The 144,179-nt window shown below is 41.8% G+C and overlaps 3 protein-coding genes and 1 long non-coding RNA gene across 4 annotated transcripts in view; all 4 read left to right on the top strand.

Moving 5' to 3' along the window:
* The first annotated feature begins 5,675 nt into the window (after positions 1-5,675).
* On the top strand, positions 5,676-26,219 carry LOC148898354 (alpha-parvin). Its single transcript, XM_088997526.1, has 13 exons — positions 5,676-5,954; positions 9,567-9,656; positions 13,407-13,477; positions 14,769-14,871; positions 17,225-17,365; positions 17,980-18,095; positions 18,240-18,298; positions 21,665-21,684; positions 21,790-21,851; positions 22,819-22,887; positions 24,146-24,247; positions 25,406-25,478; positions 25,809-26,219. Exons 1-13 carry the CDS (start codon positions 5,816-5,818, stop codon positions 25,883-25,885), a joined length of 1,122 nt encoding a protein of 373 aa, XP_088853652.1. The 5' UTR covers positions 5,676-5,815; the 3' UTR covers positions 25,886-26,219.
* An 18,287-nt stretch (positions 26,220-44,506) lies between these two features.
* Positions 44,507-103,033, top strand: LOC148898353 (transcriptional enhancer factor TEF-1-like). Its single transcript, XM_088997516.1, has 12 exons — positions 44,507-44,715; positions 62,157-62,537; positions 78,692-78,756; positions 79,628-79,690; positions 83,273-83,404; positions 86,660-86,709; positions 87,580-87,641; positions 88,839-88,963; positions 92,185-92,358; positions 96,701-96,841; positions 100,784-100,936; positions 101,018-103,033. The coding sequence occupies exons 2-12, from the start codon at positions 62,333-62,335 to the stop codon at positions 101,129-101,131; spliced, it is 1,284 nt and encodes a 427-aa protein (XP_088853642.1). The 5' UTR covers positions 44,507-44,715; positions 62,157-62,332; the 3' UTR covers positions 101,132-103,033.
* Positions 103,034-112,425: 9,392 nt separating this feature from the next.
* LOC148898352 (ras association domain-containing protein 10-like) lies at positions 112,426-117,348 on the top strand. The gene has a single exon (XM_088997515.1). The coding sequence runs from the start codon at positions 112,728-112,730 to the stop codon at positions 114,165-114,167; it is 1,440 nt and encodes a 479-aa protein (XP_088853641.1). The 5' UTR covers positions 112,426-112,727; the 3' UTR covers positions 114,168-117,348.
* Positions 117,349-124,423: 7,075 nt separating this feature from the next.
* Positions 124,424-144,179, top strand: part of LOC148898347 (uncharacterized) — a 295,352-nt gene continuing 275,596 nt past the window's right edge. The window contains exon 1 of the long non-coding RNA XR_016115102.1: positions 124,424-124,743. This is a non-coding gene — a long non-coding RNA (uncharacterized LOC148898347). The remainder of the gene's footprint in view (positions 124,744-144,179) is intronic.

Below are 144,179 nucleotides of genomic sequence, written 5' to 3'. Positions count from 1 at the left end.
AAAGTCAACGGAGACAAGTTCAAAAGGCTGAGTAGTCACAATATTAGTGAGAGGGGCTCTGGTCTCACGGTTGGGCTTTTTGTGTTTTAGGCACACACACTCTCTCAGTACATAGTCCTCTATTTCTTTTTGCATAAAGGGCCAGTAAAAACGATCCCTTACAAGGGAAAGAGTCCTTTCTACACCATGGTGGCGCATTTCATCATGCAGCTCTTTTAACACTGTCACCTTGTGTTTTTCAGGAAGCAGTAGTTGGGTTCTGTTTGCCGTTTTTCTGTACAAAACACCTCTGTCATTAAAGTGTAGCTTGTCCCATTCCCTCACAAGACAAACAACTTGAGGACAATGCTTTCTTAGTTCAGTACCTAGCGGTTTCGTCTCCGCCAGTTTGTATCTAATAATATGTCCTATAATGGGGTCAGTCTCTTGATCTAGCTTGATCTGTCCAACAGTCAATGGGGCTATCGGTGTGTTTAGTGACACCTCGGCACACGTAGCTGAGATTCCCATAGACCAAGCTGCACTAGACTCGTTCTGTTGGTCAACCGCTTGTACGGCAGCACTCACAGCATCATATGACATTTCTTTTGTACATCCTTCCATATATGTTACCATATCAAGGGGCATCCTAGATAAACTGTCTGCATCAACATTTTCCTTACCGGGACGATATTTAATAGTAAAATTAAAATCAGAAAGTTCTGCGACCCACCTGCACCCAGTTGCATTTAACTTAGCAGTCGACAGTACATAAGTGAGTGGATTATTGTCACTATACACAGTGAAGAATGGTGCATAGTACAATTAATCACGAAACTTGTCTGTGATCGCCCACTTAAGCGCCAAAAATTCCAACTTGCCCGAGTGTAAGTTATAATTCTTCTCAGCTGCAGTTAATGTCCGAGAGCCATAGGCTATCACGCGAAGTTTGCCATTTTGTCTTTGGTACAACACAGCACCTAAACCCCGGTTAGAGGCATCTGTATGCAAAATGAAAGGATGCGCGAAGTCAGGAAAACCTAAAACTGGTGGTTGAACTAAACAGTCTATTAGCTGCTCTAACACTGACTGATGCTCATCACTCCACTCAATACGTGTGTTGGAAGACACACTGTTATGTCTCACTTTCCATTTTTGTCTTTGATGCTGCTGAGTCTCAACATTCAGAGGGGCTTTAAGCAAAGCATACAAGGGACTAGCGATACAAGAGAAATCTTTGATGTATTGCCTATAATAGCTTAATAGTCCCAAAATGGCTCGAAGCTCACCGACAGTGCCTGGCTGCTTGTTTTTCAGGGCACGCACTGCTGCTGTATCTGCCGGGTCCATTCGGCTCCCCTCAGCAGAGACAATCCTGCCGAGGTACCTCACTTCCGGCTTGAAGAGGTCACACTTACGGGCTTTGAGTTTTATTCCATTTTCCCTGAGACGTCGCAACACTCGTCTGACGTCCTCAACGTGGTTGTCAAATGTCCCGCTGAAAACAAGAATGTCATCAAGATAGGGGACACATATTTCGTCCCGTAACCCCTCCAGACATTGTTCCATACACCGCTGGAACGCTGCTGGTGCATTCATGAGTCCAAACGGAATTCGAATCCATTCATAAAGGCCCCAAGGGGTCACAAAGGCAGTCAGGTGTCGGCTCCCTTTGGACATGAACCCCTGGTGGTATGCTTTGCCTTGGTCCAGCAGCGAGAAGATGGTGTTACCCCCAAGGCTATCCACCACGTCCTGTACCCGTGGGATGGGGTGCCGGTCAGGGTGTGTTTTCCGGTTCAGCTCTCTGTAATCAATACATAAGCGCAGTGTACCATCTTTTTTCCTGACACAGACGACAGGGGATGAGTAGGAGGAAGTGGACTTTTCCACCCACCCCTGCGCTATCAAGTCCTGTAAATAATCTTTCACCTCTCTGTACATTGGCTTTGGGACAGACATATATGTCTTTGAAACGGGCTCAGTGTCTTTCAACAAAATGTCCATTTGTAGGTTTTCCACACACCCTATGTCGTCGTCCGATTTTGAAAATGATGCCGATTCCTCTCTCAACATCTGCTGAACGGTCTTTCTTTTATCTTCGTCCAAATGAGAAAGGTCAATTGGGGGGTCCCACTGCTCACTGAGAGCGATGGTGGTATTCTGGACATGGACCTCATTGACAACCGCTGAAGGAAGGTCCCTTTTAAATATGTTAGCTGGGTAGACAGACCCTACTGACTGCACTGTACCAATAATAGCCTTTACTGGAAACCTAATATCATGATTAGTAGGGTTCTGGACACTAACAACTATCCTAGGGATGGAACCTGCCTTTACTGAGACCAACGAGTCACAAAGCTCGAGGCCATCTGGCCACTGTGGGTTTTCACTTGGCTCAAAAACCAATGTAACATCTTCCTTAAAGGGCTTAGCCTGTACTTTGCATGGAATAATAAGTGAGCTATGCCTGGCTATAGTGAATCTCTCATTTGTTGTTTTTACACGGTACTCATGTGCTTGTCCCAGACTAACTGCTTTTATGAAAGTGGCAGCTTTATTGCGCTTAAGGTGGGGAAAAGCTAGTCTAACCGATTTCAAGAGCTTTTCTGTATCCCCTGTTTGTGACTCATTAGAGAGGCTATCTAACACAAGACGCTCAATGACATTAAACCCTATGATAGGACACTGTTGCTGGTCACCTTTTAGTACTAATACTGGTACAAGTAGCCCTGGATCATTAGCACCAAGTTTAAATGGTATCTCAAGCCATCCTACATAAGGCATATCCGTTCCATTAGCTGCCACAATATTGAGAGTGTTATCAGGGTCAATAAGTTCATTCACATTTTTCAATGACACGTCAGGTAAGTTTGTTTGTTTCCATAACTCATCTACAGCACACACCTGGGACCCCGAGTCCCAGAGTGCTTCAACCCTTTTGTTACCCAAAAAGCACCGAATAAGACATTTCTTTCCCACTAACTCCCTGACCGAAGGTAATTTGCCACACTGTTTCTTATCTGTACGCTCGACAAATGACTGCTTATGTCTCTTCTGAACGGGGCCACATGTGTGGGGCTTACATTCCATTTTCATAGCACCACTGTAATACTGGGACCTATCTGTCTCTGTGGTCACACCATGTCCCACTGGGGTAACCCTTTCTAGTTTAAAGCGTGGTTCCTAGCTGAGTTCTGTGCTTTGCAGCCTGCTCTGAAATGTTCACTACTTCCACATTTAAAACAGTGCTGACAATATTCTTCACCTGTCTGAATACAAGAATAACACCTGGGCTGAGGGCGACGGGGCATCTAGTACTGCTGAGGGGCGAACCGCTGCTGGAACTGTGCTGCCCCCCTCATCGGCCTGGGGCCTGGTGCTGGGTGGTACTGCTGAAGAGCTGATGGGGAGTGCTGGGTGTAGTAGTGCCTGGCTGGTGGATCTACCTGATATTGTGAAGGTGGAATGAAGGCGACCTGTTCAGGGTAGTGGTCAGGCAGGCGTTCAGGTCCTCCGCTGGTGGGCTGAGAAGTGGCTGTTGGTTTCTGAATAGTCTCTTTGATCTGGGACACTTCTGCACGCAGCTCTTTTAACAGCATCATCTCTGACCTCATCTCTTTGATCTCTGAAAGGAGTTCATTCGGCACAGTAACAGTATTCTGCTTTAAGACTGTCTTCTTCCCAATCGGGACTGGTGTGTCATCTAACTGGACAGTGTTCAGCGTTGTCACCCGTGCAGCAGCATTTTTCTTTTTTTCCTGTCGCTCTTTTTCATTTGCACATGCCATGTTTAATTTTTCTAACAGTTCATCTGATGTGGTGGTTAGCAGGAGGAAAGGTTGCATGTCACTCTTTACATTGTCACTCTGTAACCCCGTCAGAACTGTGTGCAGGAATAAACTCTGGACCAACGTGGGATCATACTTCACCCCTGATTCGGCTTCTTGAGATGCAAAAAGAATCATTTGACGAAGATCCATTGCACGCAGTAGAAATTTCTGTGGGGACTCTTTATTAGTCTGCACTTCCGATGAGAGCTGCTTGTACAACTCAGTGGCTCCTCTCTCTTGATAGTGAGATCGGAGAATCCTTCGTAAAGAAGTTAGGGTAAGATTTTCTTTCCCTTCGAGGTAGCTTCTCAACTGCAGACCTGGTGTTATGGCACGAACCACTGCATCGATGATCTCATCCCCCTGGTAGCCTTTACTGAGCCCACTTTCTATCTGTCTGACCAAATTAGGAAATGTGAGTTTATCTTTTTGTCCGAGTTCCCCTATTTGTCCAGATATTTTGAAATGTTTGCGCCAGGGGGCAGTGTCTGGGGGCACTATGCTTCTCTTTCCCAGCGGTGCCTCCAAAATGTTGCGCTCTCCACTATAGTAAGGGAGATACGGTGTTGTGGGATCCAGAAAAAAACCACAAGACAAGCAATGTGATACGTCTTGACTCAACAGTGGTTTACTTCGAATGCCCCGATCTAATGCAAACGTACGCGCACAACAATTTCCGGTCCAACGATCTAAATCGGTCCGACACGAAACACGAACCGAAGCAGGCGTTCCATGTTTAAATAAACATTTTCGATATATATCATTTGTAAACCAATAGAACTACGCGAATGTAACCAAAATAGGAAATACGATAATTTACAACCTGTCACACAAGGGAGGCAACAGTGCAATATGAGTGTTAAACTCCGCTGAAACATTTTGGCCTCTGATACTAGCTCAGCAAGTGAATTTACTCTTATGTATCGGGATTTGACTCGAAAGAGCCAAAGGCTGTGAAATGCCAGCTAAAATGGGCAGTATTAAAGCGGATGTAGCCTCAATGTGTTTTTTTTTCTTTTATGTTGCAATTCTCATTTAATTGTAATGTGAGAGATAGTTAAACATTTCAGTGATTCACTCTTTCACGTATAGCCAATAATCTGGGATGCAGTGACAAGACAAAACGCTAAATTTAGCCTGAAACCAGCAACTGTTCCTTAGCTTAGTTTTTGGGGCTAAGTGGATGTCTTATTCCCAGTGTAGTAATCGTTATTGGTTGCTGAACTTGAATCACACACATAGAACAAAATTTCATTTCCCATTATTTAAATGTTGTTGCCGTGTGATTGTTTTATACCATTTGTATTGTTTTAAGATGAGCCCAATCTATAATAAATTGATTTATGCGTTTTCCCACTGATAAATAACAAATGTGAACATCGTTGATTTGATTCATTTTGTGACTATATTCTCAGGATGTGAAAGAGAAACACATTTTCAACCAAACTTTGCAGTGCAAACAGACGAAAAGGGTTTCGGTTTTGCAGACAGACATCCTTGTTTTTTTATTGTTATATTGTACGCATGTATGTATTTATTTTTTATTTATTACTTGTTCTGTAGCCACAAGGGGACACGAGCCAGTGACTGATTGTGCCGGTCCCAAGGCTGGTTAAATACAGAGGGTTGTGTCAGGAAGGGCATCCGATGTAAAAGCTTTGCCAAAACGAACATGCGAATCAAATATCTGAAGACGGGGGACATTGACTCGCTGTGGCGACCCCTGAAGGGGAATGCCGAAAGGGAAATAAGATTTATTTTGTCGTTGTCAAATACTGTCAGCTATGAAAATGTTCGGCGTCCGTCGCTTGAGCTCGATGTTCCTCCGGAAAGGCGTAGCTTCTGACTTGTCTCCGACCAACTTCGGGAAGAAAAGTGGGATTCCATTTCCGCTTTCGGGTGTCGACTAGGATTTTCCGCCCCCACTTCCAACAAACTTTTAATTTCCAAGTCAACTCGAAATTTTAAATTAAGCATCGTCGGCTTGACGAATTGTACATGCAATGGCTTCCTCTCCTCAGAAGTCGCCGTCTTCCCCTAAATCGCCGACGACGCCGAAATCTCCTTCTTCGAGAAAGAAAGACGACTCTTTCCTAGGAAAACTTGGTGGAACTCTGGCAAGGAGGAAGAAAGCTAAAGAAGGTAAAGAACTAATCTGTCCAAGGATCGGCGTTCGTTTCCGCAAGTTAAGAGAACACAATGGACTCTGGGGTATTGGTATTTTTTCTTTTTATGTTGTCACATCACTGAGTAATCACAGTCGTTTGTCTCTGGACTACGTGTCTTTATCCATGTAGGGTAAAGAATTTGTCCTGCGGGTCTCTGTCAAGGCTCGCCTTCTTTTCGACACTAACTCTGGTTTTTGACAATAACCGTGGAAAAGAAATATTTAACCGCGTAGCCTGTTAGCCAGTTTTATAATCTCACGTGCAAAGATTTGTGCCTCGAAATCATAAAACAATTACAACAATGTAACCTGAAGGATTATACATTCGTTTACGAACGTCATTGGTTTCTCAATCTACTTCACACCTAACACTGAGTAAAGAATATTGTTTGGATTGCATCTTTACAAATTTGACATATGTTGGTCTCCTTTTTAACATACTCAAAGGCGAAACACAAGACCAAAGAAATCATAGATGGTCCCTCTCAAGTCATGAGTCTTGTGTGACACCCGACATCGCAGATTTGTCAATGGTTCTTGTACAACTTTACATCTAAAACCCTGAAATTTGGATGAATTCAGCTATCGTTTATGATGAGACATGAGCAGCAATATTTCTGTTTTAGCAATAAGTAGTGTATTACACCTTAAAAAGCATGGTGAACTATATGTTATGTTAATGTAGAAAATCAATAAAATAAAACATGGTCTTTACAAAGAGTAGCCAGCTCACCGTGCTGTACAGATGTTACAGATTTGGTCAGGTAAACAATATACTTGCGCTAACACTGGCATTGGATTGAATTGAATTTACCTTCATTAGTCTTGCAACGGATACATTTATATTTGACAACAGCAAAGTTATGAAAGAAAGATGAAAGGAAAGATGAAAGTAGAAAAACAACATACAGGAGCTGCTGGAAAGGCGGCAGCACCATTTTCAAGTCAAAAAAACAATAAAAAATAATATGACAACACAGTCGTTCATTCTTATGCACTTTCTGTACCCTCTTTGTTACATGAAGCTTGCTAGATAATGCAATTTCAAATCGAGATTTGCTGCATTACACAAGTACTCTAATTGGAACCACATTAAACTCATTGCATAGTTTCTCTACAGAAGCATAATCAAACAGAAGAATGAGATTATCAACTGATAGAACAGAAGATAAATGGACATTGCAAGTTGAGACTTTTTAAAAAGTCGTGGCAGCGTTAAAAATGCACCAGGCTGTAATGGTTACAGTTGTTTCGGTCAAGAACCTGCGATTAAGTGTGGCGAGGGCAAGCTGAATCAGAATCATCTTTGTTGTTCAAGTGTGTAGAACACAAGTCATTTGTCTCCGGTAGAACACGCTGCTCTAGTATCGTCATAAAATAAAATAAAAATAAAAAAAGTCTAAGTCTGGAAATAGTCTCAGTTGCATTGTCAGAAAGGATAAAAATTAAATGATTTTCAAATTTAGTGCACAATTTGTGCTTTAAATGTAATTTCTTTTTAAAGCCGCAAATGATTTATTCCAATTTGCTGGATTTGTATTTCCTGTCCACGTACAGTACATGGGCTTGCCTGAAAGTGTGGCACAAGAAGCCATTGACATTTGCCTATTTTTGGGTCTTTGCATCCCAATTTTTTCAGAAACTTTTAATATCCACTCTGATTTTACAGTGACACTATAGTATTTATTTGTGTGTTAGATATTTGGTTTTGCTCATAGCCACACATTAAAAAGTGCAAAGAGTACCAAGACAGTATTTTGTCTCACAAAGACGGAGTTACCATAAGGCATACCTAGGCACCGTATTTTCCGGCGTATAAGGCGCACCCAAAAGCCTTGATTTTCTTCAAAGATGACCCCGCGCCTAAGATGCAGATGTGACTTATATGTGAAGTAATATTGAGTCACAACAGGACTTGTTGACTAGTCAGGAGCCACTGGCTCCTGACTAGTCATTCATTGGAGGTGTGTCTTATACACTGTAAAATATGGTAACTGCTTCAGCCCTGAGGTTTCGCGAGGCACCCAATTGTGTCATACATTTTTTCTCTCATTTAAAGCAATTATTGTTTTACTCTTAATTCGTATCATTAAAAACACATCTGTGACTGTTTCCCCCCTCTATTTTTGTATAGTGGAATAATCTCACTGACCAGATGCAGACTATTCAGGAAGACAAAAAAATATTGGCACGGCTGTGGGAGAAATAAAAGGGCAGGTACATTTGTGCATTAATGGGCACCCAAAAATTAGCTGAATTATTTGTTTTTTATTTGTTTGTGGATACTTGTGAAACTCCACCTGAACAAAAATCATCGGTTAATAAGCAGAAATGAATGTGTTAGATAGAATTAACATCGAGCAGAACACAATTGTGAAGCGGTATTTAATTCCTTTTCACCTTTTTTCAACATTGAAAAATAGGATGTGCAAATTTATTCACCACCGTTTCTATCAATGATTAGAACGCGATCAGATGAACACGTAAAGTATCCAACTCGGTCAGAATATCTGAATAAATGCCAAAATGTGAGACAAGACTCACATTATTGAGGTTGTCAACTGGAAGTCAATAATGGTATCATTCTGTTCCAACATTGAAAACACATCCTTCCCTCTATGAGCATGATATTCAAGCTTTTTTTCCATGAAAGTGGAAAGGTCTCCTATTAAATGGATGATTACCTGGTGCTGCTCTGGTGTTCTGTTCCACAGCTGAGCCTCATTTTCTGCTGTTGCATGTAATCACATCAAATTCATGCTGGCAGGACAAGAGACACGCACACACGTACTCACTCAGCGTGCGTGGCTTCATGTGCGTTTTATGATTTGATGGAAGGCCTTGGCCTGCAGCCTTTTTTTCGCTGATCGTTGATTCGATTTTGAGTCACTGTGACACTTATGATCAGCAGCCATCGTAGTTGCCATCGTAAAGTGGAATAATAGCTTGATGGAACAAAAGTGAAGACAGGATAAGGACGTTAAAGTGCTAGACTGATAGGCACAGGATATTATGAATCAAATACAAATCGAGGAAGGTCAGAAGATGTAATGAACAACATTCGTAAGGATACTCTTTGCATACAGGCAGATCTCAACTGTTGGTGATAGAGACAATGCTGAACCTAAGACAAGGGAAAGTCGTACACGTTTGTCTATGCGGAACAAAACATGTTTTGTGGCCGAGTGTTTTGGAGTCTAATTTTGGATCTTTAAATTCAGCATCTGAAAGTAAATGACACCGGGGCACGTAACCAACACAATGTTGATTTTACCCCAAATCAGAGCATGGGTTTGGAAGTTACGGCCCACCAAATGTTTGGCAAAAGAGGGAATGACTGTTTTCTTTTTAGCCCCAATACAAGAGGAATTCCTGGGTAATTTTTCATAAAACAGTTATTATTGGAACTGTTGGAACTTACTGTTCAACAATGAATACGAATCTGCAGTCATTTAAAATATTGGTTCATATTTTCACAATTTTATCATTCGACTGATTTTTTGGCCTTTGAATTACCCATTGTCTTTTACATTGACATCAAAATTATGTTGTTTTAAGTCATTCATATCTGTTTTTTGTCACTCCAGTGTCTGAACTTCAGGAAGAGGGGATAAATGCCATCAACCTTCCTCTCAGCCCCACCCACTATGAGCTTGACCCTGAAGACACCATGCTTGGTATTTGCATTACAGTCTCTCAATTACACATGATGCTTAATGTTTTCAGAAGCTATAGACTGTCTATAAATCTTTTGCATACAAAACAGAGGATTAAGTGGAATACCTTGAAAAATATACAAAGATTGATTTATGTTTGGTTTTAACACTCAAAAATCAGAATCTTCTTTATTGGCCAAGTGTGTAGAACGCACAAGAAATGAATCTCCAGTCATACAGGCTTCACTACTGTTGTCAATAACAAGCACCTACAAGAAACAAGGACATGACAAGCGGTATTGAAATACTTTTCGTAATGTAAGGGTACCATCATGCAGCAGTACCACCCAATGACAACTCTGAGACAATGTGCAAAGTGTCTAGCAGAGCTGCAGTGATTAGCGACAGAAAACGATTCTATGACATTTGTGCTGTTACTGCAGGTAATTGTTACCCCATTTCAAAGTGACCAGTAGCAGTTCTTGTAGAATAACTAAGTGTCCAACTGTAAAGAAATTCCATGAGCACTTCAAAGTGTCTGGTGCTCTGTAGTAGAGATAAATGACAAAAGTAAAACCAATGTGAAACTCTAGTTCAACTGGGAAATACTGTTTGGTTCATTTGTCTTCTATCAAGTAGAAATGAAAGATATTCTCTAAATTCATGGACTCTACCGGGTGGCGCATGGTCTCACGAATGCTTTTGAGTCATCAATTATCCACCCCCCACAAAAAAAAAAGATAAGACATTGTGATCAATGTTGATGCGCTGCCATAAAGAAATTTAAACCATAACGGCAGTGTCTGAAACTCATGACAAAAAGTTACCGGACACCCGGGCAGACAACTCTGGAAAGTTGCCTGCCCGGTTTTTCACAACTTGAAACACAATAAGACGACTAATCGCAAAAAAAAGACAATTGTTGCAAAGTATTAAGGATTCATAATCAGAATATATAACAGAACAACACTTAAAAATTATGTTTATTATAAATCTGCATTAATTGCATGTATATGACATCATTGTTTTCCATCTGCAATCAGTATGTACCATTATTTAGTCATCTTCATTCATTTCTTCTTGTTCCATGTCACTCAAGTCACTGTGTTCTGATGTATCCTCAGCCAGAGAGTCTCTAGTAAAATCTGGAACACTTCTTAGCATTAATTTCCTCTTCTTTTTGTCCATAAATGCTGGCCTTCTGTGATGGTTCTGCACCCAGGGCTGAATTGCTGCTGTCGGGTCATACTCCACAATGTCTGCAGTGTGTAGCTGAACTGTCATCAGTAGTCATTGTGCTGCTTCTGTTCCTATTCCTATATTGGGTTTTCTAAAATTTGCTTGATTTTAGAAAAACCTCTCTCACATTCCGATGTAGCAGCTCGAAGGCTCAGAAGCAAATCCATGACACTCAGTATGTTTGGCTCTTAAATTGCTCGTTTATGCTCACCCAGTCCATGGTGTGTATTTTCAACCGAGAGTTATACAATATTTCTTTGAGCTCAATCCACTCTACTTCTGCCTCTGATATATCAATGCCCTGATACAATAATATGTCCCTGTATTTATCAATGACTCTGGCCACTAAGTCATCACCAAACTCTGATTGGTATTTGATTGGCCATGATTTAAGGTCAGCAAGAATTGTTACTTCCAAAATCCCCTCATGCACATCACTCAAGCGATTTTTCAAGCAGTATTCCAATTCTTTTAATGTCTTTGGTATGCTGGTGTCCCGAGGATTAGCAGGTGATCTTGTGAGATGTATGCCAAAGAATGTTCCATCACTCTCACTGAACTTTCTTTCTTTCTTCTGGTCCAGGCTTCTCTTTTAGTTTATTGATGTGTGTCGGCGTGGTCACAAATTGTGGATGGACCAGATGCATCTTTCTTGCAATGCTTTTGAGAGCTTCACCAACGTTATGGTCACGTCCAGAAGGAAGTGCGCAAAGTGTAACAGTGCAGCTGAAGTCATCTTTCCAATTAAATACTTTGCCTTGGATTGTACAGCTGACTGCGACGGGCTGGCAGCAACCTGAGAAAATAATTACAGCATTGAGAAAATTAATATGATGAGAAGAAGGCCTACATTATGTATGGTAGTCACTAATAAAAGAACAAATATAAATGTAAAATATCTATATCAGTTTTAAAACCTACCTCTGTGAGATGATGATGAGCAGCCTCATAGGATCTGAAGAAATTCCTCAGTGCTGTTTGCAGATGACCCACCCATCTTGTGCCACCAACTCGAGTGAATGTGCCTGATGACAGAGACTTCTCTTCTGATGTCTTCTTGAGTCCTGCAGTCTGCTTAGAACTCTTGTGGTAAAATTTATGTAACTGACCCAGCAGATTTATAACGTCTTCAACACTTTTTGATCTTTTGAGAGCAACCTTAAATGCAAGTTCAACACGGTGTGCCAAGCATCTTACCATGACAACACACGGCCATGAATCTTGCTCGAAGTGAGAAATTAATCGTTTTGTTTTGCCAGTATTCACAGTTACGCCATCACATACATAGGCAACCATTTTCTTAGAATGGCATTCTTTGTAATGTTATTAAACAGTAGTGATTTCAATATTGTGTCATATAATCCTTGCGCTGTTCCAGATTCACACTCCATCATGCCAAGAAAAAAACAGTGGATGTTACCCTTGCTGGCGAAATCAATGTAGATAACTTCATGTTCCAGACATGAACGACCCAACTGTCTGCCAAAATAGACACAAATTGTGCATCTTTCATCTTGTCTTCAATGTCATTTCGCACCACCTCAGCCATCGCTACAATAAATTGTTTGCAACTACGTATTTACATTCCTGTATGTTGAACCAATTTCTATACCTTTCTTCTCATCTGCTTGACAAAGCCACTCATAATCAGAAAGTGGTTTTGCTTTTTTTTGTCACACAATGTGAATTGGTAAACAGTTTGTTTAATTTAGACACATTTTGTTCGTTGAGCAATTGCAACATTTTGTCTCCTGGGAAGTTATTTTTTTTGCCTCGTGAGTAGCGTTCCTTACATCCAAAATGGAGGTTGCACGTAGATGGCCGTTGGATGACGCATGGTTTACTAGTCCATCATGCTGAAACTTTGATGTACCTACCACAAATGCTCCCTTGCTTACTTTGTCGTAAATATCCCTTGCTGATGATTTTGCTCCAGTTGTGGTTTGTCCATACACTTCCCGGCAGGTTGCACAGTGCAATATTTGCGTTGCGTAGTCTGCTGCAAGCCACGTAAACTCCTCTTTCCACGATGCTCTTAATGAACGTTTACGTTTTGTCGCCTCATGAATTTTGTTCGCTTCTTTTGAGTCTGCTGGGGCTGAGGTTTTGGCTTGATTGCTAACCACGTATCCATTTTTGTTGTGTTCTCTGTGCGTCTACTTTTGAAAATGATAGGCAAATGCTTGACCTGAGCACGCTCGCGAAAGTCCGGGCGCGAAGTTATTCGATGCAGGCTTCTGATTGGCTGCCGAGTATGTCAATTGACAAATGAACCGAAATTAACAATTGCAATAAAAAAAAAAAAAAAAAAAAAAAAATTGCCAAACGAAACTAATATTTCAAAATCGGAATAAAGCAAACGTTTCATTTGAAAAAAATCGTTTTATTATTTTTTTTTTTTGGAAAAAGTTGTCGGCCAGCCGGGCAGAGAGGTCCTGGAAGTTGTATGCGCAGCGTAAAAGTTACACGCCTTGGGCATCTGGGCAGTCGTTATTTCAAACACTGATAACGGCACATTTGTTCATCTTCTAGAGGAGAATGAAGTGCGTACTATGGTGGATCCCAACTCCAAGAACGACCGAAAATTGCAAGAACTTATGAAGGTGAGTGTTGTCAGAAACAAGACTCTCGATATGAATACGTAACGTGAGTTGCTACAAGGTCATTTTACAATAAAATATAATCACATCATTTCTCCAACATAGTAGTGTGATACAAGTACTTGCTAATCACTATGATTGAAGAAAGCCAGAGCGAAATTATAATGAGAACTGAAGAAGGGAAACTTAAGAGTCGTTGGCACATTAGACAACCGACGTCACTTTTTTGTTTCTTAACTGACATTAGAAAAACGTTTTATAGCATCTAAAATACCCAAAACACGAAGTATGATATTTTTAGTCAAATGCAAAACATCAATAAAAATGACTTAAAGTGTCTAAAAAGTACAGTAAAGTCTCGTTATATCGATATTCAAGGGAGTCCGAAAAAATATCGATATAACCGGGACTATCGATATATCCGACCCTGTTTGCATGTAATTTTCTCCTTGCGTGCATAGAAATAGTATCGATATAATCGGGACTATCGATATATCCGATATCGATATAACGAGACTTTACTGTACTTCAATTTGAAACCGGAAGTGGCCAGTTTCAGAAGGTCCCGCCCCCATGTTTATGGTGTCACGTTAAGACGTCTTGCCTTACTCGAGAATCAAAACAATGGCTCCAGATTCAGAGAATATGCTTTCTTGTTACTCATCCAGTTATGAATATGATTCAAATAGTTCTGAAGAAGAAAGCATACATGTTTGCAATCGATTAAAGAATTTATTCCGTGTCATTTTGAGACATCAGGGGTGGGAAATGTCACACCCAAAAAAGGCAGAACATGGCGACAAAGCCGTGTAAGGAATTAATCAGCCCGTTTCCACAGGCTGATTAATTCCTTACATGGAACTTTGCCGCTCTCTTCTGCCTCTTTTTGGTCCTACACGACGTTTTCTGACCAAAGTACAGCAAAATGCATTGACGTGATGGAAGGACTGCTACAATGTGTCCTTTTTTCAGTCAGGGGCGTTCCTCCAGTGACGTAACGTACGGACTCGTCACCAACTCAAAAACAAGACTTCCGGAATATTAAGCGAGAGTCTTAAAACGTAAAATATAGCTATATGCAGTGGAATCTTTGTAAAATATGCTCAGTAGAAGTCTTTTGAAGACATTTTACACATTATGGACACAACTTGTCCGGAGACGTCGGTTGTCCTTTAAGCATAGAAAACAAAGTAAATCAACAATGGAATGAAAACGTAGACAGATGAAAAGCTAAAAAAAGTGGACAGCAAATCATTTACATTACTGCAATACCTTTTTTCATGCCCTAATACAGGTGTTGATCGATTGGATAAATGATGTTCTTGTTGGCGAAAGGATCATTGTTAAGGATCTGGCTGAAGATCTCTATGATGGACAGGTCCTGCAAAAATTATTCGGTGAGTTTTTTGAGTCACGATTAATACACTTTCACCGGTTATTAGCGTTTCAAAGGTTTACACTAGGACTAGTGGATATGACTGAAAAAGTGTACAGTGAGACCTCATCTTACGAACTTAATTGGTTCCCAGAAAGTGTCTGTAAGGCAAAAAGTGTCTCTTCCAAACATGAATTTCCCATAGGAAACCATTAAAATGAGAATAATCTGTTCCCAGGTCCCAATATAACATTATTTTCTACTAAATAAGCCTTAAAACTACACAAACTATACCTTATTTTATGTATAATAAATGTGATATTGTATTGGAATTAAATAAACTGTACTGTATAATAAAATTGTTTCATTTACCTTTGTGATGGTCGTTGATGGCTTGATGGAATGGAGTGGGATGAGGTAGGAGGGAGGACGGGAGTTACTGTTTGGAAGGAGAATCACATTCCATAAGGAGTGTAGGAAGGAGGGTTAGCCTATTATTCATAGGCTTATGCCCAGGGACGGACTTCTCTTCCTGTGTAATGAAAGTCTGGTTAGGCGTCTTTTTTTTCAAAATAGGCCGGTTTCATCAGCATTAAACACTTGATGAGGAACGTAGCCTTCTTCTTCCACCATCTTGAGGAATGATTCCTTGTAAGCTTCGGCAGTTTTATCGTCAGAACTGGCTGCCTCACCATGACGAATGACACTATGAATCCCTCTACGACGCTTAAAGTTCTCGAACCATCCGTGGCTAGCCTTAAAATCATCAATACATGACAAACTTCCAGATTGCCTCTTGACGATATCTGAGTGAAGTTGCCGTGCTTTATCTGCGATAATTCCTTCACTCACTATGTCCCCTGCTAGCTGCTTTTCGTTAATCCAAATTAACAGAAGTTTTTCAACCTCTTCTATTGCCTGAGACTGTTGCTTAGACAACATGGAAACACCCTTAGCAACACATGCACCTTTAATAACTTCCTTGTTCCGAAGGATGGTAGCATACTGGTACTGGGACAGCTAAGTCACACAAACGCACACCTCTGTTTCTCGATAATCTCCTTCTTCTGCTCAACCGTAATTTTCTTTTGTGGCTTGACACTAGCCTGTGTTGGGGTTAGTACTCTAGTAATAGCAAACCATGTCTGCACTCGAAGGGGGTGTGGAAAACTAGTCCGGCAGCCACAATGGCGCTGTACGGCCGTGTGGTTTGGTGTTCTTCCGCCGAAAACTGGTCCGCCAGCCACCGTGGCACTCCGTGTGTTTCCCGAAAACTAATTCGTGTGCCAAGATTATAATCTCGCGAATGTAATGTTCTTAAAGCGAAAAATTCGTTAGCTGAGGTCAAAGTCAAAGTCAGCTTTATTGTCAAATATGCTAATATGCATGACATACAACACAGATGAAATTACTGTCCTCTCGGACCCAGCATGCAATCACTTATAATGACTTTTAACAAACATACCGACATACCGAGGTATTACCATATTAATATTTCATATTGGTCAATATACAATGGGCATTCAATAAATAAGGTGAATTTTTCATTATTAGGACTTGTAATACAAGTAAAAGCTTGCTTACTGCTTTTGTCAAATGTCGTCTCCCAGCACTGTCACACACTTTTCCCATTTGTGCACGAGCTTCCATATGATCCATGCTTCCAATGTCTCATGCGGTCAGTCGCTCACAAACCCTTTGACTTTGTCGTCACTTTCAAACTTTGTGATTGTCTCATTCTAGTGTCATTTGAGCCGACATGTGTCACTTTGTCCAAGTATCTAATGTGAGCGTTTCGCTAGTGTCTATGCCTCTGGCGTGCCAGCTCTACATGGTTGGATTCAATTTCCGGTGCTCCAGGAACACACGATAAGTCGACTAGGTTTTAAAGCGATATGTTCAAGTGATGGAGTCACCTTTAAAAAAAAGTGCGGGACCCAGTTGACCAAGGTGGAATGGAACTGCTATGCATCTTAGCATCCCTCTTATGACTAATGCTAACCGGCCTGGAAGGCTGACTACAACCCACGCTAAATGTAGTCTCTGCCAGGTCTTCGATTACCACATTATTCTGCTCGAGCTGATGGCCATGACCCTCGAGCAGGGTAAGCCTCTGTGTGAGAAGGATGTTATGAGTGCAAGTGGAGCACGAAGCCATATTTACGACAAATAATCCAGTGAAAGAAGGCACGTCGGGCACGGGATCAGCCAGGTACTGTGATGCCTGTGGAGAAAAATAAATGAAGCAAAATAGGACCTACCTTGACAGGTAGTGAACGATGGTGTTTTAGTGGTTCACTCGGTCTCCCTCATCCATGTCGCTCACTCGCACCTGTCTGTCCATGTCTATTCCTTATGCTTGTGATGGGTTTCAGAAAAGCTGGAAAGTGAGAAACTCAATGTTGCAGAGGTGACACAGTCAGAGATCGCACAGAAGCAGAAGTTGCAGACTGTTTTAGAACGGATCAACGACTCGCTCAAACTCTCCACCAGGAATATTCGCTGGAATGTTGACTGTAAGTGAAACTGTTCTGGTCTTTCACCCTAGTCACTTACCATCATTCATCCAGTTTTATCGTCAACATGTAATGCTGTCATCTTTTTTTCGGTAAAGTAGAATGTGGAGTAAAGGATTGATTTTATATATGTCCAGCATTTTACAAATTCATTTTGCAATATCATTTAGTTTGGAAGTGAATTCCAGACCCAGATGGGGAAAACACCGTGATGCACATGAGTGGAATTATATATGGGAGGTTCTTAGAATGTGTGTTCAAAACCAGGTCAAAATAACTTTATCATCATCAGTGTTTGAGTTGCAAACCTCATAGCATATCTGCAGTCGATATATTTAAAAAAAGGTACAGAATTTTAAAATTCTAAAGGAGGTTGAGCAGTCAACACATTCACAAGTGTGGGATTTTATAAAATCTATCCATCCATTTTCCATACCGCTTATTCCTCCTTAGGGTTGCGGGGGATGCTGGAGTCTATCCCAGCCAATAATAATCACAATAAAAATAACAATGACGCAGATTAAGAATTGCATCTTGAACTACATTAATTCTGACTGGTAGGCAAATATTCATGTGAATAATCAGTGAACTTCTCTGTCTTTCATGACATGAAGCTGTTCATGCAAAGAGTATTGTCGCCATCCTCCATCTACTGGTAGCACTGTCGCAACACTTCAGAGCACCAATCAGATTGCCGGACCATGTTTCTATTCAAGTTGTCGTGGTCCAGGTGAGTGTCATCACCATGGTGTTTTTTTTGCATTTCATGCTCTTTTGTCTTAGTTCATTGTTGTACGAGGTCGCGCCAGGTGTTCACATAAATTGTTGGCATCATTTTCCTGTCAGAATAACATAGCCCTTCTCTGGCTTTCAGAAAAGAGAGGGCATCCTGCAATCCAGACAAATTCAGGAAGAAATCACTGGGAACACAGAGTAAGTCATAGAACTGAACAAGTAACATGTATGGCAGGCTAATTGAACACTTCAAATTGCTGTCATGCTGGAGAAAATTGTCGTACGTGTTTGTTAAGAAACAGTTATTTTGTATCCTCATGTCGTGCAATGCTGCTCCGGCAAATAAACTACTTGTTCGATATTGTCACATCGGATTGACAGCTGGGGGCGGGGCCACGCCTCCCCGCTTTGTTCTTCAGAACAGCGGGTACGAAAACGGGACGCTGTCAACTTGTATTTGTACTTTGTATTACCCTGGACTTTGTCTTCGGTGCTCGGTCCAAGCCCTCCCCCTCACATCCCGTAATCCTTTTGGGATTGTTCCGTTTCTACACCACTGTCTGCGAGTTGCTTCTTACCATTGTCGGGGTTCCCATTGCACCCCTCCGCCCCACTCGTCGTTTTTTATATTCTTTATTTTTGATTATTCTACTGGTCCTCTTTGGGACCAGTGCTTTGTGTTGTAGCTTAATAAATCATCATGCACGGACCTCTGTCGCGTTGCTGGCTGTAGCGGTGGCAGTCGTAAATCGGATGTTACCTGCAATATATATATATATATATATATATATATATATATATATATATATATATATATATATATATATATATATATATATATATATATCAGTGGCGGGCCGTGGATTTCATCGCTAGGCCTTCAGTAGTGCTACGTCTGAATCAGTACAGACTGAAGAAAGTGTAGTGTGGAAATAACTGAGCAACCTTTCTTAATGATGACCATTTTTTCTTGAAAAGTCCGTCTTGAAAATGGTTTTAACAGTAAATCTGTAACCAAATCCATTTTTCTTCAGTAGTGCTACGTCTGAATCAGTACAGACTGAAGAAAGTGGAGTGTGGAAATAACTGAGCAACCTTTCTTAATGATGACCATTTTTTCTTGAAAAGTCCGTCTTGAAAATGGTTTTAACAGTAAATATGTAACCAAATCCATTTTTCTTCTCCTTCAGCCATTGTGGATTGATAAAACCAAAACCAAAATATTTGCTTATGCAGCTCGCTATAGATACAGTGTGCTAGCTCTGGCCAGTATGTGCTTATCATTTGCAGCTAGTGATACTATGATTGGCTAGTGACTAGACAATCCTGTGACTAGCCAATCATACTTTGCAAAAACTCTGACGTTGCCAGCGCCTTAGAGCAGGCCTTGGGTTGCCAACTCGAAATCTGATTGGTTAGAGCAACAGTTTGATCGACACTTTTGATGCGACTGGGCCCGCAGAACTGATTGTGAAGGCGTGCGTCCAGGTTAGATTTCTGACCCTGGTAACAAATGATGGCTGAAATGTGATTGGTTAAATGCTTAAATACGAAAACACACATCTGGAAGTAGCACAACAGGGCAAAAAGTAGTGAAAGGAAGCTGAAAGACAATTAGGAATTATTTAAAAAGAATATATAGTCTGTGATTCAGATATTTTTAGTTCTGCAGAGAAGGCCTTGCAGGCCTATATATATATATATATATATATATATATATATATATATATATATATATATATATATATATATATATATATACACAGTAAAGTCTCGTTATATCGATATTCAAGGGAGTCCGAAAAAATATCGATATAACCGGGACTATCGATATATCCGATCCTGCGCCGAGCTGCATTAAACAAAAGCCGCCAAAAGAGGGCAGCCAAGCGCCATATAAGAAACGGAGCTGGCCATTAGCTCCCTTTTTTTTGGGGTGAGAGATGTTCCCCCAATGTTGCCTCAAAATGGCACATATAATTCTTTAATGATTGTAAACATGTATGCTTTAATCTTCAGAACTACAGTGTATTTGAAACATATTCATAACTGGATGTGTAACAAGAAAGCATATTATCCGTATCTGAAGCCATTGTTTGGATTCACAAGCAATGCAAGACGTCTTGGCGTGAAGTCATTTTTATTTGCATTTGAATAAAAAGTGACATCGGCTGTCCTTTAATACACAGTATGGAATGTTAATAATTTTCAAAATCATCGCGCTACAGCAGACAAAACAAGAAACATTGTTGCAAAAAACGATTGCATTCATATACAGTACAGTGGGCATGTACATAACACAACAGGGAAACTGCAACGCTTACATCTTACTGTATTATGTATACAATTTAAAAAAGTCATCAATCTTCTTCTGCTTCCCATTTTTACCTTTTAACACAAACACTTCAATCTCGTCTGCTACACACGAGCTAGCGTCTGAAAATGAAAATGGCTCTGCTACACGGGTGCTGGGCACGTAACCAAGTCACCTGACCAAGTCGACCAATGGCGCGACTGATGACGTGACACGTAACAAGACACGTGACCAAGTTGACCAATGGCGCGACGGATATATCGATATAAACAACAAAAATGGCCGGCGGGGGATGAAAAGGAGCTCCGTAATAACCGGATTATCGTAATAACCGGGTATCGTACTAAACGGTACTAATTATACATAAAAAGACTAGAAATGTGCAAGGGAAATGAAAATAGTATCGTAATAAGCGGCACTATCGATATAACCGATATCGATATAACGAGACTTTACTGTATATATATATGTATATATATATATATATATATATATATATATATATATATATATATATATATATATATATATATATATATATATATATATATATATATATATATGTGTATATATATGTATATGTATATATATATATATGTGTATATATATGTATATGGCCAGAGCTACCAGCAAATAGTTAGTTAGCTGACGAAGCCTCTTGGATGAGAAGTGAAACGTCCAACACCTTCAAAGAAGTACAGATGACCGCTCAAGAAACCTTTTCATCGATGGACTACTCCTGTACGACTGAGAGTTTATACAGACGCATTAATTTCATGCCTTAAACATGATGATCAAATTGGCAGCAGTTGTGCACATTAGAAGAGAAACTACACTGCCACCTGCTGGAGGAACACAAGAACATGGTCATGACACAAGATGTTCTCTCCAAACATGAAGACGCTGAAGCTCTTCATTTATTGTGTCAGTATCCAGCAGTGTTGTTTTGCTGTCAACATCATGTGACACTATGGCGTCACTGTGGACCTCTCATAGCTGATGCCTGGCTTCTTTCAATAGCCGAGATGTACCTGTGCTTCTCCACGGTGTAATTATGATGCCATAGCTACGTCTATTGTTCCATCATTTATAATCCTTCTGCCCATTCTCCACATTCCTCTGTGGTTGAATTGGAAGCAGTTGCTTTTAATTCTCTCCTTTTTTGTAGAGACTCAAGTGTGAAATTGCGAATAATGTGATTTTTATTTTAACACACTTTGTTTTCTCTTCTCTTGTTCTAATTTTACCAGGGCTTTCTCCGGAAGACATGGTAGGTTGTTAGCCGATACAGATTACCTAAAAATATTTTTCTCCTTATGTTCATATATTGCTTTCATTTTTGGGTTTCGTGATTTAATCCATGTTTTTCCCATAGAGCGTGATGCTTTTGACACCCTGTTTGACCATGCTCCGGATAAACTGAATGTTGTCAAAAAGGTAATGATGCTTCTCACAGGCACTGCTGATTCACATATTTATATTCTGAAATGTCTTACAGCAGACATTTAACCACAAGTAAATATTTCAACTTTGAACTCCCACAAAGTACCATATTTTCCACACTAGTAGGTGCACCATACAGTGTATATTTTTTTCAAAAACTGACCATGCGCTTTATAATCCGGTGCGCCTTATATAGGGAATGAACTGATAAAGTTAGCTTTATGTGCTTGTTTTGTGTGTTTATAGTTGAACGGGATTGTTCTTATTGTGATTGACATTAATGCGTGAACGACATTGAGTTATTATGCTTTTGCATTGAATTATGATTGTTATTGCTTTGCACTATTATGAGTGTTGCTGCATTGTGATTGCACTAATGTTTAATTTACCGTAACAGCATCAGAATTTTGATTACATGTTTACTGAATGGAGGAAACGTTCCCCTCCACTATGTAATATAAATATAGCATGACATGTTATATCTTACTGTTGTTAAAGATCAACTGTGTCACAAAAATATGAAGACTTTACCTCGGAGAAAATAATAAAACAGTTGTTTATTCAGTTGGGGGTGAATGGAGTTGTCAAAAAGTGCCGCATACTGTACGTATCTGAAAAAAATGTCACAATGTTCACTGAAGGTGTGCCCTATAATGCGCACCACATGGTGTGGAAAATATGGTATGCAAATTCACCACTTTGGAGTAAAAGCACCTAGAGCATCATCAGCTAAGCTCTTCAAAGCAAATCATCTTGGACTGGAAGAGACAGTCCCAAATGGACCTTCTTGAGGCAGCTTCCAAATGAAGCTAACATTGGCTGGGTCTGTTAGAATAGAAAATCCCAACAAGGGGGATACACAGACGCCATTGTCCAAACATTATTCATTTGAATAGAACTTGTTTTTCATTTGTATACCTATTTTTTTTGTCTGATCAATGAGCGACTTTGTGTTTTCTAGACACTCATTACATTTGTGAATAAACACCTGAACAAGCTCAACTTAGAAGTGTCTGAATTGGAAACGCAGGTATGACACTCCTACATACACACATACACATACACACACACGTAATGTAAACTTCTGAGGTACAGAGCTAAAACATTGCTGCACTACTTAAAGGTCAACCGACACCATTTTTTTTGGTTCGTAACTGACATCAGAAAAACGTTTTATTGCATCTAAAATACCCAAAACACGCAGGCTGATATTTTTAGTCAAATGCGAAACACCAATAAAAATGACTTAAAGTGTCCAAAAACTGCGACTAATGAGCTTGAAACTGGGGAGATTCAAAAGTCCCGCCTCCTTGTTCATGGCATCACGTTAAGTTTGGCCCACCCACACACTGCCTTGCTCCAGAATCAAAACAATGGCTTCAGAGTGTTCAGATTCGGCGAAGATGCTTTCTTGTTACTCACCCAGTTATGAATATGATTCAAATAGTTCTGAAGAGAAAAGCATAAATGTTTGCGATCGATGAAAGAAGTCCTTCCGTATCAAATTGAGCCGTCTGCAAGCAATTATACCGGTGAAGGAGATCTGGACTCCGATGTAGCAGCCCAGACAATAAACAAGATGGCGAACAAGCAGCATTTCGTCCAGTATATGGAGCCACTTATAAGAGCCGTAAAGCCGCCCGTGATTGGTTAAAATCCGTGGTAGAAGACAGAGGGGTGGGTTTTACGCACACACACAAAAGGAGGGTTAGAGACAGCGGCACACTTTGAGCAGCACACAAACATCACAGATGTTGAGACGAGACAGAGCTCAACAGCGCTACAGAGTAACAAATGACACGGTGGAAATTCCTGGTTAGTCCGCTGGGAATTTGTGTGAACTAACACCTTCTTTATGCGTATTACCGAAATTGGCTGCCACACAACGATTCACCATCACATTATGTAGTTTTCCTTCTAATTTCACGATCAACACGGTGTTTTCAGATGTAAAAAATTACCCAAAATGCACTGTGTGTCGCATTCTCCGTGAGGGGCGTACCGAATGTGACCCCACTTCCGGCATCGGCATCAACTCGCAAACAAGACTTCATGAATATTCAGCGTGACTTTTAAAAAGTAAAATATAGCTACTGTATATGTGGTGGAATCTTTGTAAAATGCGCTCAGTAGAAGTCATTTGAAGTGATTTTACAAATTATGGAGGCAACCTGTCCGCAGGTGTCGGTTGTCCTTTAAATGGGAATGGGATGAGACCATGAAGTGACTTTTTTGAGGGGCCTGGGCGGTTGTTTTTTGTGCCATTTATTCTTTAAGCTGTGTGTCAGTTTGCAGATGGTGTTTATCTGGTGCTGCTGATGGGTCTGCTGGAGGGATATTTTGTGCCACTCTACAACTTCTTCCTCACACCAGAAAATTTTGACCAGAAGGTTGAACGTGTTAATTTTCTTTCCATTTTTGTGGCATGGTTGAAGAAACACTTTTAAGATTATCCTCCATTTTCCTGAGTAGAATCAGGCACCCATAGCCAAGGTCTGCCCTCACAGGCTTGGTTTCATCTCATCTATTTCCCTCAGAGCCCATTCAATGCGTAGCCATCTTTCCTCTCTATTGGCCTGTCTAGTACCACGGTATTCTAAACAGGCAATCTACGGAGACACCACAGTAGCCTTTTGTAACGGTCTTGGCCAGCCACCCTTGCCAAGCAGAATGGCAATCCCTGATACAAAATGCACAACTCCACAAAAACATACACACAAGCACACACACACACACACACACCCATGCACACACACTTCTGGCCTGGAAGAACAAGCGGGAACGCATAGCATTTGTAATCTCTTTTACGCAGGGCAAGACTGGAGTGAGGGCTTTGGGGCTCATTTGTGTGTGTGCGCGCGTGCATGCGTGTGTGTGCGTGTGTGTTAATGTGCAAGTATATTGTCATTTTTAACTTGGTTCATCTTGTGTTACGGCACAATACTGCCACAGTCAACGGTGATGAAACATTTAAATCCATCGTGATTTTCATATGCATTTTGTTTAGTTAGATTGGCTTATTGTTTTTACATTCTATGATATATGCACTGCTAGTTTGCATTAAAGCCCATGTCTGCGTGGATTTTCTCCGGGTACCCGTTAACAGGTTAATGAAATTGTCACTAGGTATGAATTTGAGGACAGATAGATGCCCCTCTATGTGTTTTGCGATTGGCTGTAAACCAGTTCAGGGTGTACCCTGCCCACTGCGCAAAGACAGCTGGGATTGTCTCAAAAACGCCTGCGACCCTTGTGAGGATAAGCGGATAGATAATGGATGCCTGGATATATTGCTATGTTACATTTAGGAACCTTGTACTATTAGAATGATTCCTATTTAAAACTAAAAAAGTAATGAAAATGTATGCTATGTATAACTAATTAAGTATATTATTTCTGCAGTACATTGTGTATGGTGGCATTTAGCTTCAGGGTTCCTGCTTTCCTCAGAGCAGTGTTCGGCTTTCATTTAGATGCATGGTGGGGGTGAGGCAGCAAATTGATGAGCAGCATGTGCAACGAGCAATAGACTATTACTCTCGTCATAGGTGCATAATGTGTCCTTCTCCTTCGAGCTGATGCAGGATGGAGGATTGGAGCGACCAAAGCCAAGGCCAGAGGGTACAAAACAGTTCTGCAATCATCTTAGCAACAAACGCAGGGACAATTTCTTTTACATGTTTGATAATAAAAGGAATACGGTTTGTCAGAACTCATCAATTTTTCTTTATTACATCAACACCACTCTTAAAACAACTTGGCTGGTATTTATTGTATTTAAAGTGGTAGATGAACCAAGACATTATCAAATAATTTTGTGGTGCACATTACCTTAGCAAAAAAACAAACAAACAAACAAACAAAAACAAAAAACAGGATACCATGATGTTTTATTGTGACTATTGATCTCTCATGGTGGCTGTGTCACTCCTTTCCTTTTTCTCTTTTCAGACATTGTGAACTGTGACCTTAAGTCAACCCTGCGTGTCCTCTACAACCTCTTCACCAGGTACAGAAGTGTTGACTGAGGACTGAGGAAGGAGACTTTCTATGTCAATGGACTTCATACTAATTATATTATCTTATGAATACATCAATTTGTTGTTGGAATGTGCTTTTTATTTGAATTCATGCGTACCATTTTAAAATGACCACACTTGTTAACCCATGCAGCATCACTTTGAAAAGTCACCCTAGGATACGTTTTTTAAAAAATATTAAAAAAAAAACACATATTTCGCATTTTTATTGAAACAGCATCATAGTATTTATTGTAAAGGTAATACTTCTCATGTCAGATTTTTTTCTAGCTTTTTCTGCTCCTTTTGATTAGCCTTTGATTAAACTTTCATTACTTGATAACAGGCTGACTACTTCATGTCTGGGACGTCTAATGAAAAGAAACTCAAATGATGCTTCCACAGTCAGTGTTAGTTTGCTATTAAATGACACAGCGTATACTTGGGCCGTGATTTACGAAAGGTTTCCCCATGCAAAAATGGTCTTTCCACACTGCTGTGGAAACTGATCTGCAAACAAGGCACAACCAGGAATTCATCAGTCAAATGTGCTAAATTGCAGGCCAGTTTATTTAGACTGTTGTACTGTTCTCAGCTCCACCAACTGCATCCTGGCTGCACCAGGGTTTGTATATCAGCTTTCACAGAATCAAAAAACCTTTAATCGTCCCATAATGGGGAAATTTGTAGTCCACAGCAGCAATTTGAAAGGGGGTGGGGTGAAAGGATAAAAAAAGATATTGTAAGCATAGTAAAATATCTGAAGACTGAAATGTATACTGTAAGTGTGCAAAAATGTTCCATAAAAAACCATATCACCATATCTTCTCGCTTATGTAGTCCTAAATTTACACAAAATAGGGTGTATTGTTCCCAAGACAGGTTTTTAACTCCATTGCATCTTTGTGGAAAAAGTGGGTTAGGAGCTGTTGAGCTCAACCATGCAGAATTCCTCGTCACACTGAGAACAAATTATGAGTGGTCCCATGGTGTTGTCTGCCTTCCGCCCAGTCAACTGGGAAAGACTGGTGTATTTATAGAATACAATACTTATTGATTTATATAGCGCTTTATCAATGTTTGTTTTCATCTGTCTATTTCCTAAATAGGTAACCCGATACCTCAATCAAGCTGCAGTTGTTTTTCCAACGAAGAATGCAAACAATTGTCTGTAAATTGGGAATTTCTTAATTGTGAGGCGAATAACGTGATTCTTACTCTTATTATTCTTAATTTTTGCCTATTACGTTAATAAAGCTCAAAGCTAAACAATCAAGTTTGTCAAACTATTCAATGATACAAAGGTATCCCAAAACTAAACTATGATTGTCACACAGTTATAAGGTTTTGCGTTTGACTCGCCGTGTCCCTCCTACATTCCAAAAACAAGCATGTTCAGTTAATTAGAGACTCAAAATTGCAGGCAGGTGTGAATGCTCTTTTCTGTCCATACTCTATCTGCTCTGAGATTGCTTAGCGATCAGTCCAGTGTGTACCCAGCCTCTCACCCAAAAGTCATCTGGTCTTGGCTATTACTCATCTTTGACACTAATTCGAACCAGCGGCATACAAAATGGTGGGATGGCATGTGGACACTGTGCAAGTTGTATTTGTGTGCCTGCAGCAGAGAAGCATTTTACTCGAGTAATCGCATCTGGAGCTTAATGTCTTCTCAGATGCAACCGATCCTGAGGGATCTGAAAACCATGTTACCATCATTTCCACTGCACTCCTTCGCCCGGGGATCAATTCCACAGTGCTCGTTAGGACTTTCTTATATTAATACGGTTACATAATTGTAACATCAATGCTCTTTGTTGGAGTCACGTGGGGACTCTCAACTGCATATGTCCGAGACAGGACATAGTTATGCCGCAATGGATGATTGTCTTACCCTACAATGACAGGAAATTACGTACTCTATCTGTTGCCGGGCCCAGATTAGCACAAAATGTACTTGTGTGCCATTTTAAAAGAGAGACATATTTATTTGCTTTTGTGTCACTTTCACCTGGCTCAACTACTGACCAGGGTGGATCGCTCTTGGTGTTTTAGCTTTATCCTGATAATACAGTGGATTGAAAAAGTATTCATACCCCTTGAACTTTCGCACATTATGTCACATTCTGACCACAAACATGAATATATTTTGTTGCCATTTTATGTGGAAGACCAACACAAAGCGGTTCACAGATGTGAAATATAAGGAAAATTTTACATGACTTTCACATTAAAAATAAATACAAAAACAGAAAAATGTGGCGTGCAAAAGTATTCATCCCCCTTTTCTCTGAGTGCAAACAGCTGCCTTCAGAGGTTGCCTGATGATTGCTGAATGATCAGCTGTTGACTTAATGATCAAATGGAGTCCACCATTGTGTGATCTAACCTTAGTATGAATACAGCTGTTCTGTGAAGCCTTGCTAAGAGGACAATGGTCAGTGAACAGCATCATGAAGTCCAAGGAACACACCAAACATGTCAGGGATAAAGTTGTGAAGAAGTTTAAAGCAGGGTTAGGTAATAAAAATATCTCCCAAGGTTTGAACATCTCACAGGGCACTGTTCAATCCATCATCAAGAAATAGAAAAAGTATGACACAACTGAAAACTTACCAAGACATGGCCATCCACCGAAACGTACATGCCGAACAAGGAGAGCACTGATCAGAGATGCAGCCAAGACACCCACCGTAACTCTCCAGGAGCTACAGAGATCCACAGCTCAGGTGGGGAGTCTGTCCATAGGACAATTAGTTGTGCACTGCACAAATTTGGCCTTTATAGAAAAGTGGTGAGAACAAAGCCAACACTGCACATCACTCTCAACACACCATCACCACTGTCAAACATGGTGGTGACAGCATCATGTTGTGGGGCTGCTTTTCTTCAGCAGGGAAGCTGGTCAGATGGTATGGGAAGATGGATGGAGGCAACTACAGGACAATCTTGGAAGAAAACCTGATGGAATCTGCTAAAGACTTGAGAATGGGGCGGTGGTTCACCTTCAAGCAGGACAACAACCCTAAACATAAAGCCAGAGTACAATGGAATGGTTTAAAACAAAACATATTATTGTGTTAGAATGGCCCAGTCAAAGTCTAGACCTAAATCCAATCGAAAAATGTTCACAAATGCTCTCCATCAATGTTGCTGAGCTTCAGCCGTTCTGCTAAGTCTTTCAAGTGCGTCAGCCTGACGCATTCCCACGCTCGGGAGTGCTGTGTAAAACTAATACATTTAATTTCTAAGCGCTTTTCAAAACTCTCAAGGACACTTTACAGTCACATGATTTATTTTTTTGTGTGGCTGAGCAGCGGCAGCCATTCGCGCCAGCGTTCACTCTAAGTAACACAGCAGCAAAGTTATGAAAAGAAGAGAAAAGGAAAGAAAGAAGTAGAAAAACAAAATACAGGAGCTGCTGACTCACAGAGGCTGGCGGAAACACAACACAACACAGCACAGCCCAGACTCACAGAGACTCGCAGAAACCCACACAGCGTCGGACGGAGATCCCAGCCCAGCAAAGCAACTTGCTCGACTCCACGCCACAATCAAGCTCTTGGACACATTTCATCTGCGTCTCACTTGCCTGTGAGATCTGACAACGAAACAATTTATGAATGAAGAGAAACACTCCACTGTGAGACTAATAAAGGCATATCCAATCCAATCCAAACATCAAAGTCCAGACGTGAGTGACGTGAGTGTTATATTTACAAACTATTGTTCCCTTTGTCTAATGTTAATCGGTCCACTGAAAGGTGATGATTTTGCAGGTAAGTGATGAATTTGGTTGTCAGCCAATTGCAGGGCACACAGAGACAAACAACAATTTGCACTCACACTTAGGGACAATTTAGCATGATCAACCAGCCTGCCATGCATGTTTCTGGAATGTAGGAGGAAACTGGAGGACCTGGAGAAAACCCATGTGAGCCCGGAGAGAACGTGCAAACTCCACACATCGAGGCCGGAACGCGGTTTGATAATTATAGTAATAATGATACACTTTACAGTCACAGACAAACATAGGTACTATAATAAATAAATACAATTACAAATAGAATACAATAAATACAATACAATTATAAATAGAAACAAGAGAGACAGTTACACAGAAAATGCAATTTTAAATAGGTGGGGTTCGAGATAGGACTTGAAGGTGGGAAGAGAATTGATGGTACGAATGTTGGGAGGAAGTGAGTTCCAGAATTTGGGGGCAGAGCAGTTGAAAGCTCTGTCACCCATCGTGTTGAGATGGGTGGGGGGGCACACAGGGGTGGAGGGAGGAAGAGGATCTAAGGGACGGATAGGGAATAGACATTTGAAGAAGGTCAGATAGGTATGGGGGCAAGGTTATGGATAGCTTTAAATGTATTAAGAATTTTAAAGTTGATTCTATATTTGACCGGGAGCCAGTGGAGCTCTTGGAGGGCGGGGGTGATGTGGTTACAGGATGAGGTTCCAGTGATCATCTGGGCTGAAGAATTCTGGACAAGACTATGAACGAGTATATCAGTGGTGTGAGGGGCGAGAGACGGGCGAAGATGATTGATTTTGCGTAGGTGGAAGTACGCAGATCGGGTTAAGTTATTTATATGGGAGTGGAAAGATAGTGTGCTGTCAAGGATGACACCTCGGCTTTTAACCTGATGGGAGGGAGAAACGGTCGAATCGTCAATAGTGAGAGAGAAACTGTTAGCTTTGCTCAAGGTGGTTTTGATACCAACGAGGCAACAAGGAGAATTTCGTTTTTTTCGCTGTTAAGTTTGAGGAAGTTATGGGTAAACCAGGATTTAATTTCATAGATGCAGAGTGAAAGGGAAGAAGGTGGAAGAGAGTCATCGGGTTTGCTGGAGAGATAGCGTTGGGTGAAACCATGTCCTCTGCACTACACCGGCAGTTAATTTGTATGTCATCGCTAATTCGATTAAATAAGGTTGTGGGGTCCCCTGCAGAATTGTGCCACGTCCTACCATGATCAGCGACAGATACCTGAAGGAGCCAAATTTTGCAGACGTGGTCCCTCAAGGTGATTGATTAGAGCATGCATGACAACAGCCATCACTTGAGGGGAACAATCACAGTGGTTTGGGATTACATTTTTCTTGAACATCAATCAGAATCAGAATCATCTTTATTGCCAAGTATGTAGAACACACAAGGAATTTGTTTCCGGTCGAACACGCTGCACTAGTATCATCATCAAAAAATTGCAAAGAGGCACTATACAGTTCCATTTGGGCTACTGTTCACACCGTTAATGGCTTGGGGGAAGAAGCTATTTAAATGTCTGTTGGATTTGGTGCGCATGGATCGGTAGCGCCTGCCTGAGGGGAGTAGCTGCAAAAGGTGGTGGGCAGAGTGCGGAGGGTCCAGTATGACTTTCCGCGCCCTAGTTTGGATTCTTAAAGTGTGCAAGTCCTCGACAGTGGGTAGGGCGGTGCCAATGATTTTTTCCCGCAGTCCTAACTGTCCGTTGAAGTCGGATTTTGTCCGTTTTTGTGGTGGCCCCGAATCAAACGACAAAAGTGGAGGTAAACTTGCCAAGCGGTTGACCGTTTGGGCCTGCATGGCCTTCTCCACTGTCCTAAAAATATTCGAATCGCAGACTGATGTTAATTATATTTTGTCCGTGAATTCTTAAATAACTCCAATTTGTCTTTTATCTTCCTTTCATTGTTTTTCCCCTGTTGTGCTGCTTCCAGATGTATATTTTCATATTTAACCTTTGTTACCAGGGTAAGAAATCTACCTTGGCGCCTCCACAATCGTTTCTGCAGGCTCTGGAGCATAAAAATAAATGGTGATGAAGTAGTTACTTTAACCAATCAGATTTTGAGTTGGCAACCCAATAGGGATACCAATGCCTTCTTGGAGGTGCTGGTCAATGTCAGATTGACTAATTACTAGCCAATCACAGTTTGCGAAAACTGCTCTTATCCCTCGCCGCTAGTGACAAGGACATACTGGCCAGAGCTAGTACACTGTATATGGAGCGAGCTGCATAAGCAAATGTAATGTGTTGATTCAATAGCAGTTTTGTCAACCCACAATGGCTCATGGTCAGTGATTTCCTGGCTAATGGTACCCTTTAGTGGACTTGTAGTAAACCACACCACACTTATTTTTCAGTCGCAGCTCTGGATTGATTCAGACGTAGCATTACTGGTGGCCTGGCGATGAAATCCACGGCCCCCCACTGATTCTCAGTGAGGAACCGTTGCATAAAATATAATCGAGAAATAATGGCATCAACACTTTTTTTTCTTCAATTGGATCAATGGTCCATCTTGCCTGGGGCTCCGGGCTTCTAAAATCACCCCTGTGCAGTGTGATCCCTAATTCAAATGTGTCCCCTGATCACCTGTCACGAACCGAAAGACATGAAAGGTAACACTGATTAGATCAGCAGGCTCCACTCTGAGACGCAGTGGAAGAGTGAGGGAGGTTCTGACTTCTTTTGACAAGTTCATTCATTCCATCTCCTCCTCTGAGCAGTTTGATCAATACGCATCATGAAAATGGAGCCTTAAGGCCAATCCTCTAAATGCTATCTTTCACATCTTCATGGGACTGTGTCATCCAATAAATGTCAGGAATCCGAGGGAGACGAGGTTTCTCCCAACTGGCTGTACGGCAGCATTTGAGAGCACAAAAGCAAGAGCGAGCTTGCTGCACCTCCTGGCCATCGTTGAGACCTCGCTGAGATGGACCTTGTCGAGGTTGTGACAACATGCACTCACCACAATGCTCAGAAACAACATTGAATTCAAAGGACAGAACAAGAATACCTCAAATGTCATAATGTTTGGAATGTTCCCTAAGGTGCTTTATTACAGATGCAGCTGTTGTTAACACAATATATGAATAGAGAGCATATGATACATATGTATTTATTTGGCACTTTCAGAACAGCTGCACTTGTAACAAAGCACACACACACAGACAGACACACACACACACACGCACGCGCACACACACACACACACACACACACACACACACACACACACACACACACACACACACACACACACACACACACCCCACACACACGCACACACACACAGTGATACCTCAGCTCACGAACTTAATTGGGTCCCAGAAAGTAAGGAGAAAAGGAGTAAGGAGAAAAGTTCGTCAGCCGAACATTCATTTCCCATAAGAAACAATTAAAAACGAGAATAATCAGTTCCCAGGTCACCATAAAACATAATTTCCTACTAAATAAGCTTCAAAACTACACAAAATATACCTTATTTTATGTATAATCAGTGTTTGAAATAACGTCTGCCCGGATGCCCAAGGCGTGTAACTTTTACGCCGAGCATACAACTTCCAGAACCTCTCTGGCCGGGTGGCCGACAACTTTTTCCAGAAAAAAAGAAATATATTTTTTTTTCAAATCAAACGTTTGCTTTATTCTGATTTTGAAATATTCAAATATAAATATTAGTAATATTATTCGAAATATTAGTCGTCTTATTGTGTTTCAAGTTGCGAAAAACCGGGCAGGCAACTTTTCAGAGTTATCTGCCCTGGTGCCCGCTAACTTTTTGTCATGAGTTTCAGACACTGGTATAATAAATATGCTATATAATGTGTGAGGTCCGGGTGTCAACGCTTCTCTACACATTATTACAAGAAACACAAATCATGATTTTTCACTTAATAGCAAATCTTTCCCTATAAATTAATGAGTCTAAAAACTGCAGAATTAATAATAATTCCCAAAAAACTCTCAGCTAGTGTGAGTGTGCTGATAGCCCGCTGCCGGATCTTAGCCGCCATCAACTTGCCTGCATCACATTAAAGGACAACCGACGCCTCCGGAAAAGTTATGTCCATAATTTGTAAAATCGCTTCAAATGACTTCTACTGAGTGTATTTTACAAAGATTCCATCGCATATCGCTATATTTTACGTTTTAAGACTCGCGCTGAATATTCCGGAAGTCTTGTTTTTGAGTTGGTGACGATTCCTGACGTCACGTCACGGAAGGAACTCCCCTGACCGAGAAAGGACACACAATGCATTTTGCGGTACTTTGTTTGGTCTGAAAATTTCGTGTTGATCCGTGTTGATGGCGAAATTAGAAGGAAAACACATAAATAACACGATGATGAATCATTGTGTGTTGCACCGAGACAACTACTTGATATTCGCTGACAAAAATGCTCAGGAGACAAATCAGCCCATTTCCATCTTCTGCATTTTTGGTACCCTACGAATTGATATGGGAGGACTCCTTTTATCGATTGTAAACATGTATGCTTTCCTCTTCAAAACTACATATTTGAATCATATTCATAACTGGATGAGTAACAAGAAAGCATCTTCTCCGAATCTGAAGCCATTGTTTTGATTCTCAAGCAAGGCTTGGCGTGACATCACGAACAAGGGGGCGGGACCTTCTGAAACTGGCCACCTCCGGGTTCAATTTGAAGTACAGTGGTACCTCGGTTCTCGAACGCCTCACTGTTCGAACAAATCGGAGTTCGAGCAAAATATTCGAGATATTCTTGCTTCGTAGTTCGAACACAAATCGGTGTTCGAACGCCAATACGACGAGTGAGTGCGTACGCGAGGGTGGGGTGCTGAGCGGCGTACGGGTGTATCGCTCTCTCCGTGACCAACTGTTGCCGCTTGCGGACGTGCTGCGTTTATCTCTAGCGTTTAATATAGGTGTACGAAGAGTTTTAGCCCCTAATCATGCCTCCAAAGAAAGTAAGTGCTGCTAAAAGTGACAAAAGAAAAGTAGTGCGTACAACTATTGCATTTAAGAAAGAAATAATCGCAAAATATGAAGGAGGTGTGCGAGTGTCTGATCTGGCTAGGGAATACAGCATGGCGAAATCTACGATCAGTATGATATTAAAGAATAAGGAGGCTGTGAAATCTAGTGATGTGGCTGTGGGAGTGAGAGCAAGTGTCATTGGATAGTAGCTGTCATCCGTAGCTGTAGGCGGCAGAGACGTATACTACCCAAGCAGGATGTTTATTCACAAATAAAAGAAAACACAGCGAGTAAGAAGGCAGGGGATCCGACCCGCTTACTACGGCAAAAAGCAAATGGCACACAAGTGTGCAAAATTACGCAATCCCGGAAGATGACATAAATTTACGGGACGCAGGGAAAATACCTCGGACCGGATACACTCGCACATCGAAGGAAGAGTCCAGGTACGGTGGCGAGTTGAGTCAATCATCTGGCATTGGCGAGGTGATCGCGAACCGTATAAATGCCCCGTGTCCGTGATTAGAGAATTGACAGCAGGTGGAGAATGGCCGGGAGAGGCAGCCATGCCCCCCCTCCCCCCCGCCCCTGTCAACTCGCAAGTGACAGGAGCAAAGAGATGGTTTTGGTGTTCGAAAAAAAATCGCTTTTCGAACAGGGTCCTGGAACGAATTATGGTCGAGAACCGAGGTATCACTGTAGTTTTTAGACACTAAGTCATTTTTATTGGTGTTTTGTATTTGACTAAAAATATCGTACTGCGTGTTTTGGGTATTTTAGATGCTATAAAACGTTTTTCTGATGTCAGTTAGGAAAAAAAAAAGTGGTGTCGGTTGTCTTTTAAGGGCTCCTTATGTAGCATTTGGTATGATACCATTAGTGCTACACGATGTTACGGTAGTGTCGCCAAGTAGTGTTTAATTGTCTTGCAAAGAAATTGTAAAATTTGAAGCTGAAATTCCCAGCCAGCCAAACAACATTATCTAAATAGTTGTCTAGCATTTCATTATACTGTAATATTAGATGTTAATTATTCCCTTCTAATGGCAGCCACTACTTCGTCCCTGGCCAAAGTGTGTGTGTGAGTGTGTGTGTGTGTGTGCGAGTGTGTGTGTGTGTGTGTGTGTGTGTGTGTGTGTGTGTGTGTGTGTGTGTGTGTGTGTGTGTGTGTGTGTGTGTGTTTGTGTGCGTGCGTGCGTGTGTGTGTGTGTGCGTGCGTGTGTGTGCGTGTGTGTGTGCGCGCGTGTGTGTGTGTGCATGTGTGTGGCCGTGCACTGCCAGACACCCAGTGCCACCCTGGATGGCCAACTGGAAGGAGGTCTCGGCCGGACATTGACGTGGACGTTACGGCTTGTCGAGTGACGCAATTGAAACTCGACGAGGCGTGGGCTAACGTGGACGTAGCAGTGCCAGGCACAGGGTGGAAATGAGACGGGTCCGTTGTACCTGCGGGATCCGATGGTTGGTCGGTTCATTCTTTCACGGTTTGCAGGGTGGTGATGGCGGGTGCGGATCCCAAAAAGCAGGCAGGAGGGAGCAGGAGGTTGTGTTTGACTAATTGTATTAAAATAAAGTTCAGCAGGAACAAATTATAAAACATCAAAATCATCTGAACAGCAAAAATACAAAGTATCAAAAGAAAACCAAGATTAAAAGTCCGCCAAGATTAAACAAACACATGCGCTGCACACAATGCATACAATTGCATACAATGTGTTCAACAGCATACAATGACATTTAACAACAATTACCCTATGTTGATCCCGACTTGGTACCCGATGCGAATAATTGTAAGTGAATGGTGCGTTTTCCACTAATAACTGTACCTCATATCTTTGCATTTTCAATATGTTATAGAAACAGAGGTCCATATGTTTTTTCTAAAATACCCATGTACTGTATATCTTTCCAGATCCTGATGAGAATGAAATAGATGACCATGTTGATGAAGACATTTTGGCATCTGACACAGTTGTGACTGTTGCATAGATAAACTTCTATCACCATTCAAATACTTTCGGGCTGATCAACTACGTGCTTCATACGCTATCTCCAGGAAATCACGCAAACTTAATTCATCAGTTGTTTGGCAATTACAGAAGGACAAGAAAGAGAGAATGCATGAAGGAGAATGACACTGTTGCCCTCCTTCATTGGCCAGTAGAATTGGATAAAAAGACAACATGTAAAGAGTGTGCAAAGAAGAAAATTTGTCGCGAGCCAAGAACAGGTTGTGAGCAATGCAAGGTGAACCTATGCATTCCATGTTTTAAACCATACCACAAATAAAAACATCCTGAATTATTTTAAATGCATTCTAGGTTTATTTCATGCATATGTGACTTGTTGTGAATGTATTTTGTTGTAATTTGCAGGTTTTTGAGAAAAAAAAATTGTCTTTAACATTGCAATAATTTTCTAAAACTTCAATCAATTTTACCAAAAAAATCATATTCTACTATGTTATGAAAGTGTACTGAAAGTTTCATAAAGATTGAACAACAAATAAAGAAGTTATAACAGTTTATTTGAACACACATGTTAGATATGAATATCCTGCAGAAGCCACTCAGGGAGCACACTACAAAGCTAGGCTGCAGGCTCTGTAGGCTGTGGGGGAAGAAATGAAAAATGCCTGCGAGGGAGGAAAGAGTTAAGCACCTTTGGTTCAGCGAACATTTGTCACCCCCACCAGGACCAGAAAGAGACCTGTTTCGAGGGCCAGAATTGACAATGAGATTATTGTACAGAGTCTGTATCTCTCCATTGCTGGTGCATCAAGGGAGCTTACAACCCGCTTGAAATTGCTTTTACATTTAAGCACACTGATTGATGTGGATGATATATTGATTTTGGCTTTGATTTTGGTGAGTTTGGTAGATCACTTGAAAAACATCCTCTGTTGAGCTAAGTACCAGTAACCTGTTTTCATGAGAAAAAAATACTGGTAACCAGCAAACCAAAATATGTATATGGATTATTTACTCAAATAATGAACATGTCTCCTCACAATTCAATCACAAATGTGCTTCGATACACTTCCGAACTATATATCAATTAATTTTTAACTATCATCATCATATCAGTGGCTTAAAAATATGCTATCGTTTGTCATGACAGGTTCTGGGAAAATATGTTTGGGAAAAAAATGCATGATAGGCATAGGGCCACAACAAATGTAAACAGCATCCCGACTTGGCCCCGAAGAGGGCTGGGAGAGGCTCCAGCAGCCCCGCGAACCTAATAAAGAATAAGCGGTACAGAAAATGGATGGACAGATGGATGGATATTACAGGAGTTGATAATCTACGGCATCTACTATGTAATATGCAAATGTATATGTATAGGCATATATACATATTTATATATGTATCTCACTCTCTATAGGGTGAACCCTGGCGCGAATGGCTGCCGCTGCTCACCCGCACAAAAAAGTCCCGTGACTGTAAAGTGTCCTTGAGAGTTTTGAAAGGCGCTTAGAAATTAAATGTATTGTTATTAAAATTATATATATATATATATATATATATATATATATATATATATATATATATATATATATATATATATATATATATATATATATATATATATGATGAATTAATTTTATTATTATTACAATTTAGCTTTCAGATAGGTCTTCTTTTCCTTTCGGCTTTTCCCTTCAAGGAGTCGCCACAGCAAATCAGTGTCCTCTATCTTTAGAGGTTTGATCCGCATGTTTGTTTTGGCCAAGCTTTTACGTCGGATGTCCTTCCTGACACAACCCTCTGTATTTATCCGGGCTTGGGACAGGTACAAGAAGACTTATGTCCCTTTGTGGATACAGAACAAGCAACTCGCTCAGTAAAAGGCTCCAAAACACAAAATGGTCATCGGCACAGCAACATTCAAAAAAGTAAAAACTATACTCACCATTTGATGACAATGACTGTTTAAAGTATAATAAAGAGGACACTTCTTACCCTGTGCTTGGTACAAATGAAGTGTCCACCCCAAGCTTCAAGCCCTTTGCCAGCTGGTCCACCGTCGTGATTTCCGTGGCTAGGGTGTTATCCGTGTTCCATTTCTGGTTGATGGTGAGGCCCAGCTTGGCAACTTTGTACGCGCTCTCCAGGTGGCCGCCCGACTTGCCCGTGTTGGTGTTACGGGAGCCAGAAGTGGCAAACTCAGGTGCAAAATGTAAATATCGGAGGTATCATAGTGGTACACTGAACTCTCCTAGACAAAATTGTCACGGTTTGCGAGGTGGAGGATGGTGGTAGATCCCCAAAAAGCAGGCAGGAGGGCGAGAGGGTGTATTTCACAAATTGTATTCAATAAACTCAGCAGAAACAAAACCTCAAACAACACAGTAGCAACAAAAACCCTGAGTAAAATACGACAAGATGAAACAAACCTGACAGGGTGAAACAAACACAATGACCCAACGCTGAATGGTTGTGCAGGGAGTCCTTTTTACTACCACTGTTTAAAACGACCAACACCTGTGCAGCTGCAGGCGGGTCCGACAGCGCCACCCGTTGGTCGCTAACCAGAACGTGACAAAAATAGAATCTAGGTTAAATTCAACGAGTTCTTCAAATATTGAAACATTTGCTCACAATGATGTTTGCTATGGTTGATTGATTGATTGATTGATTGATTGATTGATTGATTGATTGATTGATTGATTGATTGATTGATTGATTGATTGATCTTATGGACTGCTTTATCCTCACTCGGGTCGCTGGGGTGTTGGGGCCTATCCCAACTGTCTTTGGGCAGTAGGCGAGGGACACCCTGAATTGGTTGCCAGTCAATTGCAGGGCACACAGAGACAAACAATCATTCAGTCTCACACACACACCTCGGGACACTTTTGAGTGTTCGACCAGCCTGCCATGCATGTTTTTGGATTGTGGGAGGAAACCAGAGGACTCAACCTATGCACTGTGAAGCCAGCGTGCTAACCACTCGATACCGGGCTGCCCCAAATCCATTGTTGATTATGAAAAAGTATTTTTCTGTTCTCTCACAATACAAATCCGGCCATTCATTATTTTCTACAGCGTTATTTCAGCGAAGTGAGCAGCGTGGGAAAATGAATGAAGAAAACAAACAAGAAACACATGAACATGACCGTAAAGTTGCCATTTTTATTTTACATCTTTGAAAATGAATAGAAAGAAGTAAAACATAATTAAACCCACAACTTACACTCGAGACTGGCGTGTTACTCTTCAGAAGAGAGTCTGAAAAGATTCTCGTCGAACTCAACCAAGTCAAACAGCAATTTGACATCAATAACAGTGGTTTACAGACACACACATTTGTTCCAATTCAGTTGCTTCAAAGCGTCCTTCCATTTTACCGTGAACAAGTGTTTAGGCCTCCAGACAAGTTAATAAAACATCAGGAAACCAGGTGAGGTCATATTTGAGGTGAGACTGATACTGTATTGAATATTTGAGCATCTTGCTTTGCATGGCTGTGAGCGAAACAAAGGAGCATTCTGAATATACGTCACACACCATCCGTGTGTGCATGAGACGCACATTCCTCCAAACGCGCTGCCGGGTGGATTTTTGTAGTGTGGCTGCTAAGGGTTTGCTAGGTGTTTGTGGTGTTGGGTTTCAGGAGGTGTTCCAGGCTGTGACCCTGGCATATCTAAGTTTGTTTTATGTCACAGCCCCTCCCTTTGGGGAGGTGGCAGTCTTGCTTTGCCTGAGGGGATGAAACCTGAGATAGGGAGAGCTTCGGAATAAACAACAAGGTCTTTATGAGGCGGGTCGCTTGATGCATTTCCACATCTGACAGAGCGAGACAGATAAAAGATTTTCTGGTTAGGGCAGCGCCTCTTGAAAAGTGGGATCCCTGCTGTGCAGCGCTTTTTTAATCGGGGCCACATATGGTAAAGCCACAACAAAATATGTTTAGGTTTTATTTCAAAATTACACTGAGCAGAGCTTCAAAATGCCAAAAACAAATAAAAATCACATGACTGGTAGCCTGCGGATCACTTCATGGGTGTAGCATACTTCAAGAATTTGAAAAATGTGTTATGTTTATTTAAAGGCCAACCAACGTCTCCGGACGAGTTGTGTTCATAATTTGAAAAATCGCTTCAAATGACTTCTACTGAGCGTATTTTACAAAGATTCCACCACGGTCCTGGGCTGCTCGCTGGACTCTCCGGAGGAGGTGGGCAACAGACGGACGCTAACTAAACTAAAAGCTATGATGGACAGCCCCTCCCACCCCCTCCTGCCCACCCTGACAGCACTGGGTAGCTCCTTCAGCCAGAGACTATTACACCCACGCTGCAAGAAGGAGAGGTACCGCCGCTCGTTCCTACCAACTGCTGCCAGGCTTTGCAATTCTCAATGATCACATGTGACAAAAATGGACACTTGCCTTTCTTGAGACTTGCACCATGTACAGTTTTTTATGAAACGGTTTTGCACATTTACATTTGCACAGTATACAGTTGACATTTTTATTTTGTTATGCTTAGAATATCTTGTTTTCTATCCTTTCCACCCCACCCCCTTTCATTCATCAAGGAGGAGACTGTGCTGAGCGGTTGCGCCTTTTCGGCAGCATGAATATGCCAGTACTGTTTTTGAATGTGAGGAATGTCGGAGCCATTCGACTGCCATCGCTGGACACCAAAGGGGCCGTTGTGCTTTTTTGCGCCTGTAATGGGCAGCATCTTCACAGCCTCGCTTTGTTTAGCGGAAAGGTCAGTGCTGTTCGACAGTCTGCGGCTGGATGGATGCATGGCTTGAGGAACCCGCGATAAGAAGAAAGGAGCGTCAGCGCAGAGCGCCGATGCGTATGTGGAACTGTTGCGGCTTGGAATTGAAGCAGATTTATGTGGAACAGGAGATGTGAGACAATCTCTTTTCGTCAATGGATGCTACAGCTGTGTGTTTGCTTTCAACATTTAGCTTGTAGTCGACGTGCACATTCCACCATGATGTCCCTGATCCACTGGTGGAAAGATGCATTCTTTCATCTAGAACTGCTTCATGTCATCACAAAGAGGGTACAGCAAGTCCTGAAGAATGAATGTCTCTCTGTGTCTTTGATTTGTCATATTGTCTCGATGCTGTCATATTATTTGTTATTTAGTTTTTTTTGTTCTTTTGACTTCAAGACGGCGCCGCGAGAGTGGCTGCCTTTCCAGCAGCTCATGTATTTTGTTTTTCTACTTTCATTCCTTTGCTGCTCACTTTGCTGCTGTGAAATTTAAATTTCTCCACTGTGAGACTAATAAAGGCAAATCCCATCCCCTTTCAAATTTCTGCTGTGGACTGTAAATTTCCCCATTGTGGGACAAATAAAGGTTTTCTGATTCTATATTTTACATTTTAAGACTCGCGCTGAATATTTCGGATGTCTTGTTTTTGAGTTGGTGACGAGTCCACCCTACGTCACCGAAGGAACGCCCCTGACTGAGAAACGACATGCCTTGCATCACCTCAATGCATTCTGCATTACTTTGTTTGGTATGAAAACTTCGTGTTGATGGCGAAATTAGAAGGAAAACACATACATAACGCGATGGTGAATCCTTGTGTGTTGTGACAAACATGTTGAGCCCATTGAGCCCATGTATTATTATTACACACAGAGATTTGTCGCCATTGTGCGACATTTCCCCCCGTATTGCCTCAAAATGACACGGAATAAATTCTTTAATCGATTACAAACATGTATGCTTTCCTCTTCAGAACTATTTGAATCATATTCATAACCGGATGTGTAACAAGAAAGTATATTCTCCGAATCTGAAGCCATTGTTTTGATTCTCGAGCAAGGCAAGACGTCTTGGCTTGACATCACGAACTGGTGGCGGGACTGTCTGAAAATGCCCAATTCACAGTTCAATTGTTATGCAGATTTTGGACACTTTAAGTCATTTTTATTGGTGTTTTGAATTTGACTAAAAATATCATACTGCGTGTTTTGGGTATTTTAGATGCTATAAAACATTTTTTTTATGTCAGTTAGGAAACAAAAATGTGACGTCGGTTGTCCTTTAAAGATTACAATCACATTATTTGGCCAGGGATTTTATTTTCAAGATTTGCAATTTCCACAGAATAATAAAACAGTACAATGGCGTTCTAGAGGTTCGGGATCGCACTAAATACACTGTTTGAAATAAAACCCGCAATAATGTATCAGTAACATGATATTATCTGTTATAAAGCATATAAATGGAAGATACAAGTATAACGGCCATTAGGTTTTTGAAACATTCTTATATTTTGTTGTTAAGATTGACTGATGAAAGCTTGCACAATGTGGATTTTACAGTGCATATTTATTTATTGCTATGATGCTTCAGAAAAAATACCTTTTGCTGGACCTGTTACATATTATTATTGTTTTTGTTATGACAGAAATGAGATTTGCTTAAAAAAATAGGCCATATTTCAAATCACGGCAAAAAAAAATAGTAGACATATATATATATATATATATATATATATATATATATATATATATATATATATATATATATATATATATATATATATATATATATATATAATCAAAAACATTTACTTACATATCTGTTTTTTAATGGTAAAAAAATAATATTGATCGGTGTTATTTGAAACTTGATTGGTGACCAGAAAAAGCCATCGACTTCTGGACTCGCACATTATTATTTGCATCAGTCAGTAAGTCCAACTCCTCTTTAAAATGTCATTTGATTGAATGCAAACATTTTGATCATTGGTGGCTTAAGAAGGCAGAGCCGCTTTGCAGCACAGCGACCAATGATTGACACAAACCCGGTTTGGTCTTTCTGCATCCCCTCCATCTCAACTATAAGCTGTTTCTGGTGCGGGAGCCAGGTCCTTCAAAGACTGCACTTCAACGGCCAATTTATCAACTCAGTTATTTCAAAGGGCTTTTCAAGAAATGTGGCCTTCTTCCTCTCTCCCTCCTTGAATAAAGGTGGAAATAGCTTGAAATCAAGAGAGGTGTACATCTGCCTTTGCAGCGATAATGCAGTGATTCGATTCTGAAATTAATTCATTTGAGTATGTGTGTGTCACCATCCCTGTCGTGTTGTCATCGGTGTTGATTCCTGAGTGTGTGTATTTGCCTGACTTCCTGTTACTGCTGGCTTTTAAATTTGCCATTGGAGCAGCCGAGCGGGTGTGGCTGGCATGTTGTTTTTCTTCAATGGTCTGTGTGGGAGGCATAAATGATTGTTGTGTCGGGAACCTGCCTAGCAACAAGTGGCTGGCAAGACCGTTTTCTTTCTTTTTTGTACTTCTCAGCACATGACAATGGACAACAACTTCATGTAAATTAAGCATGTTTATTTTATCCAATGTAATGAATATGTTGCCAGATATCTGCATTCGTTTTTCAAACTCCAATAGAGAATGTTGTCTTCTAAATTAGTATACATGTATTCTACATTTAAAGAATATCTATAAAACAAGGAAAATAAGAGTTGAAGTGTTCGTTTTTCTTTCTAAAAGAGCACTCTTAGTTTGTAGCAGTAATGGCTGAGCAACTGTCTTCATGTAGCAAGGAAAGTTGAAAACATTACAACCTGCCATGGTTGTCAGCGTTTTGTTTCAGGCTGCTTGGAGTTGCTGTCAGCTGCTTGCTTTTATTCTCTTGGTCCACATTGAAAGAGTTTGGGCGCCGCACTCTTTCTTTTGTTGTTGTTCAACACAGCCGTGTGCCTCCACTACAGTCAAGTCCCTTCCCCCCAGCCAGCTCTTTCGTTCTTTTTCTTTTGCCACCCATTCTCCCATCTCTCGCTCTCCAACCCCCTCTCTCTCCCTCTCTCCCTCCCTCTCTCTCTCCCCGCATTTCATCCATCCAGGGTGACGCCAGTCACCCCGCCCCGTTCAACTCCGTCCACCGCGTTCATTTCATTCCTGCTCCCATTCCGCGCATATTTCGCATCCTTTGAGGGACCCGGCGCGTTTTACGCATTCAGCACGCCCGATTCTCCGTCAAACCAAAACCGAGTTGAAACTCCCAAGTTGCCGGGGGCCCTTCCACGTGCTGCGGATGCACCCGTGGGCGCAAAAGTGGGGGAATTTAGCGATTACAAGCCCAATCAATCGAGGTAAGTTATCCAAGAGGAGTCCCCTCCTCCGGTTTTGCTTGTAAACTGCTGGACGTACAGCTCCTAGTGATCAAAAACAGTTTGATCGACATCGGGAGGAAGATAAACTCACTCACATAAATAATAATACATTTTAAGTGTATCTCCAAGAATATGAAAGTATTAAGTGTTTGTCATGTGCACCTCCAAGCCTCTCGTGTGTCGCTTTCCTTCCACTTTTAGTTGGCGATTCCCAAGACACAAATGTTGTTTTCTTCCCACAAAACGGAAGAATCGCTGGCGTTTGCGAACCGTTTGATTATATCGTTGCTGGCGTGTTGTTGGGGAAAAAACGCGCAAGAAACGAAACACGTCGGTGTTGCAGGAAGTTTACAAAACTGAGAGTCAATGGAGGACTTGTTGCATCGGCGGCTTTTCTCTTGCTCGGCAGGCAGGGAGGAGGGAGGGAGGCGGGTAGGAAGACGAGCAGGCAAGCGGCGGGCAGGCCCTCGGCACTGCATAACCACAGGCCACAGCCTCCCTTCACCTAATCACACGCACAGGCTCTGAGTACAGTACTACACTACGTTATAAAAAAGACAGAAAAGGTGGAATGTCTCTTTGTTATCACGTTGTGAACTCATCGAATTGATTTTGAGCCTATTGGCGGCCAATGAAATATTCAGGTAGATTTTTTAAATTAGCATGTAGTTTGAAATTTATTCAATTGAAAATGCTGCTTGCAGCAGTGTTGCTACTTTGACACTTAAAATGATCAAAACGGAAAAGTACCCCGAATGGTAATGCTTCCAGGCATTACCTTCCACATTATCCAGGCAATCATAATTGATTATTTTTGTATTTTCTCCATTCGTATATTATTGCCATGACTATAATTGTGTTAAGATTAATGTTAAGATAGTACTTTGTCTGAGTATTCATATTATCTCCAGCATCGATACAATTAATATGGACGTGTTGAACGGACAATGTGGAGTAAAAATATTCTACTCTTTGAACACATTGAAATATATTTCATGTTTTTATTTTCTCTTCAACATATGCTATCCGTTCATCCCATAATGCTGCAGGGTGCACATGCAAAAGTCAATAGCAAATGGGTTTGTAGGAAAAAATGACAAATGCAAATCATGAATTCCAGACATCATGCTAAAAACCATAAAATTACAAATAAACAATGCTTATTTCCTTAAGTATAGATTCAATGATAAAAACTATCATCTATCAACTATCAAACTATTTTATGAGCGTCTTTTCGGGTACATTCAAAGGTGTTCGCTAATAACTTAAAACATTTAAATATATTCAAATGTACTTGGGACGATGTTCAAACAGATTTGCCAGTGAAAAAGTTTTCCTCCACAACGGCATCAATGTTAGAACTAAAATTAGAGTAATTAATGTTTTATTGACATGCCAGGGTGTAGCCCACCTTTCGCCCTGTCAACCAGGATAGGCTGGAAAGCAGTACCAAAAAATGGCTGAATGGACAATATCCAGGTTGCCACAAGGAACCAGTACATCCAATTGTGATGTTTCATTACCATACTTTAGTGAGCTGTTGTTTGAGTTGCTCTTCTTGGGTCACAAGTAACAATCTCCACACAGTATATCGATTAGAATGCATCACACAATACTCCCAGTTCATGTTGGTATAGTAAAAAAACCTGATCGAGACCTGATCAGGTTAGCCTGGCTTAATATCACGATCAATTCACATTTATGTGATGTACAATACAAATGAAATGTAGGGAGGTTAGAATGTTGATGTGGTAATAATTGCCATTTTATCCATCCACCCAATTCATCCATCGATCCATCCACCCGAACCTAGCGATCCATCCATCCATCCATCCATCCATCCATTTTCTAATCCGCATTTCTTCATAAGGGTCGTGGGCATGCTGGAACATATCCCAGCTGTGTTCAGGCAGTAGGTCGGGGACACCCTGAACGGGTTGCCAGGCAATCTCAAAGTCATTCATGCTTAGACCCATACTTAGGGACAATTTAAAGCATTACATTAACCCACCATGCACATTTTTGGAATGTCGGAGGAAACCGTAGGACCTGGAGAAAACCCACGCATACATGGAAATAACATGCAAACTCCACACAGGAAAGCCGGAATGAAACCCTGCAATTGTTCACAGTGATGCGCAAGTGCTAACCAGTCGCCTGTGTCTGCCACCCTTTTATTATTTTTTTTTAATTTGTATATATCACATTTAATGCTTGACGATGAGCAAACTACAATAATTTCCACACAAAGGACAGGATTCCTATCAATCGTCATTTATGTGAGTTTTTGTAACCACCATTAACCACAATGCACTACAATATATATATACTCCATTTTTAGTGTACACCAACAGGAGTTGTTACATTGAAATATGACAAACTGACACTTCCATAGTTATTTTTGTAATCATGGATTTTTTTTACTGTTTTTTTTTTCAGTTACAGTATATGCTTGGTTGTTATTTGGAAATATGTATCCAAAACTTGATACAATGATTCATTTGAAATGATGAATTTGTTGTAAAAGTGTAACTTGTTTGTGTGTATGTGTGCGTGTGCATGTGCATTGATGTGTATGAGGACATTGTCTTTGCTGTGTCCAGGCTTGGGAGTGTACAAAGCTTTTCAGTCACCCCGGGCAAACAGCCTCCCTTCATTTCCCCCATTTTTCTGCTCTCCTACTTCCCCCTCCACCCCAGCCTCTTCATTCCGTTGACATCTGTTTTGAGTGCTCTGTGCACCTGTAGACTGTGGCAGCGTTTGTGTGCGTGCACGTGTATGTGTGTGTGTCCGAGGAAAGGGAGGACGATAAAGGGAGGTGCAGAATGCAAATCCAGGCGTTTGTTCAGGGACTAAGCAACGCAGACCGGCTGACTAACAACCATTTGGTGTGTGTGTGTGAGCGCGCGCGTGTGTGCGTGTGTGTGTATGTGCGTGCGTCAGTGTTTGTGTGTGTTTGTGTGTGAGCACGCGTGTGTTAGCCTCTTGCTGTCCCGGCCAGGCAGGTCTATTGTTGCAGCAGCAACAGGCGTCGGTGTATGAGGACGCACCATATGGCCTCTGTGTGCTTTAGTCACAACTGCTGTGTACTTGTGCATGTTTGTATGTGTGTTCATGTACTGAACCAATGCGGTCTCAGTATGGTGGACTTCCTTGCTGCAAGCTGCTCCCTTTTTGTGTCATCTGTTGTCTTGGCACGAGTACAAAATCTGGTACTATTAGTGTACACCAACAGGAGTTGTTACATTAAAATATGACAAACTGACACTTCCATAGTTATTTTTGTTTTTTTTACTGTTTTTTTTTTCAGTAATCTGGTCATGTATTTTCTTTTCTACTGTCATTCCTTTCATCACTTGGCTGCTGTGAAATGTAAATTTCTCCACTGTGAGACTAATAAAGGCAAATCCAATCCAGACATCCCCCCCCCCAAAATGTCAGATGTAGTCTGGCTTTTACTGGCTGCCTTTCCAGCAGCTCCTGTATTTTGTTTTTCTACTTTCATTCCTTTCATCACTTTGCTACTGTGAAATGTAAATTTCTCCACTGCAAGACTAATAAAGGCAAATCCAATCCAAATCCAATCCAATCCTTCACATAAACACACATCAACGGGTGATACTGTACAGCAATCGTGGGAATGAACTTTTGTTTTAGAATAAGAAGGGATCCTTCATGCCCACTGCTTTGCCCATTTCATAATAATTATTGAAAACTTGACCTAAACCCGAAGCAGCTGTCATTTCTGGATCATAATCTCTAAAATAATCTCTAAAATATAGTGATCCCGTAAAGGTTCCATTCTTAAACAATGCACCATCAATATGATCCCTGATTGTTAGACAGTATGTGTGTAAAATTTTTCTACAAAATATGTTATGAATTTTAGGGCGCAGCAGAGACAGTTTATACACTGTTGAGCGAATGGGTGGGATCTGAGGGGTCCAGGAGGCAATGGGAGGAGGTGGAGGTGGCAAAGGGGAGGGTGGTTTTTGGTGTGGGAGTTTGGTTGGCTTTGTTGGAGGATAGAGGGAACAATGGTCATCATCCTGGGTGGGGTAGGCGGGAGACATGAGTGGGTATGCTGATGGAGGAGGGGGTTAGTTTGTGGCTAGAGGAGGCCTGTGCTAGCTTGTCTGACTGCCCTAGTACCCTGTCAGTCCTCTCCCGCGCTCATCTGTCTTTCAATTTGTCTCCAATGGCTACTTCTGAAATTGGACCCACAATGCACCTCTTTATCTCATTAGACTGTTTTTGGACTATCAAGCTTTCATTAAACCAATCTCAGCGGTGCAATATTTTGGATTATCGTACAGTGCATTGCACGGCAGCCATTGGTAATTAAATGTTACATGAGTTATTTACAGACATTTTAGAAACAAATTTAGCTTTTTAGTTGTTGCAGTCGAAGACCTCATTGCAACTCTGCGTGAACAGAACAGTTTATTAGGTAGTCCAAAGAGATTTTTTTTGTAACCAAGCTACTCATTTAACAGTGTCTCTAAAGAGGAGTGAAGGTTGTGGTAGTATGTAACTGTAGTGCACAACTGTATTTCTCTCTCTCTCTCTCTCTCTCTCTCTCTCTCTCTCTCTCTCTCTCTCTCTCTCTCTCTCTCTCTCTCTCTCTCTCTCTCTCTCTCTCTCTATATATATATATATATATATATATACAGTAAAGTCTCGTTATATCGATATTCTCGGGAGTCCGGAAAAATATCGATATAACCGGACTATCGATATATCCGATCCTGCGCGCATGTAATTTTCTCCTTGCGTTCATAGAAATAGTATCGTAATAAGCGGTACTATCGATATAACCGATATCGATATAACGAGACTTTACTGTGTGTATATATATATATATATATATATATATATATATATATATATATATATATATATATATATATATATATAGAGAGAGAGAGAGAGAGAGAGAGAGAGAGAGAGAGAGAGATTTTTATGTTTATTCAACATGTTTTGTATTAGTGTTGAACTCATAAGATTTGATATTAATTGCGAATGTTGTTGTGGTGTAATGGCAACATACTCTGTACAGTGACAACAATGTGGACATGAGAACCAGTTTTAGCCCGTCAACATCTGTGTGACGGGCAAGAAGGAATGTGTATGATTTTGTCCCATTTGTCTTTGACAGTAGCAGACACACAATTATGTCATAACTGTCTGCTATGTCGGCTGCCTGAAGAGACCAATGATTGGATTGAATTTACCTTTATTAGTCTCGCAGTGGAGAAATTTACTTTTCACAGCAGCAAAGTTATGAAAGGAAGCGGAAAGGAAAGAAAGAAGTAGAAAAACTAAAAAACAGGAGCTGCTGGAAAGGCAGCCACTCTTCTGCAGTGCCATCCTGAAGTCAAAAGAACAAAAAAACTAAATAACAAATAATATGACAAAACAAAGACACAGAGAGTCTTTCATTCCTTTCATCACTTAGCTGCTGTGAAATGTAAATTTCTCCACTGTGAGACTAATAAAGGCAAATCCAATCCAATCATTCTTCAGCACTTTCTGTACCCTCTTTGTTGCATGAAGCAGTTGTAGATGAAAAGGAGAGGATCAAAGAGTCCGTTTCACCAGTGGATCAGGGACGTCATGGTGGAATGTGCACCGTTTTGATGTTCATGTTAGTCTTGATTGAAGGGTAGTGTTTCTACCGTGCGTCTCATAAACTGTGTTATGCAATGTGTGAAACCTAAATGTCGAGAGACCCAATTTAAAACAGTTAAGTTTTTAGCATGAGAAAAATACACAAAACACATGTTAAATTTATTGACCACAGGAAAAATGCCTGAAAGTTATTATACATCACAGGTGTGTCGAAGTCAAGGCCCGGTCGGTCAAATCTGGCCCGCCACATCATTGGCCCAAGAAAGCAAATCAAGCATGTTAAGTGTCATGTTGCTTGCTAAATTCCGAACCAAATTAGTCATTAATTTGTTGTGCGCTCTATAATTAATTTGTGGAGGGGATAAAACATTATAATGGCTTCCCCAAAGGAACTACCTGTTGCAAAACACGAGTTTGACATGTTAAAATCAGGTGCACGTGAAAGCTTTCAGATATTTAGTTTTGACCGGGACTTTGGTAGTAATGGCGTCAAATCAATTACCGTATTTTTTTACGTAAATCACATTGTAGTATAAGTCACACTGCCAATGAATAGTGTATTTTCCAACTTTTGCCTAAAAACTTTTTTTTCCTAAATACTGACGCTCCCCACCTTACGAACGAGATATGTTGCGAGTGGTCGTTTGTAAGGTTAATGTGACGTAAGTTGCTTCAGTGCTATATTTTGTATGGAATGTATGTATAAGTCAAACACTGAATGGGGAAGTATAAAACACAGATCCTCTAACAGCCGTAAAATTAATTGACACAGACTGTAGTACGCCGACATATATCCTTGGGTTTTCAGTAAGCAATTACTGATGCTGCTGGCACGTAATTAAAGAATTACGTGCCATTACGTTTTGATATACGTATATTGCCATTCGCCTTTTCCTCAGGGCCTCAACTGGGAAGAGGGATTTCCTTTCTGCCCACATACTCTCCTCAGCCAATCGTAAAACGAGCTCGTTGGCAACACTGCAGCATAACCGGCGCTGATTGGTCAGCCTTGGGGTCCGTCGCGTAAACATCCAGCCCTTGAAACCTCTAATGCGTCTCTGTGCGTGCGTGTGCGTGAAGTACGCAGTCAATCGCAAGCATGCTCAGCCGGAAAAAGGCGCGCAATACAAAATCTAAATTCCAGCATCTCTGTCCGAACATTTTTTGACATACTGTACCCGCAAAAATGTTTGTATGTACTGTAACGTCGTAACTCAAATGTTCTTAAGTTGGGGAGCGTCTTTATAATAAAAAAAAAACGTTTTCCAAATATAAGGCACACACGTTATAAGGCACTGGCGTAGAGGCTGGTTTACGCACGTTCTTCTGCAGGGGGAAATGGAGTCGGTGGGTGCTGACGGTAGTTGCCAGACCTTTTGTGGCTCAATATTACTTATATGCACCTGCATATAAGGCACATGGTCATCTTCTGACGTAAATCAAAGCTTTTGAGTGCGCCTTATAAACTGGAAAATATGGTAATTAAATTAAAAAAGGGAAGAAAATATAACCTATATACATTATGTGTATACCTTTATGTTTTGTTTGTAAATTTTAAGGCTACATTACAGTATCTCTGGTCTGCAATTTTTAAACTTGATTTGACGTTTTAAAATGGCTCCATATCCAACCACCTCAATATATGTCTTAATCAGTTTTGTCCTGAGCCCATTGCTTTGTTGGCTCATAGCCAGGAGATAAAGCGGAGTGACTAACCCTCACTGGGAAGCCTGAATCAACCTCTTGTTTCCTGAGCCCAGCATGAGGCGAACAGGAAGTGAGGATTTCAGCTCCATCTTGCTTAGTTTCCCGGCTGGCCGAGCTGACATGATGTGTGCTAAAAACCGAGAAACTGCTTTCTTTCTTGCCGGATTGCTTCTTTGTACAACCTTGATTTTTGTCTTTGTCTTGATTGTCTTTAGCTGTCCCAGCGGTGACCCGTCAGCCTTTGCTCTGCTGATCCTAGGTCGTCATCAAATAGGACATTGTCAAATGTTATCATATTGATCTAACTAACCGGCATGCATTGTGTTTTAATCACGCGTTTGGCAAACTCAATACATTCACAACCAGGAGGGGAAAGTAAAATATGACTTTTTTCAGAATGGTTCAAAATAGATTTCTAGGATTTTGGGAAAGACCTATTGAGTACAAAACAATGCATCTCTATTTATATAGCAACAGCTGAATAATCAGCGTGCGGTTACTCAAATTTCTAATTCTAATCACAGAACAAGGGTACAAGTTGTTAGTCTTTTTAACTTCTTTGTACTCCTTTTGAACATATAAACTGCACTAAGATAACATATGTATTGATGTTTTGTATTCGTTTTGTTCTGTGAAGTACAATGTAAGGTTGTCCATATACAACAATATTACTACTACTATTACTACTACTACTACTACTACTACTACTACTACTAATAATAATAATAATAATAATAATAATAATAACAATAATAATAATGCATTCTTTTGCAGGCTATTCTCAAGGGAATGGCAAATATATCCAGAATTGCATTATTGTTCTCAAAGATTTGTTAAAAAAAAATCCATTGACTATCTGTGGCTGACTATCAGTGTGAAAGATCATGTTTTGGGGGGAGGCGTGGGGTTTGTTTGAATGCTTCTGCCAAACTAAACAAATGAAAGTATCTCAAGCTGAACCTATTCAAATGATTTGACATAGCTTTGTAAAATACAGTCGGCTACGAAGAAAACATTCACCATTCAGTACGTAAAATAGTGCACTCAAAAAAGGAAACGATGTCCCTTTGTTACATGACCCCAACTATGGATGGGAGGGAAGCATCACAGCCACAAAACCTTGTGTAGGTGTTAAATTTCAGTTCAGTGCCAGCTCTTTTTGAAAACACATTTGATTGGCATTGCTGATCGTGTTGGTCATGTCACTCTTCTGCTAACCCTCAAATCCGGTTGTGTTTTACACGGCTTTGGGATATAAGAACAGGAAATGAGCAGATTTGTCAAAAGCTTTCAAATTGTCTAAAAAGCAACTGCATGTACACTAAGACACTGTAGTGTGTTTTCTGGATTTCCAGCAGCCCTGCCCCATGCCACTTAGTCTACATACAGTATGTCGAAATAAAAAAAGGCAATAACTCAGATGTCATGGACAACCGATATGTGTGTGTGTGTGTGTGTGTGTGTGTGTGTGTGTGTGTGTGTGTGTGTATGTGTGTGTGTGCGCGCGTGCATGTGTGTGTGGTTGGGTGAATGCAAATATTCGAGAGTTGTTTTTCGTTGATGTGGTGGATATTCGGGTTACTAGAGTGTTATGTTTGACGTCTTCTTATATGTGCGCACACTGACACGCCAGTGTCATTCTCAGTATTGCTCCTAAATTCACACTTATTAAATGGTGTTGCGACACCTTCCCTGGCCTCTTTTCTCTGGTGATGCCACGATAGAGATTGTTTTGTGTAGTTCTGTGTGCACGCGTATGTTACATCTCCATCCCCACACAATCCACAATAAAAAGGCTAGAGGCTAAAGTAAATTACTTACTCTGACTCAGCAACAAAGTGCGTTGACCAGACAAAACATTTAAACTTTCTCATCACACTTCGCATGGAAGAAGTCAATCAGTGCCTTTGTGCGGAGCCTGGGACCAATTATTGTGAGTGTATGTGTGTGTGTGTGTGTGTGTGTGTGTGTGTGTGTGTGTGTGTGTGTGTGCGTGTGTGTGTGTGTGTGTGTGCGTGTGTGTGTGTGTGTGTGTGTGTGTGTGTGTGTGTGTGTATGTGCGGGCGTGTGTGTGTGCTCGTGTGTGTATCTTCAGATTATATTATACAAGTGTATTTTGTCAAATTTTGCCTTTTTGATTGTGTGTGTGCGTGTGCGTGCATGCTTTAATACCCATGAAGACATGGTGTTTAATTAGTTTCCTCTGATTTAAAGTTTTCTCACCGAAATGAAAGCATGCAGGTCTTCTTTTTGTTTTTTCCACAAATGCCACTTCTGAGAACATCAAAATAGTTCAACTATTTTGCTTCGACAGGAACCATATAGATTCATATGGTATGGAAAAGTATTAGATCACTCCACCATTACATTTAAATGAGAAAATGAAGGGTTTTGGGGATTCTATACTTTGCTGAGTCTTTTTACCTCAGATTTGAGGTAATTTTACCCCGTTCGTCTGTCAAGATTTGTAAAAATACAATGTCAATGGTTTGCTAAAAAAAAAATGCCGTAGCTGTTATTTGTGTTTTTCCCGACCCACCACATCATGGATGGACTTGAAGGAGACATAATGGATGGACATCTAAGCAAGTATTATAATCAATATGTAGAGATACTGACTTACATTTACTTCAGTTTATTGAGCTACATTTCTTTAGCACACTGCTCTCGGGCTTACATCCAATGTCCACTTTATCTTTATTTTTTTTGCACCAATCATCCCGTCTGTGTACAGAAATATTTGATGGACTGTCTAAAACACTGACACAGCGATGACAATCACTAGCAGCCGTCTTATGGACCGTTGTGGCAGCTGACTTGGCTTTGAATTGTGGCTGAGCTGCAATAAGTGTAGTGCACAAATTCACACTGGGATGCTTCAATCAGGTCCATAACAAAAGGTTTCCAGTGCCCATGGGCACCTGCATGCGGCTTATTTACACATCATCTACATACAGACTATCATTTTCGGCATAGCTCCTGAAAATGATGTATCAACGTTTAGTTAATTTAGAGAATGGAAACGAGACACTGGCATTTTATTTTTCACGATAGTGAGAATTTCCTGTAAAAAAAAAAAATAGAAATCTTAGCAAAATCATGCATGCGCAGAACACAAGCATTCAAAGGAGGTAACCGCGATTGCATAGAAATGACGCAATATTCAGGATGTCGTCAGGGATATCCCACGGGCCTTCATCAGTGTTTTACACATTAACATGGCTATCGAAAACAATATTCCGGTCTTGGATCTTTCCACAATGCTGTGATTCCTCCACTCTGAGTTGTCAAGAACGGGTGTCCTCACATGAACCTGTGTACAGTTTGCACTCATCAAATTGTATGTATGGGGCTGGGAGATGCGCAAGCTGCAGCACCCCAAGCACACACACACACACACACACACACACACACACACACACACACACACACACACACACACACACACACACACACACACACACACACACACACACACACACACACACACACGCACGCACGCACACACACACACACACACACACACACACACACACACACACACACACACACACACACACACACACACACACACACACACACACACACACAATGCAACCCCAAACACAAAAAATGAAGTTACACCCATGGTGTTTGGTCCCAGTGGCCCTTGTACATCTCATTTTGTTGACTTTGTCTCTCTTGTTATCTGATTGAGAAGTCTCAATTTGGGTTTTAAATTGGAAAGGAGGGCAGCCCAATGGTTCACTAGTGCAGTGGTACCAGGTTCAATTCCAGATCCAGTCTCTCTGTGTGGAGTGTGCGTGTTCTTCCTGGGCCGGTGTGGGTTTTCTCTGGATCCTGTGGTTTCCTCCCACATTCCAAAATCATGCATGGCAGGCTGATTAAACGCTCTCAACCAGGGGTCTCAAACTCAATTTACCCGGGGGCCGCTGGAGGCAGAGTCTGGGTGAGGCCGGGCCCCATCGGGTTTTCCACAAGAAAATCACAGATAAAACATTCCAATGTTCTAAAAATCTTTATTTTTAACACACAAAAATGAATTAAACGAATAAATTGAAAAATGAATAAAAAAATAAATGAACCAGTAAAAAATAAATAAAATAATTTAATGATCATAAGGCAGTTACAGACGACTGAAAAAAAACACAGGAAAACATATTATTTTAATAAAGTTTCAAATCTTTCTTAACATAAAGAAAATATTGAACATTAACTGTCCTAAACATTGCTTATCTTGCCTACTTGTTCAGCTCCACACACAAGTTTCATTCATATCAATCATGCTGGCCGCACTAACATTAATCTTTCATATCAAGGCGGGCCGCAAAATATTCTTTCGGGGGCCGCATTTGGCCCGCGAGCCGCGAGTTTGAGACCCCTGCTCTAAACTGTCCCGAGTTGTCAGTGTGAGAGTGAATGGTCGTTGGTCTCTGTGTGCCCTGTGATTGGCTGGCAAATATTTTGGGTGTCCCCTGCGTGCTGCTCAAAGACAGCTAGGATAGGTTCCAGCATGCCCCGCAACCCCTGTGAGGATAAGCGGATCAGAAAATGTATAGTTGGAAATTGGACAATGATTCTACATTGGATTTACAAATAGGTGCTGTTTTTCAATCTAACTTTTTCTTTTGATCTGTGGCAGCTCGTTAAAGTAAAGCTTCTGTTTTCACAACAGGACTTAGAAGCAGTGATCCTTGGCTTTGTCACATCTCAGATGGATTAATCTAATGCACTTTATTTCGGAGTTAGCCAGTGCTCATTGAAGCTTCTCCAGTTCCTCCAAAATGCAGCTGCTCACCTGCTAACTGGAGCTTGCCAGAGGGAGTACATCACTCCATATCTGGCCTCCTTTCACTTTCTCCCTGTGTATTTTTTAGTTAATTTGTTAAATTCTGCTATTTGCCATTAATTCTTTTAAACCGTCTCGCCCTACCTAACTCATTCACTGCCATTCCCGAATTTATTTGGGAATTGAAAATATGACGAGGAGCGCCATTCCTGAATTTGTTTGGGTTTTGTTTGTTCTTGTGGGGATGCCAATAAAGCACTGGTCGGACCTCTGGCAATTTTTTTCCCTCCCGCGAGCAGGCAGCATTTGCATTTTGTACAACTGTCCCCAATTGCACCTCAAATTATTCCAGACTGATATCACTTAGGAATTAACTCTTTTTTTTTCTGATGAAAGAAGAGAGTCTAAGGTTTCTTACACTGCATTGAATGTTTATGTAGTCCTAAAACTCAATATTCTGTGGGTCCTGAAATGAGTGAAAATGACAAAAACCCTGGTACTGGAGGGGACACATTTTTTCTGGCAATGAATGAGTTGATTTCTTTCATGTTTGCAACATTTAAGATGATCCCCAAAATGGTTAAATTATCAAATTTTGAGTATTTTTGAGTGGTGTGAAATAATTTTGAATGTAACAATGGCCAAAAAGCCAAGTATCAGAAATAATACAAGTTTGCAGATGATGCACTGCTTGATTTTAAGGTTTGACTACGTCCAGAAAAAAAAATCAGTGTGACTTGAATGTTTATGTCGTCCTAATACGTATTCAATATTGTGTGGGTCCTAGAATTTGAGTGAAAGTGACAAAAGCCCTGGTACTGGAATTGACACATTTTTGAACATGTCTGGCAGTAAATTCGTTAATTTAAGTAGTTCTAGTTGGCTTCTTATATTTATTTATTTAGCCTTTTATTCATTTATTTATTTATTAATGCATGTATTTATTTATTTTTGGTGTCACATCTTAACAGCCCAGATAAATAATGAGTAAGAGAATTGATGTATGTCAGACCTTGTGAGGTTCAGGGACAGAAAGTGCACCAGCAGTGGTAATCTTGAATAATTTCCAACAGTTTGAAAAACATGAGCAGTGCATGAACCTTTTTAGGGAGGCCGTTCAAGTGGCAAGACAAATGAAAGCTCACCTGAATCTGCTTACAGACTGAAATATTCAGTTGCTGTAAACCTGAGTGTGGGGTCCTTGATCAAAAGGCAAAATTTGACAAAATACACTTGTATAATATAATCTGAAGATACACACACGAGCACACACACACGCCCGCACACACACACACACACACACACGCGTACACACACACACACACACACACACACACACACACACACACACACACACACACACACACACACACACACACACACACACACACACACACACACACACACACACACACACACACACACACACATGCTGTGTGTGCCCATGCTGGAAGCATTTAAAATAGATGCTGCCGAGTGATCCAATTGAAGAATTACTGCAAGGAAATGAATAGTTTGTGATAAGATTGAAGTCTCAACAATAATCCAGGTGCAACATATATATACCCTCTCGGTGTGCAAACAAGAGTAGGATTTTACACGATTATAACAACGCAGAACTATGGAGCCTTATAGCCATGAGTTTTACATGCATATCAACCCATGCATGTATTTGGCTTGTTGAAATGCTGCAACAAAGTCGTAGGCTTCACAGGAAAAGAATGAAACACCAAGGGAGAACAAGAGAGTCCAAGGCAGCTGCAGGATTGTGGCTGGAAGCCATGCGTGTGTACTACCGAGGGTTTGGCACTGACACCGTGAAACCTGCTGTCCTGGCTGGAGTGTCCCAAGCCTGCTTGACGACACGCACACACACACACACTCAAACACACGTGGAGAAGAAGTGGTAACTCGGGATATAAAGGGCCAGTAGTCAGAGTTGATTGTTGTGTGACTAATGTTTCTCTCCAGCGTCCATCTGTTCCTGGGGCCCTCTCATGCGAGTAGCTCATGAAAACTTCTTTTGACCCCCACCACCTTCCATGAACCCTCTCATCATGAGCAATAGCAGATACCGTATTTATTCGAGTATAACGCGCAAAATTTTTCTACCGAAATAAGAAGTCAAAGTTTGGGTGCGCATTATAAACGAGGCACGGGAAAAAAATCTCATATATATTGAATGATTTATCCCTTCCAGGAGGGGGCAGCATTTCAATGGCTATTCCCGCCCTTCAGTTTCATTTCTCGGAAAGACCAGGATCATGCGCATTCCTTTTTTTAAATTGTTGATTACCCTTTATTTAGCTACGCTTCATTTCCTTTCCTCGCCTCGCCCACACTGAAATGTGAGTTAAGCATTGCTGTTTTGCACAATTGCCAATGTCCAGGGTTTCGATTCAGTGTTTACATTATCATTAAATATTTTTTATCACAATGCTTGGTCTGAGCTGAGAAATAGTGAAACAACATTTTATACCGATTTTTAATTGAAAATTAGGGGTGCGCGTTATACACGTGTGCGTGTTATACTCGAATAAATACGGTAGATTCAAAAACGGCAAAAGTAATTTCAAAGCTCACCAATGGTCATTTACTTCATCCTCAACCTGCACATTACTGGAAGCTAACAGTCGGTGTCGCGTTGACAACTTAGCATGCTTGCATTGCAAAAGGTGTTGATGGAAATTATTGACAAAAATGTACTCAGTCTTATGTATCTAAACAGGTGATGCGCCACACATACAGTAAGATGTGAAAAAAAACAGTCTGTGGTTTACCCAAAATGTGCCCAAAGCCAGGTGGGGCTGTCTTATTTTGATTCTAAGGTAAAACTGGTAGACAACAGTTGGAAAAATATCGAATTTATGTCCATCTGTGTGTGTATGTAGCGGACCACCCTCTGTCACATAGCACCATTGATTTATTGATTGGTGAAATTTGCTCAACAGTTTCTTTTTTTTTTTGGGCGGGGGGATTCTGATGGGAATCAGGACACGCAGAGTGTCAAATCTACTGTTTTTGTAGGTTAATGAGGACCCACTTTGTGGGTCAGATAAGCAAAACAAAGGATGGACATTTCGTTCATTCATGTCAAACAGGACACCTTACATGTACAATAATCACCTCTCCATCCTACATGTGAGTATTCAAAGACATTTACCGTCAATCAATGTTGGCCAAAGTCTGGATTATTATTATTTTTTTTTTTGCATGTGTGGACTACTGGCGGGTGTACCATCTCTTGGAGACAAGCAGCTGTATAAGCAGACTGTCACTCACGCTATCGGAGCAGTGGAAAAGATATCCAGCCTTCTGAATGAATGGATTGTTGCTTGAAAACTAAGGGATGTTCGGGAGAGGAGAGAGAGAGGGTGGAAGTTAATGGCAGGAATTTGGACAGGAAACATGAATGGAAGTGAAGAGAATGAGCACAGAAGGGGCACATCTTATTTCTTGCATGTTCTGGTGAGTCCAAGTCATCTGATGTCCCCTTGCAACCTTGTTTGTTTCTATTGAGTTGTCACGTGCTGCTGATCTGCATGGACCTTGTTGCTTCTGTTGCATATATGTACATGCGTTAATCTGTGAGCCCCCTACTTCCCACTCCCCAGTCCCTTCCCCCCCCCCACGGCACAGACAATTCAACTGTTTGTTCATGCTACGGCAAGGAACAGCATGCGGAGTGTGAACAGTTGAGCCCTGACAAAATGACATGTTTGCCCAAAGAGCTGGCACTGCAATTGCATAATGGTGTGTGTATGCATGTGTGTGTGTTGGCGCGGGTCTGCGTGTGTGCGTGCGTGTGTGTGCGTGTGTGTGTGTGTGTGTGTGTGTGTGTGTGTGTGTGTGTGTGTGTGTGTGTGTGTGTGTGTGTGTGTGTGTGTGTGTGTGTGTGTGTGTACTATGCCAACCCTGCTGTTTACCGTAGGGGTTCTAAGAGAATTGTCGGCAGCTGGCAACCGTTGTGGTTTTTTTTTCCGTATCCGCTAGTTGCGGTAGGCAGTGTTTGCTGCTCCACTTAATGTATTGTAGGAAAACAAGCATTTTTTTAATCAGGAAAAGATGCAATAATATGCCTCCAGCAGTGAGAGCATATGCTCCCAGTCTAGTCTTCACTTGCAACTGATATTTTTATGGACCTGTGTGAACTATATAGTCAGTTCATCCATTAAAAGTAGAAATTGATAACTCAACCCAATTCAAAGAAAGACATTTTAGTGTTAAGAACTGCATCAAACTTCATGTAATGTTTTTATCTAAGGACAGTGTTGTGTATACGGTTTATTAGAACTGTTTATGAATCATGGCCATTGTCAATTTATGTTCATTCTGATAATTAAGCTGATTATTTTTATAGTTGTCTAATATGAAAATTATTGAGTATTATCAGGATGAACTTCAAACAACACCCCATATTGCCGTTGGGTTTAAATTGACTTGTGGCTTAAATTGACCACTTTCACGCTGAAACAAAACACTGAGAAACGGGAGAGATTCTGTGAGGCAAAGTAGATTCAGGTCTAGGTAACAAAGAACATACACCATGTTGGTCGAAACGTGAACATATTTGCCATTCATTATTACTTGTATATGTACAGTATAAACGTACCTGCAGCCATGATGTTATTCAAGTGGCAATGAAAGAAGTTATTTCCATACAGGCAGATGTTCTGACAAACCAGCCAGAAATAATGTTTATGTGGATCCTGACCAGTGACGTGCAGTGAGATTCTTGGCTGGTGAGGCACTGACGTCATCACAGACACATTTACAATCATATGAACTCTACAGAGTAGCGTATTCACCATTTGATTGGCGAAAGTTAACGTGTTTTGTTTAAAATGTCATGTCAGCATTCTTTATATACACTCGCATAGAAATTTTTTTTTAAAAACTCCACCTATTTAAAATGACATTTTCTGTGTAGCTCTTTCTCTTGTTTCTATTTATAATTGTATTTTATTATTTATATTCTATTTGTGATTGTGTTTTATTTATTTTAGTACCTATGCTGGTTTGTGACTGTAAAGAGATTTGAGAGATTTGAAAGGCACTTAAAATAAAATGTATTATTATTATTATTATTATTATTATTATTATTATTATTATTATTATTATTATTATTATTATTATTATTATTATTATTATTATATTATTATTATTATTATTAATAATAATAATAATAATAATAATAATAATAATAATAACTGAGCATCTTGAGTACTTTGGACTGCAAATTTTCTCTGTGTACCTCACACTAAAATTTATTCTCTTTGTCTTGTTTTTATAGGCTTCCTGCCAGAGGCCCTGGGATTTTGACCAACTTCCCTCTTTTCTATGCTTTCCCAACCAATTTTGGGGTAGTATTTTGTTTTCATAAACAATTTGGGGCTACCCTTCCAAAACAAACTCATTTGCTGCCTTGTGCACTGATCACACTTCGGCTTGTCAACATTAGCTGCCAGGATGGAACGCAGCAGTTGGAGTGGCAGTGAGAGTCCCGGTGATGACATAGACAGATTGAGTGACTCTGGAGGGGACAAGACAATGGACGGGGACCCCGAAGGGGTATGGAGCCCTGACATTGAGCAAAGCTTCCAAGAAGCCCTTGCCATTTACCCGCCATGCGGTAGAAGGAAAATTATACTGTCGGATGAAGGAAAGATGTATGGTGAGTGTTAATGAACAAAATCACTTGAGGAGGAATGCTTACTCACAAATTGTACTGTTTGTATTTAATATTAGCCTGCATTGTAACGACAATGCCCCAATGACTCACCAGTTTTGTTTTCTGCTACAAATGAACACCGCACCCCAAATAGAAACCTACTTTGCCCCGAAGAAAAAAAATAACAAAAAACAGTGTTTAATTACTCAGGTCCATCCATCCAATCAGCAACCAAGGGTGTTGTGCATTTATGCCGAAGTAATTTAATCACACAGACATTCAATGTTGCTACCTCTGTGGCTAACTAAAACCGCAGCACCTTGGTTGATGCAATACAACTACATATATCAATATGCCTTTCTTGATAATTGCACTATGTACTGTTTTTTATGAAACGGTTTTGCACATTTACAGTAGACAGTTGACATTTTTATTTTACTATGCTTTGAATATCTAGTTTTTCTATCCTCTCACCCCCCACCCCATCCCCTTTCAAATTGCTGCTGTGGACTGCAAATTTCCCCATCGTGGGACGAATAAAGGTTTTCTGATTTTCTGATCACATAAGAGCTCTTCAAATAATTAGTGTGGAAACTTGTGGCTGGTACCTGCATGTTAGCCCCTCTCAAACACTTGCAATGCGTTGCACGATTGAACAACGTGGTTCTGCTAAGCAATGTATTTTGCAAAGAAATCAGTATGATGCAAACATGAACCTGCATGAGTCAAAGAGGCCTTGTTCACAAATCAAGACCTCACCTTAGAATGTCTCATCAGCTATTATCACACCATTATTATGCTACTGATGGAATTAAAATCAGACTTCAATCTGACTTCAAATCAATTTAATATATACCATATAGGACAACCAATACATGACTTCTAGGGGTGGAATTTAAGCCATTACAAAACTGATCATCCGTACAGGTGATTTGTCATGTTGAAAACCTGGAGTCGACCTTTTGCTAGAACATGCCAAATTAAATGTATCAATGTTACTTTTATCATGATTGATAAAGAGTGAAATAGTATTGATGTAAATAAAGCACATATCAGTTCTCGTTCCTTTTCAACTGTTCTTTCCAGAATCGTACTTTGATTATCAATGGAGTTACCCTTGGAAAAAAATGGATCAACGTCAGCGGGAGTGCACGCATTGATTGGAAGTGTTGCGAGCTTACTTACGTGTTTTAAAAACACGAAGAACATACTTCTGTGTGATTTAAAACAACAGTTTTATGAACAAGGTTTTGAAAAGGTGCTTGGAATCACTGATCGATAGCCACGAAAGCAAGCGGCCTGCTCACTCGCGTTCAGTCATTGACTCGAGGTGCATTCAATGCCTGCACACGCACGAGGACATGTCATCAGCTGTAGAAATGTTCATTGCATGCTTCCTTACTGGAACAGAAGCACGTTGCAGCGGATATCCGGAAACGTCATGCAAGTTATTTGCCGCATCAATATCAGAGCATCCGCATTAGTAATGGAAATTCCAGCTCCTTTCAGAGAGCCGGTTGTTTTGACTCGGCTCACCAAAAAGATCTGCCTCTTTTTGCTCCCAAATGGCTCCTCAGTTTGTTTTTTTTGCTTGAACTAACTAAATACCAAAAATCATGTAAAATTATGTGAAAAACATGTAAAAAATGCACTAGATAAAATATTTTTATTTATATAGCTTTATTTATATATGCACATAGAGCATCGAATAACTTTCCTTGTGGTTACTCTGGTCTGATGATCAGCTGTGACCAACTCGTAAAAATGATAATACTAAATAATAATGACAGCATAATGTGATAAAATAAGTCCACTGTTCATGTCCACACTGATCTCCAGTGACCTGCTCAAATGGCTCCAAAGCAGTGCATGTGTCCTGCAGTACGTCCCCAGCTCCTCTGCTAATTTCTTAGAAATCTGTCTTTCATTGAACTCAAAACAATCCAGCAGATACAGTGAGACCTCAACTTACAAACACCTCAACTTACAAACTTTTTGTCTTACAAACGTCAAATTTATGAAAATTAAAGCTCATAATAAGCACTATTTTCATAATACACACCCACCACGGCTGACGGAGTGATCTTCGGCGGAAGCACACGACCGAACAGCACCAGAGGTTAAGTTACCAACAGTCCTTATGGAAGGTGACTCTCCTTCTATAAGCCATCAACGACCATCAAAAAGGTAAATAAAACTATTTTACAGCACAGTTTATTTCTTTAATTACAGTCGTCATGTAATGCGCCTCTTTCAGCAGTTCCCTTTGACCTTCGACCTCCAACGCCATTCCATCAAGCCATAAAAGACCATCACAAATGTAAATAATGTGACTTTATGGTACAATGCAGTGTATTTCTTTCATTACAATACAATAGCACATTTATTATACGTAGAATAAGGTATGTTGTGTGTAGTTTTAAGGCTTATTTAGTTGAAAAGTATATTTTATGGAAACCCGGGAACGGATTATTCCCATTTTAATGGTTTCCTATAGGATTTTTTTTTTTTTTTGAGATACACACTTTTCGCCTTACACACTCTGGCTGGGAACCAATTAATTCGTAAGTTGAGGTCTCACTGTATGTACCTACTTTGACATTTTCAATAAAGTGGCATGTAAGTGACATGAAGGATGTTGTGGTTCGGGATGTCCAGCAGTCACATGTTAGACAAACAGCTGTAGCTGTTATGATCCGTTCTTGGACTGCAGCGTGTTCTTTGTCAAATATGATTCTGGTATGATTCTTTGAGAAATGTTTTTCAGAATCTGAAAGCCTTTATTAGCCCAACAATTGGGACATTTCCTGCTTGGAATAGCATACATTGGGTTAAGAGCATGAGTATATTTTCTGAATCCCTTATCATCCACAATTTAAAATGGCCGAAAATCACTTGCAATCATTTTACCCAGTTCCTCATCAATTGGGTTCTGTTTAGCTGGGTTGATATCTTTTTGCATAGAGTGTCTCAAGGAGCTCTGGGTTGTACATCTTGGAATTTGTGATATTGCAGCAGCAACAGATGCAGGCAGACACACTAAAACTTCATTAATAGCTGGTTCCCTTGCTTGTCTTTTCTCTTCAAATTCTACTGATAGATGGACTGTTATTATGTGCCTGTGCAGGTTATTTGTGGAGCCTAATTGATGGGATATTTTAACCTTGCAGTCAGTCTACACTCTGCCTTTGAACTATCAATAATGTTGAAAAAAGGCCAAATTTCACTGTTTTCTGTCCATCTTCTCACCTTTTTACTTTTGTTTTTCTTTGTCGTGCTATCAAGCAATGTCATCTCCCTTTCCTGTTTCATGTACTACTCACAGTGTGCTAACTGTGCTTGTTTCTCTAACCCCCCACCTCCTTCTCCTCACTGCTGCGTGTGTCTGTAATTATCCCCTCCCTTCTCCACCACGGATCTTGACAAATCACCTGCGGCTTTAACCGAAGACTGGGGGCCAGAAATAGAGGGGGGAAAATAGTTGGCTCCCATTTCCGACTCCTTCTTGAGAGCCGGCTCTCTTTGTTCACTTCAGAGATCCGGCTCTAAGAACTGGCTCGCTCGCGAACGGCACATCACTACTCCACATGTCATCCCGAGGTGTAAAGGGAGGGGATACAATCTTTCACAACACAGACACTCACATTAGCATCGCGTTTCAATGCGCCCAGCTCAAACCTTCAATGGCCGAAAATAATTTTACAGAGCCATAGTTATCTCAAAAATCTAAACAGTGCTTTATTCAGATTACGGGCATTGTGTGTCACAAATTTTCAGACTCACTGAATTTGTGTGTGCTTCTGTGTGAATGTGCGCATTTGCACATGTGCGTATTTGTCATCAGGTGGAATGGCCCCATCATTTGAGTGGTTGTCGCCCAATTTAAATCCCCCGCTGTTGCGACCTTGTCAAAGTGTCCGTGAGCCGGATACTGAACCCTGAGTTACTCCTGATTCTGCATCATCAGTAGGTTAAGGAGAAAACAGTGTAAAGCACTTTGAGTGCGAAAGCTATAAAATATGGGTCAGATATTACTTGTATGCTCGGCGGGACAGCAAGGAAACTGAGACTGATCTTTACAGGCTGGCGAGACAGAGAGACAAAGATGCTAAGGACCTGCAGCAGGTTCGGGTGATTAAGGATAGAGATGGCAATGTATTAACAGGTGCCAGTAGTGTGATGGCACGATGGAAAGAGTACTTTGAAGAATTGATGAACGAGGAAAATGAGAAGGAACAAAGAGTAGAAGACGTGACTGTTGTGGACCAAGACGTAGCAAACATTAGCAAGGATGAAGTGAGGAGGGCGCTGAAGAGGATGAAGGGGGGAAAGGCACTCGGGCCTGATGATTTATCAATCGAGGTATGGAAGTGTCTTGGAGAGGTGGTGTTCCTGACTGGGTTATTCAACAAGATCTTGGATGGTGAACAGATGCCTGAAGAATGGAGACGAAGTGTACTCGTGCCCATTTTTAAGAACAAAGGAGATGTGCAGAGTTGTACTAACTACAGACGAATAAAGATGATGAGCCATACAATGCAACTCTGGGAAAGAGTAATTGAAGCTAGAGCAGAAGTGAACATTTGTGAGCAGCAGTATGGCTTCATGCCAAAAAAAGAGCACGACAGATGCAGTATTTGCTTTAAGAATGCTGATAGAGAAGTACTGAGAAGGTCAGAAGGAATTGCATTGTGTCTTTGTAGATCTGTAGAAAGTGTATGACAGGGTACCCAGAGAAGAGCTGTGGCATTGCATGAGGAAGTCTGGAGTGACGGAAAAGTATGTCAGAGTGGTGCAACACATGTATCATGACTGTAAGACAGTTGTGAGGTGTGCTGTCGGTGTGACTGAGGAATCCAAGTGCAAGAGTGATGCTACAGGGAGAAGAGATAAAGAAGGTGGAGGATTTTAAGTACCTGGGGTCAACTGTCCAGAGCAATGGAGAGTGTGGAAAAGAGGTGAAGAAACGTGTCCAGGCAGGCTCGAGCGGCTGGAGAAAAATGTCAGGTGTGATGTGTGATAGAAGGGTTTCAGCTAGGATGAAAGGAAAAGTGTATAAAACAGTGGTGAGACCAGCCATGATGTTTGGACTGGAGACAGTGCCACTGAAGAAAAGACAGGAAGCAGAGATGGAGGTAGCAGAGCTGAAGATGTTGAGGTTTTCTTTGGGAGTGACCAGGTTGGATAGGATCAGGAATGAGTACATTAGAGGACAGACTTCTTATGTTGGATATTTTTTTTCTGAGTTTTTTTTTTTTTTTTACTCATATTAGAGGCTTTGCAGAGAAAGTCAGATAGGCCAGACTGAGATGGTTTGGACATGTCCAGAGGAGAGAGAGTGACTATATTGGGAGAAGGATGCTGAGCCTTGAACTGCCAGGCAGGAGACCGAGAGGAAGACAGAAGAGGAGGTTTATGGATGTGGTCAAAGAGGACATGAAGGTAGCTGATGTGAGAGAAGAGGATGCACAAAACTGGGATAGATGGAGGACATTGATTCGCTGTGGCGACCCCTGAGGGGAAAACCCGAAAGGAAAAGAAGATTCTGGACATCGAATCGTTCCAATTGTGTTTGTCTTAATGATGACAACCTGGACTGACAATTTCAAATACTGTACAGTATATGACAACCATTTCACAGACTCTTTTCACCTGATTTATTGATGCAGGTTAATGCTGTTAAAGAGAGTAAGCATCATCGTAGTGTGATGTGAAGCACTAATACTCCCCTGGTCAGGAATATTGTTAAAAAATGCAAGATATTCTTGGCATCAAGCAGCACGCATTGAACAATGGTGTGACCCCCCTCCCCCAAAATGGTATATGCAATGTAAGTTGGGCTGAATTTGAAAAGGAAGGTTACCCCCTAAAAAGTATGGAAGACAGCATATATCCACAGAATGCAGAGAGATGGCTGAACCTCTGAAATTCAACAACGAATATCACTGCGAGCTACGTAGTTTCATTAGTCCAAATCCATCCAGAAACATCAGGCATGCGAAAATCAGGAAACTATTGAACATTTCCCAAGACATGGTAAAGAAGGTTCCATGAAGTCCACCAGGACTAGTTGAATGAGTCAATTTCCTGAACAAACCTGAGGAAAATGCTCCCAATCTCGTGCTTTTCAATGAAGATGTCAGGAAGATTCTAAGATCTATCCTGCTAAAATTCACGTTGCGGACTTCAAATCCATTGCTAATACTTTCGACCACAGCCTGAATGGAGGTGGCTAACGTAACCCGGCGGCGTGAGAGAGCAATTGCCCTAAACTGCAAATACGTTCCAGAGTATTCAAACAAGGAGAATTAGTCCGGCTCTCGCAGCGGGCAGATCGACTCGTAAATAAAGGTGATGATCACAGCTGACAAGGAGGCACCCCAAGTTGGCCACATTGCACTGAAACCATTGTCCACAAGAAAGATAGATACAAAGAGCCCAAAGGGTCCCCACGACACATAGAAACCAGAATGTGTGTTTGTATATGTGTGTAGATGCGTGTTTGAACTAATATAATAATGAGCAAGCAGATGGTGCTCTGGCTGCCACCAGCTGTGCCTCTCTCTCGCTCTTCTCTCTGCTTGCAGAGTGCTCTCTAGTGAATTCTTTATGATACGATGTCAGATCGGGGCGTCTATAAGTAGAAAAACAAGATTTTTGATTTGCAGTACCGTACTTCTTTTTCTCTGACTCCTGATGGAGTCCTGTGTGTGTGTGTGTGTGTGTGTGTGTGTGTGTGTGTGTGTGTGTGTGTGTGTGTGTGTGTGTGTGTGTGTGTGTGCGTGTGTGTGTGCGTGTGTGTGTGCATGTGTGTGTAGCCGTGTGGGTGCGTGTTTATGTGTGTGTTTGTGTGTGTGTGTGTGTGTTTGGGGTGGGGGTGGGGGGGCTTGCTTGGTAGTGCTACCTGGCCACAATTCATTTGGCCAAATTCCATTTGATCTACAGCTTACTCTCTTTGTCTATTTTGAATATTATTGTGGTGGACCTCTTAGTCTTATTAAGGATTTTATCTTCTTGTTTTGGGTTTTGGACTCTGTAGTCTTTCTTAGGTTTGTCCCCAATCCCTCTTCATCTGTGTTCGGAGCAGTCGTGATCACCTGCTTCAGTGAAATCCCGTGATAAAGCCACTGCACACCACCTGCTCAGCAACAGGCACAGTTCATGAACAGCTGGTGTGCATTGTGAATACGATAGCTTGCTCACATTTATCAGGTAAATCAAAATAAATGTTTTTGCTGCCTTGTGTCTGTTGGATGTGTCAATGTTTGCTCACACTTTTCACAGTTCTCAAGAAGAAAGGAAAGAAAGAAATAGAAAAACAACACACAGGAGCTGCTGGAAAGGCAGCCACTCTTGAAGTCAAAAGAACAAAAACAACTAAATAACAAACAATATAACAACACAGACACAGAAAGTCATTCATTCTTAAGCACGTTCTGTCCCCTCTTTGTTACATGAAGCAGTTCTAGATGAAAGAGGAGAGGATCAAAGCGTCCTTTTCAGCAGTGGATCAGGGACGTCATGGTGTAATGTGCACATCTACTACAAGCTAAATGTTGAAAGCAAACACGAAGATGTAGCATCCATTGACGAAAAGAGATTGTCTCACATCTCCTGTCCCACATAAATCCGCTTCAATTCCAAGCCGCAACAGTTCCACATACGCATCGGGGCTCTGCGCCGACGCTCCTTTCTTATTGCGAGCTCCTCAAGCCATGCACTCATATTTGTGCTGTTATTTCTCCATCAAAACTTCGTTTCATGGACTTCCTTTGCGAACATTTACACCACTTTCATTTGTAACAACAGTCTTGGTCAGCATTTTCAAACTATAAATTTTATTCAATTAGATTTTATAATATTGCTAAATTTAGTCATGAACAGTCTTTCTCAAGCAAGACCCTTAGAGGCAACTTGATTATAGAAAACTTTGATACAAATCATTGTGTATCAGGTGTGAAATTAAACATCCAAGAAAATCTATGAGCAAGCCATTCTGAAAAAAAAAAGAAATATTCTGTCAAATAGGAATAGTTTGTAGTCACAACACTATATTGATGAATGTGTGCCACAGATTTTATCAAGACATCTGTGGGCATTTTTAAATTGTAAAAAGAAAGTAAAAACAAAGTCTAAAGTATCTCCTTCAATCTTAATCAAACCCTACTGTATGTGTCCAGATTGCGGATGTGTTATTATTATGGAGCTGGAACCTAGGGCTGGGAAAAACGTCGAGTATTCAGCAAGAAAAAGCTTGTACCCTGTACTTAGGCCAAAACAGAATGTTGACTATCTGAGGACTCCTAAAACCATTTTACTGACACCTCACTGTCATTAATGGTGGTTTCGTGTGCCGGTAAATTTAGAATGAGCTGCAGATGAGCAAAAAAATGAAAGAGGTAATAACTTAGTGCGACAGACCTATCTGGGGCTAAAAATCCCCCCCACTGGCTGCAGGAAAATAGGCTGTTATAGAAATGGAAGAAGAGATGCACATGGATGCCGTGATGTACTCGTGGAAGAAATGTGTCAATGATGAGTCAAATGAGTTATCAAAAGAAATAAGAATAACAAGGTGAATAATGGGGGATTTCTGGGATTATGGACCAGAGATTTGGATTGGATTGGATTTACCTTTATTAGTGGAAAAATTTACATTTCACAGCAGCAAAGTTATGAAAGTTATTTCATTTTATTAGTCGTAAAATGACACACATTTTATGTTCTCTTTAGAACAAGCTGACTTGTGTATTTACACAATATTCTGCATTCTTCTTCTTTTCCTTTTGGCTTTTCCCGTCATGGGTCGCCACAGCAAATCAGTGTGCTCCATCTAACCCGGTTTTGTGAATCCTCTTCGCTCACACAAGCTACCTTCATGTCCTCTTTGACAATCCATCCATAAACCTTCTCTTTGGTCTTCCTCGCATTCTCCTACCTGGCACTCTGCATTCATTCTTCTCAAATGCTTTTCGCATTTAATTCAGATACGGCCCGGTAATCGACTCGTTAGAGCAGGGGTGGGCAAACTTTTTGACTCGCGGGCCGCATTGGGTTCTAAAATTTGACAGAGGGGCCGGGCCAGGAGCATTTGGAGGGAGTGTTTGGGCCGGAAATACTAAACCTAAAGCATTAAAGGACAACCGACGCCTCCGGACAAGTTATGTCCATAATTTATAAAATCACTTCAAAATACTTTGACTGAGCGTATTTTACAAAGATTCCACAGCATATAGCTATAGTTTACGTTCTAAGACTTGCGCTGAATATTCACGAAGTCTTGTTTTCAAGTTGATGACGATCCTCATGTGACGTCACGTTTGGACCGCCCCTGACCGAGAAAGCGACACACAATGCATTTTGGGTACTTTGTTTGGTCTGAAAACTTCGTGTCGATCCGTGTTGATGGCGAAATTAGAAGGAAAACGCATAAATAACGCCATGGTGAATCATTGTGTGTTGCACCAAGACAACTATTTGAAATTCGCTGACACAAATTCCTACATGACAAATCAGCCCATTTCCAACGGAGCTTGAGCGCAATCTTCTGCATTTTCTGGGTGCTACATTGCTGTCATTGACGGCTCGAATTGATATGGGAGGACTCCTTGATTCAATTGCAAACATTTATGCTTTCCTCTTCAGAACTATTTGAATCATATTCATAACTGGATGTTTAACAAGAAAACATCTTCGAAAAAGAAAACATCAAATCTAAAGCCATTGTTTTGATTCTCGAGCAAGGCGTGACGTCACGAACAAGGGGGTGGGACCTTATGAAACTGGCCATTTCCGGATTCATTTTGAAGTCATTTTTATTGGTGTTTTTCATTTAACTAAAAATATCAGTCTGCCTGTTTTGGGTATTTTAGATGCTATAAAACATTTTTTCTGATGTCAGTGGGAAACACAAAAAAATGGTGCCGGTTGTCCTTTAAATGTAGTATGTACGAACCTCATAGCACAGTAAGAACACTACAACCCAATGTATTAACTGTCTTTCAAATGTGAAAAATATCCCTGATCAGTTAATAAATTTGTCTCAAGGAATATGGCATTTACATACTATTTCGCAGATACTTGGAGGAGGAAATGGAAATAGATTAAAATAACATATGCACTGTGATTCATCAAGATTGCGTCTGTTTTTAATAGGTTTTCATTGAAGGGGCAAAGTTAAAGAAATCAACATTTATTGAAAAATTGAATCACTTTCAACAGTCAAAACATATTCCACAACGAAATATTCAAGCTCAATAATGCCTACTTGTGTTAAATTACGCCAAATCATAGATGGTTTGTCCTGACCGCGCGCTCAACAAACTCCTCACTGACGCCCTCGCCTTCACGCACAAACACACGTGTACCGTCGCCGAGCACACAGCCATAGGCTACCTGCAGCGAAATTTGCATACTCGGCACGGCAGCCAATCAGAAGCCTGCTGCTTTCTTCCGGACTTTCGCAAGCGTTATAAAGTCGTGCAATTGCATGTCATTTTCCAAAATAGACGCACAGAACCTCAGCCCAGAAGAAAGATTCAAAAGAAACTAACAACATATGTGACGCTACAAAACGGAAATTTATATTAAACCGCGACTGTAAAGTGTACGTGAGACTTATGAAAGGGGCTTAGTGGTTCGTAGGAAGCAATGCAAACGTTGCATTGTGCACCACAATGACAATCGACTACTGCAGCAAAATGTACCCATGCACATTTATCGTAAATTAAGCAAGGTAGCATTTGTAGTAGGTACATTCTTGATTTAAAAAAAACTTTATACTTTGTGACAATGTTTTTTAATGTGATTATTTTTCTCATTGTGCTTCAAGTTGTGAAAAATGGGGCAGGCAACTTTTCAGTTATCTGCCCTGTTGTCCGCTAACTTTTTTGTCATGAGTTTCAGACACTGTTTTTACTATAATTTGGGCAGGTTCGGCGGGCCGGATTAAAAAGATGAACGGGCCATATGTGGCCCGCGGGCCGTAGTTTGCCCATACCTGCGTTAGAGAGTCGGCTTCACAGTGCAGTGGTTCAGGTTTGATTCCTGTTCCAGCCTTCCTGTGTGGAGTTTGAATATTTGCTCTCCGCCTGTGTGGGTTTTCTTGTGTCACGGTTCGCAAGGTGGTGATGGCGGGTGTGGATCCCAAAAAGCAGGCAGGAGATTGTATTTGAGAAATTGTATTAAAATAAAGTCAGCAGGAACAAAATGTCTCATCTCATCTCATTTTCCGTACCGCTTATTCCTTATTAGGGTCGTGGGGGTTGCTGTAGCCTATCTCAGCTGTCTTTGGGCACGAGGCGGGGGACACCCTGAATTGGTTGCCAGCCAATCGCAGGGCACACAAAGACATACAATAGTCACTCTCACACTCACACCTCGGGACAATTTGGAGTGGTCAATCTGCCTGCCATGCATGTTTTTTTGAGTGTGGGAGGAAACCGGAGGAAACCCACGCAGGTCCGGGGAGAACGTGCAAACTCCACACAGGGAGGCCAGACCGGGATGCGAACCGGCGACCTCTGCACTGTGAAGCCGGTGTGCTAACCACTCGGCTACCGGGCCGCCGGAACAAAATGTAAAACATCAAAATCATCTGAATGGAAAAAATACAAAGTATCAAACGAAAAACAAGATTAAACAAACACATGCACTGCACACAATGCATACAATTGCATCCACCACCGTTTGGTTCGGGGCCGCCACAAAAATGGACAAAATCATTGGCACCGCCCTACCCACTCTCGGGGACTTGCACACTGCAAGAATCCAAACTAGGGCGCGGAAAATCCTACTGGACCCTCCGCACCCTGCCCACCACCTTTTCCAGCTACTCCCCTCAGGCAGGCGCTACCGATCCATGCGCACCAAATCCAGCAGACATTTAAACAGCTTCTTCCCCCAAGCCATTAACTCTTTGAACTCTTTCAACAGTAGCCAAAATGGAACTGTATAGTGCCACTTAGCAGTTTTTTTGATGACGATACTAGTGCAGCGTGTTCTACCGGAAACAAATTCCTTGTGTGTTCTACATACTTGGCAATAAATATGATTCTGATTCTGATTCTGATTCTGATCCAACAGCATACAATGTGTTCAACAGCATTCAATGACATTTAACAATTACCCGACACAGAATGGTCGTGCCAGGTGTCCTTTGGAGTGTGACTGATTGGAAACGACCGACACCATTGCAGGTGCAGGCGGACCGACAGCGCCACCCGTTGGTCACCAACCAGATCATGACACTTGGGGCATTTTGGTTTCCTCCCACATTCCAAAAATACCCATGGCAGGCTGATTGAATGATCTAAATTGTACATATGTGTGAGTTTGTGCGATGATGGTTGTTCCTCTTGTGATCGAGGAATAGATTTCATACTTAAACGGTTGTTTTTCCTGGACTCAGTCAAATCTTAAAATTTTCAATCAGTCATCATCTGAAAATTTGTATTATTTCTGATACTTGACTTTTAGCCATTGTTACATTCATAATTATTTCGCACCACTCACAATTATTCAAATGTTGATATTTTAATCATATGGGAGATAATTTTAAATGTTGCAAATATGAAAGGAATTAATCACTGGTGGTATACTTGCCTGACTAGCAAGCGGGCAGCGTGGGGTTCCCACTCAGCGACAGTGTGGATGCAAGTATGAATGGTTGTCCATATCTATGTGCCCTGTGTTTGGCTGATTACCATTACCATTATATATTCTGCACACATCTTTAAAATGTAGTTTATGTGCAACTTTCAAATTGTTCCAATCAAATTTAAGATTCATATGTTTAGTGCATACGTCTGGGTGGGTTATAATGTCCACACTATTGTTGAATTAATTATTAGGTTTTCTTTCATAAACCTCAAAACATAGGCCTGCTTTCTTCAAAGTTTTCTTCCTTTCATATACGAGTATTGAAAATCAAACTTGTCATTGACATAAAAAATGTAGTCGACAAAAGATTCATTTGAAATCTGTCAAAAACAGTTTCTCACTTTGAGACCATCAGTTTAGACAGTGACAATCTTGAAGAAAGTTACCCTTCTAAACAGCATACTTAAAAACAAAGTTATCAGGGGAAGGAGCAATCCTTTGCATGGACTGACAGTGAACAAGGAGGTGCTTGTTCACAACAATAGCCCAAACTAACAAACAATTGTGTACAACATAAAGTGAACAGTTCCCCACAAGTCTTCCTCAAACACTAATTTTATTGTCCTATAATAGATATCCCGCTCATGTTTGTCCACACGGGGATGAATGAAACCCAACTCGGGGCAAAAGTTCTCACCTGCAGGTCAAAACGTCTTCACTGCTTGTTTTGGAGGTTAGGTCACCTCAGCTCTGACCTTTTTGTCCAAAAGCTCCTCAGTCAAGTAGCCAAAACTCTTAACCACAATTTCGTGACAGATTTGAATTGGTTTTGCTCTTTTTCCAAATATGAAACTTTGATTTGAATCATTTGGAACAACCACTGTTCCTGATAGTGAATTAAAATGAGTAAAGTTCGCTCAGAGGTTCCTATGGTCAAAAACAGTTGTCCAGCAGTGGAACATGAAGTGTTCCGGGGCTTCTGTTGGTCATGGTTAATGACCATCTGACTTTGGCCTTGAAGTCTTTCACTTGGCAAGTACAGTGGGGAGGCAGAGTCAGGAAGGGGGAAGGAGCAGAAGCCTTTTCACTTGGAGAGGAACAGACGAGGGGAAAGGGAACAGCCAGAACAGAAGATAGATTTACTGTGGAAACAAATGTGTGCGTGTGTGCGCGCCTGTGTGTACGTTTTGGAGAGTTTAAAAAGAGAGAGGGCCAGAGAAAGATGTATGCCGCAGGGTTAGTGAAGGATGATAATTCACCGTTAAGCCTCCTAGAAAGACCAGCTGGCCCCTCTGGAGTCAGATGTCAGCCTCCGCCGCCAGGGCTTGTTTTCTGTGTCCGAGTGTGTGTATTCATGTGTGTGTGTGTGTGTGCATGTGTGTGTGAGTGTGTGTTTGCGTGTGAACGTACAAGTGTGTTGGCGGTCATGCCTGTATGTACATCTAAGTGTATGCGTTCTGTTGTCAGTGGCCGTGTTTGACTGCTGGAAGGAAAACACCTGCATTGAGAAGCTGTAGATTGTATCAGTCTAAGCTGCCGGCTGCCTATCTCAGCGAGAATTCGATTGGTCAGAATACATAAACACACATGCATGCACACATGTACACACTCACCATCTGCTAGTTAGTTTGGGCTATTGTTGTGAGCCATTTGGGTTGTGTGTTGAGGTTTGGCTTTGTGCTGATCTTGACCATAGGTTTGCCAGCTGGCCTCACTTTGCTTTTTCACTTGATTGGAACAAAAAGGACACCAACCAAGCAAGAGGCTAAACACCCATGTCAACTTGTTTTGAAACTAGCAAGCACATAACATATTTTTTTCTCACACACTTGCCAATAGATAAACAAATAAATAAATAAATAAATGTAAGAAAGAACTGATGTGCTTTACTTCCAAAGTAATAAGGTATATTCTACAAAGATTGAACACTCACACACTTTATCGTTTATTGCTCCTTGGGCTGTGCTAATCTATACTAGCCAGGTCATGCTGTGCTCCCTTTTCAGTTGGTTGAATTATTCAGCATTGTCTGAATGTGTGTTTGTGTGTGTGTGTGTGTGTGTGTGTGTGTGTGTGTGTGTGTGTGTGTGTGTGTGTGTGTGTGTGCGCGTGTGTGTGTATGTGTGTGTGCGTGCGTGCATGCATTCACACAAGTGCACCCATGTAAGCATGGTTACAGCTGGCTTTGGTGCTTTCGTTAATCGGGGGGTGGCCAGTCTGCATGAATGCTCGTATTGTTGGGTCATGTGTATTCAGAGCCACGGCATGTTATTGGGAATGCCTGATTGTGTGTGTGTTTGTGCGCGTGCGTGCAGGTTTGTGTTTGTGTGACTCGTGAAAGGTATGATGATCACAGTTCCACGGTGTGATGCTGCTTGTTACAGGGTCACTGGATCAGTAACGTCAAATTGTGCCACTCAGTGTCATCTGATTTGTAATGGTGACTAAAGAAAGACTAAATAAACTTGATGTGTATTTCGTACCACAAAACATACAAAAAGTCTTTCAATTTCCTCAAAAAATTGACAGGCCGCCTTAAATCCGGCAGTTCAATTTATCATCTTTACTTCAAATTCCTTCCAATTACATGTCCACATGTAATTGCTAGCAAGTTTCCATGTTTTCGTTATACCTGAAATACTGAAATACTTCTTGCTTGCGTGTCTAAAAAGTATGATACATGTCCTATTCACCTAATGCTGCAGTCACACCTACCTGTTAACATGCTAATCATTTCTGGCGTCTTGTTTCCAATTTTACAGTGTTGACTAATATCGTGCAGTCTGAATAGCCGAGGAGTAAACAAAATGTGAAATTATTTCCTGTTTACCCTCACATCGATATTTGCCTCATCCACAGCAGCATCAAATCACTATCAGGCTTCTGTGCTTTCATTACATGGGAAATGGAGTACTTCTTCCGTCTGTCTAATACTCATGTGACATATAGTGCGAACTGCTGCGTCAGACTGAACACGCATTTGCACTGTTATGATGTGGGACACCGCGAAGTGAATGGCACAGCCACTTTCCAATATCCTCTGAGGCAGAGAAAAAAGGGTGGATAATGATCAGTGCATGCTCCAGAACGCCCATGCGCTCCAGGACCCATGTGAGGATAAGCGGATTAGAAAATAGGTGGATGGATGGATAACAATGGATGGATGGATGGATGGATGGCTGCATGGGTGGTTGGATGAGTGGGTGGATGAACATGGATTCTTTACGGCTGTTGAACTGGAAACCAAGGTAGCATTTAGCATTAGCCAAAGTAAGAACACAACCGTTGGTCACCAGTGAAATTACTGATGCAAGTAAGACATGTCAGCTCTGAACCTAGCATAAAAGCACTAAATATATAAAATAAACACATCATACAATTAGAATAAACTATTTAACATATATGTCACAATCCTTATAGAGATGTGTCTTGTAAACTGGCGCGCCTTATGTATCAAAATGCTTTGAAACATGAGCCTAAATATCTGGAAAACATGCGATTTGTGAGTTTTTGTGTACATACAGGGTAAATAATTCCTGTTTTGTCTTTGTTTCTAGGTCGAAATGAGCTTATAGCTAGATACATCAAACTCCGTACGGGAAAAACGCGGACAAGAAAACAGGTATGTATGAAGGATGTCACGGTTTGCGGGGTGGTGATGGTGGTTGTGGATTCCAAAACAAGCAGGCAGGAGGGAGCAGCAGGATGTATTTGACAAATTTTATTAAAATAAAGTCAGCAGGAAGAAAATCTAAAACATCAAAATCATCTGAACAGAAAAATACAAAGTATCAAAGAAAACCAAGAGTAAAAGTCTGCCAAGATGAAACAAACCTGACAGGGTGCAGAAAACACATGCACAGCATACAATGCACTGACCCGACCCCGAATGGTCGTGCCGGGAGTCCTTTCAACTGCCACTGATTGGAACGACCAACACCTGTGCGGCTGCCGGCAGGGCTGACAGCGCTATCCGTTGGTCGCCAACCAGAACGTGGCAGTCTGCCACTGATCGGGACGACCACCTGTGCAGGTGCAGGCGGGGCCGACAGCGCCACCCGTTGGTCGCCAACCATATCGTGACAAAGGAGAGTGTTTGAATACTGTCAGCATGTTTTTTTTTCATCACTTTATTGTCCGATATGGTTGTGATAATACACTGTTTCAAGACAAAGTAAATGCTGCGCGTTTACCAATGCTTAACGCTACATTGTATATGATGAACTGCAACTACCACTGAGTAGATACAGTATATCTCAGTCCTTGGTCCAGTATTCCTTGTCTGCTCAATCAATTGATGCATGTAGATGAATCTCGTCTGTTGTCAGGGGACTAGTGTGTTTGCCTGAGTGCACGGAAAGAGTCCTTTCATAACCATGGTAACTGTTGCTACTGTTGCTTGTTTCCTCCGCTCTTTCTGTCATCTCCTCTTCTCTCTTATACTCTTTTGCATTGGCTTGTTTTCTACTGTACCTATACTATTTGTCTTGCAGGTTTCCAGTCATATCCAGGTCTTAGCAAGAAGGAAATCAAGGGAATTCCAGTCCAAGATAAAGGTAGGATAAGATCAAGGAAATTACTGTAGTGTCTTGCAAATGTTATCATGTAGGGCCCAGGTGTCAAAGTCAAGGCCCGCGGGCCAAATCCGGCCACATCATTTTTTTCGGCCCGCGAAAGCAAATCAAACTTGTTAAATTCCATGATGATTGCTAAAATCTGAGCCATAATTTCAGATTTTTGGATGTCAACCACAATAAAAGTCATTATTCTTGACTTCAGATTTGAAAACGAGTTATTCATTAATTTGCTGTGTGCTCTATATGTAATATTTGAAGGGATTTAAACATTCTAATGGGTTCCCCAAATTCATAACGGCCCTCGAGAGGAAACCATAACTACAATGTGGCCCGCTGCAAAAAATGACTTTGACACCCCTGATGTAGGGAGTACCTGATAGCAACTTCTGATGAGTGAGGACACAATAATGACACAGCTGTAAGAGCAAGGACCAACTATATGCAAAGCATGGACTTGTGATTCCTCCTCTTTATTTTGGTTGTCCTTAAAATCTCCTATATTTATACATTAATGCATATACATGTAAAACCACATTTTTTCCACTTCTGAATCTCGCTTCCATGTTGGGTATCCACCAAATGTGTTTTGTTTCTTCTTACTTGGTCCAGCTCCCCCACTCATTTTATATACCTATCTTATTCATAACCTATTTTACGTTTAAAAGGAAAAAAACTGAGCGAAAAATTAGGATGTAACTAACAGCTACCTTGTTCATTTTGCAACGCTCAGTGGTGTTGTTTGAGCACACAGTGTATCTAAGATTGAGATGTTATCTGATTGGTTTTCCGATGTATCTATCAAGTGATTGAGTGTTTTTTTTTTTCAAAACAACTCAACTTTTTTTGTATAGAGTCAGTTAGTTGAGACTTTTGACAGAGGCACCCGTTTAAAGAAAAGAACATTCTTTCAGACTTAGACGATGAATGAAATACCAGTAGACGAATCTCAATTTAACGGAGTATGTTCGAGCTGATTTCCTGTTATGTCAAACCATTTACTTTTTATGACCTAAAAACAACCGGTACAGTACAAAATTATCACTTTGTACTACTTACTGCACCCGACATTTACGCTACATAACAAAATTACTGCTAAAAAAAGCCTGACAGTGCTTGGCAAGTTTATCCACACTCACCTGATTGGTGCTTGTGAGGAAGATAATGACGCACATCTGGTGCGTTTATGAGCCATGATATTCATGCTTCCTTTTTTCACCTTGGTTATGTTTAAATGTCACGTATAATGGCTTTACAAAGAAAACAACCTTGTACTATGCCAAAAATACCATGTTTAAAAGACAAGATAGACTAGCATATGAGGAAAAGATCTGAAGATATATATATATGATACGCTAATTTTAATATGCTGGTTTACGGCATTGCTAATGTTTTCCACAACCGATGATTGGACATTTTCTCGTGCCATTTATTATGTTGATTCTTTGGGGCTTGGTAGAAAAGACCCTATGAGCCTCCGAGATGTCTATACATAGTTTACCATGCATAGAAAATCACTGTTAAAGAAGGTTCAAACAACAGGATAAAGCAATAATTTCTAGATAAATTAAGCTGTAGGTATGTACATGATTGATTATTTTGCCAAATAACATACAACAGTATGTTATTGTTGTTTGTATGTTTGTTATACAGTTTTATGAATTATATGGAAGGGGCTGGACAAGATAAATTGTTGTTTACTTCTGCCTTTCTCAAATATATTAATTTGTATAGTCTCTTGGTTTACTCTGATGGTGGGTTTTATTCTCATTGTTCTGAAAGGCATAACATTTTGATGATTCACTAGTAAGTCAAAGAACAAATATGAAATCACACTTTGATCTATATTGTCACCAAAATGTAATGGGTATTTCCTTGGCTCACGTGCCAATTTTTCTTTCACTATTATGGTGACTGTCACCAGTGTCTGAAACTCATGACAAAAGTTACTGGACACCAGGGCAGAGACCCATGAAAAGAAAAGTTGCATGCCCGGCCATAAAGTTGCCTGCCCTATTTTTCACAACATGAAAAACAATAAGACAACTAATCTCAAAAAAACCTATTGTATATTAAGGGTTTTTTTTAGTTAAGGATGTACCTACCACAAATGCTCCCATGCGTTGTTTGCTACAAGCCACGTGAACTTATGAAAAGAGCAGGAGTTGTCCTCTCTGAATGGCTAACAACCAGTTTGGGATGTTTTGTCGGATTTGATCGAGGTGCAGGCAAACAAATTCAGAACTCCTCGGACGTGTGTGGTAGATGTTATCATATTTCATCTATAAATATGATAGAAGCTTGCATTGTGCCCTTTGAATTATTGTCATCCACCAATCCATTTCTGATTTGCTGATCCTCACAAGCGTCGCGGGGCATGCTGTCTTTAGGCTCGGTGGGTTCGACCCTGAGCTACCGGTAGTTGCCCGCAAATTGCATTGTTCGTCTCGCACAGAAACAATCAACCAAGCTCACAATCACACCAAGGAACAATTTCAAGATTTCAATTAACTTGCCACACCTGTTATTGAATGGAAGCCAGAGGACTCAAAGGAAACCCACATAGGCACAGAGAGAACATGCAAACTGCACACAAGAACGGTAGAGCCAGAAGCGTAAGCTGCACCCCTGCTATTAGGTAGATGTGCTAGCTAGTCAATCACTGGGCACACCTCGTTAAATCAATGTATTATTATTATTGTGATCATGATTGTCTCCCATGGGCACTGCTGTGGGAGACATGGGTGAGTGAATGGATGTCACAGATGAACTCACGACAGTCTCCAAGTGCCTACTTCAAACATCATCTGCACGTGATGTTTTTGCTGTCCCTTCAAAAAATACTTTGCAAATGTTGCGCTCTTCCCCCAAGCCATTAACTCTTTGAACTCTTTGAACTCTTTCAACAGTAGCCAAAATGGAACTGTATAGTGCCACTTAGCAGTTTTTTTGACGATGATACAAGTGCAGCGTGTTCTACCGGAAACAAATTCCTTGTGTGTTCTACATACTGGGCAATAAAGATGATTCTGATTCTGATTCTGATTCTCTTGCACGGACTCCAGCGAGTTTCTGCCTCTGTCATGTCAAGAGTGTATATGTCTCTCCTGCGATGACTTTTAAGGGCATGAGAGAATCTGCTTCCTCTGGCCGAGAACCAAGTTGGCTATGTTGACTCCCACAATAGGGTAAACATCTGTTTCTAATTGTGCATCTATGAAATTCCCAAAAGAAAGAAAAGTCCACCCAAGTACAGAGGTAGACTGGGATTTGAGATAGATTTTCACTTGGGACAGAAATAGGGCCTCATGTGTCAGCAAGGCAAGAAATCAAGAGATGGCGAGTGAGCTCCATAAATCATAATTTAGGAGCTGCTCAGACCAAGTCTAAAAGGCTTGACTTCAATATATAGCCAACCCAAGAAACAGACTTTTTGAAGAGAAAGTTATTTCTATTACTTTGTCACTACGGTTGACACTTGCTTTTCATTTTCGGATTGTAGGTTGTTTATTTTATTGATGGTTCTGTTACACGTTCTTCGTTTATGTGTTTGCTTCATTGTAGGATCATAATGCCAAGGAAAAAGCGCTACAGAGCATCTCATCCATGTCATCATCTCAGATCGTTTCAGCCACTGCCATACACAGCAAGCTGCTGCCGGGAATAGTGCGGGCTAACTTTTCCGGAAGCACACAGGTAACACGTGCTGGAAAACACTCATCCTCTCCTCAACATAAAATACATCTACACCATTGGTGTCAAAATATTTTTTTCCTCTCAGGGGCCGTTATGAATTTGGGGGAGCCATTAGAATGTTTAATCCGCTCCACATATTACATATAAAAGACACACACAAACACACAAACAATTAATAAATAACTAGTTTTCAAATCTGAAGTCAGGAATAATGACTGTCATTGTGGTTTACATCCAAAAATATGAAATTTTGGTTAGGATTTTAGAAAGCATCATGGCACTTGACATGTTTGATTTGCTTTCCCTGGCCGAATCAAATGATGCGGCAGGGCAGATTTGTCCCCCCAGGCTTTGACTTTGACACCTGTGATCTACACCCGTTATGAGGAAAGTACTTGATGGGGAAGAAATATTGGCACTTCTTTTAAAGTAAATGATCAGCCACACATTTTCAAATAATTCCCATTCTTATTTCACAGATTTACGCTTTTAACCAAAAATTGCTTGATGTTAGTCATTCGCTTACTTTATGGACACAAGTATCCCCTATGTTTAACTGGTTTCTCTCTTTTCAAAAAGCTTCTCAATACAGTGGCACAATATATTATGCATTTTAAATACAGTAAAGTCTCGTTATATCGATATCGGTTATATCGATAGTACCGCTTATTACGATACTATTTTCATTTCCCTTGCACATTTCTAGTCTTTTTATGTATAATTAGTACCGTTTAGTACGATACCCGGTTATTACGATAATCCGGTTATTACGGTGCTCCTTTTCATCCCCCGCCGGCCATTTTTGTTGTTTATATCGATATATCCGTCGCGCCATTGGTCAACTTGGTCACGTGTCTTTTTACGTGAGCCGCCATCGGTCGCGCCATTGGTCGACTTGGTCACGTGTCTCGGTTACGTGTCACGCCATCAGTCGTGCCATTGGTCGACTTGGTCAGGTGACTTGGTTACGTGCCCAGCACCCGTGTAGCAGAGCCATTTTCATTTTCAGACGCTAGAACGTGTGTAGCAGACGAGATTGAAGTGTTTGTGTTAAAAGGTAAAAATGGGAAGCAGAAGAAGATTGATGACTTTTTTCAATTGTTTACATAATACAGTAAGATGTAAGCGTTGCAGTTTCCCTGTTGTGTTATGTACATGCCCACTGTACTGTATATGAATGCAATCTTTTTTTGCAACAATGTTTCTTGTTTTGTCTGCTGAAGCGCGATGATTTTGAAAATTATTAACATTCCATACTGTGTATTAAAGGACAGCCGATGTCACTTTTTATTCAAATGCAAATAAAAATGACTTTACGCCAAGACGTCTTGCATTGCTTGTGAATCCAAACAATGGCTTCAGATTCGGATAATATGCTTTCTTGTTACACATCCAGTTATGAATATGTTTCAAATACACTGTAGTTCTGAAGATTGAAGCATACATGTTTACAATCATTAAAGAATTATATGTGCCATTTTGAGGCAACATTGGGGGAACATCTCTCACCCAAAAAAAAAAGGGAGCTAATGGCCAGCTCCGTTTCTTATATGGCGCTTGGCTGCCCTCTTTTGGCGGCTTTTGTTTAATGCAGTTCGGCGCAGGATCGGATATATCGATAGTCCCGGTTATATCGATATTTTTTCGGACTCCCTTGAATATCGATATAACGAGACTTTACTGTATTATAATCAAACATTTTTTTTTGTTTCTGCTTTTCCTGCTTTGTTTTACATGCATTTCCACAAAATTCAATATATACAAATCTAATTATCTACAAATATAACAGTGACCTCTAAATTATGTATACATATTATAATTTGGTGTTCAAAACATTCTTAGTTTTACAAATGATTTCTATAATGCATTTTTTAATGTTGTTCTATTTCAATAGAATGCCCGTGAATGCAACATGTTTTTTTCCAGTATCACTTTTCCAAATATTTTTTTAAGTAGAAGTTATATTATTATTATTATTATTATTATTATTATTATTATTATTATTATTATTTCAAAGGTGTCAAAATCCGATCTTCAGGGGCAAGCCTGGAAATTTTAAAGCCTCTTTCACACCACTCATGCCAGCGGTCAGGAATTTTGTATGCACCATTGGCCGAGTGCAGAAGGCACCGTCGTAAAGACAGACCTGTTCAGGGATCCTTAGGGCGGGGCATTTTGGTCTGATTCAGATCTGGCTGTCGAGACTATTGTTGGCTGTTACATAGCAAATACGTTTATGGGATGAAAGTAAAAATGACAAACACAAAGAGCAAAGAAAAAAATGGGGGAGGAGACATTGAGATGTCCCTCTCGGTATTCCCTCGTACTGTTGGGGGACCTCAGTGATCATGTATGCAATGACAGGAAGACCTATGAGGTTGCGAAGACCTGCACATCGCCCCAATCAGAACCAGAGAAAAGTTCTGTTATTGAATTTCTGTGCTCATCGTGGCTCGTTTATAAGGGTCTCTTCTTGGCAGCAGGACACCTTTATGGTCACGTCATGGGACTTGCCACCATATGTCTTGGACCTTCAGGTGATGAGAGGGGCAGAGCTGTCAACCGACCACCATCTGGTGGGATGTTGGCTCAGTTGGTGGGGGCAGACGCCAGTCCAACCTGGCAGTCACACGTGCGGCGACCAATGATGGTGTGCTGGAAACGTTTGGCAGAGTCTCTTGTCTGAAGGACTTTCAGCTCGTCTTGGGGGAGGCAAGGGGTAATTGAATCAGACTGAACCATGTTCCGTACCCCCATTGTTGAGGTGATCTACCAGAGCTCTGTCCTTCAGGGGATCAATGCCTGTCATGTCGACACCTTTCGAGCCTGTTGGTGGACACCAGTGATGGGATTTTCCCTCAAGCAGAAGAAGTCCTCCTGTGCCTTTTTGGCCTGCGGGAATTCTGAGGCAGCTGACGTTACTGGCTGGCCGAATGGAGTTTACCTTTGTTGTTGCCGCTGCGTCTCAGGGGAGGAAGCAGTTCAACATCGACACTGCATAGTGGAGATGGGGCAATGCTGACATAGACTTGGGACGTTTTGAATCAATGGGAAGAATACATATGAAGGTCTCCTCAATTCCACCAAAATGCTTTGCCCTGAGGGTTCTAAGGAAGGCTTTCCTACCTCTGAGGTTGAGATATCCTATTTAATACCCTCCCCGATTTCTTGGGTATTTTCATTCTGGTCCTGTAATGTGCAATTATACAATTCCTTATTTGATTTTATAAGACTAATTTATTTTTGTATTTCCAGCTGTGGCAGGGAATGATCCCTGGAGGACAGTCCAGTTCTGCCTCAGAAGAGTAAGTCACATTGTGCCGTCTTTCAAGCTGTTTTACCTTTTTTCAATATCAAGTGTATCACATTATACTGAGTATGAGTGGCCTTTCATTAATCAATGTTTTAACAAGCAAACCTTTGCCCCCATTAATTCCAATTAACTTCCTCTTGATGTGTGCCATGCTCAGTTGGTATTTAGAACAATAGGTCAAAGGTAAATTGGAATGCTGTATTTTCCACACTATAAGACACACCTAAAATCATTCATTTCCTCAAAAGTCCACAATCCTACTTTAAAATAGATTCTTTTCTTACAGACAATGTTTTTTAGGTGTTCAATTACCTGACATGTTTCGGACACTGACGTAGGCGGAAGTATACGCCGAAACATGTCAGGTGATTGAACACCTAAAAACACTGTCTGGAAGGAAAGAATGGGTTTTAAATTAGATATCAAGTAACATGATGAACTTAATACAACTATATAATTGACAATCCTTTGCACCTTATCTGTGGATCAATATTCGATGTAGTGCTTTTGAATTTCTGTCAAGAGCTTTGCTACAATGAAAGCAGTTGTGAAAGCCATCTTTCTCTTGTGTGGGAAAGATTAATTTATTTACATTTACCAAATTGAGATTCAACCCTCCTGTCTCTAAGCATATAAGCAGTTCAAGTTGAAGTCACACGACCCGGACCAGTTAATATGAGATGAAACCTTTGTAGCTTTTAGACCCTCTTGACCTCTTTTGCTTGTGCAAGTGTTCCTCCAAGTCACAGAACACCCTGTAATCCCTTTCAATACGCTTCAGGTACAATGTGACTGGCCATGCTGTGTCTTGTGTCCTTTCAGCCTTTTAATAGCGCCCTTTCTTTCTGCCTCTTTCTCTCAGCATCAAGCCGTTCTCGCAGCAAGCCTACTCAGTGCAGACAGCAGGGACCACCACAATCACAGGTGAGAGGAACCGCACGCCATTTATCTCTTTTCTCTGAAGCGAACGGGTGGTCCTCCTGCTCGCTCTTCAGGCCACTTCTTCTTCATAGAGTAGTTTTTGATTGGGCCAGGTCACCACAAGACTTGCTTTGAAGAAAGGTCCCGGGTAGAACATAGTGGGTTCATCTGTCTCCTTCAAATTTCCTGTATGTAGTAATCAATTTTAGATTATTTAATATGCATGTACACACCTACTATTATGTTGTTTTAATTTTGAAATGCAGTATTATTAATTTGTGTAATTTGTGCTTCCGACATCTTTGCGCGTCAACCTTGCCTTGCTCTGACTAACCAATCAGAGAACACCTTGGAGGGCAATTAGAAGTCTGATTGGTTCAAGTGCTCACAGAGTTGAAATTACATGAGCCACCACCACTGATTTAGAAGGTTCCGACCAGATGATACTGACATGGCAACACGCACACACACAGACACACTCACACACGCACGCGCACACACACACACACACACACACACACACACACACACACACACACACACACACACACACACACACACACACACACACACACACACACACACACAAAGAATGTACATCATTAAGAATAAAATAATACAAGAACATTGAATAAACATTCCATTTCAGGTTGTAAATGAAGGTGAGTGCTTCAGCCAGCAGAGATGGCCTAACTTGATATTGTCAACCATGATGGTATATTATTTGAGGGCTGTTGCCTCACATTTTTTAAAAACGCATTCACTGCCATTCTTGAATTTATTCAGGAATTGAAAATATGACGTGGAGCACTATAAAGCACTGGTTAGACCTCTGACAATGTTTTTCCCTACCACGAGGGCACAGCATTTACCTTTTGTACAGCTGCCCCTACCTGCACCTCATATTACTCCAGAACCAAATAAGCTAGATCTTAACTTTTTTTCTGATGAAAGAAGAGAGTCTAAGGTTTTTTTTACGCTGCATTGAATATTCATGTAGTCCTAAAACTCAATATTCTGTGGGTCCTGGAATTTGAGTGAAAATGACAAAAACCCTGGCAGTGGAGTAGACACATTTTTGCACATCTGGCAGTGAAAGAGTAAATGTAAATCAATGCCATTGCTTTCATTTGTAATTAAAAATCATTTAATGTTGACCCTGCTTACTTTTCTGCATGTGCGTGCATGTGCGTGGTGCAGGTTATGAGCGCCCAGCAGCCGAGTCACACAGAGAACCAGCATGGCAGGGTCGCTCCATCGGAACCACTAAACTAAGACTAGTGGAGTTCTCGTCGTTCCTGGAAACCCGCCGGGACCAAGAAGCAGTCAGTACCACAAACCTACATGCGCACATAAACACACACTCGGATGACACGTGGCCCACAGTCTCCATTGTATGTCTCCACGTATGACTAACCTTGTTAAAGCTCTTCAGTCTATCGTTCATGCTGCCACACAGCAGATTCAATGCCATTTTCTGCCTTGCACACACAGGCGGCAGGCATTCATCCTGACGATTTATTTATTTATTAGCTTTAATTAATGCACACGAGATTTCAACAGACAACAGGCAGACACATTATTGAGTACTTCAAAAAATCAACGCGCATTGATATATTTTCGATTAAAGCTTAGATAGTGAATGGGAATTTCTGAGCACGTTTTGAGTTAATCGGAATTTCTATGTTGTGTGTGATTGATTTGAATAAACTAAATTAATTAAATGACATTTCTTAACTCCTTCACAGCCCAGTTAATATGAATTACAAGTTCAAACCAGCCAACTTATATTGCGTATACTCTTCTTGTAAATCTAAATTGTGTAATATACTGCACCAATGTATTTTGTTGCAATATATCTTACACAGGCCGCCCAGTCGTCGAGCGGTTCGCACACCGACTTCACAGTGCAGAGGTCGTGAGTTCAAGATCCGGTCCAGCCTCCCTATGTGGAGTTTGCATGTTCTCTATTCACCCGGGCCTACGTGGGTTTTCTCTGCGTCCTCCATTTTCCTCCTGCTGATTGAACACTCTAATTTGTCCATAGGTGTGAGTGTGAGAGCGAATTGTTGTTTGGCTCAGTGTGCCCTGCGATTGGCTGGCAACCAATTCAGAGTGTCCCTCGCCTAGTGCCCAAACACAACTGGGATAGGCTCTTGCAACACCCGTAACTGTCGTGAGGATAAAGAAGTCATGAAGATGAATAAATGAATGTACAGGTAACATCTGACCTTCGAGCGGCTCGACTTAGGACCACCCGTACTTACGACCACGACCTCCAGACCCTATTTTTTTAATTTTAATTATAAGCCTGGCACCGTTACGCGCGAGCAGGCCGGCAACGCATATCACAATTTTTGGCCGGCCAGCCAGCCAGCATCTCACAGCAATCAACCGTGTGATGGCACCAGAGGTGGGGGGGGGGGGGATGCAGGTCATTTAGCACTGTGTCTCTATTCAACATTTTGAATGGATTTCGATTTACGGCCATTTTGACTTACGACCGTTTGGTCGGAACGGAACTCGGTCGTAAGTCAGATGTTACCTGTACAGTGATACCTTGGCTTACGAACTTAATTGGTTCCCAGACGTGTCTAAGGCGAAAAGTGTGTATCCCAAAAATGTATTTCCCATAGGAAACCATTAAAATGAGAAGAATCCGTTCCCAGGTCCCCATAAAACATAATTTTCTTGTTTCCAATTTTCTAAGCCTTAAAACTACACAAAATACACCTTATTTTATGTATAATAAATGTGCTATGGTATTATAATTAAAGAAGTAAACTGTCCTGTATAATAAAGTTGTTTTATTGACTTTTGTGATGTTCCGTCTGTGTAAGCCGTGATGGTTGTTGATGGCTTGATGGAATGGAGTGGCCGGTTTCATCAGCATTAAACACTTGATGAGGAACGTAATCTTCTTCTTTCACCATCTTGAGGAATGATCCCTTGTAGATGCTTTCTCTGTGATAATTGTATCTAGTTCCTCATCAATTGTATTCTGTTTAGCTGGGTTGGTAGCTTTTTGCATCAAGTGTACAGATGGCTCGTGCGGGTTCTTTGTGGAGCCTGATTGATAGGACATTTTAACCTTGCAGTCTACACTCTGCCTTTGAACTATCAAATTTGAAACTCTCTCACTGTTGTCTACCTGTCTCTTTAATGTTTAAACCACCCACTTTTGCTGCTGCATTCTTGACCAATCACGTGGCTTTAACTGGGGGAGGGGAATAGAAGACAAAAACAGTCTGCTGCCATTTTGATGTTTGAAGAACGGGCTCGTTCGTGAACGACACATCACTCATTGAGGCAGCTCCGTGTACAAAAAAAGTTTGTATGCCAAGATAAAGTTCATATGCCAAGATAAAATTTTCAGAAATGTAACATTTGTAAACCGAAAAGTTTGTAAGCCAAGGGGTTCGTAAACCGAGGTATCACTATATATCTCACACCTGTGTGAGACAGGTGTAAATTTTGTCGAGCGTACACGTGTATAAAGCTGTTTGCTAAAGAGAAGCGTGTTAACACAAACACACACATGCATATTCCCCTCCCTCCACCCCCAACAATGCTGTGGGCAGAGTTACACAAGTCCCCAAGCCATTTTCAGTCTGTTTTTTTTTGTCACACTAGGTGCCTTTCCTGATGAGCTTGTATGGTTTACTTCATCTCATACATCATGTGAAAAAAACAAAAAAAAAAAAACTGGACACTTGTAAATATGGGTTGTTGCAATATATCTAAATGCATCTCTTGATTCTGCACTATGTACAGTCTTGTTTATAGAACGGTTTTTGCACATCTACATTTGCACAGTATACAGTTGACATTTTTATTTTGTTATGCTTAGAATATCTTGTTTTCTATCCTTTCACTCCCACCCCAACCCCATCCCTCTTCAATTGCTGCTGTGGACTGCAAATTTCCCCATTGCGGGACGAATAAAGGTATTCTGATTCTGATTCTGATTCTGATTCTGATCAGTGCAGCCTTTGGAAAATTATTTGCTGCATCTTTGGGAAATGCAGTCTATGCAATGGCCATCATTGCTGTCCCGCGTTGATGGCACTTGTCATCCAATTGCCAGCAATGGTGGCATTCGCTAACCAAAGAAACAAGAGTCTGGCCAGCATTACACGGCTGAGATAGCTGTACCTATGGCACTTGTTCCCTTCCCTCCTTAAACTATACTCAAGTTTTTTATTTTTTCTCTCATTTGCACCTTACACACCCGCCTCACTACTCTGCACATAAACCTGTGTGTTTCTCTCTCATACTGCCTGCCGCTCACACGTGCACACTCCCACCACAAATAGCTTAATAGTTACAATAAGATGACAGACCTGGACAATTTTGTTGCCGTTGTGTGACGAGGCAATGTGAAAATCTACTGATGGCTTGAAGCTGTTCAATAAGAATTCATATCACACATTTCCAGTACATTGATGCCATAATTGTCAACCTTGATGCCATAAACGTCAACTTTGGTTGTATATGTTCTTGTGTCTGTCGCTGTCTGATTTGTCCATTATTTTCTGCTCCTCAGTGCAACAAGCACCTGTTTGTGCACATCAATCAGAGCAACCCCAGCTACACCGACCCCCTGCTGGAGTGTGTGGACATCAGGCAAATCTACGACAAGTTCCCTGAGAAGAAAGGTGGCCTGAAGGAGCTGTTTGCAAAGGGCCCTCCAAACGCTTTTTATCTCATCAAATTTTGGGTGAGTTAGAACTCAGTTGAACTTGTTGCATATTATATATTTATTGTTTCTAAACCGGACTAATTCAAACTTCAAATAGGCCTCAATGTTGTCCAATATAGGGTGCGCCAGCAGGTGGGAGTGTATGTTTATGTTCCATATGTGTGATGTCTTTCCACCTGCGAAATTGAAGTGGTGCAGTGATGAACACACACTGGCTTTGTTTGAACACCTGCTCATCTCCCCACTCCCATGTTACTCCATCTCCCATTAAGAATACATCTGACTTGGAACATCACCGAGACCCAAAATCTGTTGTGATTATTTAAGCACAATTAAATGGAACAGAACTGATTGGACGGTGCTTCTTTGTGGTATGATTCAGGAATACTTTCTCGTCAACCTCTCCAGTAGCACCTCTTCAATTTGCCTGACGTTTATACTCTTCATACCTTATAATGAATGTCGAATGAAAGAATCCAAAGTTAGAACATCCAAGCTCAAACTTTTTTTGAGGTGTGGTCTGTTCAAGTTGGAGAGCCACCCCCACTTTTGGATGCAGTAATTGCGCATTAACTTCTAAATCATATTTGGAGGTCCTCATCTGTCTTTTTAAGCTAGCTAGATACAGACTTATCAATTGTAAATCCTTGTAGTCTGACTCCACTTATCAGCATATGTGTACAGGTATACAGTTGTTAGAGATATCAAGCCTTTAAAAGTGGCTTTTTTCATGACACAATAGATTATTTTAATTTTGCCTTCTACATCTTGGAAATATTTGTTATTGTTGGATTTTCAAGTAATTTATCATATAAAATATGGATGTATTGGATTGGATTGGATGTACCTTTATTCGTCTTGCAGTGAGAAATTTACATTTCACATCAGCAAAGTTATGAAAGGAAGAGAAAAGAAAAAGGGAAGGGGTTTCAATGTTGTCTCCTTTGAGCTCAGGGTAGCGCTAATCTTTTCCCCGTTTTCATGATTTAGTATGATATCTGGAAACTCGGCTTTGCATTTCGACTGTTTCAAGCCACAGAATGATTCCAGCCACTAGATGGCCACGTGGGCAGATGATGTTGGGAATGAGCTTTTTCTCCCAACTGCTATCATTATTTTGAGCCAATAAAATGTCTCCAACTCATTCACCAAGAACCAGAGCCATTAAAAAAAGATCACATTGTTTCTGGATGTGTCCATATTTCAAAACGCCTGATTCAAACCATCAGGGTCGTGATCAGGCTCAACAGTTACCGACTTATAAGATTTACGATTTATCAGAAAATATCTTCAAATAGTCATATAATGTTGACAGCTTTTCCTGTATTCTTTAAGTGGGTGTGTTATTTCAACTTTGATGGGTCACAATGTGAAAAACTTTCGAGCTGGGAAGCAAAAGCCCCTGGTTCGTTCTTTTGTCATTGTAAGGCAGTACAACAATAAACATCAGGTACGTTGAAGAGGTGTCACGAGGAAGTGTGTGTGATTCGATATGGATTATTTAGAGACTCAAGAAATGGACAGCAAGTACCAGGGAAGTTGAAGATTTTCCTCAGCAATAATTTTTGATGAACAGTATAATTTAGTTTTAAATCAATATCACATTTTTTTTCAGAGACTGGTTTCCTTTGCGAACAAGCAAGGAAAACAATCGTAGTTAGTTGGACAAAACATTTAAAGGAAAACCGACGTCTCCGGACAAGTTGTGTCCATAATTTGTAAAATTGCTTCAAATGACTTCTACTGAGCGGATTTTACAAAGATTCCACCGCACATCGCTATATTTTACGTTTTAAGACTCGTGCTGAATATTCCGGAAGTCTTGTTTTTGATTTGGTGACGTCACTGAAGGAACGCCCCTGACCGAAAAAAGGACACATTGTAGCAGTCCCTCCATCACATCAATGCTTGTTTGGTCTGAAAACCTCGTGTTGCACCAGAAAAAGCCAGAAAAGGGCGACTAAGCTCGATGGCCATTTTCTGCCTCTTTTTGGGTGAGTCATTTCCCCCCAATGTTGCCTCAAAATGGCACAGAATAAATTCTTTAATCGATTGCAAACATGTATGCTTTCCTCTTCAGATATATTTGAATCATATTCATAACTGGATGTCGAAGAAGAAAGCATATTCTCCGAATCTGAAGCCATTGTTTTGATTCTCCAGCAATGCAAGACGTCTTGGCGTAACGTCACGAACTGGGGGCGGGACTTTCTGGAAATGCCCAATTCGCAGCTCAATTTTTTTGCAGATTTTGGACACTTGGACACATATTCGTGGGTGTTTTGCATTTGAATAAAAATATACTGCGTGTTTTGGGTATTTTAGATGCTATAAAACATTTTTCTGATGTCAGTTAGGAAACAAAAAAGTGACGTCGGTTGTCCTTTAAGTGGTTCAAGAAATACACATCCAAATACTGTATTGCAAAAAAAAATCTGTATTTTAAAACCGTCATGTGAATCATGTGAGCCTGTGACAACTGTATTCAGTACCTATATACATTCTGCTCCTTCAACAGAGAAGCACATGGATGTGTGTGTGTTTGTGTGTGTGTGTGTGTGTGTTGTGAACGCGCGTGCAATCCCAACACACCTTGAAGAACTCATTACAAGTAGTGCTCACCACCCTCACTTCTCTCAATTAGTCATTGAGGAGCAACGTGTTCTCATTAGTCTGCTCTCAATATTTCCTTTTCTGTGCCTCAACGTAATTCTCATTATGGTGTTGTTTCCCTCTTTTGTTGGATGAATTCTACATGAAGTTTACAGATGGTTAAAAAAATACTACACTATAGAACGATATATTATGTACACATTTTGTTTTCTTATTTAAAAAACCTTTCTTGTTCAGTAAGGAGTTTGAAAAGAGATTAAAACATTTTCCTATTTAGCTAAATGCTCATTTCAAAGTCTCAACAACAAAAAACATCATGGAATGATGCAGTGTTGTCAAATAATATGTTCAAAGACAAACCCTGTTTTGTGAAAATAAAACGCTTTGTAACCCCAGAATAAATTTGATGCAGCACATTTATTGGATCTTGTTACCCTGTGCAGGTGTTACATAACATGATGTTGGACAAACAACAGTACAAAAGTTGTTTTGCGAAAACAACCAAGTTCCAATAATTAGGTCGATCGAGGTTCCCAATAATTTGATTGCTGAACTGTTTGGACAAAAACACACACACACACACACACACACACACACGCACACACACACACACACACACACACACACACACACACACACACACACACACACACACACACACACACACACACACACACATATGCATTTACGTCATTTAAAATGATTCTTAAGATTCTTAATTTGTACCAAATTTCTGCATGTTTTTTTTATTTTTTTTTAAATTTTCTATGTGATTGGCTGGTGACCTGTTCAGGGTTAGTCTTTAATCTACCAGGACAACAGGGGTTTTGTCAGTTGTACCTAATTTACCAAAAGCCCGAGCGGCCCTACTGTGCTACACATATTTCTGACCGGGCTATAGCAGCCCTAGCCCTGATGCAGGTTCCTGGGATGAGACAATGTACTGTGATAAGTTAAAATATCAAGACTACCCTAATAATAATAATAATAATAATAATAATAATAATAATAATAATAATAATAATACTAATAATAATAATAATATTACATTTAAGCACCTCTCAAAGCTCTCAAGGACACTTTACAGTCACAGACAAGCATAGGTACTATAATAAATCAAATATAATCACAAATACAATGCAATAAATGAAATACAATTATAAATATAAACAAGAGAGAGAGCTACATAGAAAATGCAATTTTAAATAGGTGGGTTTTGAGATGGGACTTGAAGGTGGGAAGACAATCGATGTTACAAATGTTGGGAGGAAGTGAGTTCAAAACATGTATAAAACAAATTAGCCACAAACCTTTCCCCACACTTTTATAATCGCATTTAAAAAGCATTATTACAACGGTAATAATGTTTTTACAAAGAAGTGTCAGAGAGCGATGCCTTGCTTACAATATCTTATTTATTATATTTAACATTTGGATTATTTTATGCAATTTTTAAAAACGAATTCACATTCATATCAAAGTATTATTATGTGATGCAATTCTATTCTGTCCCAACCTACAATCTGAAACTTGAGGCTAACTATCAATGTATGCCATTTTGAACAAGGCTCCTGTATGGGCAATTGTAGCCAGCAGAGAGAGCTGTTGGACTAGGGTTTTGATTCGAGCACAAACGTTCTGAGCCACACAACCTCTAGAATGAGATCATCCTTAAAAGTGAACGTTGTCTCTTCCTCTCATTTGTGTGGTTTGACGACAATCTTTCTTGTTGTTTTCATCTCGCTAGGCTGACCTAAATTACAATGCACAAGAAGACCCCGCGGCCTTTTATGGCGTCACTAGCCAGTATGAGAGCTCAGAGAACATGACTATCACCTGCTCAACCAAGGTCTGCTCTTTTGGCAAGCAGGTCGTCGAGAAGGTGGAGGTAAGAATGGACTGTTTTTCATTACACTCCCTATGAGCAGGTGTTGGGAACCTTGTTGACTAAAATAAAAACAAAATATCTAGGAATCTATTTTTCACTGAGAGCTGTGTGTGTATGTGTGTGTGTGTGCGTCTGTGTGTGTGTGCGTGTGTAGAGGTAACATCCGATTTACGACCTGTGTGAGTTACGACCACCCACACTTAGGACCACAACCGCCAGACCCTTTTTTTAAAAAATTGTACGACTGGGACTGCTACGGTGGCAACGCTCTTGACATCTGCAACGTGTCTGCGATGTATTTGGTAGAATAAAGACTCGAGACGGTCCTTCTTGTTTTGATTGATGAACAAGTAGGATGTTTATTTGCCGGAGCACAGAGAGCAACCGCTTCTCTCAGCATTGAGAACTATTTTTTTTATCACTGCAGATGGTCCTTTATATGTAGCGTTGAGGCTGCGTTGCCAGATGCATTGCACAATATGAGGATACAAAATAACTGTTTCTTCACAAACGTTTATGCCAATTTTGGCCAGCCAGAGCGTGATGTTGTTGCGCTACCTGTCACAATGGCACCAGCGAGGTGGAGAGTCCACCGACGCCAAGGCAGGTGGGCGTCGGCACTCGGGTCAAGGGTCCCCCAGACACCGGCCTGGGCGAAAGCCGAGGTGGGTCGGCCGTCGGCATTCGGGCGCGGGGAGAGCCATTTTTCAACAGCGCATATGCGTGGGAAGCCGTGCGTATTTGGGTCAGCAAAACGACACAGTAAGAAAAATCAATAATATGAAAAATTATACGATTTATAATTTAATTGTCACCAGGTTGGTATATAATATATAGAAAATGTTTCATAAAAACAACAGATTGACATTGTATACTATCCTGTAGTGTAAACGTCACATGGGCCATTTTGAATGGATCTCGACTTACGACCGTTTGACTTACGACCGTTTTGTCGGAACGGAACCCGGTCGTATATATATATATATATATATATATATATATATATATATATATATGTCATGATCTGGTTGGCGACCAACGGGGGGCGCTGTCGGCCCCGCCTACACCTGTACAGGTGCTGGTCGTCCCGATCAGATTGGCGACCAGCGGGTAGCAACGTCAGCCCTGCCTGCAGCCTCGCAGGTGCTGGTCGTTTAATCATTGACACTTAAAAGGACACCCGGCACGACCATCCGGTGCCGGTTCATTGTTTGTTTGCTGCATGCTGTGCACGTGTTTGTTTAACCTTGGCGGACTTTTACTTTTGGTCTTCTTTTGCTACTTTGTATTTTTTCCATTCAGATGATTTTGATGTTTTACATTTTGTTCCTGCTGACCTTTATTTTAACACAATTTGTCAAACAACGTCCTGCTCCCTCCTGCCTGCTTTTTGGGATATATATATATATATATATATATATATATATATATATATATATATATATATATATATATATATATATATATATATATATATATATATATATATATATATATATATATATATATATATATATATGTGACGGGTGTCACAACAGTGACTGCCTTCATCTCCACGATGCTGCCGTATTAATGAAGACGAGACGCGTGGATGTGTCTTTTTATTTCTTTTATTTCTGCAACACAGTATGGCAGAAGGGATGGGTGAAGTCGCATGGGTTTCGTCTTGTGATTAACCTGAATCTCCTCGAGATTGTTCTCAAATGCAAAACATTGTACATAACAAAACAGAATTAACAACGTGTGATCGTATAGTGGTTATTTACAGAAAAAGAGAATACAACACAAGTTCAGTGTTATTTACAAGATGTCCCTGAACGCATCATAGGCGGAGACTCGGCAGAACACGCGGTGCGCTTGTAATGGCTGGCGCACAGTTCAACCCGCCACGAACACTCACGGGCAAATGACACACGACACAAGAAACTAAATATTGTTCAATAAAAACGAAATGAAACAATTATTACCTGCAACACAGTATGGCAGAAGGGATGGATGAAGTCGCATGGGTTTCGTCTTGTGATTAACTGCGCAATAGAAAAGCACTATGAAGCACATGTGCTCCAAAGTACAAAACGTGAAGTAAATAATGACACAAAAAGTCATATGCACTCGAAATGAATAAGGGAACTAATTATATAACACTAGACAGTACAAAATCGGAAACAAAATAAGATACTGTCATGAAAATGCGTGTTAATCGAGACCAACAGAAAATTGCGACTCACCCTGAATCTCCTCGAGATTGTTCTGGAAACTATGGGCAGGACACACTGTGCGCCGTTGCGTCACTTCCTTCATAATTTAATAATCTAAGTGCACAACTCCGTTACATATATATATACAGTAAAGTCTCATTATATCAATACTCAAGGGAGTCCGAAAAAATATCGATATAACCGGGACTATCGATATATCCGATCTTGCGCCGAACTGCATTAAACAAAAGCCGCCAAAAGAGGGCAGCCAAGCGCCATATAAGAAACGGAGCTGGCCATTAGCTCCCTTTTTTGTTCCCCCAATGTTGCCTCAAAATGGCACATATAATTCTTTAATGATTGTAAACATGTATGCTTTAATCTTCAGAACTACAGTGTATTTGAAACATATTCATAACTGGATGTGTAACAAGAAAGCATATTATCCGAATCTGAAGCCATTGTTTGGATTCACAAGCAATGCAAGACGTCTTGGCGTGAAGTCATTTTTATTTGCATTTGAATAAAAAGTGACATCGGCTGTCCTTTAATACACAGTATGGAATGTTAATAATTTTCAAAATCATTGCGCTTCAGCAGACAAAACAAGAAACATTGTTGCAAAAAACGATTGCATTCATATACAGTACAGTGGGCATGTACATAACACAACAGGGAAACTGCAACGCTTACATCTTACTGTATTATGTATACAATTTAAAAAAGTCATCAATCTTCTTCTGCTTCCCATTTTTACCTTTTAACACAAACACTTCAATCTCGTCTGCTACACACGAGCTAGCGTCTGAAAATGAAAATGGCTCTGCTACACGAGTGCTGGGCACGTAACCAAGTCACCTGACCAAGTCGACCAATGGCGCGACTGATGGCGTGACACGTAACCAAGACACGTGACCAAGTTGACCAATGGCGCGACCGATGGCGTGTCACGTGACAAAGTCACACGGCCAAGTCGACCAATAGCGCGACCGATGGCGGCTCATGTGACCAAGTCGACCAATGGCGCGACCGATGGCGGCTCACGTAACAAGACACGTGACCAAGTTGACCAATGGCGCGACGGATATATCGATGTAAACAACAAAAATGGCCGGCGGGGGATGAAAAGGAGCACCGTAATAACCGGATTATCGTAACAACCGGGTATCGTACTAAACGGTACTAATTATACATAAAAAGACTAGAAATGTGCAAGGGAAACGAAAATAATATCGTAATAACTATATATATATATATATATATATATATATATATATATATATATATATATATATATATATATATATATGCAGTAAAGTCTCGTTAAATCGATATCGGATATATCGATAGTCCCGGTTATATCGATACTATTTCTATGCACGCACGGAGAGAATTACATGCAAAAAGGGTCGGATATATCGATAGTCCCGGTTATATCGATATTTTTTCGGACTCCCTTGAATATCGATATAACGAGACTTTACTATATATATATATATATATATATATATATATATATATATATATATATATATATATATATATATATATATATATATATATATATATATATATATATATATATATATATATATATATATATATATATATATATATATATATATATATATATATATATGATCTGACCTGTTCAATGAGTTCAGTCGCCCTTTTGCGGACAGAAAGTGTGAACATTCTGTCTTTGATTAGAAGTATTGGACACGTTTCTCCTCTCCTCCCACAGACGGAGTACGCCAGGTTTGAAAATGGACATTTCGTCTACAGAATCAGTCGTTCGCCGATGTGTGAATACATGATCAACTTTATTCACAAGCTGAAACACCTGCCAGAGAAATACATGATGAACAGTGTACTGGAGAACTTCACAATTCTGCTGGTGAGCATACAACACAGTATGTGCGGCGACATTATGTTCAAGGATGCATTTCTGATGATTCTTCATATTTGGGGATTTTAGGTCGTGAGCAACAGGGACACTCAGGAGACCTTGCTGTGCATGGCCTGTGTGTTTGAGGTGTCAAACAATGAGCATGGAGCACAGCACCACATCTATCGTCTTATCAAGGAATAATATCATCCCTCTCCCCTCCTCCCTGTCCTCTGCCTAAACAAACGCACACACATTTACACTTGTATGGCCTTTTCAATGTAGAAGACATCCGACTTGATCTGAAATTAAATCTACAAAACTGTGACGACTCCACAAAGACAAATAGCTGCTCCGTCACAACTACAGCGAGACAAGCTCCAATTCAACCAGATAAATCAGATATGTAAACGATCTAAGAACACCTCTCCCAAAGCCACGCTTCTATTTACTGCAACTTGTTTGACCTTTTTTCTTACTTAATTGAAGACAAAACAAATTCAAATATTTCTCACTTCCTGCGTCATTGTGTGTGTGTGTGTTTGAGATCAGACCCTGTGTATCATCAATAACCATAGCAGGTTCATTTTTAGGGGGAATAACAATGTCACATGGTTCGTGCAGCAGTTGTTTTGTACAGGTGGCAATGCAAGTCTGCAAACGATAGACTTGCACACACAAAAAAAGATAGGTCCCAAAGAAAATAATCAACATTTTCTACCATTTTGTATGTTTTTGTCAAAGAAGAAAAAATGGTGGACATTGCTATGAATAGAAACTATATATACACCCTATATTGTAATGCCATTAAACTATCAGAAATGTATGTTCATAAGAAATTTTAAGCAAAATTTAACAATTCAGGTACATTTTATTGAAATAGCACTGATTTAGATGTAGTGAGGATGTGAAGTACCAACTATGTTGGAAATGATCTTTTGGAAAGCACTGTGAATTTTATATAATACAGTTGCTTAAGATTTACAAGTTAGAATGCTTTTGGAAAAAAAAGAAACAAAAGATGATGATTTCCCTCCAACTCAATGCCATTCAGTGGAATTACAACAGCTTACGTGTGCTGTAAAACAGGTGGACCAGCTAATGTGTTTGAAGAGCCCAAGGGAGCTATTTTAGTCGACTGGTGCCCTTGTGTTCTGCGTCAAAACGGACTTGCCGATAACTTCATTGCAAGTCCAATGTCTTTGAGGCGCTGTCGTGGCCATTTGAGAGTTTGCTGCGCCCATGAGTCATCCGGCAATTTAGTAACAGAAAGCAGTCTGCGCTCACAGTAAAAATAGACACATTTCCACGACAGGGCAATGGACCAATTGCAGTTGTTACGCATTTTTAGCTCAGGGGTTTGTGCTCTGTTATTTTCAGCAGCATTAAGAATGGTGAAGTCATGTTTACTCTACGACCAATCTGATTTTTAAACTCAGACCGTGAAAAGTCAACTTCCACCCCACAACAGCACACAAAGGTGCAAACGCTGCGTTATGCCCAATTCTAATAGGGCAAAGTCAAGCAAAATAATAACGCACACAGTTAGACTGCACATTGCCCTCGTCTTGCGGCCGTAAAAAAAGGCTTAAAGTCTAGTATTGTTCATATTCATCATTGATCTTTTTCTTTTTCTGTCAGTTATCAACTCGGGCAGATTAAACAACTAAAGGCAGTACTTTCTTTCTTATTAGGTCACTCACTATTAAGGAAGAAATGCATTTATGATATTCATTTTCCGGGCACACAAAGACATACAACAGTCACTCTCACACTCACACCTAAGGACAATTTGGAGTGGTCAATCTGCCTGCCATGCATGTTTTTGGAGTGTGGGAGGAAACTGGAGGACCCGGAGAAAACCCACGCGGGCCCGGGGAGAACATGCAAACTCCACACAGGGAGGCCGGACCGGTACGCAAACTGGCGACCTCTGCACTGTGAAGCCGGTGTGCTAACCACTCAACTACCGGGCCGCCACATTTATGATATTAGAAACCAAAAGCTACGTATTGTAGCCATGTCATGTTAAATGGCATGAAGTGCCTTTTTCTGGAAACTAAAGTGTCTTCTCTTTATCCCTAAATTCCTTTATTTATTTTTAGTTTTTTGGGGGGGTGTGGGGTGTGGTGGGGGGGGGGAATAAGTGTTCAACAATTACTTAGAGAATGAGCCATTTTTTTTCCCATTGGAATGCCGTTTTTTTTTTTTTTTTTTCATTTCGGTGTCCGCTAGCAATTGCATTGTAGCTGTTTTTCCTTCCCATATACTATTGTATTGTAAATAAAACACTTGGGATCATTTGGCGTAGTAGCATCTGCTCGTGTGTTTTACTTGGTATCGTGATATCCTTGAGGGTGGACACTGTCAAATGCCTCATTCAAAACAATGCAAACAATGTGCTTGGTTCCACTTTGTATATTAATTCAACAAATGCTCTACAGATTAACCACCCATTTACTGCTTTGAGCTTCAACAGCTCTCATGTTTTCAGTATGTCTCCACCAAATGATTCATGGCAAATGTGCTGGTGTTAATTCAACAATTAGGCTGTTCATCAGAATAAAAACTTTTCATCATCTCACAATGGAGAAATTCCCAATTTACAGTTGCAAAGTTATGAAAGGAAGAAAGTAGAAGAACAACATATAAGGAGCTGCTGTAAAGGCAGCACACTGTTGCTACGCCATGTTGGAGTCATAACATGATAAGAAAATAAAACACAACACATAAGACACAGACAGTCATACAATCTTAACCAATTTTCAGCATCCTCTGAAGCAGTTAGAGATGAAAGAAGACAAGACTAAAGTGACCTTTCACCGGTGGATCAGGGATGTCATGCTGAAAATGTGCACACGTGTGCTACAAGCTAAATTTTGAAAGTAAACAAGAAGCTGTCGCATCCATTGACGAAAAAGAGATTGTCTCACATCTCCTGTTCCATGTAAATCCGCTTCAATTCCAAGCCACAACTCCCAGTTCCACATACAAATCGTCATTCTGCGCTGAAGCTCAATTCTTTTCACCATCAGCTCCCCAAGACTTCCATACATCCATTCTACATCACTGACCTTTCTGCTGATAACAGCACTCAACTCAGGGGCAAAAGAAAACACAAGCGCCTCGGACCTGTCCAGCAATGACAGTCAAATGGCACCAACATTCCTCCCAATCCAAATCAGTGCTGGTATATCTGTGCTTAACTGATTGGTGAGGTCATTTTTTTTTTTTGGGGGGGGGGGGGGGGCGCTACAGAAGAAAAGACAATTCATGCATTAACTTTTCACACAAATTTGTTCTTGCAGTCAAATTTCTTTAAAGACACTAGCCATTTGTTGTCATCTCATTTACCTACATTTTGGACATTCCACATATTGCTTGCCAAGCAACTGTCAAATGGCGCTCACTGGACTGAATTGAGTCAGCTGGACTAAAAAAGTCACGGAAATGTTTGAATAAACATGGAGCTCGTCAGTTTAGCGGCCTATGCTTTCTTGACCAAAAAAATGGTAATTAATCTAAGGCCATCATGATGCTGAAGAAAATTGTCTCAACTGACCAATGAGCTTCAATCATGGCATACATCATTTCAATTTTAATTAGTTGAATCTTGATGACACCATTTTAACAATATTTCAGTGTTACATCCAAGACAGCAGTTGTGTTAATGCCACACCGATTCTGTTTTTGTGTTTTTCGAACCTTTAACACTGGCCCATTTGCAGTGAACACCTTCTTGGATACATGTTTACATTTTGGGATTAAGATGTATGCACTTACTCATAAATTTAAAAACATGTTTTCATCGACTTGTATTTTGCTTGTAAAACTGGAAAGAAAAAAATGTGCAGCAAAAATCAAAAAGTATCCTGAAAAATGGTGTCCAACAAATCCTGTCATTTAAAGACGACCAAAAGTAGCAAAAAAGTCAGATAAAACAAACAAACAAACAAACCATACCTTTGTGACATTTTTTAATCAACTTTCTTTGCAGTCCTCGAGTGTAATAACATCCTTACTACGGTAGTTAATAAAAGCCCTGCTTGCAAAATGGTGAATATTTCACATGTTTCAAATGGTTTCAAAGTTCACCTTCTAAATTTGTCAAGGATTAAGTGTTGTTCGTGTTCTCTTGGGAGATTTCTGAACCATCCGTGGCACAGAAATCCAGTAACAGGTCCTTAAATGGCCTTGAATGTTTGCTTTCCAACTTTGAATAATGGGGCTGTTTTTTTTTGTCTGTGTTGTTATTTTTTAAGGTGCTTTGTATAAAAGTGACAATAATGTTTATTACATACGTTTGATATCCTAATTACCATGCTATTTTGTGAAGAGAAGACTACGTACATGCAGGAGAATCCTAACTCCAATGGTGTCTCAATTGGTACCACACAGGGTCTGATCTTTGCTTTGTAACATTTTCCCTACATGACTAAAGTATATTAGATATTTTCTAGCTTTGTAGAGACTTTGTATGCATATGCGATTCACTTTCAAATAAATGGCCAGTTCTAAATGCTCTTTTGTCACTATTCATCTGTCTATCAGTAAAACTGACTGTGGATTAGGTCCCGTCTTTTGAATTCATGTACTGCCATGTAACTACAGTATTAGCTCAAAGACAAAAGGTAACAATTTGCCACCAGTCTACATTGCAAAAACCATCAAAAACATTTACACAAGCAAAACATGTATGTAAATGTGTCCCGCAATTGGCCGGCAATAAGTCGAGGATGTACCTTTGGTCAAGAAAGTGAGCGCCCAAAATCATGTCAACTCAGCACGGGTCCCATCCCAATGAAGACAAGAGATATTGACAATGCATGAACGGATGGATGGAATTCTATGTATAATTCTATATACACAAATAGCGATGTAATGCTATTTGTGAACACTGGAGGGAACCAGACTATGAGTACTGTACTATCTAATAATTCATTCTTTTTCGAACCATTTGATCCTTGGTAGAGTCGTGGGGGGTCTGGTTAATATCCCAGCTGTTTTCTGGCAGTAGGTTGGGGACACCCTGAGCCGGTTGCCAGTCAATCGCAAGGCACAGACAAACAACCATCCGCTCTCACACTCACACCTCGGGACAATTTGGATCGCTCTGCCAACCTGCCATGCATGTTTTTAGAATGTAAGAGGAAAGCGGAGGATCCAGAGACAGCCCAAGCAGGCCAGAGAGGTGGAATTGAATCCAGGTCCTCTTCACGGTGAGATCAATGTGCTAAGCACTCGATGACCGGGATGCCCACGAGAACTTACATAAGGTTTAGTGGGCATTTAAAGGACAAACGACATCTCCGGACAAGTTGTGTCCATAATTTGTAAAACTGTGACAGTGTAGGCAAGGTGGCTCATTCAGCGAATGACACAATTTTTATACTCGGCACGGGGCTGGTCTTATGGGCCGGAATGGGCCCGTGAGCCGATTGAGCAATAAAATGACTTAATCTATAGTATTTTCCGCTGTATAAGGCGTACCCAAAAGCCTTGATTTTCTTCAAAAGATGCCTTACACACATATACGACTTGTATGTGTCCTAATATAGAGCCACAACAGGTATTTACAACTACTGTCAGTAGTTTTATATATTTCTATATTATATTTGTAAAACATTTGTCATTCATTTAAGGCAGGGGTCGGGAACCTTTTTGAATAAAAGTAAAATATTTAGAAATGTTTTTCAGTGAGAGCCACACGCACGCACGCACGCGCGCACACACAAAAGCTCGCGTGCGCGCATACACACACACACGCGTGCACGTGCGGCCACTTTTCAACAAAATATCAGAATGTATTATTTAAAATAACGTGATAGGACTCACCGTTAACATAAATGGTTTTCCGTTCCTCGTGATTGGTAAAAGTCCAGGCAAACGATCGGAATGAAATTCAATTTGCTGGTCCAGAGGCGAAGTTACTGCTAGCTAACCTGCACACGGCTCATAAACTTCCACACTTGCTATCTGCAAACTACTTCTCGCAGAAGTATGTTGATGCTAACGTTAACATGGGGCTTGTTAAAATGTCACTGACATTCGACTGTTTCATCAATGGTATTGTATCATTGCAAATTAGAATCAGAACATTTTCTCTCCTCTAATGCTCCGGTGCATTAACGCTGAAGTGCACTAGTTGGGCTCATTTAAAGGGGCGTTTACCGGTTTCAACATGACGGCCACTATCATCCAATCAAAATGGGGCTTTCGGCCAACCTAGCTCAGTGACATCCAATCAAAATTGCGCTTTCCGCCAACTGCAGCCCCAACGGGAAATGAAAGGCGAAAAAACGAAAATATGTATTTAGTTTTATCGCGAGCCATATGCAATCATCAAAAAAACCATATATGGCTCGCGAGCCATAGGTTCCCGACCCCTGATTTAAGGTGTGCCGTAGACTCCGGTGCGCCTTAGACAGGCATATGGAAAAGGTTTGGAAATAAACCTTTCATTGGGGGTGCACCTTATACTCCGGTGTGCCTTATACACCGGAAAATACAGTATTTAAATAATCATCTGCCATTGTATGAACTTCCATCCATCCATCTTCTGCCGCTTATCCGGGGTCAGGTCGCGGGGGCAGCAGCTTCAGTAGGGAAGCACAGACATCCCTCTCCCCAGCCACTTCTTCTAGCTCATCCTGGCGGATCCCGAGGCGTTCACTGGCCAGCTGGGAGACATAGTCTCTCCAGCGTGTCCTGGGTCGTCCCCGGGGTCTCCTGCCAGTGGGGCATGCTCGGAACACCTCACCAGGGAGGCGTCCAGGGTGCATCCTAATCAGATGCCAGAGGCACCTCATCTGGCTCCTCTCTATGTGGATGAGAAGCGGCTCCAAACCGAGCCCCTCCCGGATGACTGCGCTTCTCACCTTATCTCTAAGAGAAAGCCCGGACACCTTACGGAGAAAGCTCATTTCGTCCGCTTGTATCTGGGAACTCGTTCTTTCGGTCACAACCCATAGCTTGTGACCATAGATGAGGGTTGGGATGTAGATCGAACGGTAAATTGAGAGCTCAGCCAAAAAGCGAAGCTCCCAATTTACCGTTCGATCTACATTCTTTACCACGACAGATCGTTACAAAGTCTGCATCACAGCAGACGCCGCACCGATCCGCCTGTCGATCTCTCGCTCCCTCACGCCCTCATTCGTGAACAAGACTCCCAGATAATTTAACTCATCCACTTGAGGCAAGATCTCCTCCCCGACCTGGACGGGGCACTCCACTCTTTTCCGACTGAGAACCATTATCTCAAATTTGGAGGTGAGGTAATTCTCATCCCAACCGCTTCACATTCGGCTGTGAAACGCTCCAGAGAGAGTTGGAGAGCTCCGCTTGAAGGCCCCAACAGTCCCACATCATCTGCAAAAAGCAGAGACGCTATACTGAGGCCACCGAAACGGAACCCTTCAACGCTTCGGGTGCGCCTAGAAATTCTGTCCACAAATGTTATGAACAGAATCGGTGACAAAGGGCAGACTTGGCGGAGCCCAACCCTCACTGGAAACGATTCTGACTTACTGCCGGCAATGCGAACCAGACTCTGACCTCGGTCGTAGAGGGACCGAACGGCCTGTATCAGGCACTCCTGTACACCATAATCCAGAAGCATCCTCCACAGAACTCCACAAGGGACACGGTCAAACGCTTTCTCCAAGTCCACAAAGCACAGACTGGTTTGGCGAATTCCCATGCACCTTCGAGGATCCTGCTAAGGGTGAAGAGCTGGTCCACTGTTCCACGGCCAGGACGAAAACCCCACTGTTCCTGTATGAACTTTCCCTCACTATATGTGATGCATAGAATATACAGTAAAGTCTTGTTATATCGATATCGGTTATATTGATAATACTGCTTATTATGATACCATTTTCATTTCCTGTGCACATTTCTATTCTTTTTATGTATAATTAGTTCTGTTTAGTGCGATTCATGGTTATTACGATAATCCGGTTACTACGGTGCTCTTTTTCATCTCCCGCCGGCCATTTTGCTATGTTTATATCGATACAAAAGATACTTAAGGTGAATCGATATTTGCTTAGGGGTTTCTATACAGTACCACCTTTATCTAAATCTGTATCGGTCCCGCCGTTGGTCACGTGGCTTGGTCAAGTGAATGGTCACGTGGTAGAAAATGACGTCTGCTACACTGCGCAAGGCACGGGAGCTCGGGAGCTGGTTACGTGACCAGGTCCCGAGCTCCCGTGCCTTGTGCAGTGTAGCAGACGCCATTCTCTACCAGCTTCCGTGTTTTGAACTGTCATATGCGGCCACAATAAAAAAGGCGTAGCAGAGCTTATATACAGTATTGTTGTTCAACACCAATTCAAACCATGGGGAAACGTAAGAATTGTGATCTCGGAACGAAGTACAAGGCAATAATGGCTGTCGAGGAGAATCCAACAAGGAGCGAAATAGTTCGACGTGCCGCAGAATACTTCATCAACGTAAGTAATGTAAACGTTTCAGTTTTCGTTTTCCATACATGTATTTAATTGTGTTGTATTCAGATATCTTTATCGCTTGCAACAATCACTGTTTTTTATATGTTTGTACACGCTGGCATTCGTGGTTTCGTGTGTATAGAACAATGTGAGGATTTTGCATTGGTTGCATTTTTTAAAGGAAATAGTAATTAAAAAAGTGTACGCTTTTAATTTATGCATAAGTTTATTTTTCACTTCACTACTGTACAAAAAGCATGCTAGATACGCAATCCATGATGAAATTGATGAAATTACATGCCATATCAAAGATCCCCCATTTACGTATTCCCCCTCCCCCCCCTTTTAACGCAGTTCGGCGTAGGACGGATATATCGATAGTACGGTTATATCGACATTTTTTCTGACTCCCGAGAATATCAATATAATGAGACTTTACTGTATATCATATATATAACTTTACTGTATATCATATATATAACTTCTATATATATATATAACTATATATATATATATATATAACTTCGCAGAGAGGGGCATGTCCCTGATTTTGTGCACAATTTCACTCTTGTTTTTAAAGTCTGTGAATAGATGTTCTGACATCTTAATGAATGATTCTTTTATATATTCTCCGTCTGTGAACGGCTTCCCGTGCCTGACTATTTCCTGAGCGGCCACAAAACTAGCATATGTAGCTGAATTTGTAGATTTCATCCACTTCATGAAATGATTTTTGCTCTGATCAGCCTTCCGCATCAGTTCTGAAACGGTTCTTTTTCTCTCATCTCCATCCGGATATTTTTCAGTAAAGGCTATGTGTTTGTTCTGGAAATGTCTTGCGACATTTGACTTTTTGTTGTTTGCTAACTTCTCATTATATATTAAGCATACCGGTAAACCCGTCTACCTGGGCGTCGAAAAATTCAAGAACTCGTGCGCAATTTGGCGGTTGTGACCGGATATACGTCCACTGTCGATGGTTGTGACGTATATTATTACTACTATTACTTATTATACTATTAGTACTATTATTTTGTATTATTTATAATCACCATAATCTTCAAATTTAGAATTACATTTTAAAAACGAACGAACTAAAATAATATACATTAAATTAAATACTCATTATTTATTTTCTAAAGCTGCAGGGAGCCGCAGCAGGGGGGTGAAAGAGCCACATGTGGCTCCAGAGCCGCGGGTTGCCGACCCCTGGGATATAGTGACCTCACAGGAAATTAGTTCAAAGATGAGAAAAATAGTCTGTTATCTCACAGCCCAAACGCTTGGACAAATTATCCTTCTCAAATCTACTTTTGTGGACATACATTCTGACTTCGCAGTGTGTGTGTGTGTGTGTGTGTGTGTGTGTGTGTGTGTGTGTGTGTGTGTGCATGCATGTGTGTGTGCGTGTGCATGCGTGTGTGTGTGTGTGTGTGTGTGTGTGCGCATGTGTGCGTGTGTGTGTTTGTGTGTGTGTGGGGGGGTGTGGGTGTGGGTGTTCTTTGAGTTTATGTCTTATATTCTTAAGAGCAGAGTTTGAGATAAAAACAGACTAATGACACATGCTATGACTGCGATACTGCGATAGTCTCTAGCTGACACACAAATGCTCTTTAGACAGATGACAATGACAGACAATGATGAATAGTTAAAGAAAGGATAATGGAGTCATACACTTTTAAATGCAATATACAAATAACTTTGTAGGACCTAATAGTTGGATTTTCATCTGCTTAATGGTGAGTCCAAAGCTGTGCATTATCCTCATCAGATCTGTTTGGCTTTTTATAACAATGCATATCGAACAACCTGGCTAATGTTCATCATGGGACTGTTTGTCATGGCTCATCAATTATTTAATTCATTCATCAAAAATTGTCAATTCAAATACAGTGTGATGCACTGTCCAGTCTATTAATAAACTTAGTGGTGGGCCGTGGATTTCGTCTCTAGGCCTTCAGTAGTACTCCGTCTGAATCAATTCAGACTGAAAAAGTGTGATGTGATTTACTACAAGTCCACTAGAGGGTACGATTAGCAAGCAAATAACTGACCGACCTTTCTTAATGATGTCCATTTTTTATTGAAAGGTCAGTCTTGAAAATGGCTTGAACAGTAACTCTCACAATCTCACAATCAATTCAGCCATTGTGGGTTGACCAAACTGCTATAAAATTAACACAATATATTTGCTAATGCAGCTCGCAACCAATACAGTGTTCAAGTCTGGGCGGTATGCTCTTGCGGCAAGTGATACTATGATTGACTGGGGACTAGCCAATCATAGTTTGCAAAAAGTCTGACGTTACCCAGGCCTGCGAGCAGGTCCAGTTCGTCACCAACCCAAAATCTGATTGGTTAAATAATTGTTTAGATGTATATGCTCCAGGGCCCGCAGAACTGATTGTGAAGGCGTATGTTTAGATTTCTGACCCTGGTAAAAAATGATAGCTGAAATGGATTGGATAAATGATAAATACGAAAACACATGTCTGGAAGCAGCGCAACAGGCAGAAATTAATGAAAGGAAGCTGAAAGACAATTTGGAATTATTTAATAAGAATTCATGTACAAAATATAATTAACATCAGTCCGTCATTTAGATATTTTTAGGCCAGCAGAGAAGGCTTTGAAGGCCTTGATGGTCTGCTACTGATTAAATTACACTAAGTGAAAAAAGATCTGCAGAAAAGGAGAAAAAAATGGAGTTACTTTACTCGGTATCAATCGCACAACTAAGTTGTTGTCTTTATGAATGAAACCTCTGAAGATGGAGGACTGATTCGCTGTGGCGACCCCTGACGGGAAAATCCAAAAGGAAAAGAAGAAGATTCATTATGAGCCTAAAAAAAACCTGATTAGTTTGAATTTTGGATTTGTGTTTTATTTCTGTATTCTGTATTCGTATCATGTATTATGTATTATGTATTCTGAACAAGGAGGAGGAGGAGACCATGAGAGAGGGCGGGCCCCAAAGCTCCCAGAGCTTTCTCTTCTCTCCCAAGCAAGCACACATACAGTCACACAGACACACACCCGCATTCACACGCAGTTTGTCCTAGCACAAGCAGGCACACGCACCTTCTGCTCTCTCTCTGCCCTGGGTTTTTCCTGCCGGGGACAGAGTGACACGATGTCTACGCTGTGGGAAAAGACCGAGCGGAGTCGACGACGGACAAGAAATGGATGCAATTACTTTCGAGATGAGCTTTGACATTCATTGATCTCAGTATTTACTTTAGGAATTGTGCCGATAGTTTTACTTTTCTTCAATTGACTCTGACCCTGGCGGTTCAGTTCCACTGAACCTGAAAAAACATCTCTGGATTTGCTTACAGTGAGAGATGGAGTCAGAAGAAGGCAAAGTCTCTGTGTGGGTCTGTCGGGAAGAGAAGCTGGTCTCTGGGCTGACTAAGAGGACTACATGCAACAATGTGGTCCAAGTCCTGCTGGAGGAACAGAACCTGCGGCAAGGTGTCTCAGCTGGAATGCTCTCTGGACCCCGTCAGTCCTATTGCATCGTGGAGAAATGGAGGGGCTTCGAGAGGATTTTACCCAACAACACCAAAATCCTCCGACTATGGAGCGCCTGGGGGGACGAGCAGGAGAACGTCCGCTTCGTCCTGGTTAAGAATGATGCGTCACTTCCCAACAATGGGCCTCGGTGTGCTGAGGCTCGTGTGGTCCAACGTCGGGATAATTGGGGTTCCGGTGGAGTGATTGCGTCCCATGTTCGGACCTGCTGGCCTGCCACAGCCAACAACTTGTCCCAGGAGCGCCAAAGGCGCATTGTGAGGAAGGCCTTTCGAAAATTGGACAAGATAAACAAAAAGAAAGAGCGAGCGCTTGGTAAAGACAAGAGCGCTGTGGAGAAGATGGAAACCTTGGTACATTTGGTGCTTTCCCAGGATCTCACCATCCACCAGCAGATCCAGAGACTGGAGGAGCTGGATAAGGAGATTGAGAGGTACGAGTCCAAGGTGCACTTTGAGCGCATGAAGAGGCACGGGGTCAACTACGTGCAGGATGCCTACTTGGAGGACTGCTCTGCATTCTCAGAGGACCGTACGCAAACTCGTGCTCCGGAAGAGCTGGCCCAGTTTGAGGAGTACGCGCGACAGTGTGAGGAGGTGGTGCGGCTGCACGAGGAGTTGACGGAGCGAGAGGCGCTCATGGAGAGCATCATTACGGAGATCCAAGAGGAGCTCAACCTGCGGTGGATGAAGCGACGACAGGAGGAGAGAAAATCTGACAAAATCTCAGAAATTTGTCTGTCTGCTTCTCCCGTGCTGGAGTGCGTGTCTGGAGAGGATGTGGTGTTGGAGAAGGAAAGGATCAAAACACAGCTGAACACCAGCCTCTACATAGGCCTGAGACTCAAGACAGATCTGGATGGCATCAGGGGAGACTTGGACTTGAGTCGTGCACTGCTGGAGAGCAAGGAGTTTGAACTGCTGGACCTACTGGCCAAAGTGGAAACGATGGAAATAGATCAGGTGGACAGCAAAATAGATGATGATGATAATCATGCTGAGGATGATGATGATGATGATGATGATGATGATGATGATGATGATGATGATGATGATGATGATGATGATGATGATGATACAAAGGCAGATGAGGATGCAGTGATGCCAGTGGAGAAGAGTGGTATTTGGGTGGAGCATGACCGAGGTCTGTCAAAGACTTGCAACACCAACGACGAGGACTCAGACACAGGCTTGAGCTCCATGCATAGTCAGGACTCTGACAACCCTCCTGTGTGTGAGTCTCTGGTCTGAACCAGACAACATGGACAAACAACAAGTCAATCAAAATGCTATTATTTAATATTAGTCGAGTAAGTGAACGGTCGGTTTGAAAGGCCATGCCTGTCTTGGAACAACCGAGTGAGTTCAGAGTGCCACTTCTTGGGGGATTTTATGAACTCTGTAAAAGTACACCACATAGACATGTCAATATAATATATTAAATCACAGGTGTCAAACTCAGTCTTCCAAATAATTTCATCTACTATGACAGCAAATAATGTTGCATCCACTTCATATTTATTGGAAACACTTTAATATTGTCATGCTAACATTGATTTTTTTTGTCTCCAAAATCCCTTATGAAACAAATGTAACAATTTCCTCCATTTTTTTCTGATCTCTGCTACCAAAATGAGTCATCAACAATTGTCTGTGTATGTAAGAAGTTAATAATGCAATCCGTATTACCTAAGGCAGGGGTCGGGAACCTTTTTGACTAAGAGAGCCATAAAAGTAAAATATTTAGAAATGTTATTCAGCGAGAACCACGCGCGCTCGCACACACACACGGGCGCGCGCGCACACACACACACACACACACACACACACACACACACACACACACACACACACACACACACACACACGGGGGCGCGCGCACACACGCAAACACGCGTGGCCACTTTTCAACAAAATATCAGAATGTATTATTTAAAATAACTTTGTGATAGTACTCACCGTTAACATGAATGGTTTTCCGTTCATCGTGATTAGTAAAAATCCAGGCAAACGATCGGAATGAAATTCAACTTGCCGGTTTAGAGGCGAAGTTACTGCTATATAGCCTGCACACGCTCATAAGCTTCCACACTTGCTATCTGCAATATACTTCTCCCAGAAGTATGTTGATGCTAACGTTAACATGGGGCTTGTTAAAATGTCACTTACATTCGACTGTTTCATCGATGGTGTTGTTTCATTGGAAATTAGAATCAGAACATTTTCTCTCCTCAAAGGCTAATGCTTCGGTGCATTCACCCGAAATGCACTTCGTGGGGCTCATTTAAAGGGGCGTTTACCTGTTTCGACTGACGGCCAGTGTCATCCAATCAAAATTGCGCTTTCCGCCAACTGCTGCCCCAACGGGAAATCAACGATGAAAAAAACGAGAATATGTATTTAGTTTTACCGACGAGCCATATGCAATCATCAAAAGAGCCATATATGGCTCGCGAGCCATAGGTTCCCGACCCCTGACCTAAGGCAATATGCGGCTTCACAGTCACAACAGAACTCTCTGACGAACCAAAATTGCCCTCACAAAAAATGAGTTTGACACATTGTCTTAAATGAAGGACTAACTTGGTACAAGAAAAAAAAAATATTCTCACCCAAGATAAGAGCAAGCATGCTTACATTTGTATGTATTTTTTATTAAAGATCACAATAAGCACAGCACAGTTTGCGACTCTTCTATCAGGCTAGCCAAAAGGTTACACAAATGCATTATAGGCATGCTCCTACTCTCCAAGACAACGGTGGGGAACCGGGACCTACAAGATTAAAGTTTATTTGATTCACCACACATGTAAATCTGAAAAAAGACAAATACAAAAATCCAGTCAAATGTCTTCAGAGTTAGGTTTGGTTTGGTTTGTAAAACACAATTGTAAACGAAGAACAAAACATTTGCTCAATTGTATTCTATTTTTCATACATTAGGAGGAGTTATTTAAACTCGTCTTGTTCTCAATCTGGGGTTTGCTCACTCTATTTGGCAAATTCAAATTTATACCACACTGCATAGTTAATATTTTATGATCACTCTGAACCATTTCTCGTAATTAACTGCAAAAGGATTGCTAAGTGAATTGCGAGGCATGTCATTATTTAATAATGAACTACTACCAGTGAAGTGGGTTGGGGGTGTTCCCAAACTGTTGTTGAGTGGCCATAACATGACATGCACGAGTCACTGTCTATGTTGTTATCCCTTGATTTTTGGCTAACTTATATTGAAACAAATGATCATATTAATACATTTGATAAAGCCTTTCTTGAACCCTATCGATAAGAGATTATTTCATTTCAGCCTAATCGCAAAACAATGTACATGAATACCGTCATGAATCATGAAAAACTTAACTGTGTGGTTGTGCAATACTGTAGTGGTAGTTGTCGTTCTGCTCGGTGGAAGCAGTACAATTTTTGGTCCTTCCAAGACAGTACGTACTTCATTTTTGAATGTTTGAACTACCGCTATTCTCAAGCAATGAAAAAGAATTGCAGATTGCAGATTGAATTAACTATACAGAATTCAATACTTTCCTGGTTGACACTACATAATGTTAGTTTTTCATGTTCCGCTAAGAGTGTGTTTTAACAGTTCTTACTAGGAATCATGAGGATCATCACATTTTGACATTTGTGGGTCACAATGTCATACCGTGACCTTTTATTTTTCCTTTCCAAAACCAAATAAAACATTTTCTTTGAGACATGACCTTTTATTTGTGTCTTGAGGAACCTACGCATTCTTAGTTTTTGCATCCTATTGTGTTTGCGAGGCTCAAGCAGTGAACCATCAGATTTGAAAATAATTGTGGAAATATTATTTTTTTTAGTCACATCAACTTGTAAGTTAACAAGTACAGTAAAGTCTCGTTATATCGATATTCAAGGGAGTCCGAAAAAATATCGATATAACCGGGACTATCGATATATCCGACCCTGTTTGCATGTAATTTTCTCCGTGCGTGCATGGAAATAGTATCGATATAACCGGGACTATCGATATATCCGATATCGATATAACGAGACTTTACTGTATATTAGGATTTATTTTATATTCCTAAAAACAACTCGTTATGTTGTCCATTTGTAATTGTTTTGTCAGCTATGCAAGAAACTACAACAGTACACTAAAATGATCACTGGATTGCATTGTAAGAGTGTTGTTGTGACAAATCATACATGTCTGCTGGTATGGTAGTAAAATAGTGAAGCATCATACATTTGTTGGAGCCAAGTTGAGGGCCAATTTGTCAGTCTCACCCAGGCCACAACATGGCAAAACTTGCTCTTTTATAATCCCGGGCTCCAGATCATCGACTCACAGGCTCCATATGCACTCACATATGCAATCAGCCCCAGTGTGGCTGCATTATAGCACATAATTACACACGACTGTATGTGTCGAAATAAACTGCAAAACCTCTGGCTTGTGGCATGACTGTTTTTTTTTTCTTCATTTTTTTCCAAGCACGAGAGACATGTCAAGAGCAGAATTATATTCGGTGTTCTGTAGATAACTCTTTTGGGCTTAATATGGTACATGGCAAAATAGTTCGCAAAGCCTGGGGCCATATTGAAAGGTGGAACACCCGACGGAGAAAGCTCATTTCGGCCGCTTGCATCCGGGATCTCGTTCTTTCGAACACAACCCATAGCTCGTGACCATAGATGAGGGTTGGGACGTAGATCGACCGGTAGATTGAGAGCTTTGCTTTTTGGCTCAGCTCCTTCTTCACCACGACAGATCGGTACAAAGTCCGCATCACGGCAGACGCCGCACCGATCCGCCTGTCGACCTCTCGCTCCCTTACACCCTCACTCGTGAACAAGACACCCAGATACTTAAACTCCTCCACTTGAGGCAAAATCTCCTGCCCGACCCGGAGAGGGCACTCCACCCTTTTCTGACTGAGAACCATTGTCTCAGATTTGGAGGTGCTGATTCTCATCCCAGCCGCTTCACATTCGGCTGCGAAACGCTCAAGCGAGAGTTGGAGAGCTCCACTTGAAGGCCCCAACAGTACAACATCATCTGCAAAAAGCAGAGATGCTATACGGAGGCCACCAAAACGGAAACCTTCAACGCTTCGGCTGCGCCTAGAAATTCTGTCCATAAAGGTTATGAACAGAATCGGTGACAAAGGGCAGCCTTGGCGGAGCCCAACCCTCACTGGAAACGATTCCGACTTACTGCCGGCAATGCGAACCAGACTCTGACATCGGTCATATAGGGACCGAACGGCCCGTATCAGCCGCTCCTGTACCCCATACTCCCGAAGTACCCTCCACAGAACTCCACGAGGGACACGGTCAAACGCTTTCTCCAAGTCCACAAAATACATGTAGAGTGGTTGGGCGAATTCCCATGCGCCCGCGAGGACCCTGCTAAGGGTGTAGAGCTGGTCCACTGTTACGCGGCCGGAACGAAAACCACACTGTTCCTCCTCAATCTGAGGCTCGACTTTCCGATGGACCCGCCCCTCTAGGACCCCTGAATAGACCTTTCCAGGGAGGCTGAGGAGTGTGATCCCTCTGTAGTTGGAACACAGCCTCCGGTCCCCCTTTTTAAAAAGGGGGACCACCACCCCGGTCTGCCAATCCAGAGGCACTCTCCCCGATGACCACGCAATGTTGCAGAGGCGTGTCAGCCAGGACAGCCCCACAACTTCCAGAGCCTTTAGGAACTCCGGTCGGATCTCATCCACCCCCGGGGCCTTGCCACCGAGGAGCTTTTTAACCACCTCGGTGACTTCAGTCACAAGGATCGGAGGGCCCACCTCGGAGTCCCCAGACACTGCTTCCTCCAAGGAAGGCGTGTTGGTGGAGTTGAGGAGGTCTTCGAAGTACTCTGCCCACCGGTTCACGACGTCTCGAGTCGAAATCAGCAGCGCCCCACTCTCACTGTACACAGTGTTAGTGGTGCACTGCTTTCCCCTCCTGAGACGCCGGATGGTGGACCAGAATTTCCTCGAAGCGGTCCGGAAGTCGGCTTCCATGGCCTCACCGAACTCTTCCCATGCCCGTGTCTTTGCCTCGGCGACCACCGAGGCTGCATTCCGCTTGGCTAGTCGATACGTGTCAGTTGTCTCAGGAGTCCCACAGGCTATATAAGCCCGGTAGGACTCCTTCTTCAGTTTTACTTCAATCCATTTTTTATTCCATATATTTACAATTACGTCCAGTGGACCGTACCAACCAAATGATCCAAAATTAAATGACCCTGGAAGAGAGAGTGGAATTGATCGAATGATCTGCTCAGTGTAAATTGCTTGTGACTCGACGGACATTTGAGAAAAAGAACATTTAGTGGAATGCTTTACCTATTATTGTCCCAAAAAATGTTCTCCTAACTGGACCGCTAATTAGAGAGAAGGCGAGTTCCAAAGCACTAAAGCGCCCCATAGCTGGTTTCAAAAGTTGGTCAGACGACATCAGATCAATGCTCTCATGTGTGGTGATTGAGGAGTGGTGGAGTTCCAGACAATGAGTTGGTGGAAAGAAAAGCCACAATGTCTGTACTATGCTTATTTTGGTTGTTATACAGTACACTATATTTAGTTCATATGCCTGTACAGTATGTTGTAGTTTTTGAGTTCGAAACATATATTGGATCATATATTGCATTTTAGTGCTTGTGTTGTTGCACATGTATTTTTTTTTCAAACAAACTTGCTCATATAGGACATGTACCATAGCTGTTTCAGTAAATTGTATGGTTAGGAAAGATTGATCAATGTGATTATGATTCTTAACCAGAGAATATACACCTGTAAATCAATTAATTCTTCATGATTCTCGCAGGATAGGGTTTTTGTCATTGTCACTCGAATTCCAGGACTCACAGAATATTGAGTTTTAGGACTACATAAGCATCCAATGCATGTAAGAAACCTTAGACTGTCTTCTGTCGTCAGACAAAGAGTTAATTCCTAAATTAGATGGGTTTGAGATGGGTAGATGGGTCTCAAATGGTGAGTATAAATGTGCATTTTTTTTTGCCTTTTACTGACCATCTTCCATCTTCCTGCAGCTCATGTATTTTGTTTTTCTCCTTTCATTCCTTTCATAACTTTGCTGCTGTGAAATGTAAATTTCTCGCCTGCAAGACTAATAAAGGCAAATCCAATCCAATCCAATCCAAAATCCAATCCAATCTTCATCTTTATTAAGATCATATGGTTGCTTGTTCCTTAGCCACAAGGGGACACACGCCAGTGTCTTATTGTGCTGATTCCAAGCCCGGATAAATACAGAGGGTTGTGTCAGGAGTGGCATCCGACGTAAAAGCGTGGCCAAAATAAACATGCGACTCAAACGTCTGAATCTGGAGGATACTGATTTGCTCTGGCGACCGACCCCTTGAATGGAAAAGCCGAAAGGAAAAGAAGAAGTCCAGATCACACAAACATGTGTGATCAACCTTACCAGCCACAAGCAGAATGAAAATATGCATTTAAAAAAATACACTTTCACATAAATGATTGGAAAAAAAAAAAAAATGCGGTGGCGGAGCGTGCGTGTCACTCCTTGGCCTTCAGTAGTGCTACGTCTGAATCAATCAGCTGCGAGTGTGGTGTGATATTACTATACGTGCACTAGAGGGTGGTGTTGGCCAGAAACTGTTAACTTGAAGAAATTTAAGAAATACTCTCAGTAAACTTCAATTTGTTACTATGAATGTATGGGTACATGATAACCTCATAAAACTGCAATTTTATTTGCTATTTTTGCTGTCCAACCTTAATGATATTCCATCTATTCTTGAAAAGTCCATAGTGAAAACGGTTTTAACAGTAAATCTGCAACCAAATCCGTGATTTCTTCTCCTCTTACAGCCATTGTGGGTTGACAAAACCACTATTAAATCAACACAATATATTTGCTTATGCAACGCACTAGAGATACAGTGTGCAAGCTCTGGCCAATATGCTCTTCACTAGCAGCTAGTGATACTATGATTGGCTCGTGACTAGCTGTTCGTGTGACTAGCCAATCATAGTTTGCGAAAACTTTGACATTTCCCGCGCCTTCCTGCAGGCCTTATGTTGCCAACTTAAACTCTGATTGTTTAAAGCAACAGTTTCATCAACATTTATTTTTATGCTCCATTCATACCGGTAGATTTCTGACCCTGGTAACAAACAATGGCAGAAATGTGATTGGTTAAATGTTTAACTCAGAAAAAAACACACATCGTGAAGCAGCACAACAGGGGAAAAGCAATGAATGGAAGCTGAAAGACAATTTGGATTTATTTAATAATAATTCATGGACAAAATATAATTCACATGAGTTTGTGATTCAGATATTTTTAGGCCGGCAGAGAAGGCCTTGCAGGCCCTGACAGCCCACCACTGGAAAAATGCCTTGACCTGTGTGCCAAAGTGATGTCAAATGACGTGCCCATTTGCTGTGTTTTAAAAATAAACGTTTTTACACTACGGATGAATTCTTTGAAATATGGCTTTTGAGGTAAGGGTGATGGTTTCACATTTTGAATTTCCAGTTAACAATGTTTTTCAAAAGGATTTAGTTCAAGTGAATCTCTTCATATAGGAAAAAAACTTTGATGTACTATTTATTGCAATTCTCTAAAAGGAGTCGCATTATCTTTATTAAGACAATTTTATGACGACATTTTATTGGCTTGAGCGTATAAAATGTTGCCACTTTTAAATCATACACGTTTTATGAATGAACACATTTTCAGAAATTGCCTTTACCAGTGTCTGTGACTCAGAATCAGAATCAGAATCAGAATCAGAATCAGAGTCAGAATCATAAAACCTTTAATCGTCACACAATGGGGAAATCATGACAAAAAGTTACCGGACACCAGGGCAGACAACTCTGAAAAGTTGCCTGCACCATTTTTCACAACTTGAAACACAATAAGACAACTGATTGCAAAAAAACCCATTGTTGCAAAGTATTAAGGATTTTTTTTAAATTACGGATGTACCTACCACAAATTCCCTTGCTCACTGCCTTGCTTAATCTATCGTAAATATCCCTTGCTGATACGTCTGTGTCAGCTCTCAGTCTTACAGGAGTGGTCCATCGAGGAAAAGGTTTCTTCAGCCGTCATCTGTACTTCTTTGAAGGTGTCGGACGTTTCGCTTCTTATTCTAGAAACTTTGTCAGCAAACTAAAGTCTTACTGGTAGTTTAGGCCATATATATATATATATATATATATATATATATATATATATATATATATATATATATATATATATATATATATATATATATATATATATATATATATATATATATATATATATATATATATCCCTACTGTCCAGACATGGCGGTGCCAGACTCTGCTATGATAGGTCCCTGCTCTCAGGTTGGGGGGGAAGCAGAGGACTACTCCTTGCAGCTCCACAGATTATTCCTATTGTTCTGACTAACGACTGGTCTGATTGCCTCACTTCCACCGGTATCACCTCATCAGTATTACTAATCCTATGTTGCCTAAGCAGGGTAATGTATGAACGATCCAAACTGAACCTCACCCCACCATATCGGTTTATTGAAGGATTTAGCTGTTTTATGAAAATCGCTTCTTTTACTCCCCTTTCAAACCATCTATGTTCTTTAGCTAAGATTGTAACCTCATTGTCGTCAATTGAGTGGTTGCTAGCTTTTATGTGCATATCTGCTGCCGATTGAGGCCCACCAGTATTATCCCTGCGATGTTGATAGTCTTTTTTTGAGAATTTGTTTAGTCTCCCCAATGTACTGCTCTTTACAATTTTCATTTGTACAATGTATTGAATAAACTACATTACAGCCTATCTTTTGGATGCACTAATTTTTGCCTTAAAGTTTTTATCGGTTCGAAATAAGTAGGAATTTTGTGTTGCCAAAGGACTCTGTAGTTTTTCAGAAACTCCTGCAAAGTAAGGTACTGCTATGTAAGGTACTGCTACTCCTCTCCTTTTCAAAAAGGAGAGGAGTAGCAACAAAAAAACAAATAGCAACAAAAACTACAAAGAGTACAGTAGGGATATATATATATATATATATATATATATATATATATATATATATATATATATATATATATATATATATATGTATATATAGGGCCTAAACTACCAGTAATACATTGACAACGTTTCTTGGATAAGAAGCGAAACGTCCGACACCTTCAAAGAAGTACAGATGACGGCTGAAGAAACCTTTTCATCGATCCCTTGCTGCTGATTTTGCTCCAGTTGTCCTTTGTCCATACACTGTTCGGCATGCATTGTCTGTGTTGCGTCGTCTGCTACAAGCCACGTGAACTCTTCTTTCCATGATACTTTTAATGTACGTTTACGTTTTGTAGCGTCAAAAATTTTGTTCATTTCTTTTGAATCTTTCTTCTGGGGCTGAGGTTCTGTGCATCTACTTTGGAAAATGATATGCAAATGAGCAACCTTATAATGCTCGGGAAAGTCCGAAGCACGAAGCAGGCTTCTGATTGGCTGTTGTGCCGAGTATGCAAATTGACAAACGAACCGAAATTCCGAAATTTCCAAAACGAACGAAGATTTCGAAATCGGAATGATTTATTCCGGTTTCCAAATCTTCGTTCAAAAGTTTGCTTTATTGAACAAGGCAAACGTTTGATTAGAAAAAATAGACATTTATTTATTATTTATTCTTTTTTTGTTGACAAAGTTGTCGGCCACCCGCGCGGAGACGTTTTGTAAGTTGTACGCCCGACGTAATAGTTACACGACCGGGGCGTCCGGGCAGACGTTATTTCAAACAATGCCTTTCACATTAACAGTTGAAATCAAACGTTCCCCATTTTGTTTAATTTTTGACATCGTTCAGTGACTCATTACATGTTCAATGTGTGCTCTTCTGTAGCTAACAGTTACAACAGGCACATTGAAATTTGCTTCAGCACATGACAACCCGTCGACCACAACTTTTCAAATCCCATCGCCCCAGAAATACCAAGCTTTGTCCTCATCTGTCATTATTTACAAACACATACATGATGTTGCAGACGTGGCATCCCGCATGCACGCCAATCATGTCACAAAAAAAAAAAAAAAAAAAAAAAAAAGAGATGCACATTTTTAAATGTGCAAGACTCCCACAAGTGAACATCTTTGTCGCACATAAACCTGCGGTCCTCACATTTGTTTTCAGACAGTACATGATTGGCTGTTGCAGAGATGAATGGCCATCTTAATCTCTCTTCATGTTAGAAAAATATGATTGAGTCTCCTCCAATTTCAGGTGCATATTTCTATCTGTTCCCATCAACCACAGAAAATTGTTCCTTCATTAGCAGAAATGTTTGTGTTTTATGAAATATTTGTGATTACTTTATTACTTACTTTATTACTTTGCCCAATTTCTGACATCAAGTGACGTTTTGTTTTTTATTTGTATTTCTTATTTTTGTTTTGCTGTGACGAACGCTCGAGTGCTAGGAGGCAGACCTCGAGCGACGGACTCTTGGTGTCAGGGAAGGACCCGAAATACACGGCGTGACAGGCTTGGATGGATAAAGAGTCTTTACTGGACAAAGCATCAAATAATAACAAACAGGGATGAGTGAAGGAAGATAACTGAATGATAGCAGACCTGGCAACACGGAAGTGGAAACGGCAATGACCAAAAATACTCCGACGGAGACGGTAGTGAGCGCGAGACAGATATAGTCAGAAGGCACCATCAGTGAAATGACAATCAGCTGTGGGAACCCAGGTGTACGATGATTGGAGGGGCCGTCTCCCAGGATTGGCGGAGGAGGTGACAGGAGGGGCGGGGCGCGCCCCGGATGGCAACGAGATGTGACAGTGCCCCCCCCTCAAGGGACGCCTCTCGGCGGCCCCCCAGGCTTGGATGGGTGAGCCGCATGGAACGCCCGGGTGAGGGATGGGTCGAGGATCCAGGCACGTGGGACCCATTGACGTTCCTCAGGTCCATAGCCCTCCCAGTCGACCAGGTACTGCACTCCTCTGCCCCTGCGCCTGGAGTCCAGTATCTCCCGCACGGTGTAGACTGGTCCGTTGTCCAGGAGGTGGGGGGGCGGGCGTGGGGACTAAGGGGCTGGTATCCTGGCTTGAGGAGGGAAACATGAAACACGGGGTGGATCCGCATGGTGGGTGGTAGCCGGAGCCTCACCGAGACCGGGCTAAGGATGGCCTCGATGGGGAAGGGACCCGTGAAGCGTGGGCCCAGCTTGGCCGAGGACCCTGCCAGCCGAAGGTCCTTCGTGGATAGCCAGACCTCCTGCCCGACCTGGTAGCTGGGTGCTTGCCGTCGATGGCGGTCTGCCACCCGCCGGTTCCGGGATGCGGTGCGTGACAGGGCGTCCCTGGTCTCCTTCCAGACTCTGTGGGCCCGTCTGAGGTGATGATCGATAGACGGGACCTCCACCTGGCCTTCCTGTGTGGGAAATAAGGGCGGCTGATAGCCACAGGCGGACATGAATGGGGACCGACCTGTGGCTGCGGAGACCAGGGAGTTGTGGGCGTACTCCACCCAGGGTAGGTGCAGGGCCCACGATGCCGGGTTGTGGAGGCACACGCACCGGAGGGCCGCCTCCAGGTCCTGGTTCTTCCTCTCCGTCTGTCCGTTGGTCTGGGGGTGGTACCCAGACGACAGGCTCGCCGATGCCCCTAGGGACCGACTGAAACGCTTCCATACCTTGGACACAAACTGCGGTCCCCGATCCGACACGATGTTCGTCGGAATCCCGTGGAGACGGACGACATGGTTAACCAGGAGTTGAGCCGTCTCGGTGGCGGACGGCAACCTGGTTAACGGAACGAAGTGGGCCGACTTGGAGAATCGGTCCACTACGGTGAGGACGACCGTCTTGCCACGGGAGGGGGGAAGGCCTGTCACGAAGTCGACGGAGATGTGGGACCAGGGTCTGGACGGAACCGGTAGGGGCTGGAGGAGTCCGGCCGGGGGCTGGTGGGAGGCCTTTCCACGGGCGCAGGTCGGGCAGGCCTTCACGAAGAGGGTGATGTCCCTCCTAAACCCCGGCCACCAGAACCGTTGGGCGATGAGTTGGATCGTCCTGTTGACCCCCGGGTGGCAAGCTATCTTAGATGTGTGCCCCCAGATGAGCACCTCGGTGCGTAGAGGGGGGGGGACGAACAGGCGATCCTTGGGACAGCCCCTGGGGATGGTGGTGGTTCCCTGGACTTGTTGGACTTTTCTCTCAACCTCCCACCTCAGGGCGCCCAGGATGCGCTGGGCCGGCAGGATGTTGGCGGTGGTCTCCTCCCTTTCTGCCGGCTCATGGATACGGGATAGGGCGTCGGGCTTGGTGTTCTGTGACCCTGGGCAGTAGGTGAGAGAAAAGTCAAAACGGGTGAGGAAGAGTGACCATCGGGCCTGCCGTGAGTTAAGTCTCTTGGCCGACCGGATGGCCGCCAGGTTCTTGTGATCCGTGTAGACGGTGAAGGGGTGTTTAGCTCCCTCAAGCCAGTGTCTCCATTCCTGCAGGGCCAGGACGACCGCCAGCAGTTCCCGATTGCCGACGTCGTAATTGGCTTCGGCGGGGCTGAGCCGGCGGGAGAAGAAGGCGCATGGGCGTAGCTTCTGGTCGGTGGGAGAGCGCTGGGAAAGGACGGCCCCTACTCCGGACTCGGATGCGTCAACCTCGACCGTGAACGGAAGATCCGGGTCGGGATGACGCAGAACGGGGGGGTTGGTGAAGGCACGACGGAGGCGGTTGAAAGCCCCCTCAGCATCGGGAGTCCACCTGAAAGGGAGCTTGGTGGACGTGAGGTTAGTGAGGGGGAGTGCCTTCTGACTATACCCGCGAATGAAGCGGCGGTAGAAGTTGGCAAACCCCAAAAACCGCTGAAGCTGCTTGCGCGTCTTTGGGATCGGCCATTCCACCACCGCCTTGGTTTTGGCGGGGTCGGCCCTGAGCTGCCCCTGCTCCACCACAAACCCCAGGAACGACAGAGAGCGGACATGGAAGTCACACTTCTCTGCCTTCACATAGAGCCGGTTTTGCAGGAGCCGCGCCAGGACCCGTCGGACGTGTTGCCGGTGTTCTTCTGCAGAGCGAGAAAAAATAAGAATGTCATCGAGGTACACAAAAACAAAAACATTGAGGAAGTCCCTGAGCACATCATTAATTAAATTCTGGAATACGGCAGGCGCGTTCGTGAGCCCGAACGGCATCACCAGGTATTCAAAGTGCCCTAAAGGCGTCTTGAAGGCTGTTTTCCATTCATCCCCCTCACGGATTCGGACCAAATGGTAGGCGCTGCGAAGATCTAATTTAGAAAAAATGGTGGCGGACTGAAGGGGCGCAAAGGCCGAATCCATGAGGGGGAGAGGGTATTTGTTGCGGATGGTGATGTCGTTCAGGCCCCGGTAGTCAACGCATGGGCGCAGGGATCCGTCCTTCTTGTCGATAAAGAAAAACCCTGCGCCCAGCGGGGAACGCGACGGCCGAATGAGTCCTGCCGCTAGAGAGGAGTCTATGTAAGTGCTCAGGGCTTCCCGTTCCGGTTGAGAAATATGGTAAAGTCTGGAGTCCGGTAATGGAGCCCCTGGCTGCAAGTCTATAGCACAGTCATACGGTCGGTGGGGCGGCAGGGATTGGGCGTTGTCTTTGCTGAACACCTCCCGCAGGTCGTGGTAGCAATGTGGCACGCCTTTGAGGCAGATGGCCTCGGGCGGGCCACCGCGGGAGGGGTTACGCCCTGCCGTAGCCGACCGCAGGCAGTTAGCGTAGCAGTAGGGGCTCCAGCCCTGAATGGTGGGGCCCTCCCAAGAAATGGATGGGTCATGGGCCTTGAGCCAGGGGAGACCCAAGACCAATGGCGCGTTCCGGGAGGGCATAACAAGAAATTGGCGGTGCTCCACATGGTTGCCTGCCACTCGGAGCTTAAGTGGGACCGTGAGGTGGGTGACCCGGGCTAATAATCGGCCATCCAGGTCGACGATCTCCTTAGGGGGAAGGAGATCTAAAAGTCGGCAGCCCAGCAGGTCGGCCAGGTGGGGGTCGATAATGCACCCGTCGGCCCCCGAGTCCACTAGTGCCCGCACTCTTTGGGAGCTGGAGGGGCCAAATAGTTCACTCTCCAGCTCCAACCGTGTGACTCGTGTAGTGGACTTAGCCCCCAACGGATTCCGTTTCGGCGGGGACTTACATTGGCCGTGGGTCCTAGGCTGGGGGCCTCGGGTGCGACGAGCCCTCGGGTTGGCGCGGTCGTCTCCCCCCCCTATCACCATCGGTTCAAAGAGTCCCTCCTGGGGCTGCGCGCGGTCGCTGCCGGGTGTGGTCGACTGGGGTCGGCTTCGGGGTACCTCGGGCCGTCGGTCGCTCAGCTCCTTTCGCCGCTCTCGAAGACGCTGATCCAAGCCGATGACAATCCCGACGAGGTCGTCGAAGGTGGTGCCGGCGTCGCGGGTAGCCAACTCATCCTTTAGGTCGGAATTCAAGCCGCGACGAAACACCCCCCTCAACGCTCGGTCGCCGTAGCCGCTGCCAGCGGCCTGGATCCGGAAAGCGACGGAGTATTCTGCGGCCGAACGGGCCCCTTGGACGCAGTCGAGGATTCTCCCTTCCGCCTCGACCTCCGTCACTGGATGGTGAAACACCCGGCGAATCTCGGCTAAGAAGTCCGGATACGAGGCGCACAGCTCCGGTCGGGACTCTCGTACCGCCAGCACCCATGATTCGGCTTCACCCGCGAGCAGGCTGGTGATGAAGGCTACATTAGCCTCATCGCTAACGTAGGCGTCAGGATGTTGTTCAAACACGAGCGCACACTGCATTAGGAATTGAGCGCAGCGCTCGGTTTCGCCTGCGTAGCGTGAGGGTTGGGGTAGCGGGGGCGTGCGCCTGCCCACGGGCGGGGGGGAAGGAACAGAGAGGGTGGCGATACACTTTTCCATCTCTTTGAGGCGTTGAGCCAGCGAGGTAGTGGCGTGGCGCATTTCCTCAATCGCCTGGGCCAGCTGGCTCGAACGCTCCGCCTCTTGAACAAGGGCGGTAAAATACCTGTCAACGCCGGCGGGGTCCATGGGTGGTCGGAGTATTGTGTGACGAACGCTCGAGTGCTAGGAGGCAGACCTCGAGCGACGGACTCTTGGTGTCAGGGAAGGACCCGAAATACACGGCGTGACAGGCTTGGATGGATAAAGAGTCTTTACTGGACAAAGCATCAAATAATAACAAACAGGGATGAGTGAAGGAAGATAACTGAATGATAGCAGACCTGGCAACACGGAAGTGGAAACGGCAATGACCAAAAATACTCCGACGGAGACGGAGTGAGCGCGAGACAGATATAGTCAGAAGGCACCATCAGTGAAATGACAATCAGCTGTGGGAACCCAGGTGTACGATGATTGGAGGGGCCGTCTCCCAGGATTGGCGGAGGAGGTGACAGGAGGGGCGGGGCGCGCCCCGGATGGCAACGAGATGTGACATTTGCGAGGAAAAAACTGCTAATAAACACTAATAAAATAACATCGGTTGGGGTGATTGTTCTGAATTTTCAGAAGAGTAAGTGGGCATAAGTACATACTAGCATGTGAATTTTGGGAGTAGTCTTACGAGATTTTGAACACCAGACTTCTTCACTGCGAGCCAGATCTAAGCGCTGTGACGCATTTGTTTAATAATGACACCCAATAGTCTGCTTGTGGACAAATTGCTTTCAAACGTTGACTTTGTTTTGTGCAGATAACACAGGTCTTGAGGCCAATGTCTATCAGCTTCACGTCAAGGTGGCCACCCGATACGAGCTGCTGCCATCCAACACCATTCGTCACATTCCAACAGATCGCTTGTCAAAGAGGGAACATGTATTCATCCTGCGGTTATATTAATGAAGGTGTGCAGTTGTTAATTCTTGACTTACTTGTTGACTCCTTTGATTTTGTATTGAAACTAATGACTCTGCAGTCATTAGTGTCAATCAGGTATGTTTGATATCAAGATGCCGTCTTGGTTTCCCATTCTTTGTCCACGCAGGTGATTATAAACACTGCCAAATGGAAGTCTGTAATGAAAGACTTCTGTCACGAGTGCAAGATGGTGGATGTGGACCCCAAAAATGCATGCAAAGAGAATAAATGAATCCATATCTCAGACATGACAAAAGAAAAAAATCCAAAGTGACAAACAATAACCGTGGCTTATGCTAAAAACTAGCAGTGACCGTAACATGAGCGAGAACATGACCGAGGACAAGTGCGAAACTGGAACGAGAGCATGGGTAAAACATACACGACAAAATACGAGCAAAACGTGACAGGAGCAGACAAGCAGACAATGACCCGACTTTGAGTGGTCGTGCCGGTAGTCCTTTTAAATGCCACTGATTTCAATGACCGACACCTATACAACAGCAGGCAGGCCCCAACAGTGCAACTCGTTGGTCGCAAACTGAAACATGACAACTACAAAGCCTCTTGGCACGTTGGTGCTTGAAAAGATCAGTAAAGTTGCTGATTATGTTTACATGAAGTCAATAAGTCTTTTTAAAACACAAACATGATCCTTGGGTATCACGTTGTGCAAGGTGGTGATGGCGGGTGCGGATCCCAAAAAGCAGGCAGGAGGGAGCAGGAGGTTGTGTTTGATAAATTGTATTAAAATAAAGTCAGCAGAAACAAAATCTAAAACATCCAAATCATCTGAACAGAAAAAATACAAAGTATCACAAGAAAACCAAGATTAAAAGTCCGCCAAGGTTAAACAAACACATGCACTGCACACAATGCATACAATTGCATACAACAGCATACAATGCGTTCAACATCATACAACAGTGCATCAAACCCAAGACCCAGATAAAACCCCGGGCAATGGCCTAACAAACCCCATAATTTAGCAATATATTTTAAAAGCTAAAATAACGCTCATACAAAAATCCCTCAGTTTAAAGGGACATTGCATGTGTTTGCGGGTTTTGAATCCTGAACATACCCACCCCAACCCCATCCCTCTTCAATTGCTGCTGTGGACTGCAAATTTCCCCATTGCGGGACGAATAAAGGTATTCTGATTCTGATTCTGATATCTTGCTCTTTCAAGTACAGGAAGTACTTGTATCCCACGCCAGCCGTGTAACATACCAGAAATGTGCGGACGCAGCACAGAGCAGCTCTTTTGGAGTCCCTTGAAATGCAAGTATATAGACACAATAGATGTCAAATTGGCAAAAGATGTGAGCTTTTGCCTTCGTTGGGACATGCACCATGGCCCATCATCGCATTTAGGACAAAAGTGCACCTCAGTCAACATAAACGCACATTCTTGTCATTTGGCAATCTTATATACTTCAGAGTAGAGATACTAAAAGCTAATTGCTAATATTCTTCTCTGTCAGTTAACTGTCTCAAATAAATAAATGAACAAATATGCAAATCAAACCTCTGAAACCCATACCAAAATCCGTCAAGGCCGGGTTCACAACGGCCGCCATTGGCACTGTTGAACTTCAGGGTGCCGGTGGAAAATGGACTACTGTTGGTCGAAGGAGAGGAGGGAGGTGTGCCCGTAGGAAAAGAGAGAAATTGAACTCCAAGAGCATGTACTAAAAGTAGGAACTTTGAATGTAGGAACAATTACAGGTAAAGGTAGAGAGCTGGTTGACATGATGCAGAGAAGGAAGGTAGACATACTGTGTGTCCAGGAGATCAGTTGAAAAGGGAGCAAGGCTAGAAGCTTAGGGTCAGGGTTCAAGTTGTTCTATCATGGTGAAGACAGAAAGAGAAAGGGAGTTGGGGTTATCTTAAAAGAGGAGTTTGTTAGGAATATCCTAGAAGTAAAAAGAGATAGATAGAATGATGAGTCTCAAGCTAGAAATTGAAGGTGCTGCCCGGTGGATCGCCTGTTTGTCCCCCCCCCCCCTACGCACCGAGGTGCTACTCTGGGGACACACCTCCAAGGTATCCTGTCACCCGGCATCAACAGAAGGGTCCAACGCATCGCCCAACGGTTCTGGTGGCCGGGACAGGAGGGACGTTACAGAGTTCGTGAAGGCTTGCCCGGTCTGCGCCCGTGGGAAGGCCTCCCACCAACCCCCGGCAAGACTCCTCCAGCCACTACCGGTACCCTCCCGACCCTGGTCCCAGATCTCCGTCGACTTCATCACAGGCCTCCCCCGCTCTCGTGGCAAGATGGCCGTCCTCAGCGTGTGTGGACTGCTTCTCGAAGTCGGCCCCCTTCGTCCCGTTAACCAGGTTGCCGTCAGCCATCGAGACGGCTCAACTCCTGGTTAACCACGTTGTCCGTCTCCACAGGATTCCGACGGACATCGTGGGGGACCGCAGTTCGTGTCCAAGGTATGGAAGCGTTTCTGTCGGTCCCTAGGGGTGTCGGCGAGCCTGTCGTCTGGATACCATCCCCAGACCAACGGCCAGACGGAGAGGAAGAACCAGGACCTGGAGGCGACCCTCCGGTGCGTGTGCCTCCACAGTCCTGCGTCGTGGGCCCTCCACTTACCCTGGGTGGAGTACGCCCACAACACCCTGGTCTCCACAGCCACAGGTCGGTCCCCGTTCATGTCCGCCTGTGGCTATCAGCCACCTCTGTTTCCCGCCCAGGAGGGCCAGGTGGAGGTCTCGTCCATTGAACATCACCTGAGACGGGCCCAACGAGTCCGGAAGGAGACCAGGGCCGCCCGTTGCGCACGGCTTCCCGGAACCAGCTAGTCGCGGACCGTCGTCGTCGACAGGCACCCAGCTACCAGGTCGGGCAGGAGGTGTGGCTGCCCACGAGGGACTTTCGGACGGTGGGGACTTCAGCCAAACTGGGCCGACGCTTTACGGGTCCCTTCCCCATCGAGGCCATCCTCAGCCCGGTCTCGGTGAGGCTCCGGCTGCGACCCACCATGCGGATCCATCCAGTTTTCCACGTGTCCCTCCTCAAGCCAGTGGAGACCAGCTCCCTAGCCCCCACGCCCACCCCCTCCCCTGTTGACTCACCCGGGCTCTCGCACCTGTGCACTATTCCCTTGATTGTGCCTTCTGGCTATAAAAGCCACTCTCACTCGACCGTCTCTGTCGGAGTAATCCAGGAAGTTCCCTCGCCACTACCTCGTCGTCAGGTCTGTCCCATTAGTCACTACCTTTGCTAATTTCACTGTTTGTTATTTTCTATGCGTGTCTCAGTAAAGAACTTTTGTTGGAAACCTGTCTCACCGTGTATTTCGGACCCTACCCGCACCTCCTTCCGTCGTCCCTCGAGCCCCGTCACCAAGCCTCGAGTGGACGTGACAATTTTCTTCAGTGTGAATACAATTTTTCTTTGTCCCCTGAGAAAAAAAAAACAACTGCCTTTTCCTCATTTTGCATGCTGTAAGAAAGACGAGTAAGTAAAACGAGATCTGACACTAAAGGACAAACGACACCATTTTTTTGTTTCCCAACTGACATCAGAAAAACGTTTTATAGCATCTAAAATACCCAAAACACGCAGGCTGATATTTTTAGTCAAATGAAAAACACAAATATAAATGACTTAAAATCTCCCAAAACTACTTCAAAATTATCTGAGAAAGTTTCAGTTTCAAAAGGCCCTGCCCCGTTGTTCGTGATGTCACGCCAAGACGTCTTGCCTTGCTCGAGAATGGATTCAGATTCGGAGAAGATGCTTTCTTGTTACTCATCCAGTTATGAATATCATTCAAATAGTTCTGAAGAGGAAAGCATAAATGTTTAAATCGATTAAAGAAGTAATTCCGTGTCATTTTGAGGCATCTGGATGAAATTTAGTGTCCCAGAAAATGCACAAGATGGCGCCAATGCGCCATTGGAAATGGGCTGATTTGACTGCTGGCAATTTGTGACAATTAGAATCAAATTGTAGTCTTGACGCAACACACAATTCACCATCGCGTTATTTATGTGTTTTCTTTCTAATTTCGCAATCAACACGGATCAACACGAAGTTTTCAGACCAAACAAAGTACTCAAAATTCATTGTGTGTCGCTTTCTCGGTTAGGGGCGCTCCCTCTGTGACGTGACGTCAGGAATCGTCACCAACTCAAAAACAAGACTTCTTGAATATTCAGTGCAAGTCTTAAAACGTCACATATAGCTATATGCAGTGGAATCTTTGTAAAATCCGCTCAGTAGAAGTCATTTTTGATTTTACAAATTATGGACACAACTTGTCCGGAGGCGTCCGTTGTCCTTTAAGCTTATTTGAGAAGAACACCGACCGCTGACTGAATTGACTTGAATTGAATTGGAACGTATAACCTGGGTGGAGGATGTTATATGTTCCTGTGGAACATACAATACAAATCAACTGACTGGTGATCATATCAGGAAATAACAGAAGTCATTTTCTTTTCCAGGAGTTTTGATCTCACATAACACAATACAATTCCAGCCTAGCCAATTGAAAAAACTTGTACTGAACAAAAGTGATCATGTGGCACAGATTGAGTGACTCAGACAAATCTATACAATCAGCAACTGTGAACACATTCAGACAGAACAGATACACGCTATAGTATACAGAAAAGTTTGTGAGAGGTGTACCCCAAGATGAACCTTTTCACTGAGTAATGGAAAGGTCATAACTTTCTAATCTGCCCTTGATTAATGCAGCTTGTCAGTGACATTATTTATTTAGCAAAAGGTGTAGAAAGTGCCAAAATCCACCCTGTCTTGAAAGTCCACGGATAGTGAAGAAGCCGCTGAAGATGACCCTTATCATGAATAATTAAGCAGGAACAGCTTGTCAGGACAGGCTGCTGTTCTGCCACGTCAAATAGCATTAAGAGAGGAAATGATGACACCATTTTCCTTCAGACTGCTCCTTAAACCATTAATGCACACGATGGTCATACTTGCATGTCAAAGAACTTGATGGAATCAAGCACCATGGTTCAATAAACCATGGTACCATCGGCAACAATGCGTACAGTAAAGGCATATCACGTAAGGCCATACATGGAGATATGACCCTCTTATCGTGTTCATATAATACCTACATATTTCTCAAATTAAAACTTGAGAGTTTTGAAAGGGGCTTGTAAATGAAATGTATAATAATAATAATAATAATAATAATAATAATAATAATAATATATTCCATGATGAAATATTTACGCCTTGTTTTCCCTGTATGCCAGTCAAAACATTTTCTCGACAATCAGACATGTAGCCTGTTGTGTGTTTCCATTTGGGTGAACAGAAGTGAGTCTCACTTAAACAAAAACTGTAATCAGTGGAGGTTTAATTGCTAATGCGAGGAAATATTCATTTGGTTTTGTTTGGATGAAGTCATTATTCATATTTATTTTATTTTTACATTGGTATGTGGGCTGATGAACCGCTCAGCTGGTTTCAACACCTGGAGTGTAGAGTGCAAGCATTCGGGGCTGGTTTGTATACTGTTGTTGTGGTTAAAATGGACTCTGAAATTAGGTCAGCATGAAATCAAGTAATACAGGTATTACCCCTTGGTGCCTCACAACTCTCCTCGTTAACTTCAACCAATCAGAGTTTAAACAGAAATACTGGAAGTCCCTTTCATCAAGATGTACTTACAAGATGTACTTTCAACAAGATGTACTTACTTGATTTATTTGCACTATCTACAGCACAGGTGTCAAAGTCAAGGCCCGGGGGCCAAATCCGGCCCGCCACATCATTTTATTCGGCCCGCGAAAGCAAATCAATCTTGTGAAATTCCATGATGTGTGCTAAAATCCTAACCACAATTTCTGATTTTTGGATGTAAACCACAATAACAGTCATTATTCTTGACTTCAGATTTGAAAACTAGTTATTCATGAATTTATTGTGCGCTGTATATGTAATATGTGGAGGGGATTAAACATTCTAATGGCTTCCCCAAATTCATAACGGCCCTCGAGAGGAAACCGTAACTACAATGCGGCCCTTGGCAAAAAATTACGTTGACACCACTGATCTACAGGGTCTGTTGAGGCACTTTTATTGCAATTAATTGCTCGTCATTCAAACCGGAAATTGTCTATGAATCTTTTGAAGTCCACAGCGCATGCATGGAGTTTTGTATTGGTTCGTTGGTGGTAATTTACTGCAAGATATCTAAATAATATGTTTTATGTTCAATAAAGACTTGTTTTAAGCTGACATCAGCCAACATTGCACGACAAAGTTGCTGTCCATCTTCTGTCTAATTTTCAAACTAGCCCATCAGGACCACAAGGGATGATTGTGGGGTATTGCTCTCAACTTTCGTCGTAGATTGTGTAGAATTAGACTGGAATGATATACTTTTTCTGAAATCATTTCAGCGTTGTATCTAACTCCATGAAAGACTGAATAGATGGCATGAGATGAAAGAGATGAAGAGAGTGAGCTTTGAGTTTTTAGAGGGAGACAAGAGGAATGACAGGATGATTTACAGAGCCAATTGGCCTTGATGTTTATGAACTTTATGTCTCATGTCTCTATGAACTCATATGTCTCCATGCAGCTATTTTCCTGCATTCATCTGTCATTCATTTAAGACACATAAGATGATGTATTTTTTATTTTGTTTATTTTTTTTTATCATCCCACAATGACAACACTGACAACAGAAAAGTAGAGAATGAACAATTAGGTAGAAGGCCATCAGAAATTATTTGTTCTGTGAATGTAGTGTCCTTGAGTTTTGAAAGGCTCTTTTATTATTATTATTATTATTATTATTATTATTATTATTATTATTATTATTATTATTATTATTATTATTATTATTATTATATTTTTTACTGTGGTTCAGCCATGTACTTGTTCAGAAACTACTGCCATATAACATAACAGTAAACATGTAGCATAAAAGAGCAAACATTTCAAGTGTTTTACAGCTTCAGATAATAGAATGTGCCAAAGAAGGACTCCTTTCATTCATGTGTGAAGTGACAATGACAGTTAATGAGGCACATTAAAACCTTGGTGCATCATCTGTTGGAAAAACAATAGATGAAAGACAACAAACAAATCAGAGTGTTGGCATAAAAACATACAAATGCTCATTTTGCAGCAAACTGCTTTCATGAGGAAGGTCATCTATTTCTGTCAGTGGTTTTCCAGATGGACAGGACCAGGTCGGGTGGAAATGCATATGAGCCCAAAAATGTACCAAAAAATACCAAACACAACAACAACAAAAGCAACCGTTTCACCTATGCAAATGTTATGTACACACATATACACGATGTTTGGTATTGGTATGTGAACCAAGCCAGAACATTAAATATGACCATCGAGGGAAGAACATGAAGTCATCTTATGTCAGGCAGAAAAAAGGGGACATATTTAAATTTCCACCAGCTGCCTTTTTTGGAGGGAATTGGTTGCCTCATAACGGCCATTTCAGGAAATGTGTCCATCTTTGTGATACTGTCCTTCTGAAGAACTCACAGTAAGGTCAAACCACTGACAGATAATGGAGACCAGTGAGAAGTGAGGCGGAGTGCGGTGGAAATTTAAAAGTTCCAGTTCTTTTGTATTGTATATCCATCCTTGATCATGGATGTGAGCCTTGCCCAACAACATTTTTGCAACTGTCGTAGAAATGTTATGAACATATCTTCTTCTTTTCCTTTCGACTTTCCTTTCAGGGGTCTTCAGAGGCTTGATTTGCATGTTTTTTTTTGGCCAAGCTTTTACGTCGGATGCCCTTCCTGACACAACCATCCGTATTTATCTGTGCTTGAGACCGGCACAATAAGACACTGGCTTGTGTCCCCTTGTGGCTACAGAACAAGTAACTCCATGAACTTAATAAAGAAGTAGATCCTCGATAAAAGGACCCCCAAAGACATAGTCATCGGGACAGCAACATTCAATCTAAATGGTGATAGTCATGTATTACTAACCATACACTGGTTTGATAATACTGTATTTGTTGTCCTAAATAATTTGTGCATCCACACCCACCTTTTTGACCCTCCAAGTGCAAAGTTCAAATCTACATTTATCAGTGAGGCATGGTTGTAGGCATAGCGGTCATGTTTGTGACCTCCAGATTGTGTATGAACTAATGTAAACATCAACCATGAGTCAGTACGCACTGCCTGAAGTTGTCACTCTACCGCACTTCCTAACTGCGTTCGCTGGCAAGCGCTTGATATTATCAGGAAATGTTGTCCCTTTTGATGTGTTGTTTGTGTGTGTGTGAGAAATTCAAACACTTTAATTCCAACAAATAGAATGAGGCCCTTTTCTTACCAGACTCAACAATTGTGTGGCGAAGTCAGCAAACAGCTGCAGTTGTTCATTGATTCATGTCTAAATTTGTGAGTTATGTGGTTGGTGTGTATGTTAGTGGGTGTGAACACTTTAACAAGTTCCCACACGTGTGGTATTGGTCCAGGTTGCCAATGAATTTATTGGTCTTCTTGACACAGAAACACATCTAGCTATTAATGTCAAAACCTGATCCTTGCAGTCACGGCCTCCTCTTTCCCCGGCAAATGGTGGAGTGGACCTAATTGTGAGGTGTTCAGTAACAAAGAGTTTGTGTAATTGTTGAATCATGGCAATTACTGTTCATTGGCATGGTGGTCGACTGGTTAGCAGAATTGCAGTGTTAGGTTGTGGTTATGACCTTCCTGTGTGGAGTTTGCATGTTCTCAGAGTGGCTTTATGAGTATTCGTGGGTACTCCGGTTTCCTCCCACATTCCAAAACCATGCGTGGTAGGCTGATTGAACATTCAAAATTGTCCATAGGTATGACTGTGAGTGCAGATGGGTGTTTGTATGCCCTGCTTTTGGCTGACAACAGGTTCAGGGTGTCCCCGCCTACTGTACGGAGACAGCTGATGAAGATGTCTGGATTTAAATAATTGGTTTGGGGGATTTTGAAAAAAAAATGTGATACAAAGCATACCACCCATTTAAAAAATGTATGTTTTACTTTTTATAACAAAAACAACTATGAGTCCACAGCTTGCACACTCGAGTGATAATAGAGAACACATCTATTATTTGAGCATACTACACTGAAACAGATGTTGTTTTTTTGTTATTGCTGACATTGATATGACTGATCATTGAGATCAACACAGAACCTTCATACCCTCCTTTAATACAGTATCTCATGTCAGTTGTCCCCCCAATGTCTGTGACGTTAGAATCCAGGATAAATTATATAAATCCGGTAATGCACCATTCTGTGAAATACTTTTTCCATCAAAGTAAACAATGTGTTCATCTGTGAAAAACACACTCCGTGCCATTTCACAAGCACCATTGCTTTGACCATTGTCACAGCTGCAAATGTGCAGTGGGATGAAACACAGCGGCCGATCACGAAAGCGACACACATTTGATTCCATCATCATCATTATCATCATCACCATCATCATCACCAAAGATGAATAGAGGGAAACAGATGTTGCCTGCTGCTTTCCTGATGGCCACTTCCTATTAGTTCAACAGTGTGCGTGTGTGTGTGTGTGCGTGCATGTGTGTGCATGTTTGTGTGTGCGTGTGTGTGTATGTGTGTGCGTGTTTGTGTGTGTGTGAGCGTGCGTGTGCGTATGTGTGCGTGCGTGTGTGTTTGCGTATGCGTGCGTGTGTGTGCGTGCACGTGCGTGTGTGTGTGTGTGTGTGTGTGTGTGTGTGTGTGTGTGTGTGTGTGTGTGTATATGCGTGCGCAGGTGCGTAAGTGTTTGTGTTTGTGGCCACTTTCCATCTGTCAGGTGGAAATGCAAGTACTGTATTAGATCATCGATGAGAAGGTTTCTTCAGCGGTCATCTGTACACACAGATGTATTGGATCATGTGTGAGAAAAAGACCTTGCATATAACCATTTCCAGCTTTCTCATCGAAGTGTGTGATTTTGTCCTTTCCAATGTTGTTATGTGACTTTTACCCTGAAATCAGGTCATCCGTGTGTCATGCTTTCACACAGGGAGAAGCACTCTTATTAAATTATATAGTGGTTGGGTATGTACTGATCATTGAGTGGTTCACTAGTCCAGAGTGAAGTCTAATCACAGCATTTTGACAAACTAATTTCAACTCAGATCAAAGGAACCCTGGGAAGGGTGACTCATGCATTCCCATTTCCCATACAAGAAGCTTTTGATTTAATATGTACAGACCTTTCTGTGCCCTGTGAGTCTTGCGGTGCCAGACTGAATTGGTTTGATGTTTGTATTTCACTTGCATCTAGTACAGGGGTGGGCAAACTTTTTGACTCGCGGGCCGCATTGGGTTCTAAAATTTGACAGAGGGGCCGGGCCATGAGCATTTGGAGGGAGTGTTTGGGCCGGAAATACTAAACCTAAAGCATTAAAGGACAACCGACGCCACCGGACAAGTTATGTCCATAATTTATAAAATCACTTCAAATGACTTCGACTGAGCATATTTTACAAAGATTCCACAGCATATAGCTATAGTTTAAGTTTTAAGACTTGCGCTGAATATTCATGAAGTCTTATTTTCGAGTTGATGACGATCCCCATGTGACATCACGTTTGGACCGCCCCTGACCGAGAAAGCGACACACAATGCATTTTGGGTACTTTGTTTGGTCTGAAAACTTCGTGTTGATCCGTGTTGATGGCGAAATTAGAAGGAAAACACATAAATAACGCCATGGTGAATTGTTGTGTGTTGCACCAAGACAACTATTTGATATTCGCTGACACAAATTCCCAGCTGACAAATCACCCCATTTCCAACGGAGCTTGGGCGCAATCTTCTGCATTTTCTGGGTGCTACATTGCTGTCATTGACGGCTTGAATTGATATGGGAGGACTCCTTGAATCAATTGCAAACATTTATGCTTTCCTCTTCAGAACTATTTGAATCATATTCATAACTGGATGAGTAAAGAGAAAGCATCTTCTCAGAATCTGAAGCCATTGTTTTGATTCTCGAGCAAGGCAAGACGTCTTGGCGTGACGTCACGAACAAGGGGGTGGGACCTTCTGAAACTGGCCATTCATTTTGAAGTCATTTTTATTGGTGTTTTTCATTTAACTAAAAATATCAGCCTGCCTGATTTGGGTATTTTAGATGCTATAAAACGTTTTTCTGATGTCAGTGGGAAACAAAAAAAATGGTGCCGGTTGTCCGTTAAATGTAGTGTGTACAAACCTCATAGCACAGTAAGAACACTACAACCCAATTTATTAACTGTCTTTCGAATGTGAAAAATATCTCTGATTAGTTAATAAATTTGTCTCAAGGAATATGGCGTTTACATACTATTTCGCAGATACTTGGAGGAGGAAATGGAAATAGATTAAAATAAAATATGCACTGTGATTTATCAAGGTTGCGTCTGTTTTTAATAAGTTTTCATTGAAGGGGCAAAGTTAAAAAAAAATCTATATTTATTGAAAAATTGAATCACTTTCAACATTCAAAACATATTATTACACAACGAAATATTCAAGCTCAATAATACCTACTTGTGTTAAATTCCGCCAAATCAGAGATGGTTTGTCCTGATCGCGCGCTCAACAAACTCTCCACTGACGCCCTCGCCTTCACGCGCAAACAATACACGTGTACCGTCGCCGAGCACACAGACATAGACTACCTGCAGTTGAAATTTGCATACTCGGGACGGCAGCCAATCAGAAGCCTGCTTCTCTCTTCCGGACTTTCGCAAGCGTTATAAAGTGGTGCAATTGCATGTCATTTTCCAAAATAGAGGCACAGAACCTCAGCTCAGAAGAAAGATTCAAAAGAAGCTAACAACATATGTGACGCTACAAAACGTAAATTTACATTAAACCGTGACTGTAAAGTGTACGTGAGACTTATGAAAGGGGCTTAGTGGCTCGTAGGACGCAATGCAAACGTTGCATTGTGCCCTACTATGACAATTGACTACTTCAGCAAAATCTACATCCATGCACATTTACCGTAAATTAAGCACGGTAGCATTTGTAGTAGGTACATTCTTGATTTTAAAAAAACTTTATACTTTGTGGCAGTGTTTTTTAATGTGATTTGTGCTGCTAGTTGTGAAAAATGGGGCAGGCAACTTTTCAGTTATCTGCCCTGTTTTCCGCTAACTTTTTGTCATGAGTTTCAGACACTGTTTTTACTATACTTTGGGCAAGTTCGGCGGGCCGGATTAAAAAGCCGTATGTGGCCCGCGGGCCGTAGTTTTCCCATGTCTGATCTATCGATGAGAAGGTTTCTTCAGCCGTCATCTGTACAATTTTTCAAAATTGTACAGATGACGGCTGAAGAAACCTTCTCATCGATGGACCACTCCTGTACGACTGAGAGCTTACACAGACGCATGTCTGATCTAGTATTTGAAAAGGAAGTGGGACAAAAAAATAAATTTTCGTTGACTTAAAAAAAACGTTTTTTTTTTGTTTGTTTGTAATTCACATACATACTCTTAGGCAACTGGTTAAAATAAAACCTCTCCTTTCTCATGAGAACATTGAAGCAATAATTCATGCCTTTGTCACATCTTGGCTTGATTACTGTAATGCGCTTGATTTTGGAGTCAGCCAATCCCCCATGAAGCGTCTCCAGCTCTCATCACTAAAGGAACGCCCCTGATCGAAAAAAAGACATTGTAGCAGTCCTTCCATCACGTCAATGTATTTTGCTGTACTTGTTTGGTCTGTGGACCTCATGTTGGACCCAAAAGCTTCCAGAAGAGGGCGTCCATGCTCCATATAATGAATTTATCAGCCTGTGGAAATGGAGGTGGCCACAGGAGTTCGCCATTTTGTGCCTCTTTTTCAGTGAGACATTTCCCCTCAATGTTGCCTCAAAATGGCACAGAATAAATGATTTAATCGATTGCAAACATGTATGCTTTCCTCTTCAGAATTATTTGAATCATATTCATAACTGGATGTTTAACAAGAAAGCATATTCTCCGAATCTGAAGCCATTGTTTTGATTCTCCAGCAATGCAAGACGTCTTGGTGTGACGTCACGAACTGGGGGCGGGACTTTCTGAAAATGCCCAATTCGCAGCTCAATTTTTTTGCAGATTTTGGACACTTTAAGTCATTTTTATTGGTGTTTTGCATTTGACTAAAAATATCATACTGCGTTTTTCTGATGTCAGTTAAGAAACAAAAAAGTGACGTCAATTGTCCTTTAACAACCACTGAAGCTGCAACAAAGCACTTAACATAGACAGGTATCATATACAGGAAATAAAGCAGTTGCAAAGTAAGTAGAAAGCACCAGGGAGTGAAACCGATATCAAGTTGGAATCATGCTGAGTCGAATGCCAAAGAGAGAGAGAGAGAGAGTGAGAGAAAGAGCAAGAGGGAGAGAGAGAGAGAGGAGAGAGAGAGAGAGAGAGAGAGAGAGAGAGAGAGAGAGAGAGAGAGAGACCCGGTCCAGCCTTCCTGTGTTGAGTTTGTATGATCTCCCTGGGACCGCTGGGTTTTCTCCGGGTCCTCCGGTTTCCTCCCACATTACAAAAACATACATTGCACACTCCAAATTTTCCCGAGGTGTGAGACCAAATGCTTGTTTGTCTATGTGTCCCCTGCGATTGGCTGGCAACCAATTCTGGGTGTTCCCTGCCCGAAGTGCCCGAAGACGGCTAGGATATCCTTCAGCAACCCTAATAAGGATAAAGCGGTCTGGAAAATGGATGGATATCATCTACCAACTGTTTGAGACTTTTTTTCTCCTCTTTTGCAATTATGTTTTTCCCATTGTTGGCAGGTGTATATACCACTGACTTTTGTTTAGGTATTAAAAGATATTGACAGGGTTCATTGAGAGGAGAGGAAAAGGACTATCTTTCCGGGGGGGGGGGGGGGGGGGGGCAACTCACATGGGTGCATTGTACTATTATTCACACAGCATTTCGAATGCTAGGCCACACATTTGTAATATGTGAGGCTAATGTCAAGGAGCACATTTCCATTGATTTTCAATGCTTTCATTGAACTGCATCCGCAGGATATTGTTTTGCAAGGCTCCAGCGTCTCAATTCAATGCCCATTTACCAGCGCTTTGGGACTGTCTCCAACCACATGCCGCTTAAGCCACCATAGCTAACCCGCTCATAGTGATCACTGCTTACATACACACAAACAACTCACTCAAGACAACATAGACCCAAAAAGAACACAAAGCCATTTTTGACATTCTGCCACATTGCTATCTCAGTGGGACAATTTCATTCATTTCACCAAATGCTGTGAGTAGCTGACAGAATTGCAAGCAGACTTGAAGGAAGGCGACTCACTGTCATGAAAAATGGCTGTCATTCCATTTGTAATAATGGGGTAGTGAAAATGATCCTGCTTCATAAAGAGACAATTAATGTGTCATAAGGGAGAC

This window comes from Hippocampus bargibanti, linkage group LG05 (genome assembly GCF_051943395.1).
Source record: "Hippocampus bargibanti isolate YZ-2025 linkage group LG05, ASM5194339v1, whole genome shotgun sequence".
Lineage (NCBI taxonomy): Eukaryota > Metazoa > Chordata > Actinopteri > Syngnathiformes > Syngnathidae > Hippocampus > Hippocampus bargibanti.
The sequence above is the reverse complement of the archived record's forward strand: the minus strand, read 5'-3'. Positions and strand labels throughout refer to the sequence as shown.

Coding starts and splice junctions, on each gene's coding strand:
- LOC148898353 (XM_088997516.1), top strand. CDS start 62,333: ATGGAACGCAGCAGTTGGAGTGGCAGTGAGAGTCCCGGTGATGACATA. Junction 83,405..86,659: donor ACTTTTCCGGAAGCACACAG/GTAACACGTGCT, acceptor TTGTATTTCCAG/CTGTGGCAGGGAATGATCCC. Junction 86,710..87,579: donor TCCAGTTCTGCCTCAGAAGA/GTAAGTCACATT, acceptor TCTTTCTCTCAG/CATCAAGCCGTTCTCGCAGC.
- LOC148898352 (XM_088997515.1), top strand. CDS start 112,728: ATGGAGTCAGAAGAAGGCAAAGTCTCTGTGTGGGTCTGTCGGGAAGAG.
- LOC148898354 (XM_088997526.1), top strand. CDS start 5,816: ATGGCTTCCTCTCCTCAGAAGTCGCCGTCTTCCCCTAAATCGCCGACG. Junction 18,096..18,239: donor TTCAAGTTGTCGTGGTCCAG/GTGAGTGTCATC, acceptor TCTGGCTTTCAG/AAAAGAGAGGGCATCCTGCA. Junction 21,685..21,789: donor GGCTTTCTCCGGAAGACATG/GTAGGTTGTTAG, acceptor TTTTTCCCATAG/AGCGTGATGCTTTTGACACC.